Source organism: Xenopus laevis, chromosome 9_10L (assembly GCF_017654675.1).
Source record: "Xenopus laevis strain J_2021 chromosome 9_10L, Xenopus_laevis_v10.1, whole genome shotgun sequence".
Lineage (NCBI taxonomy): Eukaryota > Metazoa > Chordata > Amphibia > Anura > Pipidae > Xenopus > Xenopus laevis.
The window spans coordinates 110,411,978-110,556,156 of record NC_054387.1 but is presented as its reverse complement, the minus strand read 5'-3'; the positions used below and the strand labels follow the sequence as shown (position 1 = coordinate 110,556,156).

Sequence of the window (144,179 nt, the reverse complement as noted above, 5' to 3'; positions counted from 1 at the left end):
ACATGCCCAGAAGCTTAAATTCATTGTTAGAATGTATATTAATGAAATGTGAATTATATTAATTATCTTGGTTAAATGTAATCACCCCTGGCTGAAAAATGAATTTTGTTATGAAAAAATACATCTTTTTTTAATGCAATAAATAAAAAAATTCTGTTTAAAAAAATGATATTCGGCTTGGAAACTCAAATGATATTTCCAGCTTCTTTAGTAAAGATCCTTATTCCACATTCTATTTGCTTTTCAGCTTCCAATACACTTGTCCTGCTTTCTCCCTCTCTGTCCATGTTTGTTGTCAGTCTTACCTTGTGATGTACTTGCCTGGTCAGGAAGGTAATTGCAGGGCAGTGGTTTGCTTGCTGAGTGTCTCCCCAAGGGCTTGCCCCGTTTATATATAGTTTAAGATGTATACCATATACAGATTTTAGGTGCCAGCGTCACGAAGAGGGAATGGTGTCAAATGACCTTGCCTAACTAACCATCCAGCCCTATTTTTATCTTAAGAGAATACATATGATATTTGCAAATGAACCAAAATAAGAAGCCAGATATGTATACAGACTTGGAGAAATAGAGAAAATAAAATTCATATTTGTTGTTAAATTCAAAAGACTTGGAGAAATAGAGAAAATAGAATTTATATTTGTTGTTAAATTCAACTTAAATGTTGAGCCAGATATTTGTTTAAGATTCATTTAAGATGAATTTCACAACAAATATGAATTCTATTTTCTCTTTTTCTCCAAGTCTGCAGTGGATTTTATTTAGCATTGCAACTACAGGACCAACTGAATTTTTTTTACACATCTAAATACAACAAATACTTTTCATATATTAAACCTAAATAATATTTATTTTTTTTTGCCTAAAAAAAATCCTAATTGTTTTGGCAACAACTCATTCTACTTATGTATTTAAAGCAACAGAAACACAATACTTCTAGTATTAATATCTTTGACCTTTTGGTAGAAGTGTAAGACCCAAGACGTGTAAAATCATGAAAGGGTTAAGGTGCCTGGGGCAGTTTATTGCATAATAGACTAAGATAAGGATCAGATACTCTACACGGGAAATGCAGCATATCTTGCACTTATTCTAGGCAGTTAACCCAGAAATGTAGTTGCTAATTCAATCCGTTAAGGGCAACGTATTATCCCTGAAAAATTGTTAACGTCACTTATAATTACATTTTTTTAGGTCAGATACATGGGAATCTATTGGATCATGGAAAAATCCCTTTTCAAAGGTTGTCTGGAAGCTGTCAACCTATTATATTTATTGAGGACATTGTTTTCAAATACAATAGTGTTAGGGCTAGTTTATACTTGTTGTAGGTAACAGTGGTTCTTTGAACGTGTAAGGGGCACATTTACTATGGGTCGAATATCGAGGGTTAATTAACCCTCGATAATCGACCGTCAAAGTAAAATCCTTCGACTTCGAATATCGAGGTTGAAGGATTTACCACAATTCGTTAGATCGACCGATCGTAGGAAAAATTGTTCAATCGAACAATTAAATCCATCGAATCAAACTATTCGAAGGATTTTAATTCATCGATCGAACAATTTTCTTTCGATAAAAAAATAGAAAGCTTATGGGGACCTTCCCCATAGGCTAACATTGTAGGCTAACAGTAGGTTTTAGGTGGCGAAGTACTTTTTTTTTAAGAGACAGTACTTCGACTATCGAATGGTGGAATAGTCAAACGATTTTTAGATTCCAAGTCGAAGTCGTAGTCGAAGTAGCCAATTCGATGGTCGAAGTAGCCAAAAAAAAAACCCTTCATTTTTTTCCTTCTAATCCTTCACTTGAGCTAAGTAAATGTGCCCCAAAATGTATCCATGGTGCCTTTTATAGTAAATTATGTTTTATTATGCATTGTTTTCACTGGAGTGTTAATGTAAATCAGTTTGCCTTGGTTAATGGAATTTTAATATCTGCTTTGAAGGTGGGAATAGCTCTTGATGAAGGAGTTAACAAGTTCCCTTTGGTGAGAGAGTATGCAGCCAGCTAAATGTTCTGATCTTTAAACTCCACTTGCAAATCTTGTATTACATGTGCTCATTTGTTCCCTTTCACAAGTCATGGGTTATAGCCAGACTGATGCAGTACAGTTACTTCACCCTACGTATTCCTGCAAGGGCCTAAAATGAACTTAGTGTCAAATATCTTATATAGGTTGGTGCAACCCTTATTTCTAATCATATTGCACACTCAGGCCTGGATTTGTGGAAAGGCCACCTAGGCCCGGGCCTAGGGCGGCAGGATTTTAGGGGGGCGGCATGCTGCCCAACCACACCCACATTGGTTCAAAAACACTGGGGATGCGTTGGAGATACAATGATTTTTTAAATTTCCCCATTGATGATGAAAATTTGCACAAATAAAGGGGAGAGGACAGGGGCGACGAACGGCAGTGGGCCTAGGGGCGCTCTCTGTGTAAATTCGGCCCTGTGCACACTGAGAATTATGTTTCCCTTTAAAGGAATTACATACAGAAGATAATCAATAATATGACTGGTAATGGAGTTCAGTGAAGATGGTTTTTTGCAGAAATCAGTGGTCTAGAATAAGAGATGAGGTTATATTCTTAGTCTTAACATAACCTCCAGTGCAAAAGGTCAGTGGATCAGTAACTCAGAATTCTTGCCTTACACTAAGCAGTAAGCCTATCAGACAACGGAGCAGATCAGTTTGCATTACAGGGCAAGGGTTAGACTAGAGGCAGCCTAGGGCAGGTTATGACTAGGGAAGCATAACCTCTATAAATAACAAACATTACCCAGCGATTGCTGTTCAGCTCAGCAACTGTAATGCGGATTAACTACTAACAGTCTGCTTTTTTGCTGCCTCATTCCTTGATGCTCTTGCAAGTGCTCTTGAATTCCAGGAAGGCTATCAGATATATAAAAATTCTTCCCTTTTTCTCTGTAATAATAAAACAGTACCCTGTACTTGATCCCAACTGAGCTATAATTGATCCTTATTGGAGGCAAAACCAGCCTATTGAGTTTATTATATTATTAATATACCTTAAGTCTACTCATTTTTTAGTAGACTTAAGGTAGGAAAATCAAAATTACGTAAAGATCCATTATCTGGAAAACACCGGGTCCCAAGCATTCGTTCAAAGCAAATGTCCCAAAGCAAATGTCCCATACCTGTATAATAAGTTATTGTACTGTACATTCTCCTTATGTCTGTGCTTAATCTCCAGCCACTTTCAAGAACCCCCAAGCAAGTTAACTGGCCCATGATAAACCTGACCCTTGAGTGTATGAATGTGATAGGAAACTTAGACTGCAAGATCCCCTGGAGACTTTATAGGTGAACTAGTCCCCAATTTTGAGTGTTACCCACAATGGCACTCTTTAATAGATCTCTCTATCCCTGACTGCTTGAGGCCCTATGCTGATATATGACACTGTGGGGTACTAACTCCACAAACTATCCAAACTATGGATTTCGTATAATGACAGGCTGGTGCAGCGAGGACCACAAACTCTCCCCACTCCTATAGTGAATAGTGAATCTTTCCTGAGAGTAACTACTGCTACTGAAGACTAAAACCCTTGGCAGCATCTCCTGCTCGGCTTGTTTCTCTCTATCCATCTTCAAGTCCATCCTGAATCATGTTCATTGAAAAAGAACATTTAAAATAAATGACAATAACGATAAAAAGAACATGGTAATTTAAATGAAAAATAAAGACATTTATTGTGATAAAAAACAAAGAAAAAAACCTCTTTATGTACATTTCAGATTTTTTACTAAGAATTGGGAACATTAAAATAATCCTTCCTAAGGACAAAGCCTGGGCTCCATTCATGAAGTCAGTAACCTAAGTGGTACATAGTTTGTACATGTGACATCTAAGCTCAAAGATGATAATGTGGCAAAAAGAAGTAAAGCGATCCTCTATATATGTGATTATAACAGGACGACTTACTGTCTATGCCAAGATCCTTAAATATTCTTGACTGTCCACTAGTAAATACCCGGGTTTCAATCACTGAATTAAGAAAAAAGAGAAGAGAATATTCAGTAGTATGAGATAGGCCTTCTTTCCCTTGAGCAGATCTATGCATCTAGTTCCCCTTTCATATGCAGTCAACCCAACCCAGCCCATGATTAGAACTACATTGAATGACTATTATTTTTTCTGGGCATTTTAGACTGGTCTCCCTCAATTTCTGACCATTTCTAGATGTCAAGAACAATTTCAAATTTTTTTTGCATTTTCATTTTATCATTATGGGTTCAGATTTAGCAAAGGTCAATACGTTTTACCCACACCAGTATTTAACAGTTATTTCACGGGTTGACCTTTGATAAATTCATTAAAACCTTTCCTCACAGTCAGGAAAGAGTTCATCATTTGGAAAAATAAAGAATTGCCGGACATTTTTTAATACTGTATTCCAAAGTTCAGTAGTTGATAAACCTGCCCCTTTAGATGACACAGTGACGCCTGCGGGAAATATTTGAAATATCTGTCGCTTGAAGTTCTAAATGGGAACTGAGGGTTCAGAGCTGCTGGAATCTTGCCGCCTGCATCTTCAATTAGAGATCCCATTCTTCTAGTGATGTCAGGTTCTTTTGTGTGATCTAAGAAACCAAGTCCAACATTGAATATCTTAGAAGAGAGAGAGAGAGGTGCTATGGCAGAAACATATATTAAGAGAATTCATATTTCCAGAAGAGGAGCAAGACTACAACATACCTCCCAACATTTTGGAAGTAAAAAGAGGGACAAAAAAAATTTTTCCGCACGTAGCGCAGCAATTTTTTGACCACATCCCTTTCGGTGGCCACACCCCCTAATTACCATGTTCGTTTTACAAAATTTGGCAGGTTATGAAAGTTTGAAAATATTTCTCCTTATCTAAACTGTGTTTTTGTGTCTCAAAATTGTTACAAAGTATCTTATTTGCACCTGTTAGCTGTTCTGGGCTCTCTGCTAAAAGCCAATTAAGTGAGAAACTTTGTTTCTTTTTCTGGCTGTTAAGTGCAGAGAAAAGAGGGACTTTCCAGTACAAATGAGGGACTGCGGGTTGAGCTGTCAAAAGAGGGACTGTCCCTCCGAAAAAGGGACAGTTGGGAGGTATGCTACAACTTGGAGACACAATATGACGTTGAAGGAAGGAAAACTGAAAGATGGAGTTTCCCATTAAGGCAGAATATATAGATGATATTTACTAGAAACAGGCATACTTTTAGAAGCCTGTTTATTATGCTTTGCAAAAAGACAGTAATTGTATACTCCTCACATTGCAATCTCAGTTCTGGACATCGCTGCTTGAAAAAAACAAATATTGATATTTGTTAATATGAAGCAGTGATTTGATTTTAAGCCATTGAGTAAAATTCTTGTACAGGTGTGGGATCTGTTATCCAGAAACCAGTTATCAAGAATGCTCCGAATTACGGAAAGGCCGTCTCCCATAGACTCCATTTTATCCAAATAGTCCAAATTTATAAAAATTATTTTCTTTTTCTCTGTAATAATAAAACAGTAGCTTCTACTTGATCCAAACTAAGCTATAATTAATCCTTACTGTAAGCAAAACCAGCCTATTGGGTTTATTTAATGTTTAAATGGTTTTCTAGTAGAATTAAGGTATGAAGATCCAAATTACGGAACAAATGTTATCTGGAAAACCCCAGGTTTCGAGCTTTCTGGATAACAGGTCCCATACCTGTATAATTAGTAAAATACTGTGCAAAAACTGCGTCCATCCCCTTTTTTACATCTTTTTTTTAGCCTGGAATTTGCGCACCGTCTGCACTTTTCCCCACTGGCATAAAGTAAATGGCTTACGCAAGATATGAAATAATGGTGTCACATATGGTGACCGGGCAGCATTACAGGAAATACACAATTTTATAAATATGCTGTTAATATTGTACCACTTTTTACACTGTTTATCCATACGTGGTGCAAATTACAATACTTGGGTGTCAATGATCATCTTTTGACCATCGTACACAAACTAGCATCTATTCGGAGATGGATACCATTCCCACAGGCTTTGGTGTCACCACAGCTTCTTTGGAACACTTATAGACACAATTGTATGCTCCGTTTTAACAATTCTGTTTTGTGTGGCTACGTTTTGCATCCATTTGAACTTGCTTTGTAAATGAGGCTTCATGTTTTTTAATAGCAATTCAATAGAGTGATCTTAGTGAGTAATCTAATTCTGTTTGTGGTTTTAATAAAACTTCATTACATCGGTATTTCTTTAACAATATACTTGTCACTGTTCACCATAACTGGTCCCTGGAGGCTAACGTGAGTTGCTGCCATTGCCTCCTGATCTAAAACAGTAAACACTGGCAGAGATGAAAGTTCTGTAGTTGATTGCAGGTCAAAGTCTTTATTTTTAAATCCTCTTTGAAATGAAATTTGACACAGTTATCCATAACATGTCCTACTACGATATCACATAGCAGGGCTAATCACTCACAAACTCCATTTAGCAAGCAGTGATCCCTAACCTCTGCACATGTATGCACTAATACAATAATACCACTGTTATTTGTGTAGCATGTGCCCCATTGTCACCAAGGATAGCATTCAAGCGCCTCATAATAAAAAAAAAAAGTGGCTGACACAATCTAGCATTGCTCACATCTAGTATTACAATTATCTTCATTCTTAAGATATTTGTCAAGTTTAAGGGGCTCCTGGTGATATTTCCCTTCAACTCACTTGCCCTGTTTCCATAATAATATTGCGGGTTTTTTTTCTTTTTGCTGTCACTAACGTAACTAGAGCACCAGGGGTCCCCACCCCCCAAAATTTGGTGCCGGATTCTGTCTGCGGCCCAAAGGGGGTGCGGACCCTGGTGCAATCACACCCCTGCACCCCCCCCCAGTAGTTTTGCTACTGTTTGCTGTAATTGTAGCTACATGTGCATTGGACATGACTGAATATGGCATATACAAAACTAGGGATGCACTGAATCATCTATTTTGGATTCAGCCGAATTCTTCGCAAAAGATTCGGCCGAATCCTTCTGCCCTGCCGAACCGAATCTGAATCCTAATTTGCATATGCTAATTAGGGGTAGGAAGGGGAAAACATTTTTTACTTCCTTGTTTTGTGACAAAAAGTCAAGCGATTTCCCTCTCCGATCCTAATTTGCACATGCAAATTAGGATTTGGATTCAGTTTGTACAGGCAGATGGATTCGGCCAATTGTGTGGCTACGTTTTGCGTCCAATTGTAAATGAGGCTTCATGTTTTAAATAGCATTCCATGCATCCCTATACAAAACAGTTCAGTCGTGGGATTAACTACAGAGCAAGCAGACTCAACAGCTGCAGGGGAAGAGGAAGTATAGGGGCCCGATGAGGCAATCATTTGTATACAATTTAAAAAAATATTGGTAAAACAAGTCAACCTTTTGTCATTTTGGGGGCCTGAAAAATAATTTTCTGTAGGGCCCAGTAATATCTACTTACACCACTGAGCTCAGTATAGAGTCTTACTTATAGCAATATACAACACAACAACTAATTTGAACTAATTTAAAGGACTACCAGGTGTCATCTCAACTGTATATCTCTACCACGTTGAGGAAGCTACTGATGGAATCTGCACACCCCTCCCTGCATAAAGGTATGCCGTCTCTACTTCATCTATTGGTGGATAAAAGTGAACCTGGTCAGTTCTTTACAGCATGGCCACACACGTCAAGCCTTCAATATGTATATATGCACTTGATACCATACTTCCATGCTACAACCATTATCCATCTGATCTAGGCAAACCAAGCGAGGTGTAACAAAATGGGTGGTGGTACTACAATTTGAAGTCAATGACAGACAGGAGGAAGTCCAGGAGGAAGCCCTAAAAGTCCCCCACCAACCCCATAAATATTGACTGCTCATGGCATCCTACAGCAGCTCCTATCATGGCATTTGGCACAATCCACAGATTGCCAGTCTGGGCCAGATGCATGGTCTCTAAATGGTTAAAGGGATTCTGTCTTGGGAAAACACGTATTTTACAAAATGCATCAGTTACTAGTGCTCCTCCAGCAGAATCCTGCATTGAAATCAGTTTTTCAAAAGCACAATACACATTTTTTTATATTTAATTTCGAAATGCCCTACTTGGAGGTCAGCATGTTTGAGATTTGGGGTCTAGTCCTAAATTTTTCAAATGTATAACTTACTTACCGTATATACTCGTGTATAAGCCGAGGTTTTCAGCCTCCAAAATCTGCTGAAAAAGTGTACCTCGGCTTATACACGAGTCAATGTGCACAATCACCTGAAGCGCGCTCATGCAATGTCCTTCATGCGGCAGTGGCATACATCTTCCCATGCGCGCTCCTCCCATTGGCGTCTATACTACTCGCCTAGCTCATCGCAGGGCCTGCTGCCTGCTAAGCTGCACGGCGCCTGCCGAGGGGACCCGATCCGGTGCCACAGTGGGGCCCATCAGACAGGACCACACAGGGCAACTGCTCCCGCCCCTGCCCCCATCTCCCCGCCACCACTGGAACCCGCCAGGGAAACAACACAGACGACAGCAGCACGGAGAATGAGCAGCCGCATCGCAAAACACTGGTGAGACAGTGACTCATCCACGGCCCCAAACCCGGACCCACGACAGCCGCCAACACGCCGACAGAGAATGTGGATGCCCCCAGCAAGCGGCCAACCAAGCCACTGGAGCCCATGTGAGTAGCTGCTCACCAGGTTGAGTTCTGTTCCTGCAGATCGGTGGCATTCTGTACCGTAATTACGGTACCTTTATTTGTTGTTCTGCTTTTTATTAGCACTGTTGCCTGCATAAAGAGGCATTGTATAGGATCCAATCACAGGCAGGATCCAACCTGTAGCTCAGCATATTATCCCAAGTGGGGAAACCACTGCTCTAGGGATGAGAAGGTATAGAAACTATAAACTGCATTTCCGAGCAGCCTTTGCCAGTCTGAGTCACTAAAGGATTCTGGGAGTTGTAGTTGCAATAGCTGCTGAGTTTCAGGTTTACATTGTCCTCTTAGTGACTTATAACCCTGTCTGGTCATTGTTCAACAGCATACACTCCCAATAAGAGTATGGAATGTCAAGTGCTTTTGTCTCTCTCTCTCTCTCTCTCTCTCTCTCTCTCTCTCTCTCTCTCTCTCTCTCTCTCTCGCATTGCATCTCATGTGTGTATGTACAGATATCACAACACAGTGTGTACTGAAATGCACGCTAGGCTTATACTCGAGTCAATAAGGTTTCCCAGTTTTTGTAGGTAAAATTAGGTACCTCGGCTTATACTCGGGTCGGCTTATACACGAGTATATACGGTATATCTGTACTCATTTCATAAGGTCAGACCTTCAGTTGGGACCTGAGCTGAAAATATGCGACTGCTCTAGATGGGCACATTTCAAAATGCAAGTGCAACATGCAAAGTGCCAGTTAATTTGCCATTTTTGAATCCACAATGCAGCATTTCCCCCCACAATTCCAGGGTAATTGCAGTCACGAGGTGGTATTGCGTGTGATACAATTGCACAGTATTGTGCTGCAAATTCCATAGGCAGGATTGCATCAGGAGGAGCCAAATTTCCGCTTTAAATAATGGAGTGTCCCTGAGCCCCCAGAGGCTTTTCCTGTGTCAGTAGGTGCACTTGCACATAATTTGGTACAGGAGAAAGGATGGACAAAATGATGCCAAGCACAACTGCAGGGCTTTTCTGTATCACTGCTTTCTATATCTTGCAGATTCAGGATAGGAGGAAGCTAACGTCAAGCTCATCTATACAGTAGTGCAAGGAGCATCTTTGGACACAACAAATTGGGCAATGTGCAAAATGTCTACTACTTATTTTTGAGCAACTGCAGCTATGCTTTTTGTAAATTCTGCACCACTCCCAGAAATCTAAATACAGGTATTTCCATTTAGAAATTGTTTTGCTTCGTAGGGCTTTCTAACCCAAGTCAGGAATATGTACAATGTAATATGTTACCCTTCATAGAAAGCAAGGGACAGAAGGCCGAAATTGGAATTGGCAGCATTGTGTAATGAACAGAAATATCTGTCATGCCAATTCTCATGTAAGTAGTCCTTTAAGGCAGCAGTAATCTGTGCAGCACAACAAAGGAAGCTACAAATTTGCAAGAGCAGAAGAGTGGAAAGAAAAGTAATAATCGCTAGATGAATGCACAATAACTGACTCCCAGCTGTTGTTCTTTATTGCTATTATTACAGTCAGTGAATTTCTTCCCAGATCGTAACCCCTGTGACCTTCTGAATATTTTTTGAGTGGGTCTGTGAAGTAGAAAGTCCCATTAAACATGCCGTCTGATGTAAATGGTTATACACTTACACTGCAAAGGGAAAATAAAAAACAGAACTGGTTGCCAAGTATTACAGCTGCTGCTTTCTGCACATGGTATCATTGCTCTTTAGTCCGTCAACATTAGAGTGGACAAATGGTGTCGAAATCTTATACGATCAGTCTGTATTGTGCAGCACTGTGAATTTCCAAGCTTTTCAAAGGAAACCATATCTTGTTCTGAAGCAGGGTTAATTTTCATAAAATAGAGCCATTATCGTTGAACTGGGGATATGCAGAGGCCCACCAAATCCTCAGTATGAGATTTGGCTAAATAAACGTCTAAATCCAAATGTCAACTGGCATTTGCAAATCTGAATACAGGTATGGGATCTGTTATCCAGAAACCAGTTATCCAGAATGCTGGGAAGACCATCTCCCATAAACTCCATTTTATCCAAATAATCCCAATTTTAAAAAACTTTTTAATTTTTCTCTGTAATATTAAAACAGTACCTTGTACTTGATCCAAAGTAAGATACTGTACAATTAATCCTTATTGGAAGCAAAACCAGTGTATTTAGTTTATTTAATGTTTGAATGATTTTCTAGTAGCCTTAAGGTAAAAAGATCCAAATTATGGAAAGATCCATTATCCGGATAGCCACAGGTCCCAAGCATTCTGGATAACAGCTCCCATACCTGTGCAACTGAGATGCTTGGGTTATCCTCAGTTGTCCAGTGCTTTCACCTTAAAGGAACAGTTCAGTGTGAAAATAAAAACTGTGTAAATAGATAGGCTGTGCAAAATAAAAAATGTTTCTAATATAGTTAGTTAGCCAAAATTGTAATATATAAAGGCTGGAGTGAACAGATGTCTAATAAAACAGCCAGAATCCAACTTCCTGCTTTTCAGCTCTATAACTCTGAGTTAGTCAGCGACTTGAAGGGGGGCCACATGGTACATTTCTGTTCAGTGAGTTTGTAATTGATCCTCAGCATTCAGCTCAGATTCAAAAGCAACAGAAATGACCCATGTGCTCCCCCCCTCAAGTCTCTGATTGGTTACTGCCTGGTAACCAGGGTAACCAGTCAGCGGAAGACAAGAGAGCTGAAAAGCAGGAAGTAGTGTTCTGACTGACATGTTATACATCAAATCACTCCAGCCTTTATACATTACATTTTTGGCTAACTAACTATATTGGAAACTTTTTTTATTTTGCAAAGCCTATCTATTTACACAGTTTGTATTTTTACACTGAACAATTCCTTAAAGTGATATTATGGGTTGGGATTCAGTTTACCAGAAACAAAAGATTGCAAGAAGCTCAATGGTTTAATGGGACAATTTCCCTTAAACCCAAATCTGAGAAAGGCATGCACTCCAAAAGATGAACCTAGACCAGGTAAGTTTATCATTGATAATGTACAGAAACGCCGTTCCTTTAAGTAAGTTGCTTTACTTTTACTGATAGAGGCTCTCTCCTGGTCGTGGGGACCTAGTTTATGTACTTCTACACACGATTTTATGGCAATTATCTAATTTTAACTATTTGGGTAAGTGACACATTATGAATGCCCTGATAGGATTCAGTCTGCATAATAATTAAGAGGCCTTCTTAAAAACATCTTTCAACTCTTGTTGCATTTCATACATGACATAAGCAGATGGGAGAACCCCTTGTCACTGATTAAATTATATTCATTGGTGATGAAGTGTTCTTCATACGGCTACAACAAGCTGCTTGAAAAGCTACAGGTTTCTAGTGTGAAAGATTCTGTCTTGAAGACATAGACCATAGCTGTCAGCTAGTTTCTCAATGAAAATCATTATGTTTATTAAGTTAAGTTCTATGTCAGCACCCTGTTCTTGCCCTGCTAGTCTTGCCTGTGAAGTCTGAAATTCAGTAACATGCGTCATAAAATGACCTCAAGAATACTACAGAAGGGGGTTTGGCAAGCATCAGCCAGTAGGAGGAGAAAAGCATCAGCCAACAACCTGTCTCTCAATGTAGACAAAACAAAGGAGATGGTTGTTGACTTTAGGAAAACTAGGAGTGACCACCTGCCACTGTACATCGACGGCTCTTATGTGGAGATCGTCAAAAGCACCAAATTCCTTGGTTTCCACCTGGCGGAGAACCTCACCTGGTCCCACAACACCAGCTACTTAGCCAAGAAAGCCCAACAGCGCCTTTACTTCCTGCACAAGCTGAGGAAATCCCATCTCCCACCATCCATACTCAAAACCTTCTACAGAGGGACTATCTAGAGCAGGGGTCCCCAACCTTTTTAACCCGTGAGCCACATTCAAATGTAAAAAGAGTTGGGGAGCAACATAAGTATAAAAAGGCCCTTGGGGTGCCAAATTAAGGGCTATGATTGGCTATTTGGTAGCCCCTATGTGGACTGGCAGCCTACAAGAGGCTGTACTTAGGCACTATACTAAGTTTTATGCAATTAAAACTTGCTTTGAAGCTTGGATTTTAAAAACAAGCACCTGCTTTGAGGAACCTGAGAGCAACATCCAAGGGGTTGGAGAGCAACATGTTACTCACGAGCTACTGGTTGGGGATCACTGATCTAGAGCATCCTGAGCAGCTGTATCACTGTCTGGGCTGGGAACTGCACTGTCATGGAGCGCAAGACCCTACAGATGATAGTGAAGACAGCAGAGAAGATCATAGGTGTCTCTCTTCCTTCCATCACGGACATTTACACCACTCGCTGCAGCCGTAAAGCACCAGCGTTGTGGCTGATCCAACACACCCCTCACACTCACTGTTCACACTCCTGCCATCTGGAAAAAGGTACCGAAGCATTAGGGCCCTCACTACCAGACTGTGTAACAGTTTCTTCCCCCAAGCCATAAGGCTCCTGAATACTCGGGTACCGGACAGATCTCTCTCACACTCACACTCCATCTGACCTTATTGTATAAATAATTAGCCATTGGATACAATTGATCTCTATGAGCACATCTGCACTTTATCATGTTCTTTATCATGTTCTTACTACTATCATATCACAATGATACACCCATCATGTCTGACGTTTAGCATTATTTACTTAACATATTACATCTGCTGTGCACTGCCTTGTCCTGTTGAGTTGAATATTTTTGCACTTACACTTTTTGTCTGTTTTCAGGGGTAGCACCATGGTCCTAGAGGAACGTTGTTTTGTTTCACTGTGTACTGTACGAACGTGTATGGATGAAATGACTTGACCATTAGGAGAAGAAATTGACTTTTAGATAAGATTTCTGCAACCAGTGATGGAGTGACGGTCTTGTGAGCCTGGAGCTGAAGATTATAATAAGGAAATGTGGAAAACATTTACAGCCAACCATGTCATGTGGACCTCTAATATGAAGCACAAGCACTATAGGGAAAATGGAGCATAAGCATGGATGGGTCATGGAGCATGCTTAACTTCCAAACAGAGGCATCCAAACATGGAGCAGTGTGCTGATGTTACCCAAGGCTAAAGAAGAAAGAAGGTGTAAAGCAGGATTAATGCAGACTGAAACAAAACAGTAAGTTATTTTTATCATTTATATATAGAGCTTTTATACTGCACACTCTGTGATCGTTGTTTAAAACAGAATACGATTACTTTGGAGCTGAAAGGGAATTTATTATTATTTGTAAACTTTTGACACTGACCCCAGTAGATTGTGGACTTTCTCAAAGGGAGTTGCCATCAAGAAAGCAGAATGCACTCATATTTCGTATTCAACACATGCTACAGAAAACTTTGCCTACATAGACAGATTTCAAAATTCCGCAAAGGCAAGTTATTTACATAATAACACTTTCAGGACAATAGACCTAATATCTGACTGTTATTTTTACACAGAGTCTCTGGGGCAGATTTGCTAAAGGGCGAAGTGACTAACGCTGGCAAAAATTCGCCAGTGTGACGTCATTCAGGCACTTCACCAAGTTACTAACGGGCACAGGCATAACTTTGCTAGCAATGCTAGCAAAAGAGACAGATGCTAGCGATCATTCGCATTCTATCACCAGGCGAATTTTCGCTTTGGCAAATGGACTTAACTTAATATATGGATTTTACTGAACGTTACCTCTTCCGCCAGACTTGCCTTCGCCAGCTCAGACCAGGCAAGTCAGGGTTGGACTGGGGGGCCCGGGGCCCACCGGGACTGCAGTCCAGGGCCCCCCTACAGGTCCCCCGTCCCCCTACTGTGTGCTGTGTGCCACCCCCTTGGCACGCATGCACACACAGCGCACCCTCGGCACGCATGCGGATAATGCACCCCATAGGCGTGCATGCGCAGAAGGCGACCCATTGGTGCGCATGTGCACACTGCGCTGTGCATTGCGGAAGTCCTTTTTTAAAAAAAAGAGCATCAGGAGAGGGGGTCTGGCCCGGCCCATGAGGGTCGGGGCTCACCGGGTTTTTTCCCGGTGTCCCGCTGGGCCAGTCTGAAAATTCGCCAGCGTTCGCCGCCTGGGACGCAACTTCGCATTTTAGTGAATTAGCGTTGTCGTAGCGAATTTATGCCTGGCGAAGTGTTGCGATCTAAAAAAGTATATTTCTAAAATCCTTTTGACCAGATTTAATTCTGTGAGAAAAAAGTTTATCATGAGAAAAGTCATGGGCGAGATTCAGTTTGAGATGCAATTCAATTCAGAAATATGTATCTCTCTGTTTATCTGTGAAAACTCTATTGAAGTCTATGGGAAAACTGGAACTGAATTAGGTGAAAAGTTTTTCCTCCTTGACTTGAATCTCGTCCATGACTTCTCATGTGATAAACCATGAGATAACTTTTTCACGCTGAATTAAATCTCGCCCTTTATGTTAGAAGAGGGTAAATTCTTTATTCAATTACGGCTAAACAAAGTGTAGTGTATTGATCCAGCAACAAAACCTACTGAGATTTGGGGGAAGGGAATTTTTTGGCTGGTTGTGGCAAATTTGAGTCAACGTCAAAGTTTGTGTCTTGTCTGACTAGTAGTCACATAAGGATTATGTAACAGTATAGGCAAATTATATTATTGTTTCCCTTTGAACAAACTGGATTTAACTGTAGATGCTTTCAAATATAGATGTCATGTTCTTCCTATCAAGAAGCATTTATTTATTATAAATGTGATAATTGTTGATCACCGTAGTTACTAAGTTTCTAGTTGATTAAATGTCTTATTCTGCCATACTTTGCTCTTTCCTAGTGTAGGATACTGAATATGGACATTAGTTGAGCTTGGGTGTGACCACGACATGCCTTCTTCAAGGCACCGCATTCACAGAGCCATCACTCACTGTTCGCTGGTCGTTATGAGAGTAAACATAATCATCTCCCTTTAACCTCCAAAGGAAAAGAAGGTTCTAATGAAAGAACAGCTGCTCAGAGAGTTCGATTTTAAAGTTGTAAAATGCAACCTGATCTGGCGACTCCACCGCCATTTGTCTATAAATAACATAACAAGAATGTGTAGATACATTTACTCACAGCAGCCTTATCACAGCTCTATATGTTCGGTCACAGACTTGGGGTGACATTATAAGTATCAACCAATTGTCACATTCTTTCCTGCCCTCAAAAAGCCCTTACACATTTCACTTCTCCTCTTATTGTGGCTCTTAAATAATATACTTGCACATGATGATTAGTTGCCATCTCCCTGGAAATTTGATTCAGTCTCATGAAATAAATAAACAAAGCACCCATTTTTATATAGTATTTGAAAAAATAGCATCTGAATGGTTCTGCTTATGAAGAGCAGATGAAGGTCAAGAAGTCTATCTATATTGCCCAGATACTGTGTACGATTAATTTAGCAATAAACACTTTTATATCTAGATCTTCTCTCCCAGGGGACTTACTTGGGGTTATGTAATAACTTGGACTTTCCTGTTGTCTACTAATCTATAGTAACCGACCAAGAGGTAGCGTTTACCCATTTAATGCAATCAGATTAATGAAGGAAACTTCTTTAGGTTATTGAACTAAGGGACTTCTCTGCCAGTGCTTATGCCCAACCCTTACATAAAGGTTTCTTTCCAGCCATATATGTTAAATATCAAACACATTTCATGTAGTACAGGTATGGGATCTGTTATCTAGAATGCGTGGGACCTGGGGTTTTCTGGATTATGGATCTTTCCGTATTTTGGATCTTCATACCTTGGGGCAAATTTACTAAAGGGCGAAGTGGCTAACGGTGAAAATTCTCCAGCGTGATGTCATTTCATCACTTCGACGATTTACTAACAGCGTTGGCGTAGCAAAGGACTCTAGCGCAACTCTAGCGCAATTTCGCACTCTAACAACAGGCGTATTTTCACTCTGGCGAAAGAGCGTTACTACACAAATTCACTAAGTTTTCGTTTTTACTGAACTTTACCTATCACCAGACTTGCCTTTGCCAATCTATGCAATAGCATAGATAGGACTTGGTCCAAAAAAAGTTGAAAAAACACTGGCGTCTTTTCCTTTTTACAGGGTGATAGGCTGAAGAAGATCGTACATTTTTTTTGGGTACCCTCCTTCCCCCCTACATTTCCTTACATATGGCACATAAACTATACTGTGGGCTCATGTGTAGGGCAATATAACAACTCTATTTTTTATTAAGGTTCCCTGGGCTTGAGTAGTGTAATGTATTTGCTGCAACATATACGTCCATTGAAATTTAACTTCCTGACGAATGCAAATTATCTAACGCTAGCGCAACTTCGCTATGCCTGGCGTAGTAACGCTAGCGCAACCTCAACAGCGTTCAGTGCCGGCAATGAAACTTCGCAAATTAGTGAATTAGTGTTGTCTGTACAAAGTTGCGCCTGGCGAAATGTGGGGAAGGCGGCGAAGCCGTTGCTGACAAATTCTCGCCGCTAGTGAATTTCCCCCCCTTAAGTCTACTAGAAAATCATGTCAACATTAAATAAACTAGTAGACTGGTTGCCTCTTTGGATAACGAAAAGGCTTTTGATTCAGTCGAATGGGAATATCTATGGGCCACGTTGAACAGAGTAGGTATACCCCCATCGTACATTAACTGGATAAGAGCAATATATGAGCTACCAGTAGCGAAAATCCGTACAAACAACAAATTATCCGCCTCATTTCCGATCCTCAGAGGTACCAGGCAGGGCTGCCCCCTTTCTCCCTTTTTGTTTGCACTGGCCATGGAACCTATGGCCTGTCGCATCAGGGCCTCCCGGGACATTGAAGGACTTAGGATTGGGAACCTAACTGAAGTCATTTCAATGTATGCTGATGACACTCTATTATACCTGCCTAACGCCCAACTGGCACTGTCACAAGCTCTAACCATTATAAACGATCACACTAATTATTCTGGACTTAGGATAAACTGGTCCAAGTCGGTTCTCTTTCCTATAGATACTCTCCCGCCAGATAATCCTCAAAGGACTTTGGGACTCAATTGGGTGACCACCTTCAAATATTTGGGGATTTGGATTCACGCTGACCTAACCAAATATACAGATCTTAATATTCTGCCTCAAATACGATATATGGAACAGAAAAGAAATGCATGGGCTAATTTACCTTTATCTCTGATTGGTAGGATAAACCTTTTTAAAATGATGATTTTACCGAAATTAACTTATATCTTTAGGCAATCCCCGATAATGATCCCTCATATGATCTTCTCTAAACTCAAAAGCCTTACCCTTACGATGTACTGGAATAACGCCACTCCCAGACTAGCTCTCACCACCTTACAACTCCCGACCCAGCAGGGAGGTTTGGCGGCCCCTAATCTTTTCTTTTACTATTTGGCATCCCAGTTGTTAGTTGTGAGGAATTGGGCCCAATCTGATGACACCAATGCGTCTGTGATCCTTGAAGCTCAACTAGCAGGATCCTTTGAAGGCCTCAAAAATCTGCCTTATCGAGGTGCTACTTATAATGTTACGATCTCCCTTCTGATGAAAGAGACACTTAAGGCCTGGCGTTTGGTGTCTCAATATTACCCTAGGCTACAACCTCAATGCTCCAGCTTTGCCCCGCTGTGGTGTAACCCCTTTCTGAAGCAGTTTGAGTTGGTCCCTGACCCTCAGCTCTGGGCAAGATATAATGTAAAATATCTTTCAGATATTACAATGGAAGGTAACCTCATTGGTTTTCAGGCCCTAAAAGAGACTTATAATTTACCGAACTATATGTTTTTTAGATATCTGCAATTGAGACACGCGTTTGTGACTCAGTTTAAGGGTGACAAGGTGGACACCAAGTTGAATAGCTTACAGGTAGGGGTACATAAACAGGTGTTATGTAAGCCGCTCTCATATTTTTATACACAATTACGGACTGTTAAGGGGTCCCCTCTCAATAGGTTACAAACTAAGTGGCAACAGGACATCCCTGAGATCACGCAGGAGCATTGGGAAGAAACATTGAGTTCTGTCTTTGAAGGAGTAATCAGTAGTAAAGACAAAATGACACAAATTAACTACTTACATAGAGTTTACTTTACCCCACAAAGATTGCATAAAATGAATCCAGTCATTAGCTCACAGTGCCCCAGATGTCTACACTTCCCGGCGGACTTTTTTCATATGGTGTGGGATTGCCCTGTGATTAAATCATTTTGGAGGGCGGTGGTACAGATCATTGTAGCTAAAACTGGCCTTTTCGTACCGTTAGAGCCCAGAGTACTTTTACTAAGTCAGATGGACGAAGTGTCCCCGAGAAGGGCGCAACGTACCTTATTATCTGTACTTTGTATGTATGCTAAAAAATCGATTGCAATTAAATAGAAGTCTGGAGATGGCCCCAATGTGAAGGACTGGGAACAACTGGTGGAAAACTCCCTCCCATTGTACAAACTTACATACATGAAAAGGGGTTGTCCTGAGAAATTTAGTAAGATATGGGGTTTGTGGCTTGAGGAGGACCCTGACCTAGATCCTCCTTGACTCTCTGACTGATCACTCTGAGTTCGCACTATCCTTTCTCTGTACATATTACTCTAGTGGGGTGTGCGCGTGTAAAGGGATTATCTATTGGCTCATTACCGCTTTGTGGGATTTAACACTTACAGTTAATGGAGGAAGATACTGTGTGTGAAACAGGGGGGATGGGAATATACCATTGGCTTTACACTGTGTTAAACTGTGAACCTTTGGCAGCTCTGTGTGATGCTGTAGATACACTGTGGTTTACCAGATGTATCAGGATAGTACTGCACTGTGGTGCTTGTTATTCAATTTGACAAGGACAGCATAGTGAACATAATAATAGGGATGTAATGACAAGATGAAAACGTGACTATAAAGAACGACAAAGACACCATGTTTTTGTTATAGTTTAAGTTTTATTGTGAAAACTGAAATGCTTCACAGTACTGTATATTAACAGAAACAAACATTGTGTCTATTGCTGCTGTGATAACTGAATGTACCGTAAGTTTGTTTCAATAAAAGAATTGTTAAAAAAAAAAACATTAAATAAACTCAATAGGATTGTTTTGTTTCTAATAAGGATTAATTATATCTTAGATGAGATCAAGTACAAGCTGCTGTTTTATTATTATTACAGAGAAAAGGGAAATCATTTTTAAATGTGGATTATTTGGTTAAATTGGAGTCTATGGGAGACAGTCTTTCCTTAATTCTGAACTTTCTGGATAACAGGATAACAGGTTTGCAGATAACTGATCCTATACCTGTACTGACAGTATTACCATGCTTGACCAACTTTAGACAGAACCACAGTGTTAATCTGAACAAGCCCAAATAGAGAGAATGCTATTTCAGATATAAACCAACATATAGAGATGTCCCAGTCTTGGCTTAACTGTACCATGATTTCATAATAGTAGCAAAATCCTAATTGCCGGTGCTGTGAAATTGTGAAGTATGGAAATAGGAAGATATGATTGCAGAAAGTAGGGCATCATGGCTTGTAACAGATGTCAGCTGCAGAAAAGGAGCTTGAAATATTGAAATACTGCACTTTGTCAATATTTCCCGCAAGCTTAGTGGAGGTTGTACCAGTCCCCAGCTCCAGCTTTTATTTTGCTTTTACATATTAAACATAAACATATTAACCCCCCCACCTGTGCTTGTTATTAAGAGACGTGTAGTTAGACAAAACATCAGTTCTATGGTGTTCTACAGTTAATTCCTTATAAACCAAATATGTCAGAAGTGAAGACTAGAAGTGTCCATACATGGGCAGATTTAAGCTGTCTATTCAAGTCCTTCAGCAGCTTATCTGCTTATCTTATATGGGACCATCCGACGAGGCTAAATGTCCAATAACTGACCAATAATTGTCCAGATGTTGATCGGGCAGGTTTGATTTTCGGGTCGAAGACTGCAACAGCTTGTTCATGCCTGACAGCCCCTGTTCTGGTTGTTGTAATCCGATCATTTGGCCCTAACTTTAGAGAACTTTTGCAAAAAAAAGACTATAGATATAAAGAGACTAGAGAAATTAACCTTCTGAAGAGGATGTAGACAATAACTGCCATCGTTTGAGGCCTTCATTGGACCATCATTCTACACTGCTATTCTATGCATGCATATGAAACACTTCTTGGTCAGGAATGCTAGGAGGAATGCTTGTCTGTCATGCAAAGTCATAGCAGAAATAAGAGCTTGGGAACCAGTATCATCCAAGTCTTGCCTGTAAATATAACTGATGACAATAGGTCTCCCATGCACAGCCTCCATTAGTTATCTAGGTCCTTCAGCAGAAGAAGACTATAAACTGCCTTTGTCCTTATAAAGACCAGAAATGTGATGCCTTGTGCTTTGCTGCAAGGATGTGCAAACACTAGGGGCTACTATAGAGATACAAATGGTAATGCCTTTCTTTGACAAAAAATGTGGTTCCTTCCCCCATTTAAAATATTGGGAAGGATATATTTTAATTCTGTAGATGGATTTCAAAGCTAAGAAACATTATACAGGTAGGGAACATGATATCTACAGGTATGGGACATGATGGGACCTAGGGTATTCTGGATAACAGATCTTTCCATAATTTGGATCTTCATACCTTGAGTCAGAAATATAATTTATTTTATGTATGAGAACACAGCCAATTTGGAAAGTTCTATGTTTCCTGAATGCGCCAATACCCAATATATATAGTTTTATGGAGAGTGTTTGGGACCTGGGGTTTTCCGGATAATGGATCTTTCCATAATTTGGATCTTCATACTAGAAAATCATCTAAACATTAAATAAACCAATAGACTGGTTTTGCTTCCAATAAAGGTTAATGATATCTTAGTTTGGATCAAGTACAAGGTAATGTTTTATTATTACAGAGAAAAAGATCATTTTTAGAAATGTGGATTATTTGGATAAAAGGAGTCTATGGGAGCCAGCTTTTCCATCATTTGGAGCTTTCTAGATAATGGGTTTCTGGATAACAGATCCTATACTTGTACCTGTTTCAGCAAGGCTATTCCCAATAGAGGCAGTTTATGGATACTTTATGGGTTCTCTCTCCCATAATATCTTCCATATTATCACAATCCACTGTTTTTATACCTCGACACCATATTCTTCATATTAGGACACCTGCATTTTCATTAGCCATAGAGTTTTACTAAAAGCAAGTTGCTAAATCCAGTGTGGAAATATTATGAGGCTTGTGAAGGTGTAAAATTATTGAGCATGAAAGCAACAGAAAAAATGAGCTAGTTAAAGGAGAACTAAACCCCCCGCGATGTTAAGTCCCCACTGGTCCCCCCTCCTTGGCCCCACTCCCTGCCTCCCCCTCCTTGTTCTTTGTAAGGATGAGGCACTGTACTCTTATACTGTATGTGGGCAATCTTTAGCTCATTTAAAGGAGAACTAAACCCCCACAATGTTAAGTCCCGACTGGCCCCCTCCGTTGGCCCTCTCCCCCCTGCACAGTCTTACCCAAAACTTCAGGCCCCTCTAGAAATAGTGACCGCACATGCAGAGTGAGAGCAGTGGAGCTCACAGGCGCCATCTTCTTCTCTTCTCTTCTTCCTCCCCTTCTGCAATTTCCATCTCTTTCGGCACATGCAGTTGTCGCAAACTGGAAAATTGCTCCAACTCCGCATGTGCAATTATGCCGTTCACTTAGAGAAATTAAAGATTAGCGAAGAGAAGAAGATGGTGTCCGTGAGCTCCACTGCTCTTACTCTGCATGTGCGGTCACTATTTAAATTGTGATATTTCAACCTAGGAACAATTAATTCTCAAGATTGATACAAATAGGCACAGGTCTTGGTTTGGGTAAAGGTTTTTTGTTGCTAGTGTCTAACTGTGGGCAAATAAAATAAAAAACTCATAAAGCTGTCACCCTAGGAACTGGCCCATGGGTGCCTATACAGAGCATAACCCTTTTTATACAGAACAGAACCCTGTTTAAATGGGAATATACTTTTAATATTACCAAGCGTTAAAATGAGAATGACTTAATGTGGAGTAGAAAGTAGACTATTTTAAGGTGAGAAATATTTGGCAGAAAGTTATTGCCATATTTCATGCTATGCCTGCATTATAAAAAAAAACCCCTGAGATAGGATTAACCTTTTAAGACTGTCCCTTGTTATTTCTGCCCATGGTGCACTTTCTTCTGGAACACTGTGCATTCAGTGCCTCCTCCTGGCTTTCCCTGGAGCTAGGAAACTGCTGTCGCTTGCCTATCACCCGGGGAGCCTCTGGCTGCAGGTCAAGGTTTCTCTAGTGCACCCAAGCTTGGGAATATAGGGAAAAGAAACTGGTGGGAGCAAAAGGTATAGCACATTTTGCACTTAGAGGTGGGGTTAAATGTGTCTTTTAAAATGATATTATCAGGCAGACATGTCATTGGAGCACAAGAATAAATAGATAACAGAGCAGCGTGATCTGTCCACCCTTTTATTTTCAAGGGGTTGAACCCTTTTAGTAGAGTGGGTGGCCTTTCTTGCACAGTAGTGGTGGCTGTGCCACTGCTGTAGGTAAGTCTTAGAATTAGTATAATATAATCATATATCATTTCCCCATCTCCAAGTCCCATCTTCTTTGATGTGCAGTGGTCAGCCACCAACCTCCCAGAGTACCACAGTAGTACACATATTTAAAGGAAACATATAGCATAACTAAAAATATATGGTGCTGGTTTCATTCTGGGCTAACAGTTATCCTTAACTTTAAAAATGGCCCTATAGATTTGCTATGGTCCCTGTCACAGTTTCAAATGAGGGGTGGGCGTGATCATGCCAGAAACACAGTTGGAGGGGCAAAGCCAATCACAGCCCTGCAGGCACACAAGCAAATAAAGGCTTCCTCTCAAGTTAACCTAGCTGCTGATATTGGTTCCTATCCTACAGTGCTGTGTGCTGAGTGCTGCTGGCCTGGGAAAGGAGGCAGCAGGAAGTGGATCAGATGGTTGGGGCTAGTAGGGTTTTTGCAGAAATTTTCAATAAATTAACCCGAAAAACACTTAATTTGTGGTGAGGAGCAGCACATGAAAAACTGACAGAAGAGAGGGACAGAGCTAAGATTAAACATACAAGCAGGACTGAGCCAAGATCGAGGAGAAGGATAGAAAGCAGATGAACAGGTGAAAGAGAGGGAAAAGACGTATACATAATAATTAATAATGTCTCCACCCCCCACTAAATACATTAGGGGGGTTATTTACTAAACCTTACATTTTTCTCATCAAGCTTTTTTTGGCAAAAACACAAATTCTTTCATAAAAAAAACTGTTTTGAGATTTATTATACCCTGATGCTCCAAAAAAAGCACAAATCTGAAAATCCACCATCTCAGACCTGTCGAGGTCCTGTATACTGTAAGTCAATGGGAAAGGCACCTATACCAATTTGACGTTTTCATGGTCTGCACTGGGCTTAGCCAAAAATCTGACTTTTTTGGGGTTTTAGGTCAAAAACTGGAAAAAATTTAAAAGTTCGGTTAAAAATCATGGAAAATTTGATCGATTCAGGTTTTCACTCAATTTTATCAAGTTTTTCCGTGACCCAATGAAATCAAGCTTTTTTTTATTACTAAATAAGATAAAATCGACCTTGGGCATTTGGTTGTGGCTTTTTTTAATAAAATGTGAGATAAAGTCAGATTTTAGTAAATGACCCCTAGAAGTCAGCTACAGTTGCATGACCTCTAAAAAAGCTGCTCCAGTAGACTTAAAAATCTATTTTTCAAAAGAGCAAACAGATCTTTTAATATTTAAATTTGAAATCTGACATTAGGCTAGACATATTGCCAGTTTCCCAGCTGCCCCAAGTCATGTGACTTGTGCTCTGATAAATTTCATTGCTGTACTGGAAGTTAGAGTGATATCACCCCTCCCCCCAGCATCCTAACAACAGAACAATGGGAAGGTAAGCAGATAACAGCTCCCTGAGATAAGATAACAGCTCCCTGGTAGATCTAAGAACAGCACTCAATAGTAAAATCCAGGTCCCACTGTGACACATTCAGTTGCATTGAGTAGGAGAAACAACAGCCTGCCAAAAAGCAGTTCCATCCTAAAGTGCTGGCTCTTTCTGAAAGCACATGACCAGGCAAAATGTCCTGAGAAGGCGCCTACACACCAATATTACACTTAAATCAATACACTTGCTGGTTCAGGAATGACATTTTATATGGTAGAGTGAATTATTTGCAGTGTAAACAGTGTAATTTAGAAATAAAAACGGCATCATAAAAATCATGACAGAATCCCTTTAAGTTATCCCTCCTGTACCATAATTTATTGGGGGAGTTTGTGATGTAAAGAGCACTGCAATAAACACTGTATAGGAAATAGCCCAGTGAATGTGGTTACGTAAGTAACGTTATACAGCGCCCCGGAGCCAAAAAACACATAATCAGGGAATAATTTATATTTACATGCTGTTGAGATTGCCGCATAGGCTGTGGGCTGGCTAATGCCAACTCTGCGACCTGCAGAGACTGGTAACAAATTAGCTGTCAATGTGAAACATTTAGCTTAACTAGAGGACGGTGTTGAAGGCAGAGGTGTGTCTTGGCCAGTATCAATAGGGTGTCCCCATGAGGGTTTCCCCTGAACTAATTCTGGCCAGGGTCTTAAAGCTGCAATGCTGCTGATGAAGGTACTGAACATTGTGTGTAGATTAACAAGTCTAAACGTTATCAATAGAATTAACACAAAGGGAAGCTTAGCTTGGCTCCATTATGCATGACTACAACTACTATGAAAGCTTGAGATATACAGTTGCATATAACATAACTACTTTTATCCTGTCCCCTTTAATGTCTATGCATTGTTCAGAGCTCATTTAGCCATAGACAATACCCCCTTGCTTCCAGCCATATTGACCAGGTTTAGGTGGACAACAGAATATTTCTATAAGAGTGAAAGCCTTACTAATTACATTTACCCAGCTGTTTTTGGATGGTGCCATAGGACTAATTATGTTATTTTTGGTACAAGAATGTTAATTCCATGTTCGGTACTTCTTAATATACGTTCCTGTTACTTGGTGTTCCACAACTTCCAGAAGGTGTTGGCACTAATGGGGCATCCAGTCGGGTGGTAGAATGATTAACAATTAAGCTCTCGCATTTTTGAAAGTAGGGGTAGGCCCAGACAAGAATAGATTCTGTATCATCAGATTTGTGGAACTGGCATCTGCTTCTCTTCCCATTCACTTAAGGTTTATGGGCATGCATTTAATTGCCAGAGGAATTTGTATATTATTATACTGTCTCAGGTGGAGATCAGGGAACTATGGAGAATTTCTATCTCTTCTCAATGGTCCTACGTAAGCTTGGGTGGACACACCTTCCATTGGTGGTAGACATGATGTAAAGCGGAGGTTGAGGAAACTACAGACGGCATATAATACCCTTGGCTCAGATGGAAAACAGTCAAAAGCCCCCTATCTGCCTGTCATTGCAATACAAAGGGTGTGCACTGATATAAGGTCTATTTAAAATCCCTCACCGCCTAACAATACAGGTATGGGATCCATTATCCAGAAAGCTCAGAATTATGGAAAGGCTGTCTCCCATAGACCCCATTTTATTCAAATCATCCAAATTTTTACAAATGATTTACATTTTTCAGTAATAATAAAACAGTAGCTTGTACTTGATTCCAACTAAGATATAATTAATCCTTATTGGAAGCAAAACCAGCCTATTGGGTTTATTTCATGTTTACATCATTTTCTTGTGGACAAGGTATGAAGATCAAAATTATGGCAAGATCCGTTATCTGGAAAACCCCAGGTCCTGAGCATTCTGGATTGCAGGTAAATGACCTGAAATTAACCCATTGGAGCTTTAAACAAACATCAGTCAAAATGTTTTCTGCACTGAGAATATTTTAATTTTAGCACATACAGTATGTATGGATGATCACCTTCTGACCACACTGCTTGGTTTTTATTTACATTTCTTATTCCCTCACTAGCAACTAAAGTAGGATGGGAGTGGCATGACCAAGGGGCCCATTCATTAAGTTCGAGTGAAGGAATAGAAGAAAAAATTCTTCGAATTTGGAAGTGTTTTTTTGGCTACTTCGACCATCGAATGGGCTACTTCAACCTTCGACTTCGAATCGAACGATTCAAACTAAAAATTGTTCGACTATTCGACCATTTGATAGTCGAAGTACTGTCTCTTTAAGAAAAAACTTCGACCCCCTAGTTCGCCACCTAAAAGCTGCCGAGCTCAATTGAAGGTCCCCATAGGCTTGCCTAACTTTTTTTGGTCGAAGGATAATCCTTCGATCGTTGGATTAAAATCCTTAGAATCGAAGGATTTAATTGTTTTCGATCGAACGATTATTCCTTGGATCGTTCGATCAAAGTATTTGCACAAAATCCTTCGACTTCGATATTCGAAGTCAAAGGATTTTCATTCCCCAGTCGAATATCGAGGGTTAATTAACCCTCGATATTCGACCCTTGATGAATTTGCCCCTAAGTGTGTGTATAAAATATAATTTACTTCTATATATATGTTAGGAGCTCCAATATTGCTTGCTTCAACAGTTTTAGATCTCCATTTACAGGAGAGGCCATTGCAGTCTATGTAGCATGCTTCATCCATAAGAGTCAATATGAAACCATATAACATAACTATGAAGGCACCAAAGGGATGTTCTGAACACAGAATAAACTTAACCTTATCCTTTGCTAATGAAAGGAATTGTAGGGTAATGAATTAAAAGGCACAGAATTTGCACCAGGTCTGGTAACCCCTAGGAACATATCAGATGTCTACTTTCAAACAGGCAACCAATAATTACTATCTGTCTATTGGTTTCTATGGGTAACAGGAGCTGGTGCAACTGTTTTTATTGCATTGCTACAATGGAAAATGTTCATTATTTAAGGGCATATTTAGAAAATATTCAGTCTCTGTTAATCTGTAAAATCTCTCATCAGTTCGTAATAATAAGAAAAAAAGATTACTTGATTGCCGAAGCTTAGGCCTATGGGAGACTTTCAGTTTCAACATACTTTTATAAAATAAGCAATTTTCCTGAAGTTTTGGGAAGCCCTCAATCAATTTTGCTGCAAAGATGTTCTGAATCAGCTTTCCTGGTCTCTGTCGCGAAGGCTCAGATCATTGAAATGACATCAGCCCCAGGATCATTTCCCACCCACACCAGTCTGCAACCCCCCAACCTTTTGCTTCAGGTTACCGAGTCTATATCTATATCTCTGGATTGAGAATAAAGAGCCCTTTTGAGTCATGAAGTGTACATACACAGGGACAGATGATCTGATTTTGAGATCATATTGGCTCCTCTCCAAGTATACTGAGGTCAGCCTGCAGTTCCAACTATAAATAGGTTTGTAACCCCTTCAGTTCTGCAAAGTATCTAGAAGGTGTGTTTTGCCCCTTGAAAATTAAATGGAAAAGAGATTTCCTTTTACAGCAAGACTCTAATTGTAAAATCCTTTAGCGATGGAACCAGATCACACTCAATTTCAAGACCATTTTATATGTATTGAGTGATGAAGGAAAATCATTGGGGGTAATGTAATAAAAGGTGTTAAGTTTGCCCAGGTGCAGCAACCAATCAGCTGGTAGAATTTACTGGTCACCTGTTTAAAAGCAAACATCTTAGGGGCAAATTCACTAAGCGCCGAAGCGCCGAACACTAGCGTTAATTCGCTAGCGTTTGGCATTTTCGTTACTGCGCAAATTCACTAACGAACGCTGGCGTAGTTTCGCTAGTGTTACTTCACACCCTTACGCCAGGCGAATTTTCGCTAGCGACGTAACTACGCAAATTCACTAACTTGCGCAGTGTATTGAACGCTACCTTTTACGCTAGACTTCCTTCGCCACCTCAGACCTGGCGAAGCGCAATAGAGTAGATAGGGATTATTTAAAAAAAAAGTCAAAAGTCAAAAAGTCCCAAAAAACGCTGGCGTGTTTTCTACATTATGGGTGATAGGCTGAAAAAGATCGAAAAAATTTTTGGGGCTCCCCTCCTTCCCCCCTACATTTCCTGACTCATGGCAACTTACCTAGACAGTGGGCACATGTGTAGGGCAAAATAAAATTTTTATTTGATGATTTGAAGGTTTTCTTGGCATTTGTAGTGCTGATACGTATTCCTCCATTGAAATTTGAATTTGGCGCCGAATGCAAATTAGCCTTGGCTAGCGTAACTTCGCTTTACATAGCGAATCAACGCTAGCGCAACTTCGCAACCTTACGCTACCCCTGAGCGCAACTTCGGATTTTAGCGGAGCGCTGGCGAAACTACGCCTGGCGAAGTGCGGCGAAGCGTGGCGAAGTTGCGCCTGGCGCAACTTCGAATCTTAGTGAATATGCCCCTTAGTGTTTGCTATGGGTTACTGCTCCTGGGCAAAGTTAGTGCCTTTCTTGTCTTCTTAAAGAAGTCATAACACCAAAAATTTAAAATAAGGAATCCAAACGAACAGACCAGTCACGTCTGTCCTATAGATGTACAAATATCTTGTTTGAAGGAGTAGCCCTGGTTTGTATTACAATATGTTTGCAGCTTACAGCCATGTTATTATTGTAAAAGCCCTAAGTGATCCGTTGGGGCAGATTCACTAAGCTCGAGTGAAGGATTCGAATGAAAAATACTTTGAATTTCGAAGTATTTTTTTGGTACTTCGACCATCGAATTGGTTAAATTCGTTCGAATTCGAACGAAATCGAACGAATCGAACGAAAAATCGTTCGACTATTCGACCATTCGATAGTCGAAGTACTTGCCCTTTAAAAAAAACTTCGACCCCCTACTTCGGCAGGTAAAACCTACCGAAGTCAATGTTAGCCTATGGGGAAGGTCCCCATAGGTTTGCTAACCTTTTTTTGATCGAAGGATTTTCCTTCGATCGTTGGATTAAAATCCTTAGAATCGTTCGATTCGAAGGATTTAATCGATTTTACGAAGGTTTAGCGCTAAATCCTTCGACTTCGATATTCGAAGTCGAAGGATTTCAATTCGAGGGTCGAATTTCGAAGTATTTTTAACTTCGAAATTCGACCCTTAATGAATCTGCCCCGTTGTGTTCAGTGGAGGCCTGATCAATGCTCACTGGCATATCATTTTGGAAGGTTATAAAATCCCAATGAGATGAGGACTATATTGGGCTATAAATACAGCATACAGCGTGAATCAACTGCAAAGGTCTTTTTATGTGATCATTAGCTGAAGTGCAGAATGATCTGATCAGACTTATTTGACCCATAAGTTTGTCGTACTGTAGCCCACCGGGGTTGCCACCTCATGGATAGGGATGTAGCGAACTGCCGATTTGGTGTTCGCGAACGTTCGCGGACAGTTCGCGACCTTCGAACACCCGCTAAAATCGTTCGATTCGACCGATCGAAGGATTTTAATCATTCGATCGAAGGATTTTCATTTGAATCGAACGATCGAAGCCATTCGATCGAATGCTTTTCATTCGATCGAATGCTTTTCATTCGATCGAATGCTTACAATCGTTCGAACGAATGGAAATCGTTCGATTTTTAGCGGTCGAAGGAATTCGAATGGTCGAATGGTCGAACGACTTGTATTCAAATCGAACGCGAACTCAAAATGCGAACGTTCCCAAACGTTCGTGAACATTCGGCGGACGCGAACGGTCGAAGTTCGCGCGAACTAGTTCGCAGCAGAACAGTTCGCTACATCCCTACTCATGGAGCCCCCTGCCCCAGTCGCTGCCCACCCCACCACCATCATGCATCCCCTCCCGAGCCATGAGCACCTCCTCCACAACCCCACGCTTAACTTTTAATCTTTTGCAGAGAAACAAGGGGAGCACTCACAATTTCCAGTGGGGATCAAGCCTGGGTCGTAGGGCCCACAAAGGCCAGGCCAATCAAGTGGTTTCCGGTGTCTTACCCTGGTTTGTAAGACCAACTGCAGCTCATGGGCTGGATGCATGATATTTCCATTGCCCTCAGCCTGCCCAACTCTACCGCTTCATCATTTCACTGTAATCTTACAGTGACATATTGGATAATCATCCTACTGCATAGCTTCCACAAAAAGTAATGAAATAAAATGTAATTCTAAGCAACATTCCATTCCATTTAATTATTGTTGGTATAAATATAATTGTTATCGGAATCAGCATCTGTATGTCTCTCACTATTCTTTCCATTGCTTGCTTTGACCATACATACCCTTTAACTATTATATCAGTAGTCAACTCTGTACCAGCCAAGACTCCTATTCCCACAATGCCTTGCATGGTCTAGTTTAAAAGAGGGAAAAGGGGGAAATAGCAAGCATGCAAAGCACTGTGGGAACTGGAGCCCTGGCTTGAGGAGAACTAATTTCTGCTATACTGTTTCTTGCAGCCAAACAAACAATGATGCTAATAGCTTAAGTACAGACTGATATTGCTGTTATCTTTATAAAAACTGGAAAGTTGCTTACATTTTTAGTTTGTTTTATCATGCAGAAACTTGACATCCCTTTTAATATAAAAAAGATCATATTTTGCAAAAGAGTTGCACATGCATGCAAAGCTGCATTTAGTGCATTTCCATAGCCTGACTCTACTGGCCTTTGAAGTTAAATGAAACATTTCCTGGTAGAGATTAATGTGATATATTTTTATACTGAGTTACCCTTGGAACCTATCGGGTTTGTGCTGGGGAGAGGCTTTATGAGTGAGAGTGGCATCTTGCTGTAGATGTGATGCTTCCCTGCGCTTGAGATGGGCAGAGTCCCAAACTCCCTCCACAGACTCTGGAGTATGAAATCAAATGTTACGGTTCATGTAAAGGAGAATTTTGTATTCAGATATGAAGGTATAATGGAGGTGTTGTTTCTTGACACCGTGATCTGAGCTGGATAATCCGATAAAGTCTGGGTTTTCATCCTATAATCCGAAAAAGTCGAGTTTTCGCAACGTCAATCGTCAAATGTCGCAACAATTTTTTCTAGATTAGAAGTTAGATTAATTCGAGTTTTAGTAAATAACCCCTTTGGATTGCATTTTGTTTTTCATAATCTGCACCTTTCCAGAAACTTTATTATTTATGGCATACAGGTGTCTGAACAGACCTGACGGTAAGGGCTGTCTTATATCTAGATTTCCAATATACCGCTAGCTGCAGAGAGCTGTTGGAACTTACATGGAAGTGCTTTTAGAATGATCACTTACCTGTACCTTGAAGGAAATGTATCAAGCCTCTTCCTATATCAAGCCTATGACTTCTTGCTTTCTGAGCCTAGTTGCTCTATATTCCCACTGTAGCCAATGTTAGAAGAGAAAGAGGAACACACATATGCATACATACATATATAGCAAAATGCATACCTTGGAGCCCTCTACTGGCTAATAGAAAATGTCCTCAATGTCTGAAACCACATACAGTTAAATCCCTGATTTTACATTTTCCACGGGCCTGAAAAAAAGAAACGTAAATTCCAGGAAAGTGCCAAATGAGGTTATGTAAAAATGGGGGTTTTATGAAAAAACAGGGTAAATTACATTAAAAATGTGGAGAAAAGGCACATTCACAAAAAAAACAAACAAGGGTTTTTAAGTGAAATGGGACAAAATTATGACATAAAATGCTAGAAACGATCTTTGAAAATGTAACAGGTATATGTAAAATCAGGGTTTGACTGTACTGCCCGGAGGATTTTAGAGATCTTTTTCCTCCATTAGTAGCCATGGCTTGTGTTCATCTCCCAGGCATTGGAAGGATCCAATACACTGTGCTGCTCTACTGCCCCATAGAACTCCTGCAACAAGTATGGACTTCATGAGCCACAGGCATTAGGCAGTTCTGACAGTAAATAACATTATAAAACATTAGGGCATGTGTATGACCATTAAAGCAGTAAGCAAATTGCAATTTCCAGTGCAATCATTATGTTCTTTTCCCACAGTGCAGTATTTTTTTTCATGAAAATCCAGTCTTGCATCATTTGTTGTGTGCACTATTCCAGCGATATCTGTGTCCGATTCTTTAGGCACAAGTGCTTCATCTGTTGATGCTTAGTGCAAAGGCAACTCTGGAGCCACCACCTGGCCAGGAGACGGTGGTAGCTCTAGGTTTCTCCCTGCACCAATAGGCAGCTGGAAGGATTGAGCTGCACCAAGTTCAAATATATAGTAGTGCAAGGAGTGCATTTTGATGCAAATACCTTTATTAAAAGTGGTTTTGCCCGTGGGGAAACTGTGGGGGACCATAGCTGCACTTGCAGATGTAAATGAGCCTTATTATCAATGCAACTGCATTTTTAAAGTGGCCATATTTTCTTGCCTTTATAGGTTATAGAAAATCTATATGTACCTTTGGGACATTTCAGTTGATCATTGAACAGACAAAAGCGGCTTTTTCCTTTAAGGAATATTTTTAAGGTTAAGGGCATTTTAAATGTATGTTTCTATTCTATTATATTTAGATCATAGTGATTGGATTGGTAATAAATATCTTTGTTTATTTGTATGCTTCTTCTTTTTTTTAATCATCACCAGCATATTCATGCATGTGTGTTTCCTACTCTCCTTACAAGCGTTAAACGGGTAGTTCATCTGTAAACTAAATTTTAGTATGTATGTATAAAATGGCCAACGTTTCAATTTGTTTTTGTTTTTCATTCCTTATAGTTTTTTATCGCAACTTTTCAATTTGTCTTCCTTTTCTATTCCTTATAGTTTTTTAATGATTTGCCTTCTTCCACTGACTCTTTCCAGCTTTCAAAAGGGGATCACTGACCCCCCGCAGCTAAAAACAAATGCTCTGTAAGGCTACAATTTTATTGTTTTAGCTACCTTTTTATTACTTATATTTTTATTCAGCCCCCTCTCCTATTCATATTCCAGTCTCTTATTTATTTGCCTGGTTGCTAGTGTAATTTGGACCCTAGCAACCAGATACCTTCTGAAATTCTGAACTGGAGAGTTGCTGATGAAATAAATAATAAATAATAAAAAACACAGAAAATACAATTTTACATCATACTAAAACTTAATTTTAAAGTGAACAACACTTTTCACTCGACGATTTCTATGCATTTGTTTAGAAAACAGTCACTAAAGTTAGCAGTAACTAAGGAGCAAGCAAATGGAGGGCACGTCAAAGAAAGCCTGCACTCTGCCAGAGCAATGCCCATATTGATAAGGCACAGTTTGTGCATGAATTACAAAAGGGGTACACACTTTGCCTCTGCGTTGATGCACTGCTGTGGTCATCAAATATGGCGGTGGTCCCAAAGATGTCGTCATTCTGTGAATAAGCACTGAAATGTAGTGAACTGCACAGTTCTTTAAACATATCACTTGTCTCCTGTAATTAAATAAAATCAAGAATATTGAGTACATGCAGCAAACAATATATTTCGGCCAAGCCCATGGGGGGCCAAATTGGCCAAAGAACTACTTGTCTGGTAACCTCACCAAATTAGCAATCCTCACTGTGTATGGCTAGCTTTAGATACTGTGAATTTTTTGCCATGACATCATTAAACTGTAGTCAAACGTGTGAAGGGGCAGATGCAGTGGTCTTTATGTATTTGGAAATAGCAGACACAGGGACAATTGCATAAAGAAAGAACAGGGAGTTGGGTGTACTGAGAAGTAGAAGCCCTACCATGAAGTTCTAAACATTAAAGCGGTAACATAGTTTTAGTATGTTATAGAATGGTCAAGTCTAATAAACTTTTCAATTGGCCTCCATTGTTTATTTTTTATAGTATTTAAATTAGTTGCTGCCTTCTTTTGACTCTTCCCAACTTTCAAACGAGGTTCACTGACCCCATCTCTAAAAAAACAAATGCTCTGTAAAGCTACAATTGTATTATTAGCGCTACTTTTAATTACTCATCTTTCTATTCAGGCCCTCTCCTATTCGTATTCCAGTCTTTTATTCAAATCAATGCATGGCTGCTAGGGTCATTTGGACTGAAATTGCAAACTGAAGAGCCGCTGAATAAAAAGCTAAATAACTCAAAAACCACAAATAATAAAAAATGAAAACCAACTGCAAATTGTCTCAGAATATCACTCTTTACATCATATTAAAAGTTAACTCAAAGGTAAACAACCCCTTTAATATTATGCAGGAGAATTCTGTAAGTATTCAGGTATGCAGGTCAGAAGGCCATCAATAGCCTTTCCATTGGAAACGCTCTTGTTTATAGCTCTTATCTTAGCTTCTATCTGCTCTTTTTATTGCAGGGCACTGAGCCTATACAGTGTTTACTTAGAACCTACTCTTCCTGCTGATTTTTTTTAAGTAGGAAAAATGGGTATGGGTTCCCTTCCTTGTGTCATCTCATGCACAGGGCAGGAAAATCCAAAGAAGAAGAAGAAGAACTTAAAGGTGGGTGGCCATTCGCTGTGTTTAGGCTTTTGATTGGTTAGAGTGTTCAGTGCAGAAAAGGTGTGTTTATTCCCCAAGTAGTTAAAGCATGAAAAACAAATTCTTTCTCATTGGAGGTTCTTTTAGCATGAAGTGGGTCACAGGCTCTGGAGAGCTTGAGGACAGTGTTGCTGCCTATTATATTGCTGGTCTATAGCTCCCAGTAATCATTGAAAGATCTGCTTGTTTGAGGTGGCCGATATCGGGATGATCTGATTGGATCAAAATGACAGTAAATGCAGGCTGCTGGGGCAAGAACCGTTGTCCCAAAAGACTTTCTAAACCAGTTTAATCTATATCTGGTCCAAAATCAGCCAGGTATTGGTCAGACAGGCCTATCGGAGAGCCCCATACACTGACAGATAAGCTGCCAACTGAATCTGAAGGGGCTGAATCTGTCCATGTATGGCCACCTTTAGACTGCAGCAATTATATTATGGCTTGATTATGCTTTATTCGCCACCCACCTTACAGACTAAAGTCTGGGTTTGGGGCATGACTCAAGCTTTGAAATTATAATGCTGCAATACTGAGTGATGCATTTTAACAACTGAAACTTGGCCTTTAATTTCACTTTTGCATAAAGTTTTGGTCCAATTATCAAACACAACTCAGATATAAAATATTTATTGTACTTGATTCATGAAATAATATGAGTGCACAATATTAGATCTGTGAAAAAAGTTTTTTTTTATTATTGCTTACGTGTTTTTTTCAGATCTCATAAAGAAAAATTCCTTTCTACTGATTCATTTGGAACTATTTTAAGTCGGGCAATGAATCTGACAATTCAGCTTGTCCTCTACCGTTTCATCCACTAAGGAAATTCCAGTCTGGATTTGCTGGATCAGATATCCTACACCTCAGTTGACCGAAAACCCCTGTTCCTTTTGTAGGAAAGCCATATGAGATGGGATGACAACAGTCACACTAGCAACAGCCCCATATGTGTCTGAGAGGAGTGGGCTTTCCCTGTAGGGGGTGCTGTGCAATCTGGAAATAAGGCCTTAAAACAAGTGCAACTAAAATAAAAAAGCTAAGCATCACAAATGATAAAATACTTGATTGCAGAAACATCTGTGGAGTCTGGACTTCAACATTTGCCTTGCCTTCCCCTTTATAAGAAGGGTCCTTTGGGATGTGGGCCCTCTAATCCTATTGTACTCTGTAAACCCTTGTTTGTTATTCACGTTTTTTCCCTGTTTGTTATGACTAAGGTAAAGCTGATGGTGGCCCTGTCTATGATGAATCCAGAGCTGTGGAATCAGGGCCGGATTTGCCCTGAGGGCGACCAGAGGCCGGCGTCCTCCGTCAACCCCTCCCTCTCTCAAGATAACGCGCATGCGCATCCTCTTAGCTTGGTTTCGGAGCATTAGCCGCTCAGCGCTAGTGCTCCGACAAAAAACTGCTTGGGCAGCATGCCGCCCCTTAATTGATGCCGCCCTAGGCCCGGGCCTATGCTGCCTTGCCGCAAATCCGGGCCTGTGTGGAATATGTGATGATAATAATAATAATCCAAAAGGTGTAGTGTTTAGCAACAGCCTTTTTTACCAAATGGAAAATAGAAGCAATGTCCTACAATCATCCAAATGCTTACCAAAGACTTTTCTAGATAGAAGATGACTTGATTGTGTGTATTGGCAGGTATGGGGTTGGTGGCATGATCTCCCCATAATGTCCAGGTATGGAATTATCATTTGGTTTCACGAATTTATTCGCCAACAGTAAATTGCGGGGAATTTGCGCCTGGCGAATAAATTCGCCCATCACTACACAGCACAGCAGGCGATTTGTTCTTTTTAATAACTTCCTTTTTTCTCTGCAATAATATGTGTCTTTTACATCCCCACTGGTTTGTAATGTTCTCATGCTTTTCAGTAGCCTTAAGCCTGAAGGCAACGATGCCCATGAACAAATTGAAATGTTTAGGGCAAAACATTCATGTTGTTTGGGCACAAGAGAAAGAGGAAGAGATCCCTGGACATCTGTTTTGTGCCAGAGATCTGAAAAAACTTCAAATTGAAAGTCATTCTTAGTCAAACTTAGAAACAGATGATCACAGTGAAATTCAATAGATAATGGGAAGCAGCACACCCCAAAACCTCATAGTGTAAAGTTTGTTGCACAGGAAACACACAGCAATCTTATATTTAACCTAATACTTTTCAACAGGCTCCCTAACCAAGCAGCTAATGATAGACAACTTGATGGGGGCAGGTCATGGGGTCAGTTGCCAAGAGTTCCTTACAGGGAATTCTCTGTAGAAGAAGGTCAGCTTCATGCTGCTTCAGTTTGTCAAAGGTTGAGTGATAGAACATGATTTTTTTTTTCCTGGCTGCAAATCCAGAGGCTTCAATATAATGACCGGTATGGGAATAATACAAAGTGCAGTGATGACTGAAAGGTCTGTTATGCACAGCCACTGAAAACCCATGGAAGCCCATGCAAAGTCGGGTGCAGTACTACCCCTACAGTAGCCCTAATTTATACCAATCATGGGTAAACTTTACCCATGTGACAAATGTATATGTTAAATGAAAATGTAATATAAGCTTCCTCACACTGAAATAAGAAACTTTCTAAATACAAGTAATTAAATATTCTATGTTTCTGAAATAATCAAGTTTATATTCACTATCCCTCCCTCTGCATCTGTTTCTCTTCATTCTGTCTTTATTCAGGAGTTGGGTGTCAGATATTCATTGACAGTTAGATCCAATATATTTTATAGGGGGCTTCCTTTCCTAGCAGATGTATTAGAGATCACTCAAATAACTGATTCAGTACAAACAATATCTATCAAAATAACTGCCTTTTGCACAAATTCTGCATGTAGAGAGACATGATGTCTGGTGACTTTAATAGAGTGAGCTCTAATACATCTTCTAGGCAAAAGGAGCCTTCCATAAGATATATTGGATCTAACTGTCAATCATTATCTGACGCCCAACTGCTGCATGAAGAGAGAAACAGATGCTGAGAGAGGAATAGTGAAGATAAACTTGATTATTTCAGAAATGGTACAGAATTTTTATTGATTGTATTTAGAAAGTTTCTTATTTCGGTATGAGGAAGCTTATATATGCCTAATACCAGCGTTATCACAAAATGTCACACAAGTTACATATAATATGTGTGAGTGAATTTTTTATTTTCATGGATTAGCTTCTGTATATCTGCTGGATCTAGGGAGTAGAAGTCTCCACACTAGGGTTACCACCTTTTCTGGGAAAAAATACCGGCCTTCCTATATATTTATCTTTTTTCCCTATTAATTGCATTGGGATCAGCCATAATTTTTACCGGCCAGGCCGGTCAAATACCGGTCAGGCCTACTCCACACAGGCAGCGTAGGACTGGGCTGACAGGACACTGGGAAAGAACCTGGTGGGTCTGGTCCTTGTGACTCCAGGAACCCAGACCCGCTCCCCGTCTGAGACCCTTAGCGCTGCTCCCTGACCATTGTTCCTTCTAAGGTGTGCACACACAAATTTTAAGGCCAGCGCACACAACAATTTGTGGTGAAAACAAAAATCTGTTAATTAAAACGAAAAAGTTGTTACGAAACGCGTCAGGACTTGGTTTAAACACCCAGGTCATTGTGGATATAGGGTGAGCATTCTACACTATCCTGTAGAGGTTTTCGCTGCAAAAATATTTTTAAATAAATTTATGGTTAAGAAATATCATTCGGAAGGTGTTAATAGCAACGGATCAATGCCCAATAGAATCTGAACTGAACTGCACTAATTAATTTGTGGGTGAGCACAAATAATTCTGTGTGAAAACAAAAATGTTTGTATTAATTCTGACCTGAGCACACAGTTTTTAAAAACTGAGGACACAAGTTTAAAATTTGTGCACAAAAGATTTTTTTTGCAAAAAAAAAAAAACAAGAAGGAATTAGAGGGAACATTGTCCATGACCTCCGATTGATTGTGGCTGCAAGAATAAAAAAGAAGGTATGTGCAGGGGGTGGGCTGGCTTGGGGGTTGCAGCTGGGTTAGGGGCTGGGGGTCAGGGGGTGTCTAGCCCTGTGTTCAGCATCAGACTGGGGATCCAGGCCTACCATAGGGGGTTGTCATCTCAGGGGACCCCATAATCCCTGCCCCTTGACCCCCAGTCTGATGCTTCAGCCTGGGCCTGGCTGAATATACTTATTTCAAAAGCTTGTTATAGATACCCAGAGATGCTTTAAACCTGACCCTGTGCACCTACGTCCCAATCCTATTCTAGGCTGTCCCCTCGCTTGTGTTTGGAGATATACATAAAGGCTCCATCCAGTGAGGGTCGAAACATCGATTTGTTAAATAAAGTATTATCATTTTTTGCAAGACCCTGTTTTGTGCAACAGCTTTTTTTCAATAAATATATATATATACACACACACATACAGTATATATCCCGATATGGTGGTCACACATGAAACCTTGGAAATGAGGCCATTGGTGTCCCTTTACTGCTGTGCAAAATTTGTGCTGAAGACTGTGCTGCTTACAAACCAGCACTTCAGGCTTCCCAGTTTCAAAGGGGTTAATGGGTTTGAGAAAGCAACAGGGTGAAAAATAAGTCTTCACACCTATTGCACTTACTCAGCAGTCTCTCTGTACCACAGGGTTATTTATATCTGCTGCATCTGGGGAAAGCCTTATTAGATCTCCAAGCCTCCTGCACTTTTTTTCTCACCCCCCCCCTCCCTCAACACAAAGAAGGAAAACAGGGGATCATTTACTAAAGGGTCACACAGTGCTGGAGGGCAGATTTTGACCAAAACAACTATTTTTCTGCCATCTTTTATTCGCTTGGGTTTGGTTTGCAGCCACAACTTCTAAGCTATTTGCAGGATGCACTTCTACAACAGAACACAAGGCAGAGGTGCACAAGAGGGTGCCCCATGGACGAACAGACCTGTGTCTGAATATAAAGTCTGTTGATGTGCCGCATGGACTATAAGCAGGAAAATATAGAATAATATAAAGGGAAAAAAAATACCCAATTTATACAATTTTTTTTTAAAATTGTTTGCACAATCAAAGAGGTGATTCACCTTTGAGTTAACTTTTATGGGTATATTTATTATGCTGTGTAAAACGCAATTCGCCAAAAAAAAATAAAAAAAACGGTGTAAAAAGTTGTGTAAAATAAATGGTGAATTTATCAAGATGTGTGTAATTTTTCTCCCACATTTTACATTGCTTCTGGCAGAAGTCACTCTAAGAGAAAATGCATAAAAAGTTTACGCCGCTTTTTTACATTGGTGGCAATCTGTGCTGTATTATCCCGCTGTTTTTTACACAGCATAATAAATATGCCCCTTACTATGCGATAGAATGGTCAATTCTAAGCAACTTATCATTTGGTCTACATTATTTTATTTTTCTTACGTTTTAAATGATTTGTCTTCTTCTGACTCTTTTCAGCTTTTACTGACTCACTGACCCCATCTAAAAAAACAAATACTCTGTAATCCAACTTGTTACTGCTGCTTTTTATTAATCGTCTTTTTATTCAGGCCCTCTCCTATTCATATTTCAGTCTCTTATTCAAATCAATGAACAGTTGCTAGGATAAGTTAGACCCTAGCAACTGGACTGCTGAAACTGCAAACTGGGGAGCTGCTGAATAACTCAAAAACCACACATAATAAAAATTGAAAAACAATTGCAAATAGGCTCAGAATATCACTCTCTATGTGCTAGTAGCTGGTTCTATGGTTTTACCCAATCCAAAGCCGCCCTCACTCCACCCACGCCTGCCCGAGCCCGACTTCCAGGTTCCTTTTATAGACCCGCGCCGACCCCACCCGCCGATGACGTCACAAATTTTGCCCCATGGAGTCACAGGCTTTGACTGCAGCAACAATTGCTTGTACCTGGTGAGAATTGTTAGGCTGAAGGAGGATAATAATGTCCCCTATCTACCAAACAGATTCCACTGTAAGTTAGTGAAGTGGAATGGCAAATAGCCTGACTGAGATTGTGAGGCTCCTTTATTAATTCTGGGCAAGTGTTATAGAAATTGCACTTTCCATTTGCCATAGATCGTAAATTCTGCTGCTCCAGCTTTCAGGGACTTGGCTGCCAGTGCCAATGAATGCTGTGTTATAAAAGGCGTGCTGTTTATATCACAGTAAAGAAGGAATACTCTCTTCAAAAATCTAAGTAAAACGTGTTTTCCATGTTTATAGTTTTATACACATTGTCTTGCACAGTAGTATAGGTATAGGCTCCTTTATCCATAAACCTGTTATCCATAAAGCTCTGAATTACGGGAAGGCCATCTCCCGTAGTCTCCATTTTAATTAAATAATTCACATATTTAAAACTGATTTCCCTTTTCTCTGTAATAATAAAATAGTACCTTCTACTTGATCCCAATAAGAAATTGTTCATATTTATGGGAGGCAAAACAATCCTGTTGGGTTTATTAAATGTTTAAAAGATTTTTATTAGGCTAAGGTACGGAGATCCAAATTACAGAAAGACCCCTTATCTGGAAGCCTCCAGGTCCCGATCATTATAGATAACTAGTCCCATACCTGTAGTACATAAGGGTCTGGTCATAGGTATGAGTGATCTATTTTACAGCATGTTTGTTTGAATGGATTCCCATAGCAGTTATTTACATTTATTGCCATAGTGCTAATATATGCTAATATATGTGCTGCATTGCTGAGACCATGCCCAAATCCCAAAAATCTTTACTTTATCCATGAACAAGTGAGTTCTGCTGATACAATGTCCTGTTTTAGGGAATCCACACTTCGAACGGCAGCCTGGCTGAAACATAAGGAGCTAGCAGATACTTGCTGATACTAATAACGGTCATAGCACCTAGATATCCATGTAGTCCATATAATAAATGGGAATTATGCAACTGTAAATCATGTCCCTGAAGAATGTACAAGCAATGACACAAGAAGGCCCAGAGCAGTCTGTGCAAATATTACAAAAGTAATGCAATTTTATGGTGATTTGCACAGTGTTAAACAGAGAACATATCCTGTATGTGGATAAAACTTACATTTAACTCATGGCTATGTCATACCCCCAAGGGACATTAAAAAACTGATTCTAAAACTAACTGGGTCTGCAGGAATATTAGTACAGGTTGTGTCTCTATATAAAGGGGATTATTAGTATAAATTCCCTTGTGGGTCTGGAGAGGTTTCAGCATGACTCTGAACAATGGAGTTTCCCTAGATATCACTACAAACTCCAGAACAATTCTGCACAATGCGATCTCTCTAGGTGGCACTACAAACTCCAGATCAATTCTGCAAAATGTGGTTATTCTAGGTGTCACTTCATACTCCGGAACAATTCTGCACAATGTTGTTTCCATAGATATCCCTCCAAACTCTAGAACAATTCTACACAATATGCTTTCCCTATGTATCACTACAGACTCCAGAAAAAATCTTCCATAGGTATTACTACAAACTCTAGAACAATTCTGTACTATGTCCCTAGGTATTACTACAGACTCCAGAACAATTCTGTACAATGTGGTTCCCATAGATATTACTACAAACTCGTCCAGAACAATTATGCACAGTGTAGTTTCCCTAAATATCACCAAGAGTAAAGACTCCACAGCAACTCTGCACAATGTGGTTTCCCAAAATATCACTACAGACTCCACAACAACTCAATGCTCAATGCTGGATCCCTAGGTATCACTATAGACTCCAGAACATTCTGCACAATGTGGTTCCTCATGGCATTATTACAGAGTCCAGAATAATTCTGTACATTTCTGTGGGGTTTTCCTTAGTACTATTACAAATTCCTGAACAACTATGCATATCACCCATGGAATGAGTGATAAAATAGTTCTTGACAGCAAGATATTATATGGGACTGGTTTAGGTTCACCTATGCCCTTTCCAAGTTTAGTGAAAAAGCTAATTTATGCCCTGAGACATATTAAGCGGTATTTATCAGGTTACGTGAGACTGGTTATCTTTTAACAATAAGTGCGTTATTAAAATGTGTATGGGCCTACCAAAAACCTATATAATGTTTAAACTTCTTCAAAATGTAGAAATTGGAAAGTTTATCCCCCGTCCCTGTGCCAAAGTATGGTAAGAAATACTGATAAGCTGTAAATGTGTCCATTCAGTTCACTCAAAAAAACTCACGGTAATCATAATTAAATATAGCATTTAAGCATTTTTGTGGGGGAGTGATAATGATCTCTTTCAACTAAGTGACACGATAAAATGAGGCAAGTCATTGAGCCAAATGTCTGCATAGAGTCAGTTTGCAGCTCTGTGCTAAGGAAAGGTGCATGTTAGCTATTGGCATCCTGCAGGAGTGAAGCAAAGGGAATAATTCCACACAAAGGAGTGCTCTCATTCAAACAAAATTCAGTTCCCTGTTAGAAAATAGAGCATTCCTAGGGAGTTATAACTGCCAACAAACTGCCAGCATAATATTCATCTCTTTTGGAGAGTTTGGATGGGCAGTTTGGTCCTGACTACCTCCCCCCAACCCCAGGCCAGAGCATTTTTTACCTAAACAGAGCACTGGTGGTGAATAACATTTTGAAGTGAATAGGGGCATTATTGTCATTTACAAAAGGGTACCGGGGTGCATAAATGCTATAATAATATGGTATTGTTAGAAAGTACTAGTTTTCATGTATCCACCTCCAGTTTCCTATTCCCTGATTGATGTGCTGCTTACTGTGTTTAAACTCTACCCAATATTTGGGATGATTCTTCATGCAATACTATATTAGGAATAGGATCCATTATCCAGAAACCCATTATCCAGAAAGCTCAGAATCTCCCATAGACTCCATTTTAATCAAATAATTGAAAATTTTAAAACGTATTTCCTTTTAATAATAACAGTACCTTGTACCTGATACCAACGAAAATATAATTAATCCTCATTGGTAGGAAAACAATCCTACTGGGTTAATATAGTGCTTAAATGATTTTAATAGACTTAAAGTATGAAGTTCCAAATTACAGGGGGGAAAACCCCAGGTTGCAATCATTCTGGATAACAGGTCCCATACCTGTACTAAGGCAGCAACTCAAATGATAAAAACTGTTTTCCTTCCCCTTGCACATTCCCTCGTTAGCTCAATTAAATAAAAATAAAGTACATGTATAACTCCTAATGGTATATTTTTTGTGGGACATTCCCTAATCACAAACTGCAAAAGGGTGGGGTTTAATAGGGAATGTGAGGGTTTGGGGCAGATGATCGTGGGTGTTGGGCCAGGACTGGGTTTTGTTGGGCATAGGCTGGGTGCTATGTTAATTTGGGTGCTAATTAAGGTATTGCAGGTATTGAAGTATGTTTTTATAAAGCTAAAGGGAATTTACATTAATCTTGGAAGTAACAGTCTTTATACATAATGAAATTAGCCACTAAAACACCAAAGTTATTTTCAGTGCCAGGCACATAAAAAGTACTGTCACAAAGATGCAGTAGTCTGGACAACTTAGGTTTATGTCCCAGAAAATTCCTGAAAAGAAAATTATTCTGTTTTTCTGCATTGCCCTACCCTCAATTTGCAGGTATAACAAAGACGTTGGGTGCAAAAGCCACACAATAGGGCCTGTGCCTGGCCCTGGCCTTTATTTAACATTACAGCAAACCTTATAGCTCCAGCCTTGCAATGAATTTACTTCTTAAAGGGGTGGTTCACCTTTTAGTTAACTTTTAGTATGTTATAGAATGGTCACTTCTAATCAACTTTTCAGTTGGTCTTTTTTATAGTTTTTGAATTATTTGCCTTCCTCATCTGACTTTTTCCAGCTTTCAAAAGGGGGGTCACTGACCTCATCTTAAAAACGAATGCGCTGTAAGGCTACACATGTATTGTTATTGCTGCTTTTTATTACTCATCTTTCCATGCAATCCCTTCCCTGTTCATATTTGTGTCTCTAATTCAAATCAATGCATTGTTGCTAGGGTCATTTGGACCCTAGCATCCAGATTGCTGAAATTGCAAACTGTAGAGCTGCTGAATAAAAAGCTGAATAACTCAAAAACCACAAGTAATAAAAAATGCAAACTAATTGCGAATTATCTTAGAATATCACTCTCTACGTCATACTAAAAATGAATTTAAAGGTGAACAGCCCCTTTAAGTGCAAATTGTATAGGAATGACAAAGATCATACCTCCCAACATTTTGGAAGTAAAAAGAGGGACAAAAAATGTTTTTGCACGTAGCGCGGCAACCATTTTTTGACCACGCCCATTTTTGGCCACACCCCCTAATTACCATGTTCATTTTACAAAATTTGGCAGGTTATGAAAGATTGAAAATATTTCTCCTTCTCTAAACTGTTACAATTACTTATTTTCTTATCTCTAAATTGTTACAAAGTATCTTATTTGCACCTGTTAGCTGTTCTGGGCCCTCTGCCAAAAGCCAATTAAGTTAGAAATTTTGTTTCTTTTTCTGGCTGTTCAGTGCAGAGAAAATAGGGACTTTCCAGTACAAATGAGGGACTGCAGGTTGAGCTGTCAAAAAAGGGACTGTCCCTCCAAAAAAGGGACAGTTGGGAGGTATGCAAAGATGTAAGTAAGAAAATGTGCCAGTGCCTGTTCTAATGCATCTTGTAGTACTAACAATCTGCTAGAAGGAATAAAATGTTAGTGCTGAGTCTAAACTCAGGTGTGGGCTAATAGAGCCCTAAGACTAGGCGCTGGTGGGGGCACAGGGGCGATAAAAACCCCCAAAAAACTACTGTCTCCCCCAACCGGAGTGCAGACTCAATTAGACTATTGATTGGTCTAGTCCTAACAGTTGCCAGGTGCCCAGGGCTGGATTTCCTGCTCTGGGCGCCCCTAGGCCGCGCCGTCCTAGTGCCCCGGCCGGTTGGTCCTAGTGCCCACCTGCACCTGAGTGAAAAATAAATTAATATTTGGCCATCCGGGCCTTTGTGGCCTCGCCACAAATCCGGGCCTGCAGTTGCCCTTGTTTACTACACTGGTGCAAATCTGCGATTTTAATAGTATGTGAGCACAATTGCTCAGATATCTACATACTTTGTTTAAATGTAATTAATAACGTTTATGTATGTATATTTATTTCTTTTATAACATTTTACCTATGCACACTTTAGGATTGATATATGTTTTTGGTTACCTTAAAAGGGGCTTTATTTTTAGCCAGTGACCTTTAGACTAGAAGTACTGACATGAATATCTTTAAAGCATCTGACTTCAGGAAAAGCCATACACAACTTGTACTATTTCTAAACCCATAACTGTTAAGTATACTGATTCCATAGCTGAATCAAGTCCTCATCCAGACAATTATCAAGTAAGGGAGCCTGTTGTACTGAAACCACTTTAAGCAATATGGTGGATGTATTTTATTGTCATATCAGTATCTAAGCACCACCTTGTGGCTATTTTGCATAAAGCAGCAATTTCAAGTACAGAGGAAATATAATTGATTTACATTTGAATTTCACAGAGGTAAAAACCGTTATGTCTGCTTTCTTGATATTATGATGGGGTTGTTGGGTCATATAGATAATCATGTAAATGCACACACATTGTTGAAGTTTAGAAAATGGAGCAAAATTTGTTTCCTTTTCCATACAGCACTGCATACTACAGGGGCAGCACATGGGAGGGAGTCCCCAAGGCATTCCTCATGCCCCTATCATTGAGTGAAATGCAAAAGACAGGAGCAAAGGTCCATGAATTTTGCAGTCCTAAGTGATTTTCGAATCAACAGAAAAAACTGTTTTTACCAATTTACACTATGCCTGATCCACTTCTTCTGTCCCCTCAAGAAGCTGATGCAGTTGCAAATTTGTAGGAATTGTGGACAAAACAGGCTCAAAACCGCAGAAACTTTGCTGCAAGGTTTGTTCAACACAACATGTTTCGAGCAGTGTGGCTCTTTTTAAAGTGTTCAAAAGTGCACATCATACATAAGAATTTAAATACATCAAACTCCACCCACCTGCTGTGATAGGTTGATAAGTTAATTAAAACTAGGAAAATTAAAGGTCACTGCAATGGGGATTTTTTCGCCTGACCTTCATGTGTTTCAATATAACGTATAACACACAATAGTCCAAAGTGTCCATTATGGTGATCAGTCCATACATAATGTCCTGTAAACTCCAATAGGTACACTTCACCCCTTGTACTGCAATAAATGCCTACAAAGTAGAGTCCAACATTGCTTCAAATTTACACATTTCATTTAAACATACAACCTTTGTGTATTAATTGATTATGCACATAAGTGCATGAATGAATATTTACTTTACCTGCCTCAATAGCGATACTGCCCATTTTATCTTACCACTTTGTAGTGCTGAAACTGTATAATCTTGTTTCTAATTCTAATTTGTTACTATTGGCGCTTCCATTCCATTAATAACGTTTTTATCTGTCTATCTATCTATCTATCTAATTCCTGGTCTTTTTGTTGGGGGCGTCATGTCGCCAGCTGCCAACCACTAAACTGGGCTTGTGGAATTAAGCAATGTACTTAACATGTGGCAGTAATATAGTGTATAGCTGAAGGAATGCTAAGCTAGTTGAGGGCATGCATCTTCAAAGAAATGTGTTTTAAGAGAATGGCAGAGAGATTGGAAGAAATTTAAAGGAAAATGGAAGCTAGATGCAAAGAAGGGGTGCTAGTAAAAGTCTGATGTGTTTATGTAAAGAGATAATGAATGAGGAATTGAGGAATAGGTCATTAGAAGAGCATAACACTCAGTTTTGTGAGATAACTTCTGAGATATATGGTAGGGCCGAGCTATAAACTGCTTTGAAGATCAGGGTCAGTAGTATACTTTTTACCTGAAAGGTAGAGGAAGATATCGTAAAGACTGGCAGAGTGGTATGGTAGAGGAAGAGTGGTTGGGAAAGGTTTATTCAAGGCCACAAGCCCTCTCCAAAATACTTATCAAAATATAACACAAATCGCTTGGGACCAGTGGAAGAGAGAATATCGCTTTATGCAGATGATCTGCTTATCTATCTGGCAGATGCGGGTCCATCGTTAGCTACTTTAGCCTCCATCATAACAGAATTTGGGAGATTGTCAGGGCTGCGGGTCAATTGGGATAAATCTGCCCTACTACAAGTAGACCCAACCCCCCTTCCTGCCTTGCCACAGGAGATCCCAATAGTAGTGGTGAGGGAATTTACGTACCTCGGAATCAACATTAACCCAGAATTATCTACCTTTATACCTCGCAACCTGGACCCAGTTGTGTCCTCCCTCACTACTACTCTGTCTGTGTGGTCTAAGCTTCCATTGACACTTTGGGGAAGGATTAATATTTTTAAGATGGTATATCTGCCACGATTTTTGTACATATTTCACAACTCACCTACTCATATTCCGAAGAGTTTTTTTAAGACTGTCCATCAAATTGTGGTAAGGTTTATATGGGGAGGGAAAAAGCCCAGGTTGGCCTGGCGGAAACTTACCCCCGCCACGAAAGATGGGGGACTGGGCTTGCCAGACTTATACCTCTACTATCTAGCCAGTCAACTACACTATGTTAAATGGTGGTTTGAACCTGATCCCTATAACCCCAATACAACACTTCAGGCACTGGCTATGGGGTCATGGGAAGGACTCAGGCACCTTCCGTATAGAGCAATCGCAGATCATGACGGACTCCCAGCAGTCATAACAACCCCAAGGAAGGCCTGTAATTTGGCACTCAAGCTGTATCCAAGGAGTTCTCCCATTCTAACACCCAATGTTCCGTTGTGGGCTAACTCCCGTCTTCCCCATTTCCATATATTCCCCGATTTTCTTTACTGGTCACGAAAACGCATTAGGCGATTACAGGATGTGCTAGATGGTGCCAAGTTTGGCTCATATGAGTTCTTTAAAGGAAAACTTGCCCAATCTATCTCACTTTCGGTATTTCCAACTGCGGCAAGTATTTCTAGCACAATTTGGAGTATCTGAAATACAAACCTCACAACCACAATTTGAAACTGCGTTATGGTCTCCTACCATGACAAAACTTACATCCACCTTATATAAGACCTTGCTACAAACATGCCCCCCCCCGTTTAAAGCAGCATATCAAAAATGGCTAGCCGACATCCCAGACCTCGAAGACGAGGAGTGGGAGGAAGCAACAGATAAAGGTTATAGTTGCCTCTACTCTGTACGCGACAAATTGATTCAATTTAAATGGCTTCATCAGTTCTATATCACCCCTGTGCGGTTAAATGCCATGGGAAATAACCCAACTGCAAAATGTCATAGGTGCCGGGCTGAAGGGGCCACCTTTTTACACATCGCTTGGTCGTGTCCACCAGTCTCCATGTTTTGGACCGAAGTTATGGATATCTTAGCGGATAAATTAGATTTCCCTAGGCTGCTGACTCCACAGGTGTGCATATTAGGAGTCATAGATGACATCATATACGCTAATCATGCCAGAGTTAGATACCGTACACTGTTGTACTATGCTAAGAAAATAATTGCTATGGCATGGATGGGTCCTCAACCGCCCACGGTACAAAACTGGATAACGTTGGTGAATCAGAATCTGCCTCTCATTAAACTCACCTTACTAGCCAGAGGCTCACTGCAAAAATTTGAGAAAATATGGAGTCCATGGTGGGAAGCGGGACTTGGGGGTCAGGGCTCCCGCACATGAAAAGTAGCGTTTATTTCTACTGTAAAAGGCAGGAATCCTTAATTCCATCTAGTCACTGTGCAATATGTTGTTGATAGGAATCTTGGAGGCAACATTCACATCTCACTGTAAGGCTGTTTGAACTGTGTTTTAGTTCTTGAGTGTATCAATCACATTACTAAACGAATTGATGAGTACACGTTTTATTTCAAGCTCTGTAATGGTAACTCAACTGCATTTACGGCATATACTTTGTTTTATGTTTTATGTGTTATAAAACAATAAAATTTTACCTTTAAAAAAAAAAATATATAACACAAATGAAACCAAAGCTCTCCAAGCTCACTTTATAACTAGGAACACCAAGTGATGATGACCTCCCTTAGACCCTAGTTAAAGGCAGCAGGGAAGGCAAAATACATGTGGATTAACAGCTGAGGTTTTTAAATACCTTTGTAACAGGTATGGATGTTGAATGGGTTTCATTTTTAATTTGAGAAGGACTTTATTATAAAGCTGTTTATGTCTGTGTGACAGGTCCCCTTTAAATTTAAAGGAGAACTAAACTCCTAGTTAATCAGAAATCCCCATCCCCTTCCTGTCCATTGGCCCCCCTCACTGCTTTCTCCCTCCTTAGTATTTCAGTGGAAAAAGTGTCCCTGTCTCGTACCTTGGCATATTCATGCAGAGTAGCGCAGCAGAGCTTTCCGGCGCCATCTTCTGCATTTTCGGATACTCTTCTTTTCCTTCGGAAATCTTCTGAGCTTTCCGCGCATGCGCAGTAGGCAAGAATACCAGAATGGTCCCAACTGCTCGAGTATGTTATAGATTAACCTATTTTAATCAAACCCCTCGATTTCTAGCCTGCCATTAAAAAATAGTATCTGGTTGTTGGAGGTCATTGACCCAGCAACAGAACACCAATTGACTGTTAGGGTCCAATGATATTGTTATTTTATCTTTTATTGCTTTTAATTTATTGGGCCCTCTCCTGTTCATTTTTCATCCTGACTTCCAAAGTGTTCCCTGGTTTTTAATTTAACTTTTTGCTGAAGAGATTTGGCAAGTTACCCTTTGCTGATAACATGATCATCTTAACCTCCAACAAAAGTGGAAAGTGGAAAATACAATGCTGCAGTAAATTCTTGTTGTTGTTGCTGAGAGGTGAAATCATTAGGTCAACACTACAGGCAATGTTTCGGGACTTTACTTGCCCTTTCTCAAGCCTGCCTGGTGATACAAGGTACAAACTACGTATCCCCACCAGACTGGGAGAGTACCAAAACATGACAACAACCAACCACATACAAAACATTATACATAGTGCGAAGGAGTCCACAGATTCAAGTCCAGTCTCTCAGATTAGCTATACCAGAAAAAGTAGAGGTCTTTTTAATATACATATAATTCTTTCTAACTTTTAAAAATGTGAATATTATATGTAAATTATTTTAATGCATTTTAATTTCCTTGTTTTGCTAAGCTGGCCCTTTCAAGAGTTCTTAGAAAGAACTCCTACCAAATGAAATGCCGCAGATTCAGATCATCTCCTTTATTCTATAAGCCTGGTAAACTTTTGGCATCAGAATGGCAGCAGAATAGCCATTAAGAGCTGTACAAAATAAAATCTTGTCTGTCAAACCTACTATTAATAAATGTCAAAACTGGACCAGATACTGTTTCAAACAGGCAGAGGTAGAGCCTTGAGGGATAGAATTTCAGTCATAAGGAGCAGCAAGAAAGAAAGGTTTAAAATAGGAGAACTCAGTGGATGCTGGAAGTTTGAAAAGATGGTGGCTTTGACAGGAATGAAGGAGATAACAAGAACAAATCAGGACACATAGGAGAGAAAGGCATTGGAGTTTTGCAGAAAGTTAGACTTTGTTAATGGCATGCTCATTTCAGCCACCAACAAAAGTGAACATGTTCAGTACTGATGAGGAACATGATCAAAACTTGAGGACTGAGTATAAATTAAAAAATAAAGAATTAGACTCGAGTCAATATTTTCTCCATACATATTTATTAAAAAACAGAGGTAAGTTTCATTAATATATAAGATAACTATAGCAAAAGCGTTACAAATTAAATTGGCAGCAGGGGAATTCTCTGCCACCACAGCTGAATTTTCTGCCATCACAGCTTTTCTCTTTCTTTTACTCTGGCTGTACGCTGGCTGCTTGGAGAAAGATGTTTAACTGGACTAGATTTCATATTATCCTCTTTCGGAATCTCATGCCATTTAACAACAGATTCATGATGTTCTGAGCCATGCCCAGTGGGATGGTTTGTGCTAGGCCATCAGTGTACTTCACTCTGGTTTGGACATGACTGCTCTGTAGTCCATCTGCTGAAATAACCTGTCCTGTTTCCTAAAAAGTCTTTGCTTTTCTTTATGGTTTATTCCTACGCAAACATGGTCATATCCAGTAACTCCTTATGTGCCAGGTAAAAAAAAAGTTCTGCCAATTGAATTAATGAAGTTTTAGTCCTCCCCCTGCTCAAAATATATAAGTACCATAGCAAAAACATATTTATCTGCTACTTTTTTAAGCTTGAAGTTGTCCTCGTGAAGAACAGCAGTAATTGCACCCTGGGGATGGGGAATGCTCCAGTCTTCACCCACCCATTGACTTGAACTTCCTCATTGTTCTCCTGTTAAAGTGGTATATGTAGTTATGAAATGCAGGGTGTCTTTATTACATTCTTTTCTTTTTCCACCCCCTCCCAATGAACAGGTCCTCTTGTCTTACGTTCATTGCACTTTCTTTCAATGTTTAACTCACCTTATCAGTATCCTGGTTCCACAAATCCATTCAGGATGAAGGTTTTTTTTCATAAATGCTTCTTGTTCCTATTGATTTTTTCTAACTCTACATAGCTGTTCAAATGGAATATTGTAAATCCATTGTGGATGATGATTACTTCGTGCTAGATAATTGCATACATCTGTATTTATTAAGAATATCTTAAGTGAACCTGCAAATTTTGATGTATATTTAAAGGTCTAAAAAATACATGTATTAATTATTAATTATCTTTGTAGAAGTTAATGAAACTTTTAAATAACATTTAAATTCATGTTTTTATATAATTTATGGATACAGTGGAAGATCATTTTTCGTTCATTTCCAGATGGTTAGAATATCTTCTATGTATCTACACCATTGGAAGTCATCTACGCCTGCATTTAATTTGAGAATTATATGACACAACTCCCAGTAATCCATGAACAGGTTGGCATAGCTTGGTGCGAATCATGTTCCCATGGCAGTACCACACAGTTGCAAATAATAACTATCTTCAAACCAAAAATAGCTCCCTGACTAGGTCTTATCAATGTGCATAATAATGTTTTTTTATTTCTAATGACACTAAGAACATAATTGACTCTCTCTACCTGGATTCAAAAGATCACTGCCAAACACATTACATCCTTTTTTTGCTGTGAACTCCAAAACAGCACTATTTTCATTCTTCTAGAGTCTGATTAAAGTCTAAATTCTGAAAGCAAATATTGCTTAGCAAACCCAGACTGCATCTTGCATCTGTAAATAAGCTTAGGATACCTTTGGAAAACTAAAATGAGTCAAGGAATGTACAGTATATGTCCCAATAACTGTTTTATAGCCATATATGTACATGAGTATATACTGTCTTTTAATAAATCCTGTCAATTTCAGAGCTGGCCAAAGAGTTGTTGTACCTGAGGCAAGAGTGGAAACATGCTCCCCCCCTTACCTTACCTTACATCGCAGGTTACATAGCAACATTATCCTCCCCCCATAAAGAGTTAGTGGGAGACAAATACCACCTGACACAGAAAGGTTGAGGAGAAACAACTAACTTATCTGATGATGAGTCACTAAAAAAGTGTCAGGCTCTTTTGGAGATTCGATAGGAAGAGCAGTTAGAACTGCTGTTAGTGTACAGCTTGCTGAACTTGACCCGAAGGAATAGATGCAAGCCAAAAGCGTGGTCGGAGAACAGGCAGAGAGTCGGTAGGCGGGCAGAGGTAAACGTAGTCAGGGACAGGCAGAGGTCGGAGGCAGGCAGAAGATATTCGTAAACGGGAATCAGGCAATAGGTCAGTAGGCAGGCAGAAATACTCGTAGTCAGGAACAGGCCGAGGTCGATGGCAGGCAGAAGGTAATCGAAGTCCAGGTCAGGCCGAGGTCGGTAACAAGAAAGACAAATCCAAAGAATAATCTGAGAACACAGTAACAAGCACAAGCAAGGAAATCACCAAGCACTGTTTGCTCTTACTGACGTCTTTTTATAGGGACAAGTTTGGCGCCAAAAACGTAATGACGCAGCGTCAATGCGCCCGCGTCCACCGCGACGCGCACGCGTCCGAGTAAACGGACGCGCGCCCGCGTGACAGACGCCGGGAATCCTCAGGAACCTAAGCACCCCCGTGTCTGCGCCCCGGCTGCGGTTACAGGTACCTTACAAAAAGTGTGATAGAGATGTCAATTCCCACAGGTTTCCAGAGAGGTTACCCAATTTTGGAGGACCCTGCACTCCCGTCATGGATATTCTCCCAGTTTTTACTATTTCCCGTCTGAGTCCAATGTGCGCATGCACAGTGAGCAATTTATTACTTGAAAAAGACCGGTTTATGATGGGCACGCGCGAATTGGCATTTAGTGATGTCACAATAGGCTACGTATCCACTACAGTTAGGTCTACTTTTTCCAAAGATCTCCCAGCTTCCTCCTTCTCAAGGTTGACATCTTTGTTGGATTGTGTATAAATGTATATATTTATTTATAAACACAGTCAAGTCAGTTGATCTTAAAGTGGACCTGTCACCCAGACACAAAAAGCTGTATAATAAAAGTCCTTTTTAAATTAAATATGAAATCCAATATCATTTTTTTATTAAAGCATTCATAGCCTTAGGCATAGGCATAGAGGCGGGGCAGACAATTATTTTCACTTTCCATTCAGCACTTCCTAGATGTCACTGCTCTCCCCACATTCCCTTGTTCTCTTCACCATTTAATTGTGTAGCCAGGGCATGGGGATGGACATCAGGTCCCCCATTCTGTTGCACAAACAAGATTCTGAGATGATACAAGGCTTGTCTTAATAACAGTGTCCACAAAATGGCTCCTGCCTGCTTGCTGTAATTATGAATTCCCAGACTGAAGGAAACAAGATTCAAATAATTTACATAGTGTAATTAAAGTTCATTCTGCTTGACTAATGTGATAAAATAGGATTTTGAATATTTTTTTTGGGATGACAGGTCCCCTTTAACATTTATAAACGTTCCCTTATATGGCCGACCAATTCGTGATAGTGTTTCTAATGAAATTCATCATAAACTAATCATAAAACTCAGGGCTGCGACAATTTCTATATATCTTAGTGTCTGTGCAATAAAACTGACTCGTAAAGAGAGTGCGCCATTTTTATGATAGTATATAGCGTTAATAAAATACCAATATAAATATAAAAACATAATTAACCACTCTATAGATGGCTAAAAGGAATTTCAAACTTACTATTATAAATACCTGTGGCTCACTCCAGCCATACCGGATATACTTCCAGCCTCATTGATTAGCCCATGAATGCATGACTGAATAAATAACTACACCCTTCTAGTTCATAAATAAGTGAATCAATGAATAACTAATGGCTATTGGTATTTTATTAAAGCTATATATTCTCATAAAAAGGGAGCTCTCTCATTATGAGTCAATCTCTGGTGTTGTGTTGTGCAAATTGACTGCATTGGCCACCATGCATTGAGTGAACTCCATTGCTCTCTCTTTTCTTCTCAAAAATCTGAAAACGTTGTGTTAAAGTTGTCTTATTTTAACTATTATTATATAGAGTTTGTGTTGCCATGTTTTTCACACTTTGTACCCTACCCTACACTTGTTCATAAAATGAAGCACAAAGGCCTGCATGTTTCGGGCACTATATTCATAAGGAACAGGCTGGGCATAGCATGTACACCCTACCTCCTTTCAACTCCTACCTGACCCATAAATCATTTGGATACACAAGTTAGGGAGGCATTTACCACCTGCCCTATTACACGTCTTAGGTACAATTCTGCATTGCACCTGCATCACTATACCTTACAACTTGTGCTGGATTCCACGAAAGGTTCAAGGGACAGGCTGGACTGAAATCCCCTTCCACAAATGCTCTGCAACTAGGAACTAAGAGAAGTGGTTCATTTGTGAGAATAAGCTTTTAATTTATAAGATCAGATGACCCTGTTCTGACTATGCAAACCTGACACAATATTATTAAGCTGGGTTGCTTAAGGGCCTCCTTTCGACCTTTGCCCATTGGCCGGGATTAGTGGCACCCAAGACAAGACATAAATACTTGGTCAGGTGATCTGACAAGCCCCTCAACCCACTCCACATACCTCTCCTGCCACTATCTTGATCTTCTTTCCTCCTCCAATTGAATTGCATTCTGAACTCTCTGCATTAAAATCTGGTCATAGACAAGATATAAACTTACTCAACTTTTCGGACCATGTGTGGGATCAAATAATCGTCCCAAGAGTTTTCTTACCATAGTCGATCATTTAGTCGATAGGACAGGTTAGACCGGTTTTGTTAGGTAATTATAATATCTTGCAAAAAACAAAATCAGGATAGACTTACTGTTGGTTGAAAAAGGAGCCCAGATGATATAAAAAGTAGAAAATCTTTATTAGGACATACAGGGGCGGAACTACCGGGGGAGCAGGGGGTGCGAGCGGGCCAGGGCCCGCACCCCCTGCGCCAGGGCCCGCCGCCCTCTAGTTCCGTTTTTGAGGACATATTCAAACCTGACGTCTTTTGTGCCAAGAATGGGCACTTACTCATAATATCTTTGCATGCATTGCCTGACGATATCTATGATCACTGGGACGTAACTTTTGTACAATTGTTGTCTGTCAATTAATGGCCAGAACATCGTCTGATTTGATATTTTTCCGACTTTAATCCTACAATTTAAATCTGAATGGTTAGCTTTTAGATCGTGGCATTGAAACAAATGATCAATATCTGAATGTTCATTGTACAAGAATTAAAATCTGAACTTCTATGGCCAGTTTTAGGGTACAAACCATGGGTCAGGTTGCACAGTGCATACAAAAATTAGGTTTTGCAGCCATATTTTGCACTTTGCACCCTGCCCCACCAGTAGTAAATAAGTCCATTGCTTTTTTTCTAGGGAACAGCAAATGACACTTAAGCTGGCCATAGACGCAACGATCTGATCGTACGAATCGTGGACTCGTACGATTTTCAGACCGTGTGTGAAGAGTCCCGACATTTTTCATCCGGCGGAGATCGGTCGTTTGGTCGATCGGACAGGTTACAAGATTTCTGTCGGCTGCCGATAATATCTCTGCGTGTATTGACGAACGTACGATTTTCAGTGGGAGACTGTCACCAGCTTTGTCAGACATAACTATCGTACGTTTGCTGTCAGGGGCAGAACATTGGCTGATCTGTTCTTTTACTACTTTATTTGATCGGAATGGTAAGACTTTGATCTGAATGGTTAGTGGAGGGTCGGGAGATGGGAGAGTCCGATCGTACGTCTATGGCCAGCTTTAGGAAAACCTGCCTATGGTTTCCTACCTGTAGCGATATACTTTATTCCATCTGTCTGCAGCACAAGAGAAAACAGAAGGCTCTTATATTTCTAGTAGCCCTTGCCTAAAGAAGTAGGATACAAGTGATTTAAGACCTTCAGAGAGAGCAGCAATATGTATGTATGTATATTTTCATTTGTATAGCGCTCCTTGAGGGCAAAGCACTGTACAGCAAAACAATACATTACTAGTAACTAACAAGGGGTCACTGCAATAATAAGTAACAATAAATGCATTATTAGAAATACAATTCACATAAATATAAAATAAAATTATAATACAGATTAAGTGCACAGTGTCAAGGAGACAAAAAGGATGGAGGACCCTACCCTGTAGGGCTTACAGTCTAAATAGGAGGGTAACTTACAGACACAATTCGGATGTAAATTGGTCACATGTCCTTAATAACAGCAAGACAATTAGTATCTATGTCTCCTTAATTGGCTTATTTCATTCCTAGTCAAAGTCCAATATTTGCACCTGCTTTTGTGTGATAACCATTTGAATCCCCACTCCACTGAGCTGACGGCACACAAGCGCATGAATCAGCCGTACAAAAGAAGATCATTAAACACTTTGCATAATTGCAAAGCTATTGAAAAGCTGCACTCAGGGAAATGGAAATCCAGCTGAAATGTAATGGAGAACGTATTCTCGGCACTGGCAGCTAGGGAACAAGAAAACAGACTGCTTTTAAAGCACTTTTACCATGAACATATCTATGCAGGATAACAGGTTGGGGATAAAAAAAAATTACAATTTAACATGAAAATCATTTTTTATATTTGGTTGCCCCCTTGGAAGTTGTGAATGTTAGCCAGTATTCATATTTTTTATTTTTAAACATATAGCAAACCAGTTTGGCAAACAACTAGGTGTTTTTTAATGTCTGCAGCCCTATAAAAAGCTGGGTGTGTATAGGTGTCAAGGCAACGGCATGACTAAGCTGCATGGCCTGCTTTCAGAAACCTCCAATGCACGCTACAATAGGGAATACAGTATGAGAGCTACTGGTGTGGGTTTAGCAAGCCTTCACCCTGTGTTTGTATAGAACTTACACAGCAGGTATCCCAAAAGCCAATCAAATTCATGTTGCCATGGGTGGTAAAATATGTTGCACAGTCACAATGGCAGGGCAGAGGGGCATTTCCACACCATCAATCATTTTATGTGCAATAACTTTACTCCAGAAATCATTTGGAAAATTATACACAAATGTGTTTTTTTAAAGGAGAAGGAAAGGCTAAAATGAAGTAAGCTTTATCAGAAAGGTCTATCTAAATACAACAGTAAACCCTCAAAGTAGTCCTCTATCAAAAGAAACACAGCATTTCTTTCCTTCTATTGTGTATACATGGGCTTCTGTATCAGACTTTTTTCTTTCAGCTTATACCTCCAGGGCTAGGGCTTGAGCATCCTCAGTTTGCTCCCCTCCCTCTTCCCCTCTCTGCTGTAATCTGAGTTCAGAGCTATGAGCGAGCAGGGAGAGACTCAGGCAGGATGTGATGTCACACTAAGCTAATACGGCAGCTGCAGAGAGAACTTCTAGAGCTGTTTACTCAGGTATGGTAAAGCATTCTACAGAATAAATATAGTGTTCTCGCTTGCACTATTTTGGCTAATCTATTGGCAATAAACTGATTTGGTATCTTTCCTTCTCCTTTAAGAACAACTTGTTATGTAATACAGCCACTAATGTCTTTGGACAGGGGGTCTACCAATGTGGCCTTTGCCCCCGGCCTACCTGTGACTTAAAGCACTACTAACACCCTGAACAGTACATTTACAAAAAAAGTACTATCAAAGGATTATCATTATCCACCCAGCAGTGGTGCGACTATATGTGAAATAGACCCCATGAGTGCATGGGGTGGGGGACACTGTAAGGACAGGGGGAAAGATTAATCCTGGGTAATTCGGAAAGTTATGGAAAAAGTATACCATATTAATGAATAAAGTTATTTTTATTTCTATACACAGGTATAAAGAATCAAGAAACACCCAGGTTATCATTACTGGGAAAATGTCCCCATGGGCAGTAACAAATGACAATCAGTCAAATTGTTGCATTTGTTGTTCTACCTGCAGCTGGCTTTACAAAGCTAATCACTGATTGGTTGCTATGGGTAACTGCCCATGAGCAAATTTGCCCAGTGTTGATAAATTAGCCCCCTTTAGACATGACCGGGCTACCATAGTGTTTGTCCTTCCAGAGTTTAGGGCAATACAGGTCTGGGACCTGTTACCCAGCATGCTTAGGACTTGGGGACTATCTGTAATTTGGATCTCCATACATTTATTCTACTAAAAAACATAATTTAAACATTAATTAAACTTAATAGGATAGTGCTGTCTCCAATCAGTCAAGTACAGGAAACCCGTTATCCAGAAAGTTCTGAATAACGGAAGGGGCCATCTCCCATAGACTTCATTATAAAAAATGAATCCAAATTTTTAGAAATTATTTCCTTTATCTCTGTAATAATAAAACAGTACCTTGTACTTGTTCCCAACATATATAATTTGTCCTTATTGGGGGCAAAACCAGCCTATTGGGTTTATTTAATGTTACATTAATGTTTACATTATTTTCTAGTAGACTTTGGTAATCCAAATTATGGAAATATTATCTGAAAACCTCCAGGTCCCGAGCATTCTGGATAACAGGCCCCATACCTGTACAAGGTACTGTTTCATTATTTCGGGAAAAAAGGAAATCATTTAAAAAAGAATTAAATTATTTGATAAAAACAGAGTACATGGGAGATGATAATTTTGTAATTCAGAGCTTTCTGGATAATAGGATCCTGGACATCGGATCCCATACATGTACTGTGTGTTATTAAGAGCAGTCCTGGGCTTGGAGAATGTCCAGACATCCGTCATCAGAGGAAACCAATATGGCAGTTTACAGCCATAAGTTTAAATACAAACACATCCAGAAATAGATTATACCTGGGTGCTGTTCAGCAAGCTGCTAGCCTATACCCATTGCCTGTGATATATGACAACACAGATGGCCTTTGGGGGCAAGTGTGTGGACCTTTTTGGGTGACACCATGAAACAATTATAGGAGAACAAAACCTATAATCACTGGGGGAGCCAAGTTGTATAATTATCTACCATTTAAAAAAAAAAGATATGTGTATATGTTAAGCATTTTTTTCCTGTTTCCTGCTAGCAGTCCTCTTAAACCACTTTGATATTTTTATTTGTGACAATGGTCACATCTTCTGTGGTTTGCACACAAAACAAAGTGCTGATCTCTTACAGAACCAGAGCAATTCTATGTGTGCATAAGTGGGTAAAATACATGTGTTCTTTATCAGTAAATCCTTCACTAGGGATCGGCTCTGAGCGCAAGGGCTGCATTAAGCATTGACCTAATGTTTGGTGCAAATAGTTTTTTCTAATGGCAATAAAATTATTTTCTAGTGCCAAAGCTCCCTGATTGTGGGGCTGTTCCTTCTGGGATATCCTTGAGTAGTGGCAGATGACTCAGACCTAAGGGCAATGGGTGAGACATGTTGTCCAAGGTTAGATCTTCGCTACCATGGATGACAAATCTCCTGACAAAGACTTTCCATTGAATAACATTATGATTGCCGCAAGTAAAAGTTAGTGCTTGCGGTGATCTTAAATTGCGAGAGATTGCCTTCCTTCCTATTTTCCTGTGATTAATCCAGATTGCTAATGTACTATTTTTTACTGGGCGACAAATCTCCCCGTGTGCCACGGCCCTAATGATTGTTTCCTCCCCTAGATACATCTGAAAGCCCAGCTTTAAGGTCATTCAGAGTCAGAATAGGGGCAGACTCTTGTCCTATATAAGAAATGTGCTTGTATGGCTGACACCCTTATTGTTTTTTCATATACCTGCAACCTTGTTATAAGATAAGGATGGGCCCTGATCAAAGGTGTGACTGAAATCAGAAAAATCTCACAATCACTGATCTAAGGATACATCAAAAGGACTGTTGCCAATGGTGTGTCTTGAAAAAATGTATGGGGGATCTGGTGTGCACCCTCAGGCACCCATCCCTGACCACTTGCTGACAGCTGCCTACAACAAAGGAGCAAGTGTAAAGTGGAGAGAGGTAACTACCATACAGCAGACCCAAAGATCAGGGCCACCATGTCCCTTTTATTCTAATTATACTCATAATTACAGCCAGGACCTAGGGTTGCCACCTTTTCCGGAAAAAAATACTGCCCTTCCTATACCTGTATAGAGTTTAGTATCACAATAGCCTTTGATATTATGTCTGTCCAAAAAATCATCCAAGCCATTCTTATAGTCATTAACTGAATCAGCCATCACAACATCACCCGGCAGTGCATTCCACAACCTCACTGTCCTGACTGTGAAGAACCCCCTACGTTGCTTCAAATGAAAGTTCTTTTCTTCTAGTCTAAAGGGGTGGCCTCTGGTACGGTGATCCACTTTATGGGTAAAAAGGTCCCCTGCCATTTGTCTATAATGTCCTCTAATGTACTTGTAAAGTGTAATCATGTCCCCTCGCAAGCACCTTTTTTCCAGAGAAAACAACCCCAACCTTGACAGTCTACCCTCATAATTTAAGTTTTCCATCCCTCTAAAGTTGTGTGTAGTTCCCTTGGCATTTTAGTTCCACAAAGCAGAAGGGTCACTAGTTGGACTTCCCATTAGCTTCATGTGCTCAGTATCTTTGGACCAAAAACATACTCAATAATTGGAAACATATACAGTATAAGACAATCCAACGCCAAAGGAAACAGTCCTCGGAACCAAAGGGCAAAATCAATTTATCAAAAATTATCCTGTAACTCAATATTTCGTAGAAAAACAACAAAGCCTTAATTCAGAGTTACACATAAAAAATTCATATGTATAGACCCCACAGTAGGCGTATGCGTTTCACATCTACTGGTACTTAGACCACCATTCCATACCGGTAGGTACAAAAAGCATAAGGTGGGCCACTGTGAGGCTGTTTGTAAATATTTATAATATGTAACTCTCAGTATCGTTGGTACAGACTATTAATAGTTGCCACTTTGTGCAGCAAACCAATGGCATGTTTTTTTTTTTTTTAATATTGCCTAAAGGCCCCAGCCTAATATTTTATTTTAGCATCTCTGCCCTATACTAAAACCAGCCGTGGCTGCTAGAGAAATATATAAGGTTTCACTAGCAGTTAAATTAGGGTTGTCACCTTTGTCGGTGGCTAAACCCAAACAAAGGGGGCAGGGCAGAGAGCATTAGGGGTGGAGCAGTGATGTTTGGGTGGGCATGATGACATCAGAGATGATGTGGTGGAGTTATGATGCAGAGTCAGGGTTATTGCATCACTTATATGCAACTGGCTGGATTTCTGTTCAGTTTTCGCAAATGTGACTGAAAGTTTTGAATGGACAGCCCTTTGACAAACTGAGATGTCCAGTTGAAACCCACAATGCTGGAACCCCTACCTCTATCTATTCTGCGCCATGAGTAAGACCAATCAGATATGGGATCTGTTATACAGAAATCAGTTATCCAGAAAGCTCCGACATTTGCTTATTTCCGTTTCTGTTATAACAAGAAATGAACTGCACTTGATAGTAACTAAGCCATGTCAAGGTGAGTATGTTGGTATTTAATTGGTTTTCATATATTGGCCAGATTATTGTTTGGGTTTCACAAGGCTGAAAACAGAACAGAATGTTGAGACCCGAACAGGCCTTAGGAAAACCGAACTATTCGGGTCAAAACCGAAGTTAAATGCATAAATATTTTAAAATCCGCTTCACGTTTTTATTCTCCTTACACGGTGAGTGCGTGACACATTATTTATTTCACAGTAAAGTATTCTAATCCCAGGAAATAGACATTCATTTCCATATTGCGGAACCTTCCTCCTTGCAGTCGCACAAGGCAGGCTGGGATTTGTAGTACTAAAACGACCGAATCGCCGCACAGTTTGCTAGTCCCTCCCTAAGGAATCTGAATTGCCCTGCCAATGACATCATAGATCTCACCTTGACTCATCGGCCCCTCCCACTCACGCTTTTCGATCACCATTGGTCAGAAAAAAAAAAGAAACTATCTTCTATTTTCATTGGCTAATGTGCCTGCCAATCGGAAGCAGGGATTTGTTTCTATTTTCATTGGCTAATGTGCCTGCCAATCGGAAGCAGGGATTTGTGTTTTTTTTTCTTTTTTCGCCTCCTTATTCCTCCCGCCCTTAGCCTGTAAGATGTCATAGAATATGGCGGCGGCTGTGTGGTAAAGCTTCCTAGGAAACTGCGGCGGCGTCTGTGCGGCACAGGCCTGCGAGTTATGAGCTCTGCGGGGATTATGTCGACAGAAGAGCCCGGGAAAAGAAATCTGTGGGGGACGGTGGGTGACAGCGGCGGGTGGAAGTGAGAAGCTACGGACGGTGTGCGTATCCCAGACCCCCCCTCCCCTTTTACACTACTGCGTCCCCCTTGGCAGCCGGGGGAGGACCGGGTTACCGCCGCACTGCGCGACTCTGGACGTCTATTGAGCTGCCTCCAGCTGCAGGAACATGAAGGGGCTCACATTAACCCTTAAGGGCTTTGGACTTTTGCTCATCCTGACGCTGGGTCGGCTCCAAGCAGCTCCACTTCCTGAAACAGGTGCAGGTAACAGATATGATCTCCCCACCTTCCCTCTGGCAGCAGCTTCTCCATTCTCCTCATTGATAATCCTCAATACACCCCTTATTTACACTCCTCATAATAAATGCCTGGGGGTGCAGGGTCTTATTGTGTGTGGGGGAGGGGCAGAGACTGTTCCATTGGCCCCAGTATTAGAGGGTCCCTCAGCTGCACAGTCTCTAACTCTGGCTCTGTCTGCAGGGGAGACCCCCCCCCCCCAGATATTAGTACATTTACATAAGATTCCTAATGGATACTCTCAAACCTGTGAATAAATGGTTAGGCTACTAATAGCCATCAAGGGGTTTCACCTCATCGTTTAACTAGTTTTAGCTTTTTAGTTGCCTCTGTATATATTTATAGATTGAGGGGGTCTCGTATATCAGACCTGTCAGGGGTTTCCATTTAAAGCAGGGTCTCTTAACCCTTTCTGGGCTGAGACCTGGAAGTCTTGGGAGTCAGGCTTGAGTAGGATTACTTACACACGGAGCGTTGGCTGTCCCTGTCGGCCTAGAACCTTTCCTAATGCCACTGAGTGTAGAGTTCCCCCATGTGACGCAACAGGCAGGTCTTGGCTCCAAAAACATCAAGTGAGGTACAGCTATCATCACTCTGTGTGCGTTAGTTGGGGTGCTTTACATTGGTGGCACTTTACATTGGTGGCACTTTACAGGTAGTATTTTACCCTGCTAGTATTTACAGGTAGCGCTTTACCCGGGTAGTACTTTATATTGGTAGCATTTACGGGTAGTACTTACGGGTAATACTTTATATTGGTAGCATTTACGGGTAGTACTTTACCTTGGTTGTACTTTACCTTGGTTGTACTTTACCTTGGTTGTACTTTACCTTGGTTGTACTTTACCTTGGCAGTATTTACAGGTAGTATTTAACCTTGGCAGTATTTACAGGTAGTATTTTACATTGGTAGTATTTACAGGTAGTATTTACAGGTAGTATTTACAGGTAGTATTTTACATTGGTAGTAATTTACAGGTAGTATTTCACCTTGGTACTATAAGGGATGTTTACAACTGTACAGGGGGCTTCATGACCATCCTCCTGCTTCCCCTGGGACTTTATTTTGTTAGTTTTTCCCCCAGTCTGGTGCTTAATTTAAGGGGAAAAGAAGCATGGTCCCACTGCAGGAAAGTAGCCGTGCCATGCCTTACTTTCCTTCCTCAGGTGTTCCTAGTGCAGACTTGGACTCATGCAGCTGCGAGTCTTAAGTTTGTGAAGGAATGCTTTTGAAAGGTAAGTAAGAAGGAGCAACACTTGGCTATTTCCTTAAAGGAGCATTATCTTGATCCAGTGTAAAACATTATTGATTGAATTCAGTGAGAGGAGAGCAAGCCTATTGGCATCCTCAGCAAGGCCTTTGTTTTCCTTTGGCTGCTAATCTTCGCTGGAAAATGGAAACTGTTTTAAATGGATAACGCATTATGACCAGCCTCGACTCCCCCATAATTCACGTCTATAGCTTGAAACGCCTTTATTTAAGAATTAATGCCATAACATAGTTACCCTTTGTTCTCATTTGATTGGTCTCTAGCACTAACACAGTTCTAGATTTGCTTAAGAAAACTTTTTTTTATTTTTTTTTTAATGATTCCTATCTTTCTACTTAAATATATTAAGGGTGATGGCACATGGGGAGATTTACTTTCCATTGTACATGTATAGGATCAATTATCCAGAATGCTCAGGACCTGGGGTATTCCGGATAAGTGGTCTTTCTGTAACTTGGATCTCCGTACTAAATATCATTGAAGCATCAAATAAACCCGAAAGAATTGTTTTGCTACCAATATGGATTCATGCAGTTTAGGTTGGATTAAGGATAAGGTACTGCTACATTTTTATGTTGAAAAGTGACATCACTTTTAAAAATGACATGTATATGCTTAAATTGGAGTCCGGTTTCTTTCTGGATAACGGATTTCCGTATAACTGATCCTATACCTGTGTAACATTAAGATCATTGCAAGTAATGTCAAATTATTTGCGGAGATATGATATAGTTGCGGGGAAATGTAAATGGAGGAAATGTCCTGCAATTAAGCCGGATTGCCACAAATAATTGGTTTTACTTGCGGCAATCGTAATGTTAACTATAGAAAGTCTTTTTTTTTTGGGAAATTTAAAATCCGTGATTAAATCTACACTGAAACGGGCAACAAATCCCCCTCTTCCCATGTTCCATGGGTTCTTCAGTCTACAGAGTAAATGAAAATATGCAGTTCTGATTCCATTCTGATTGAGGGCATAGCCATGTCTTGTAAGATTGTCGTTTGCGAGTCCCATTGAAGGGGTTGTTCACCTTCCAAACACTTGTTTTCAGATTGTTCACCAGAAATAGACTTTTTTTTTCAATTATTTTCCATTTTTTACCTTTTTTCTAAAATTTAATTTTAAAGTGTCCTGTCTTCGGTGTTTGAGTCTGGCAGCTCAGTAATTCAGGTGCAGATTCTGCAATGTTACAATTTGCAACATTTAGTTAATACATTTCTCAGCAGCATTTCTGGAGTATTAGCAACTTTTGTATCAATTCTAATAGCTGTTTTTAATGAAACTTATGGATTCTGCTCAGCAGGGACAAAGATAAGAAATGTATCAACTAAATGTTTCAATTTAGAACCATTTAGAACAGGGGTCCCCAACCGCTGAACTAGGCCGCTGAGCCTAGGGGACAATTAACGAATTGGGAAACCAACTGAACTGAAAAAAAGTGTTGGAAAGTGAACAGCCCCTTTAACCAATGTAAAAATCTGCCCTTGTTTGGTTTTTTTTTCTGGGGGTCCATAAGGATAATATCACACCTGACAGTTTTCCTGCTGGACCAACCGTCTATGCTGCCTGTCACACTTCTAATAATAATAGGGTCCTTTTACCTCTTATCTGTTATATATTGTATGTATTCATGTTCATTAAATGCACACATTTGTCATACTGCACTGTGGCATATGTTGGAGCATTTTGACTAATTGGTGGTAATAATCTAATTACTGAAATCAGTCCCCGCTGATACAGACCAGAGTGGTTGTCATGAGTTTAGTCTTATATCAAGCAAACCACGTCATCCTGAACCTCTATGAACCATGTTTTTTCTAAATAAACTTATTGCTTGCATAATATTCACTATGGAAATAATAGACAATTAAGTCACCGTGCCTTTTTTTTTTTTTTTTAATTGCCTTAATTCAGGGTGCGGCTTGTTTAAATATGCAACTTCCCAGTCAAAATCTATAATAATGCTTGCTTAACCTGTCATGAGCAGTATTAATTATAACATGCTAGTACTATTTCTAGGGTACCTGTTATCCAGAATGTTTGGGACCTGGGAGTTTCCGGATAACGGTTCTTTCCGTAATTTGGATCTTCCCACCTTAAGTCTACTAGATAACCATGTGTACACATTAAATAAACCCAATAGGCTATTACAGAGAAAAAGGAAATCAAGATCAAAAGGAAATAGATTATTTGGATAAAATGGAGTCTATCGTAGACGGCCTTTCCATAATTTGCTTTCTGGATAACGGCTTTCCTGATAACTGATCCCATGCCTGTACTGTATTGAGCCTTACATATTTTACAATTACCATCCATTTAGACCATACTTTTACCTGTAAGCGAGACAGTGGCATTTGTGTATTGTCGGCAGGGATGTTCACACAAATTATTCCTGCTGCGAGTCCAGTCAAGTTGTACCATGCTGCAGTTTTTTTGTAAATAAAAATCTGTTGGTTAACCACATTAGAGTTTGTAGTGCTTATTTAATATTAATAGCACCTGGATAAATATCTGTCTGTGATTCATTTTTAATTATAGTACAGGTATAGGAGCTGTTCTCTGGAAAGCTGTTATTCAGAAAAGCTCTGGATTACTGCAACGATATATATCCCATAGACTCCTTTTAATCAAATAATCTCCTTTTTCTTTCTAATAAACAGGGCCTTCTACCTGATCTCAACTAAGATATAATTAATCCTTATTGTAGGTAAAAAAAATATCCTATTGAGTTTAAGTTTTTTTTAGTACACTTAAAACTAGTGATTTTTTACTTCCTTGTTTTGTGACAAAAATCACGCAATTTTCCTCCCCTAATTTGCATATGCAAATTAGGATTCAGTTCGGCTGGGCAGAAGCACCTGGCCGAATCCGAATCCTGCTGAAAAAGGCAGAATCCCGAACTGTATCTTTGATTTGGTGCATCCCTACTTAAAGGTCCCATACCTGTACAGTATGGGACCTATTATCCAGAATGCATGGGTCCTGGGTTTTCCGCATGAGGGATCATTATGTAATTTGGATCTCTGTTCCATATGTCTACAGAAGATTGCCTTTCTGTAATTCTGTGCTTTCCTGGCAACCATGCATTGATATGAACGAGAGACTGGAATATAAAAAGGAAAGGGTCTGAATAGGAAAAATGAGAAATAAAAAGTAGTCATTACTATAAATTTGCTGTATTTAGGTTGGGTCATTTGAAAGCTGGGAAGCGTTTGAAGAAGGCAAATAATTTAAAAAAAAAAAAAAAAAATAATGAGGACCAATTCTATAACATACTAAAAGTTAACTTAATGGTGAACTACCCCTTTAAGATCAATACACACAAGGAAACAAGCCTACTTATGGATTTTTTTTTTTTTAAAGAATGTTGCTCTGTTTTGATAAGTGAGGTGAACGTAAACTGATCCCGCCCACCACCCAACAGTTTACCTGCTAGTAAATATGGTCATCACTATAAATAGAGGTGGTATAAATAAGGAAAGCTGGTGATTAGATTGGCATTGCGGCTTTGAAACTGAAAAGTGGAATGCTGGCTATATTTTTGTTTTAACTAAAAATGTTTTCATTTGAAAAATGTTTTCTCTATTGCTTTTAAAGTTGTTTTTCTTATTATTCTTTCTCATTCCATGCTATGGCTGCACCAAGCCTCGAAATTCTTCCCATTCCACTGTGTCATTGTTTAGCGGAGGAGCGGCGGGTTCTAGCTGTGTTTAAAGTTCGACAGAAGAAATTCAATTGTTTCATATTGTTTTGATTTTATATAGACTTGTCACATGATTGCAGTCTCTCTCACATTCACAACAATCCGTTTCACATGGAAAAGTGGATTTTACAGGGGAAAGTATGAATAGACACCAGTGTTCTTTATATTTGCATCTATAATTACTGCCCAGATACTGAACAGAGGAAGTGACACTTGATTTGCTTGATATCTGAAACATGTGTTTGCCTTGTTGTGAACGAATTGCATCTTTTGGCACCTACATATGTGTCTTTCTTTCAGGCAAAGTAAAAGCTATAAATATATATGTATTGTGTGTGTGTGTGTGCTTATGTACATGGGCATGCATCCCATGGTCACATGACGGGGTTACACCTCTGTGCTGCCCACATATGCTGTTGTGATCTCCCCCTTGTGGCTCATTCCTCCGCCCTCGGTCCTCAGCCCTCCCGCCTCGGTCCTCAGCCCTCCCGCCTCGGTCCTCAGTCCTCCCGCCTCGGTCCTCAGCCCTCCCGCCTCGGTCCTCAGCCCTCCCGCCTCGGTCCTCAGCCCTCCCGCCTCGGTCCTCAGCCCTCCCGCCTCGGTCCTCAGCCCTCCCGCCTCGGTCCTCAGCCCTCCCGCCTCGGTCCTCAGCCCTCCCGCCTCGGTCCTCAGCCCTCCCGCCCGGTCCTCAGCCCTCCCGCCTCGGTCCTCAGCCCTCCCGCCTCGGTCCTCAGCCCTCCCGCCTCGGTCCTCAGCCCTCCCGCCTCGGTCCTCAGCCCTCCCGCCTCGGTCCTCCGCCCCTAAGCCAGGCTGATGGCTGAGGAGGGAGCGTTTGTACTGAGGGCTGAGGAGGGAGGGCTTAGGACGGTGAGCGTTTGTACTGAGTACCGAGGAGGGTGGGATGACGGCTGATGCCTGAGAGGGGGAGCTGAGGAGGAAGAGAATTTTATAACATAGAACTGGGGTGACACTGTATATGGCTATCCAAAGCTGATGGCCAAATAACATTGATATGTTTGTTTTTGCACCAGCCAATCGTATTTTCAGTATTTTTGCATAGAGAGGTGTAACTATTGATCCCCCGGCCCTGTGCAACTTCCACCAATGCACTAGCAATATAGATCCCTGCATGCCACCCACACCAAGAGACCCTGTACGTTTACCCCCCACCTCCAGATCAGCAGGGGGATGAGGGATAACAAATCTGCATCCATACTGATTTACAGGTTCCTATTTCTTTAAAGGAGACACATTGTGTAAAAAAAAACAAGAATGCGCTTTAAAAAGTTTTCTGGTTACTTTATTGTAAATTTCTGCTAAAAACCCTACTAGTCCCGCCCCTCTGTTCCACTTTCTGCTGCCTCCTTTCCCAGGCTATGCAGTGGAGCCGGCTGTACTGTAGGATCCAATCAGCAGCTAGGCTGACCTTCTAGGGAACTGAAGCCTGTCTTTGCTTGTGTCACTGCAGGGGCTGTGATTGGCTATTCCCCTCTTACTGTGCTTCTTTCAGGGACTGTTACTACATGCCCACCCCTCATTTGAAACTGGGACCAGTGAACAACTAAAGATAGCTCAAATAAAGGGGCTATTTTAAAAGATACTAATAATTTTTAGCACAATACGAAACCAACACCATATAGTATGCATAATTGCCTACAAAATTAGAATTTTTTAATTTATTCTATAGGTCTCCTTTAAAGTTGCTGAATGTCCTATTCATTGGTTGGGCTTCCGTTGTTATTTATTAATTATTTGCTTGCTGCTTTCTTGCTTTCGTATGGCGGTTCCTGATACCAGCAACAAACATGTATTCTTTCTGTTCAGGCATACTCTGCCTTCCCGCCTCTCATGCAAACCACTACCTGGTTACTAACAACCAAATAACTTCTAGGCTTCCGCCACCTCCTTTGCAATAGGTCATTTTATTTTTGTTGTGTTTTTTTTTTAATTTGTTTTTAATCTGTTTAGCCACTAATTGATTGGATTTTGATGTGGGCTCTCATGCTAGAGCAGGGATCCCCAACCTTTTGAACCCGTGAGCAACATTCAGAAGAAAAAGGAGTTGGAGAGCAACACAAGCATGAAAAATGTTCTTGGGGTGCGAAATACGTGCTGTGATTGGCTATTTGGTAGCCTCTATGTGGATTGTCAACCTACATTGAGGCTCTGTTTGGTAGTGCACCTGTTTTTATGCAACCAAAACTTGCCTCCAAGCCATAAATTAAAAAATAAGCACCTGCTTAGAGGCCACTGAGAGCAACATCCAAGGGGTTGGAGAGCAACATGTTGCTCACGAGCTACTGGTTGGGGATCACTGTGCTAGAGGCACTAGTTCAGTTCCCTGGCGCAGCACCTTTTGGACAAGTAACTAAATCTTTTGGCGTCACAGTATACTTAGTGCACCAATAATCGGTCTATATCACACTAAAAGTTAATTTAAAGGTGAACTACCCCTTCAAAGTGCAAGCTGGTTTGTGTGTATTGTGCATTTCACAACTATGTTAGTAACATAGTAAATCAGATTGAAGAAACGTCCTTCAAGTTCAACCTTTTTAAGTCTTTATATAACCTGCCTAACTGCTAGTTGATCCATAACCCTGTATTCCTTCACTTGCTAAAAAGCCATCCGACCAATGTATCAGCCTGTACAACTGATTCAGGGAAAGAATTCCACATCTTCACAGCTCTCACTGTAAAAAAACCCTTCCGAATATTTAATCGGAACCTACTTTCTTGTAATCAGAATGGGTGACTTTGTCAGCTGGAAAGACCTACTGGTAAATTAAGTATTAGAGAGATTATTCTATGATCCCCTTATATATTTATTAGGGATGCACCGAATCCACTTTTTTGGATTCGGCAGAACCCCCGAATCCTTTGTAAAAGATTCGACAGAATACCGAACTGAATCCAAACCCTAATTTGCATGTGCAAATTAGGGGCGGGAAGGAGAAAACCTTTTTACTTCCTTGTTTTCTGACAAAAAGTCACGCAATTTCCCTCCCCTAATTTGCATATGCAAATTCGGATTCGGTCGGCTGAATCCTGCTGAAAAAGGCCGAATCCCGAACCGAATCCTGGATTCGGTGCATCCCTAATATTTATACATAGTTATAATTTCACCCCTTAAGCGCCTCTTCTCCAGCGTGAACATCCCCAATTTGGTCATCCCCAGTCTTTTCTCATAGCAGAGATTTTTCCTTTTTTTTTTTTTAACCAGCTTAGTTGCCCTTCTCTGGACCCTCTCTAATTCAGTAATGTCCTATTTGAGCACTGGAGGCCAAAACGGTACGGCTTATTCTAGATGGGCCTTACCAGTGCTCTGTACAGTGGAAGAATAACTCCCTCTGACTTTCCCACACATTAATTCATAGAGGATAGTTTCATATTTCTGGCACATTCTGTCTGCTTACCCGCTGTGAAGATGCTGCATCATTGGACTTTGTACTTTACACCGTAAAATATTTTTTTCCCCCTAAGATCATTTGATTTTTCACGTGCCCAGATAGTGATTTGGTCATAGGGCAGTGGAACACTCTTAATAAACCTTAAAGGGCAACTAAAGTCTAAAATAGAATAATGTTAGAAATGCTGTATTATGTATACTAAATATAAACATGAACTTACTGCACCAGCAGCCTAATAAGACAAATGATTTATGCTTTCAAAGTTGGCGCAGGGGGCTGTCATCTTGTAACTTTGTTAGACATTTCTGCAATATCAAGACTCGCACATGCTCAGTGTGGTATGGGCTTCAGTTGGGAGGTTAAGCTTAGGGATCATCATAAATTATCAAAACAGCACAAGTCAAATAATATCTGCCATAGAAGCCAATACAGCAAGACTGATTAATAATCATAATATAGAGACTGCACTGCGTCTCTGGATACAAATCTCTACAGGGAATCCAACAATGCTGCTCGAGTTCTGGGAAGGGGCTCCCCCTGCCATTTGAAAGTATGATCGTTTACCTGCACAGCAGTTGGGGACCATCTGACAATTCCTATCCAGAGCAGTAAAAGAAGGGGGAATTGCACTGCATACAGTCAGGTTTATGATAAAAACTGTAGACATCTTTTAATTAAAGTATATTGGAGATAGATTTCTTTTTCATTAAAGAAAGTAAAAATGGGATTTTATATTTTTGCCTTTACATGCCCTTTAATGAGCCATGTTTTGTATTTGCATATCACCTGCTTACCTGCACAGCTTAAACTTCATTAACAAATAAGGCTTATTGCACAGCCGCAGTTACCTATCTGTATTTAAAATGTCTGTGTGCAGTGAGACTAGAAGCATTGCCAAGCTGAATAGGCCCTGCAACTGCCATTTCTTTGAACTGTAAATGAGGAAAAAAATGGCTGTTAATTCGCTTTGTAGTCCCTCTTATTTACCTTGATTGATTTGGGAGGTGACTGGGTTTTCTGAGGGTGTAGGTCATTCTGCACAATAGATTTTATCTGTATAATTGCATTTGTTCTAGTGAAAGTGGCTATAATAGCTGCTATGCTAATATGAAATGCCTAAACTTTACTGAGTGAGTGTCTGAGACCTGACACCACAGTTTATTGCATAGCGTCGTTGAGCAAACATGGAAATACCCAATGCCCTACTCACTTCCAAAAATCAATTTTCTTTATACCCTTTCCCATCCCTTTTTAAGGAAATATTTGGTTGCTGCTTTCATGATTATGCTGTTTTAGCACTCTTGGCTTATAGCCTATAAATGTTTTTATCATACAATAGTCCAGTAGCTTTTTTGGCTCAAGTCCCCTTTTGAGTGCAGAAATTTGAGGGTCTCCTCTTAGATCTTCACAAGATTAGAGAAAATATGACAATTGTTGCATTAAAGGGATTCTGTCATGAGAAAACATTTGTTTTTTTTTCCCCCAAAAACACATCAGTTAATAGTGATGCAGACTCCTGCACCTAAATCCATTTTTCAAAATAACAAACTGATTTTTGTTATATTTTGAAATCTGACATAGGGCTAGACACGTTGGCAGTATCCCAAGTGTCCTCCGTTATGTGACTGGTGCTCTCATAAACTGCTCTGATAAACTTCAGACTCTGTTTACTGCTGCTCTGCTCTCCCCTTCCCCTAGCAGCCTATCAATAGAACAATGAGAAGGTAACAAGATAATGGCTCCCTGACACAAGATAACTGATCCCTGGTAGATATGAGAATAGCACTCCATAGTAAAAATCCAAGTCCCACTGTGACTCCTTCAGCTACATTGAGTAGGAGCCTGTCTGAAATTAGTTATATAATGAAGTTCTGGCTCTGTCTTAAAGCATAGTACCAAAAAAAATATACACTTCAGGAATAAAATTTTATAGGGTAGAGTGAATTATTTGAAGAGTAGTAAAAACTACACCATAAAAATCATGACATAATCCCTTTAACCATTCCAAGAATATCCTTACTAGTGGGCCAGACTCTAATTTGGCAACAGTAGTGCTATATTTTTAGGCATTATTCCTTTTCTTCAGTATATTTGAAAAAATCACTGCGTATTGATGTTTTTTTTTTTTCATCCATTCGCTAAGTCTTTTTCAGTTTAACCAACTGCTTGCTTCAACATCAAAGTGTATAATATAGCTGCGGACCAGATGTGCTCCTCCACCGATATGGGATGCTTTACCTGGACACCTGTTTTCCAGAAGGTTCCAAATTACAGAAAGACCATCTCCCTCATACTTGATATATTTTTTTTTTTTTTTTTTTTGAATCTGCCTTAAAATATTTGCTCAATATAAATGCATATGCATCATTTTCATTTCCTGGTGCGAAGGGGGTGTACATTTACCCAGATTGACCATTGCATTTTATGCAATTTGTTTTTTTTTTTATCTCAAGGCATCTTTAAATGAATTGTATATCATGCTTAGGTGTGTGATGGGATGTTTGAGGAGCTGGTCTTGATGTTTGAAACTATCCTTTAATATGAATTTACAAAGATAATCTCTTTATGTAGAGTCGAACAACTCTGAGCAAGGCTCTGGGTGAATTTGTGATGGCCGTTTCTATTAAAGGTGTTGTTCACCTTTACGTTAACTTTTAATATGATATAGAGTGATATTCTGAGACAATTTGCCATTGGTTTTCATTTTTTATTATTTGTGGTTTTTGATTTTTTTTTATTCAGCAGCTTTTCAGTTTATTACAGCAGTCTGGTTGCTAGGGTCCTAATTACCATAGCAACCATGAATTGATTTGAATATGAATAGGAGAGGCCTGAATATGAAGAAGAGTAATCAAAAGTTGCAAAAACAATACATTTGAAGCCTTAGAGTATTTGTTTTATAGGTGGGGTCAGTGACCCCCATTTGAAACCTTGAAAGAGTCAAAAGACGGTGGCAAATAAATCATACACTATAAGACCGAAAAGGCCAATTGAAAAGTTGCTTAGGATTGGCCATTCTATAACCTAATACAAGTTAACTTAAAGGTGAACCACCCCTTTAATGGCTTTAAGAGGGTCTTGGATGATTTATTGGACAAGCATAATATCCTAAGCTATTGTTAATAATTAGTATTGATATTGGTATATAGATGTCCATCGCTGGGCCCTCCTGCATTTAAAGTAAATCTGCTAGTATCCCTAAGCAGACCTCGATTGATTGATCGATTGGGGTGCTGATCCAGACTTCCCTGGAATTTGCATGGAATCATCAGATGAGCATACATTTAACTCAATTATTGACAGCCCACCCAAATGCAGTCATCTGAGCAACAGCCAAACAGATGGATCAGGGTATGAATTGGGCAACATGGTTACTATTGTGTGTAACTAAATTTGCCTCTTGTCATCAGATTTGTACTTAAAGGAACAGTAACACCAAACAATGTAAGTGTTTTAAAGTAATGAAAATATCATGTACTGTTGCCCTGCACTGGTAAAACTGGTGTGTTTGCTTCAGAAACACTACTATAGTTCATATAAACAAGCTGCTGTGGAGCAATGGCGGGAATTGAAAAACGGCTATATGGCACAGGTTAACTAATGGATAACAGATAACACCATTAGACAGACAGAGCTTATTTGCTTTCTGCTGTGTAACTTGAGCTTTTTCTCCTTTGAATGGCTGCCCCCGTTGCTACACAGCAGCTTATTTATATAAACAATAAGTGTTTCTTAAGCAAACACAGCAGTTTTACCAGTGCAGGGTAACACTGCATTATATTTTCATTACTTTAATACACTTTTTTATTTTTTGACGTTAATGTTCCTTTAACAGTAGTTCAACTACAGCTGAAGGTGATTCAATGTTATTTACTGTAGGTAGAACTGTGTGTGTGGGAGGATTTGAAGAATTCTGCTAGACCTTTGGACTGTAAGAAGTCTTGTGACATGTCCGTTTATGCAATTCCCCTTTGATCATAGTAGGCTTGCTAGCATTTCTGGAATTTTTAAAGGATCAATAATACTTGCAGCCATGTAGCTCTCTAGTTAATCTTGCTTTGAGCATAGTCCAGCAATATTTTCTTTCCTTCGTGGCCTTCAAGATGTTATATTACAAATCACCAACAACGTACCTAAATGGCTGACATGCTGGCAAGTCTATATTCCATAAACCATTTTCAACAACACACAAAACTACAGGTATGGGATTGGTTATCCGGAAAACCTGTAATCCAGAAAGCTATGAATTACGGGAAGGCCGTCTCCCATAGACTCCATTTTATCCAAATTATCCACGTTTTCAAAAATGATTTCCCTTTTCTCTGTACAGGTATGGGATTCGCTATCCGGAAACCCTATTTTATCCAAATTTTTTAAAAAATGATTTCCCTTTTCTCTGTAATAATAAAACAGTAGCTTGTACTTGATCCCAACTAAGATATAATTAATCCTTATTGGAAGCAAAAGTAGCCTATTGGGTTTATTTAATGTTTAAAGGATTTTCTAGTAGAACTAAGATATGAAGATCCTAATTAAAGAAAGATCAATTATTTGGAATACTTAAAGTCCTGAGCATTCTGGATAAATGGTCGCGTACCTGAAATAAAAAAAAAAAAGTACTTTGTACTTGATCTAAACTAAAATAAAATGAATCCTTAATGGAAGCAAAACGAGCCTATTGGGTTTATTTAATGTTTACATGATTTTCTAGTAGACTTAAGGTATGAAGATCCAAATTATGGAAAGATCTGCTTTCCAGAAAACACCAGGTCCCAAGCATTCTGGATAACTGGTCCCGTGCCTGTATTTGATTTTTAGTTCTCAGGTGAATCCATTTCATTTAATGATTAAATAGCGAGGATATATGGAAAGCCAGATTGTATCCAAGCTACTGTATTATTCTGTGGTATGAGCTGAGGACTCCCCTGGGAAAATATATATATATATATATATATATATATATATATATATATATATATATATATATATATATATATATATATATATATATATATATATATATATAATACACAAAAGCCATGAATATCCTGTAAATTATATCCTTATAAACGGTGAGTTCTGATGTCATCAGTTATAAACGGTGAGTTCTGATGTCATTTCTGTCACATGACTCACTTAAATTTGTGTATTATAATAAATAAAGTACCCCCAGTTGCAAAATATGAGGATATTAGAAGTTTTTTATATGGTCACGAAACACCACTGGAGCAATTGACCCAGGTGCTACCAATTGCAGCTGCATACAAAATCCAAAAAGGTAAGGTGCACACTGGGATCCTTTGTAGCTTTTTTTAAAGATAAATTTTATTCAATACATGTTAAAAGGAGGTCTACGTTTCGGTCTGTTCCTAAGACCTTTATCAAGACCAATTGGTTTTGATAAAGGTCTTAGGAAAAAAGGATCCCAGTGTGCACCTTACATATATATATATATATATATATATATATATATATATATATATATATATATATATATATATATATATATATATATATATATATATATATATATATATATATATATATATATATATATATATATATATATATATATATATATATATATATATATATATATATATATATTTAGACATGGTGCACACGGACAAACATAAAACAATGCCTGTGTGCTGGTTAAAGACAACAATAGTAATAATCAAAAAGAAAACCGCACCAAACAGGTCTTTATATGAAAAAAACAAAAGGTTTTATTTAATCAACGTTTCGGCTCAACAGCTGGAGCCGTCTTCAGGAACTAAAAGAAGTTCCTGAAGACGGCTCCAGCTGTTGAGCCGAAACGTTGATTAAATAAAACCTTTTGTTTTTTTCATATAAAGACCTGTTTGGTGCGGTTTTCTTTTTGATTATTACTATTGTTGTCTTTTCTTTTTGATTATATATATATATATATATCTAAGTTCTCTTAGATCTATCCTCGTGTTCCTAGAAATGTTTCGAAATGCCTGCAGCATATTCTAAATGTATACGAGCACAAATGATGCGCTGTAATGTAAAATATGTGTCTTTCTTTTTCCACTTGACCTGCTTGATATGTTTTAGATGCAGTATTTAACAGTCTTTCTGTATTTATAGGAGACGTTCCCACTGATGGAGTTCCGTTGTTTTCTGTGCTTCTGTCTGTGTGCAGTTTCATTGTGTTGGTTCTTCTCCTGATCGGCTGTATATCCTGCTGCAAAGAGACAGAAATAGACTTCAAGGTAGGAGCTTTTTCCAGATTAACTTGTCATTTTAGGCGACACCTGTCCTGATGGTGCAAAGGCATGGAGGAAGAAATAAACATCACATACTACTAAGCTACTTTGTGATTCACGCATGTTAGGGTTCATCAGGCCTAAAATATTGGCTTGTCAGAAGTAGTCTTTGTAGCTAAACAGCCCTGTTAGCTGATGGTCATACACTCATAGTTTGTAAACCTGTAACCACTGCTTCCTCTGTGCATTAAAGGTTAAAAATCTCTGGAAATAATTTAATGCTATCGTGGTATGCTCCCATTGCCCTGACATCCTACTGTCCTTATTTTAAATGAAATATAGAAATTGCCCCTCTAAGTTAGACGTAGGGATGCACCGAATACAGGATTCGTCCTTTTTCAGCAGGATTCAGCCTTATCCAAGTGCCTGGCCAAACCAAATCTGAATCCAAAAAATCACGTGACTTTTCGTCGCACAAACAAGGAAATCAAACATTTTTAAATCCTTTTTTTTTACTCTTTTCCCCCTAGTTTCCCTAATTTACATACGCAAATTAGGTTTCAGTTTGGTATTCATCTGAATCTTTCATAAAGGATTCTGGATTTTGCCAAATCCTACAATAGTGGATTCAGTGCATCCCTAGTTAGAAGGCAATAGGGGCATTGAGGAGCTTGTGCTTATGGTTTCCTGGTATTTGCTCAGCCATGACACCATTTAAATAGACACCTGTATAACAAGTCACTGCTATCAGGTTTCTATTTACTAATATTAATCACCCGTGGTAACTCAAGGTAGGAAGTCTTCTCATGCCAACAAAAGCAGGCACGCCCCTTCCCTGTGTCCTTTTTATATTTATGTACATTTATCACGTGCAATAGATGTAAGTTACGTATTCAATCATCAAGCTGGTTTATAAACTGATGAGGGTCTATTTCCATCTATTACACACTGAAACCATTTAGGTGTTATCTCAGGAAATGGACTTGGGTTGTGTTCTCTAATATGCAGCTAAGCTCCTAAAGATGGTCAAATAGGCCTTCTGGATGTAAGCTAATATTCATGAATTAATGTATTTTTCTTCCAAATTACGCTCATCAATCTATACATTTTTAAGAAAACAACATTTTTTTGTTGCACACTGACACATTACAGGTATCTGTATACCCACATCAAATTATGATTGTATGAGTGAATGAAGCAATCGTGCTGTTGGGGATCTTATTACGTTAGAATTGCTTGTAAAATAGCATTGCACCATAATGGATAAATGCAATAACCATTGAGAGCATGACTAGATAAAGATGTCACAAGAAAATATGCGGTCATATTGCACCTGACAAAAGTGCCATTTCCCCTTGTCTAATTCATAGACTTCGGAATCCAACCCTTGCTTTGCTGGTTAAGCAAGACTTTCTGGCATTACCTGTAGCAAGCAACACTTTCACTAAGTAAATTGCTCAAGTGTCTTGGAAGGAAGAGTATTTACATGTATATTTTAATGTGATGCTAAATATAGTTAGATGAAAACCTTTGTGTTTACAGTCACATGATCAACTTGCTAAAGACATATAGCATAAGGAATATCTCTCCAATCTTGTTGGCAGCAATGAATAAATATATTATTAGCCTAGCACCATATATCTTAAAAGGACATGTAAAGGCCATGCAGAACTCAAGCAGCTTTGTTTGTTTCCCTGTAGAGCAGTCGGCGGCTGTGTATAGATTTGTATTGGATTTTATTTTTGCTTTTACATCCCCTTTACTGTTTCCAACTCTAGCTGCAGGGACAAAAATCATGGGGCCAGATTTAAACTGATAAACTGGGATTCTATTTGGAGGATTATTTTGCTGCAGCCACTGGTTCTGCAGAGAAACACAATAGGAGGTGAATAGCCAATCACAGTCCTGCAGTCACACAAGCAAGGGCAGGCTTCAGCCCAACTTCCGATGGGTTCTTATCCTAAAGTTCAGTGTGCTGAGTGCCGCTGGCTCCCCTTCATGACCCGGGAAAGGAGGCAGCAGGAAGTGGAGCAAATGGGTGGGGACTAGTAGATTTTTTTTTTTGATTTTTAGACAATTCTCAATAAATCAGCCCAAAGCAACTTTCTATACTCTTTACTTTTACTGAGTCTTTGGCACCACCAGCTTTTGCTGTATGTTCTTTGGTACAGCTCTTTAAAAGATTTTGTGCCAATTTTACCCCCCAGCAGCCAATTGGATATTTGCTTTCATCTAAACCGAAAACATGCTGATTGGTTGCTGTTCGTAACTGTCTAGATCCTGTTTCAACATAAGTCGGCCCCTGTGTTTCTTGCAGTAGGTTATGTTACTTGAAGGAAAACATGCCTAATGCTGACTGCTCTGAGGGGTAAAGTCAGAAATATATCCACTAGATTCAAAGTGTTAACACAGAGAATTATTATTTAAGTGAGAGACTGATTCCTGGGCTTATTTTTTTCAGCACTTGAAAATACATTTTCTTTATTCTTCTCTCTTCTTTCCGGTTTTCACTTAAAAATGGGGGTTCTGCTGTACCTGAATTTTATTTATTTTTTGTTATAGGAATTTGAGGATCATTTTGACGAGGAACTTGATTTTACACCTCCCGCAGAAGATACACCTTCAAACCAGTCTCCAGCTGATGTTTTTACTTTAACCGTCCCAACCGTGTCTCTCTCTGTTCCTTCACAGCTGCAGACTGCTCAAGGTTAGTTTTGGGCTTGCTGATATCCGAATGATCAAACTGTTAATAGATAAGCTTTTTTTTTTTTTTGTCTGTGTGTGTGTTTCTCATGTAACCTTGCAGAGTATGTCTGTAGGGTGCAGTCAATTGAGAGTGTTAAGCTAGGCATACACTGTATACAACCTCATGTCGAAAAATCTTCATGACTTTTATGCCCATGTTGACATCTGGTGCCTTTTCCTAGCATTCATCACCTGTTAGTTTCCCTGTAAACACTGAGGGGCAGATTCACTAAAGGGGCGAAGTGACTAACGTCAATTCACCGATTTACTAGCGGTCGCTGGTGTAATTTTGCTAGCGAAGGCGATAGACTCTAGCTGTAATTTGCTCCCTTACGCCTGACGAAGTTGCGCTCTGGCGAAGGGACATAACTATGCAAATTCACTAAGATGTGGATTTTACTGAACGTTACCTCTTGCGCCAGACTTGTCTTCACCACCTCAGACCAGGCGAAGTGCAATTGAGTAGATAGGACCTATCCTGGCAAAGTGTTGCGATGTTAGCGAATCGGACGCTAGTGCAGATTCGATGCTTGGTGAATCTGCCCCTGAGGGTATGGTGAACTGAGAGCAATGCAAGCATCCACTTTTAGACAGGTGAATAAACAATTATGGTGGATCTGTGCAAATATGAGCATAACGGCAGGCACATATATTATAATATATTTTACACAAAAGCCATGAATATCCTGTAAATTATATCCATGACTAGTGATGTCATCCGTTATAAACGGTGAGTAGTGATATCATTTTTGTCACATCACTCACTTGTTGGCCTTGACCTTTTTATATGGTCATGGAACTCACACTTATATTCTGCTTAAAGGGGAAGGAAACCTAGTCGGCGCAAACCCCCCACCCCCCCTCCCGTTTGTTGCCCTCCCTCCTGGCCTACCCGTCCCGCTGGGCAAATGCCCCTAACTTGTTACTTACCCTTCTGCGCAGGTCCAGTCCAGGGAGTTCACCGACGACATCTTCTTCCACGCGATCTTCTTCCTGTTTTGAACGGCGCATGCGCAGTAGGATCATTTCGCCGGTACGATCTACTGCGCATGCACGTGACTTTTGGCGCATGCGCAGTAGATCCGTACCGGCGAAACGATCCTTCTGCGCATGCGCCAAAACGCCGTTCACAGCAGGAAGAAGATCACGTGGAAGCAGATGTCGTCGGTGAACTCCCTGGACTGGACCTGCGCAGAAGGGTAAGTAACAAGTTAGGTGCATTTGCCCAGCGGGACGGGTAGGCCAGGGGGGAGGAGGGAGGGTGGGCAACAAACGGGTGGGGGGGTTTGCGCCGACTAGGTTTCCTTCCCCTTTAAACTTGGCCTCTGGCTAACGTATAACACAACATCTGTATAGACTCTGCATTGATGTGAGCAGTACTAGCCATACCTTAGCTGGCCATCATCTCATGTACACAATCTCAATAATGAACCTTTTAAAAGTTTACACTTGATGTACATTTTTTTTTTTTTTTTAATTCTGACCTTTTAATAATGCTAAGAGCTTATGTGGATCTTATGCTCTCGCAATATTGAGAGCTTGTTGGTTAACTGCAGCTCTGTCTCTTGTTAAAAGGCATTATAACTCTTATGAATAAAGCCCGTTGTTCTTTGTTAAATACTGGAGATTTTTCTCATTCCATTGTTGTACCACCCCCTTCGTGCATTACAGTGCAAATCTGTTTTAATAAATTGTTTTTTGTTTTTTGTTTTTTCTTTCCTCCCCTAACACTTAAGACTTAACAAAGTACCAAATACCTCGTCACAGTCTGAGCTACATCCAGGAGATTGGAAATGGCTGGTTTGGGAAGGTAAGTGCATTACTTTGGACTTGGCATACTAAATATTTTCACACAGTCCTTAGCAGAATTTTGTGTGATATAGAACTGTAGGCACTGCCCTGAGGTTAAGCCATTCATTGCTGAGCAAAAATAGTTGCTGAGGTATAAATAGATTTTATAAGGTTGTTAATAAAATGAATGTCAATTTTAAAGGGGCGATACTCCTATATTTATAATCCTGAAAAATCTCTGAAATGCACTTCCTACCCTGGCCAAGCAAAAGAGCTACAGTTGAATTCCTACTTACATAGATGGCATATGAGTTAAAGAGTCTAATGTAGTGTGATTGATTTTGCAGCAGTCTATTGCTGTGGCCTTAGCATAAACTTTTATTTTAATGGAAACAAAAAATCGCAGATGAAACCTCTTTTAGTATGAGTTCTTCCTAAAATTGATGCGTTTTCCCCTATTACTGGCAATAATAGTGCAAGTAGTACCTGTAATTCCACTCTGTGTGTCAGGGTTAATTCTAGTGCCATAGGTACAAAAACGGTTACTTTCAGTATTGCTTTTATTACTAAAACACACACTGGTGTATTTATAAATCTAATACTTACATTGTTGTATTTATGCTCCACCCCCCCCCCCCCCCCATGGCCATAATTGTATTAACGGGACAAACACATACTGTATGAAGATCTTTTTTTTAATAAAATTGTACAGCAAAAAGAGTTTGAGATTTTGAAGTTGTAGCTAGTTATTTGATGAATCCCAATGCAGACAAACCGTGAGAGTATCTCTGCTTGTTCTGTATGCTTCCATGTCACTATGTAATACACTCCAAAATTCTATCTCAGGTGCTGCTTGGTGAAATCTATAGAGAAAACAGTGTCACAAGAGTTATTGTGAAGGAACTAAAGGCAAGCGCTAACTCCAAAGAGCAAGAACACTTTATAAACCATGGAGAGCCATACAGGTACGTTTACTGCTGGGGAAAATATGAATTTTGTTTCAAGGTGTAAACATTTGAAAGGGCTCATAGGTCAAAACACCTGAAATCAATGGTCATTATTTCCCATAGCAAAGTATGGGAAACGAACAATAGCTGTCTGTAGCTATCTGCATCTGAATCCAGCAGCTTCACTACGCTACTCGCTCTTCCCCCTGTGTTTAGGCACACTGGCCATACTACACTGTGTGGCGTTTGCAACGAATAGTCGGACCCGGGGGCTCAGTACTTTCCGACCACCTGCTGCAGCCTCGTAGGGTCATAGAAAACAGAGGTGCCTAGAGGTTGCCGCCACCGTCCCCTCTCCTTTCCTTAGCAGCCCACGTGACCCATGCAGCTTGACTGACTGCAAACCCGGAGCTCTGGAATCGGCATCTCTCGCTCCTGCTCTCTGCTAAGGATACTTCGGCTCCCCCTCTCCTTTATTCCCCCAAAGGGGGGGGACCAAGACGTCTATAGGCACAACTGCCACCTTCCTTGGGCTTTAGCTGTCAGTGCCAATGCGACTCTTGTAGCTCAGTGTGAGTGCCCAGCTGGGAGCGCTTCTTCACTTATCCGCTTTTAATAGCCAAAGTTTATATGTGCGACTCCAACTCCCTGTGGGATGACAGCAGCAAGGTCTTCATGTGATAGTTATTTAGCAGCTGCCCAGGCAGCTCTAGGTGTCGGTCCCGCAGGGGTTTGAGAACAGACAAGCACTTGCCCTGGCATCCCCCCAGCAGCTAGCAGGCGTCGCTCTGCTTTTCGGTCAGAGAGTAACACTCCTTGGATAGTAGGTTGAAGCTGTCCGTCTTCACTTCTGCCAGTGTAGTGGGCCCTGGATATGGGGTAGGGGCCACTGCGCCGAGAGGCCAGATTCCAGTTGCCTTTTCTGAAGAGGCGAGGAAGCTGAGTTTCGGTAAGTTATTTCTTAATAAAGGCTTTGTGATTTTGAAGTTTAATTTGTCTTGGTGGTTTTTTGTTTTTTTTTTCTGATGTATACAAACAAATTTTTTAAACAAATTTTTTTTGATGTTACTGGTCCCTTAAGGGGCAGTACACCCCCCTTGTTCAACATCATTGAATAGGGCTTGTGCTGACTTATATTTTAACTAGACAGGGCAAAGTTAAGAAATGAAGCTACTATGTTTCTAACTTCCTGCTCCTGCAAGATAAGTTAACAGTGTGCAAATATACCCCCTGTATCAGTCTTATCTGTAAGTCACAACATTGAGGTGAAGCGAAGGACTTTTGTTTTACAGATCTCATTGCGTTATAAACTAATTCAGTTAATTACAGGGAAGTTGGTAAGCATCCGCAATACTATGTTACTGTTTTGTAATAAGTGTTTTCTTTCCCAAAAATGTATTTTTAAACATGTTTAAGGCTATGGGCACACAGGCTGCATATTTTTGCTGGCTGAGCGAAGCAGAACGGCTCGGTGCCCCTGCTCCATTGATTTGAATCCGATCAGCCTGTGTGCAGTCACACACAGGCTGAAGAAAACCCAAATACTGACCTCCGCTTCAGCTCCACTGTGTGTGAGAGCACACAGGCTGACTAGATTCAAATCAATGGAGCAGGGGTACTGAGCAGATTTACTTCTCTCAGCCTGCAACAATACAGAGCCTAACAGCCTGTGTGCCCATAGCCTAAGCAGAAAGTATTTTCAGCAAAATTTCTATTTCTTCCTAGTGTTGAATGAAAAATAAAAGGCTTGTTTATTGCTCCTTAAATAAAAAGCTAGTGTATGTGATGCAGAGCAGCACAACCTTTTAAGCTATATAAATCATACCTCCCAACTGTCCCGTTTTTAGAGGGACAGTCCCTCTTTTGACAGCTCAACCTGCTGTCCCTCATTTGTACTGGAAAGTCCTGTTTTTTTCTGCACTGAAAAGCCAGAAAAAGAAACAAAGTTTCTAACTTAATTAGCTTTTGACAGAGAGCCCAGAACAGCCACAACAGAAGATAAGATACATTTGTAACAATTTAAATGTATCTAGATAAGCAAATAAGTAATTGTAACAATATAAGATAACAGGTCCCTTGGGAAAAGTTAGACTCACAGCTTAAAGGGAAATTCACCTTCATTAGCAAAACTAATTACAAAAAAAAAAATACAGAAAAATGTTCAAACTTTTAAAACCTGCGAAATTTTGTAAAATGAACATGTCAATGCCAGTTCCCATTTTGGGCGACTTTTAGGTGGTTAGCCCTTTAACTAAACATATCCAAAATCATTTTAGCCTTTTATAAAGTTTTACTTATCTTTTATTCCATTGTCCACTGTTTTTCAGTTTTCTTCATCATCCTAATATTGTGCAGTGTGTTGGGCAATGCATTGAAACCATGCCCTATCTCTTGGTGTTCGAGTTGTGCGACCTGGTGAGTAAATTTAAATGACAATAAAGTACTAAAGAGCATGGGTTACCAAATGACCGGATCTTGTGTTCTATAAGTTTTGCTTAAAGGGATACTGTCATGGGAAAACATGTTTTTTCAAAATGCATAAGTTAATAGTGCTGCTCCAGCAGAATTCTTCACTGAATCCGTTTTTCAAAAGAGCAAACAGATTTTTTTTTTATATTTAATTTTGAAATCTGAATTGGTGCTGGACATGTTGCTTTCCCATGTGCCCCCAGTCATGTGACTTGACTCTGATAAACTTCAGTCACTCTTTACTGCTGCACTGCAAGTTGAAGTGATATCACCCCCCCCCACCAGCAGCAGCAGAACAATGAGGAGGTAACCAGATAACAGCTCCCTGGTAGATAAAAGAACAGCACTCAATAGTAAAAATCCAAGTGCCACTGCAACTCCTTTAGTTACATTGAGTTGGAGAAAAAACAGCCTGCCAGAAAGCAGTTCCATCCTGATGTGCTGGCTCTTTCTGAAAGCACAATGACTAGGCAATTGTTTGAAATTGAAAAAAAATGCACTTGTTGGGTTAGGAATTACATTTTACACGGTTGAGTGAATTATTTGCATTGTAAATAATGTAATTTAAAAATAAAAACTACACCATAAAAATCACAACAGAATTCCTTTAATAAGCTAACATGTTATACACTAGTGTCACGCAATAATATAATCATTGCCTCAGTGTCTGCCTGTGTGGGGGGTAATAAATAGACTAGCACAACTCCATGTCTGTCTGTTTGCTTTCCAATTCTAAGCTCTCTGGCAGTGATCACCCACCAGGAGAATGCACAACTGAAGTTGGGAGCAGATCAGCTTCATCTGCATGTTCCTGATCAGTCATCCATGTCACAGAGCCAGGGACAAGGAGTGGTAGTCATTTTTTTTTTTTTTTTTCCTTTTTAAACGGTAAAATGTTTAATATGTTGAATATATTTTGTGTATTGTTTGGTAAATCTAAATTTGCTAAATATGTTTGGTTAACTGATGGAGGAATTCAGAAAGTTGCCATCCTTAATCTACTGTATATAATTCCCTGCACATTAGTTACCTGGGAGATTATCAGTGTGACATACTGAATCCAATAGGTTATATTTAGCATCAAGCATCATATGACATCTGCATACATTGATTAATGAAGGTGTTACAGTAAACATTACCGTAGTGGTAAGAAGACCTTTCATTTTGCTATCAGAGTTATAGGATCTGTTATCTGGAAGCCAGATATCCAGAAAGCTCAGAATTACTGGAGGCTGTCTCCAGTAGACTTCATTGTAATTAAATAATCCAAGTTTTTAAAAATGATTTCCTTTTTCTCTGTAATAATAAAACAGTACATTGTACTTGATCCCGATATAGTTAATCCTTATTGGTAGGAAAACAATCCTATCGGGTTCATTTAATGTTTAAAAATTATTTTTAGCAACCTTAAAGGGGATGTTCACCTTTAAGTTAACTTTTAGTATCTTCTAGAAAGACCAAGTCTAAGCAACTTTTCAGTTGGCCTTCATCTGCATTATACTTAAAGTTTATTTAAATGTGACCAACCCCTTTAAGGTATGGAGATCCAAATTACAGAAAGACCCTTTATCTGGAAAACCTCAGGTCCTGACCGTTCTGGTTAACAGGTCCCTTACCTGTACTACCGTTTACTCCAACAGTGATGTCTGTTATTTCAGTTCCAACAATAAAACCTATATAAAAAAAGAAAGAAAAGAGAAAGTGAGGAAAATACATTGATAATAGATGGGGCGAAATAGTATGAGTGGTCCTTTTTATAAAGATCGGTTGATGACCTGTAAATATTCCATGTATGAAAATGTGATGGCTTGGCTAACAAGTTTTATTGTTTGTAGTAAGGTGTCGGTCTCTTGCACCTAAACCTGAATAACTGGAGTCTGGAGGTATTTATGGAAGATCTCTAGATCGAATAATGTGTAGAATTTAAGGTATTTATGACATCCCTTCTGAAGTGTAGTTCATGGCAGCATAATAGTAATCTTGAAAGTTATTCACTTGCAACTCTTATACTTGGGTCAGATGTTGATAATGATATCTGCCTGTGTGTGTAGACTGTATATATAGAGATAGATAGATAGATAGATGATGGAGGTATGGATGGATGGATGGATAGACTAGTTCAGATAGACAGAATAGTTCAGAAGACCCACACTCCTTATACTGTGAATACAATTTATTTTATTCAAACATGTGTATCCAACGTTTAGGGCCCATGCTTATCCTTGAAGGCCATAATGTGGGCCGAAACATTTTTTCTTTTTAATGGCAAGATCGTTGTGGCAAATTGTATTGTTTTCCAAGTAACGGATCTCTCTGCAATTTGGATCTTCATACCTTGTCTACTAGAAAATCATGTAAACATTCAATAAACCCAATAGGCTGGTTTTGCTTCCAATAAGGATTAATTATATCTTCGTGTGGATTAAGGTACTGATTTAGTATTACAGAGAAAATGGAAGTCATTTTTAAAAAATCTGGATAAAGTGGAATCTGAGAGACGGCGTTCCTGTAATTAGGAGCTTTCTGGATAACTGGTCTTTTGAAAAACTGATCCCATATCTGTATAGATTCCATTTTGTCTCCTGCCCAATGTGTAAATAGGCCTGCAGTCAATGTTCTATAGCTTTCAGGCACTTTATAAACCTAAAGCAATTATTCATTTAGCGCGGGACTGTGCTGTCTGCACTTCAGTGGGCCATCTGCTAAAGCCAGCTGCTTGGGACAAAGCCATTTCCGTAACATCAGCACATCTGTTTACTGTAGTTGCGTTAAAGGAAAAATAACACCAAAAAATTCAAGTATTTTAAAGGGATACTGTCATGGGAAAAAAAATTTTTTTCAAAATGCATCAGTTAATAGTGCTACTCCAGCAGAATTCTGCACTGAAATCCATTTCTCAAAAGAGCAAACAGATTTTTTTATATTCAATTTTGAAATCTGACATGGGGCTAGACATTTTGTCAATTTCCCAGCTGCCCCATGTCATGTGACTTGTGCCTGCACTTCAGGAGAGAAATGCTTTCTGGCAGGCTGCTGTTTTTCCTTCTCAATGTAACTGAATGTGTCCCAGTGGGACATGGGTTTTTACTATTGAGTGTTGTTCTTAGATCTACCAGGCAGCTGTTATCTTGTGTTAGGGAGCTGTTATCTGGTTACCTTCCCATTGTTCTTTTGTTTGGCTGCTGGGGGGGAAAGGGAGGGGGTGATATCACTCCAACTTGCAGTACAGCAGTAAAGAGTGATTGAAGTTTATCAGAGCACAAGTCACATGACATGGGGCAGCTGGGAAATTGACAAAATGTCTAGCCCCATGTCAGATTTCAAAATTGAATATAAAAAAATCTGTTTGCTCTTTTGAGAAATGGATTTCAGTGCAGAATTCTGCTGGAGTAGCACTATTAACTGATGCATTTTGAAAAAATTTTTTTTCCCATGACAGTATCCCTTTAAAGTAATGAAAATATAATGTATTGTTGCCCTGCACTGGTAAAACTGATCTGTTTTCTTCAGAAACACTACTATAGTTCATATAAACAAGCTGCTGTGGAGCAATGGCGGAAATTGAAAAACGGCTATATGGCACAGGTTAACTAATGGATAACAGATAACACCATTAGACAGACAGAGATTATTTGCTATCTGCTGTGTAACCTGAGCCTTTTCTCCTTTGAATGGCTGCCCCCTTTGCTACACAGCAGCTTATTTATATAAACAATAGTAGTGTTTCTTAAGCAAACAAAACAGTTTTACCAGTGCAGGGCAACACTGCATTATATTTTCATTACTTTAAAACACTTTTATTTTTTGACGTTACTGTTCCTTTAAGGCTAGCTGCAATGGTTTCCATAATACAGTTACTAGCAATATAAAGGAAAATATAAATCCTTTCACATTTCCTCAGCCGTGGTCCATGGGACACATTTACTTAAGTGTGAATTTTCTCTTCCCCAAACTCCACCAAAGTTTGCCTGACTTTGCCAGGTGTATTTTCACAATACATCTCCACATTTATTAAAAATCGTAAGGTTACTTTTTCTAGAGAATTGTGGTGAAGATTTGCCATTATATTTCCCCCTAGTAGTAGGGGAAAATTCTTTAGAGAATTTTCTCTGACCAATTTTTCACTTGAGAATTTTCACCATGGAGAAAAGTAGCATGGAAAGGACAATGTGGATTGCGATTTTAGAGTGGCTCTATCTTTATAATGGGAGCTCTCCAGCCTGAACCTAGTGAAATACACTTTAGTGAAAAGGGCACAGTTCGCACATTGATAAAAAGCCAAATAACAAACCACAAATAATAAAAAAAATAAAAACTAATTGCACTCTCTATATAAGGGGTCCTCAAACTTTTTAAACGGGAGCTAGTTCACGATCCCTCAGATTATTGGCAGGCCGGACTATAGTTTGAAAACTATGGGTTGCAGAGTAGTGCCCTGCTCTGGGCCTGGCTACTACCTGTCTACCTCACCACTCGTCAGGTCCTCTGCCCAATGTGTCTATACCCGGGAATACACATACACAAATATCAAATATGGCGACAGCCACCGGTAGATTTCTGTTAGGTCGGGAGGCATACCACTGAGGGAGAAAGGGGTAGATGGCCACAGGTCATTGGTATGAATTTCTGCAAGGAGGGACAAAAGGGCACAGCGAGCTGTAGCATCTCTCAACCCAGTTTTTAATACTCACTACCCTTATAGGGGGTAGAATGAGAAGGCATCTTATGCCTTTTTAAACGCACGGATATTTGTATGATTCACTATTGGGCACTTTCCCACATTTAGATTTCACTATATGCACTTAAATATGCTTACGGTTTATCTATGAAGAAATGTGCTGTCAAATATGTTACACATGATGGGTACATTTTGACTGTGGCACATACTGATGCCTCATGGTTTGGCGCCATCTTTTTCACTTTAAAAGGAGTAGTATTGTGTGTTATGGCTCGCATTCTGATGACGGCCCAAGTAAAGGAGCCGAAACTTTGAAATAAATCACTTTATTTTTTTCACGTGCAAAGTCCTTGAAGTGCGGTTCTTTGATGTTTGTAAGTAAACTGGTGTTTGACCAGCACCCAGGCAGATGATGTGAAAGCATTGTAAGTGCACCAGGTTGGAATAAGTGTATATGTGTGTGTGTGTGTGTGTATGTATGTATGTATGTGTGTATGTGTGTATGTGTGTATATATGTGTGTATATATGTGTGTATATATGTGTATATATATATATGTGTATATATGTGTATATATATATGTATATATGTATATATGTATATATATATGTATATATGTATATATGTATATGTATATATATATATATATATATATATATATATATAGACAAATACAAGATTCCTCTGCACTCAACCCATTATCAATATATTTAAGACAGACATTCTGTGCATACTGCTACTGAAAAATGCCTTACCCTTTAAACAAAACAGGGATTGTTTGTCCATATATTGCAGTATATTTAAGCTGGCCAACTACGTCAAAGTCATCCCATATCTGGCCAGTCCTATGCTCAATTTTCATTTGATTCATTAAGAATTCTATGGTTTAAATATACATTTTATAAAAGGGATGAATACGTTTTACCTGCAACTTACTAGCTGCTTTCAAAGTAAAACTCCCAAACTTGGCTGCCCTTTTATTAGACACCAGTGGGATCACCTGACTATATATGTGTATATATGTATATATGTATATATGTATATATGTATATATGTATATATGTATATATGTATATATATATATATCTCCCTATCTATCTATCTTGATAAAGGTCTTAGGAGAAGACCGAAACGTTGACCAGCTTTTAAACATGTAATAAATAAAATTAAGATTTTTTATCTTTACAAAGGTTCCCGGTGTGCACCTTATTTTTTGGATTTATGTATGCAGCATTTTGATGGTAGCACCTGGGTCAGGAGTTTGACTATTCATGCAGTGGTGTGCTGAACATACTGGACTATTATATATATATATATATATATATATATATATATATATATATATATATATATATATATATATATATATTATTGATGAGTCTGCAAAATTCCCATATAGACACATATTGCCTGTGCGCACCAGCAGCCCCCATTGTATGTAACAGGCGCAGCCCTGGTGTTATTCAAGGCACAGAAGGTACTGGTGCATAGAAACAGTAGCAGTATGTAGCACAGCTGTGCATCTATAGTAAATTACACCGTAGCAACCAGATGCTTATTTGATCTTGTAAAATGTAATTTAAATGCAAACTAATTTTAAAAGAAGTCTAAATCTGTGTCCTAAGATTCTAATACTGCAGTGCTTGACTGCTTAGAAGTAGTTTTGCTGTGGTTTAAGTATCATTGATATACTAGCAAATGAGCCCTCTTTTAACCCCCCTTTTTTTCTTTTGCAGGGTGACCTGAAAACGTATCTAAACAATCAGAGAGAGAAACTGAAGGGGGATACAGAAATTGTGCTGCTTCAGCGTATGGCTTGTCAGATAGCAGCGGGTCTTGCCATAATGCACAAACACAATTTCGTGCATAGGTATGTGTTGTTAGCAGCCATGACATGCAGATGCTGCTGATTTTATTGCATTATTTTTTCTTTGATGGGAACAGCTTTCTAGAGCAGCTTGAGGCTATGTATCTAAATCTGCATGCAGTTGGAACACTCAATGCCAAGTTACACACTCTGTGGAAGCAACATCAGCACAATAGATATTCATCAATGTTCTTTGATATCCTATATAATCTATAACCTATAGACTTTTTTGTTTTCTTGTTAAAATGCTGAATATCTGAAAACCTCATTTAGCACATGAAACATAAAATGGCATGCCTAGCACTTTAAACTGAAAAAAAATTCAATTAATAAACCTATACAGCTCCATAAATGTGCACATTCCAAAGCAAGCCTTCCACTGGAGCACCTCCATGCTTTATAGTTACGTATAAACAGAGGCAGATACAGATAAGGGTGATGTATACCTGATTTAGAACCGTTTCTTTTGGCAGAAATGTTTTTATTCAGGAACTCTGAATTAAGGTTGTGTATTGCACAAAACTGCATTAACGTCTCCATGCCACTGAGAGGCAGTGTGTTTGCTTCCGGCAACAATATCCTGATGCCGTCTGAGTGTGCGGGATAGCTCCAGCATCAGTGATTTTGTTGGTGGTGGTAAATAAAAGCATCTTGCACTCTGCTTTGGACTTTATTATTTTTTTATTTTTGCTATTTCCTTGCACACCAACTGAACTGAATCTTAAGATTGAAACATTTGAGTTTGTGACTCTTTTTCTGATTAGGTGAAAGTACCATTATGGTTGCATTTTAATCTTTTTGCGTATTCTACAGTGATCTTGCACTCAGGAATTGCTTTCTTACATCGGATTTAACCGTAAAGATAGGAGACTACGGCATAGGATTCACTAGGTACAAGGTACGTTGTTTGTTTTCATTAATTTGTTTTTTTTATTTTTCTCTTATGTAAAATCCGTGACAAAATTCTGAATAAAGCAAGATTACTCCCATGTTGGACAGCTGTATTGTTCTCAAGTAGTTTATTCCCTCGAGGGCAATGTCCCTAACTCTTTAAATGAATATGACCTGGGTGAATAATCGTGACTGCTGCCACTATGTTTGAAAACAAGCATACTGTAAAAGCTAGATTTATTATCTAGCTGGTGTGGCCTCATTAAAGGGCTGGTTCACCTTTAGGTTAACTTTAAGAGGCCCATTAATCAAAGGTCGAAATTCGAATTCATGTTAATTTTTTGAACTCTAACATACTCACAATTCGACTATTCGGTTATTTAAGAAAAAAATCAAATTTCTAATATTCAATCGAAAAGTTCCTACCCAAAAATTTGAATCATATTGTATTTGTAGGAATCTAGTTTTTTTTTTTTTAAAGGTGAAAAACTCTATTCCTACTAATCCGATACAATTAAAATTTTCTGGTTGTAATTATTCAATTGAATATTAGACAATTGAACATCTCCAAATGGCTCAACGGACCTTTGCCATTGACTTGTACATGAAATCGGCAGGTTTGAGGTGGCGAATATTCGAATTAGGACTGTCGAGATATGATAAATCTCACATTCAAATTTACATTTGAATAGGGGGGTTAAAATTCAAATGTGTGAATTTTGACACTCAAATTCATTTTTACAATTCGACCCTAGATAAATCTGCCCCTTTGTATGTTATAGAATGGCCAATTCTAAGCAACTTTTCAATTTATCTTCATTTTATTTTCTATAGTTTAATTATTTTTCTTTCTGGCTTTCAAATGGGGATCACTGACCCCATCTAAAAAACAAATGCTCTGTAAGGCTACAAATTTGTTATTGCTACTTTTTATTACTCCTCTTTCTATTCCGGCCCTCCTCTATTCATATTCCAGATTGCTGAAATCGCAAACTAGAGAGCTGCTGTACAAAATGCTAAAATACTGTAGGTTGGATTTTGTTCTGGTTCCTGATAAAAAAAAAAAAAAAAAATGAATTTCCCTTTTGTTGTTTGTACTCTTGACATTTTAGGAGGACTACATGGAGATCACTGAAGAAAACTTTGTTCCCATTAGATGGACTGCTCCAGAGTTACTGACCAGCTATCCGGATCAATTACTAGTGGCCGATCAGACAAAGCCCAGTAATATTTGGTAGGTTTCCACATGTTTTTATTGCTTTGTCTGACTAATCATATGGTTGTGTTTCACATTAAAGCTTATACATGTGGCAGAATGATCCATCTTATCTCATCTTTCAAAAAAACAAATATATGTGAGACTGAAAAGCAGAATACAGTGATTGTGGTTGTTTATTAAAATGGCTTGTACAATGTTATGTCCACTGTAGAGTGCAATTATTCAGGCCCCTAAGGTTCAATAATAAGGGCCACATCTCAGTACTACAATACTTATGGAAATAATGCATCCCCTTTAATTACCTGGTATGATGATCTATATTTGCATGAGTTAAATAACTTTATTGGACAAATTCCCTTAGGTGCCTTTGGTACATTATCATAAAAAAAAAGCAAAAAACAAATATGTATTGTCTATGACATGATATTGTGGTTCAGGTATGGGATTCGTTATCCAGAAAGATCCGAATTACGGAAATGCCGTCTCCCATAGACTCCATTTTATCCATATAATCCAAATTTTGAAAAAATGATTTCCTTTGTCTTTATAATAATAAAACAATACATTGTACTTGATCTAAACTAAGATATAATTAATCTTTATTGCAAGCAAAACCAGCCTATTGAGTTCATTTATTGTTTTCATGATTTTCTAGTAGATTTAAGTTATGAGGATCCAAATTACGGAAGGATCCCTTATCTGGAAAACCTCAGGTCCCCTAGTATGCTTGATAACCGGTCCTATACCTGTATAAACATTGCATGCATACGTAAGAGTCCTTCAGGAAGCCCCCAACTGAGCTGGTCATTCAGAAAATTATAGTAGTGGTCTGCAATTGTTACTGTGATCTATTGCAACGATCAGGCTTTTAGCATGTAGTTGCACTTATAAAACCACATTTTTTTCTCTCCTTTTGTTTTATCACCAGGTCACTAGGGGTAACTCTTTGGGAACTCTTTGAAAATGCTGCCACTCCCTACGGAGATCTATCAGACAGTGAAGTACTGGTTCAAGTCATAAAACAGAGAGAAGTTAAACTTCCTAATCCACAACTAGAACAACCATATGCAGACAGATGGTAATTTTTTTCAATTGCAAATGACTTGTCTACTAAGGCTACGACCATACGGGGCTGAAATCAGCTAGCTCCGTGTTGAATCAGCTCCTGTGCAAACAAAATGCAGAGTTTTGCTGTTCTTCGCTGAAATCCGCTGAGTCTGTTCATGCAGGAATCAATACAACACTTTGGAATAAATAAAGAGAGGAGTCTGCTGCCCATTGTAGGGGCTGAAATGAGGCAGCGTAATTGTTAACTGACTTCTGCCCCGTGTGGCCCTAGCCGTAAACCTTTCTTTCATTGGTCTCAATTGTAATAATATACTAATAAAATTGCTTGCTGTTATTCACTGCAGGAGTTGACTGATATAGTCATCTACTGAATGGACATTACATACATCCCTTTCTTACTAGTACACTACAGTGGCAGCTGACCTATTTGTGGTTTGCTCTACCGAGCCATTTTTGTCACAGTTATCACTTGAAAATGCACCTTTTCGAGTAGTAAGCGCCTGCTGCTGGGCATCGCCTTGTGCTTGTAGTGGATTCCCTTTTTTACTGTTAATGGTTTGAGTGTTTTGTTTGAATTACAGAGACCTTGTGTACCATTACCTTTCAAACCATCACTTTGATCATGTTTTAAATTTAAGTATGTTTTATCCAAGGAAGCTTGTTTTAAAGTTTATGTATGTGACATAATGTGTAGACGGGAGATCAGATTTATAAATGTGGTCAAAAACCAGCGGAGACAAAAGCGGTTTTCCTTTTTTTTTTATCCTTCATAAAGGGTTCCTTTTTACAGGGCAACTCGTATGCTAAGTTTTTTTCCTTATATAGCATAGTTTAGATCCAGTTTTGTAGACAGTACTGTTTGGGCCTAGATGGGACCATGCCTTGTAGTGCTGCAGAATATATTTAATGCCCAAGAAAAGATAAGGGGCATCATTCTGGACAAAATTTCCATGTTTGACAGCTGTCATAAAAATATTTTCAAGCAAAATCATCCTTTATTGATTAGACCTGGTTTCATATTCCCCTAAGTAACAGGATTGTCTAGGAAGTTGTTGCTGGGGTTTGAACAAAGTATGTCTCTTATAAGATTAGGGAAGACCTATATCATGTCTAAATGTTCCAAATGATTTTATTTTCTAGAATTGGTTTTCTTGTTTTTAATAAACTGCTCAACCAGTTCATATTCTTTTTGTTGAAGGTATGAAGTTTTGCAGTTCTGTTGGCTACCTCCCTTCAAAAGACCTACTGCTGAAGAAGTCCATAGACTACTTACATACCTCCGCATGCAGAGCCAAAAGGAGACTGAAGATGACTTTGAACAACGTTGGAATTCCCTTAAACCAAACACTAGTAATCGGCAACCATCTACGAATAACCTGTCTTTTCCGATCTTGGAACATTTCAGCGCAGATGAACTATGCCAGGAATTGGATGAAGTTCTTACTGTTACTGAAACTAGCCAAGGGCTTAGCTTTGAGTATGTATGGGAGGCTGCCAAAGAAGACCACTTTGAAGAGCATGGTCACTCTGATTCTGATGCCACGGTCAACTACAATAGTTTATTTTTCCCTGTGCCTGTAGATGTTTTACAAAAGCCAGGGGTTGATGCAGAACAAGATAAGTCAGAACACAGTGGCCGTGACAACACCCTTGGTGCTTCAGAAGTTGTCCCAGTATTTGATTCACACAATGTTTCAGTTGCTAACGAATATTATATTCAACTGGAGGAGCAAGGAGAAAGCAGATTGGACTTTGACAATAAGAACCATGAGTCCGAAAGTGCAGCTTTGCAGTTTATTGCACTTCAGGATCTGAAATCATCTGGAACAAACAAATCTGATTTTCTTCCATTTGAAGCTGAACATGACCCTTTACCAGATTATTTGCATGTTGCAAGTGACCATTTTCCATTCGATAACTCAATCGAGAATGTCGATTGGTCTGTTAAAATGCCTGACTGTGATACTGTCAGTGACCTTCCACTACAAAATGGTCTTCACACTGAAGTTAATCCCTCCCACACAAATTTGCATCCATTTCCCGAAAGCTTTAAATATTCTGAAAATGAGGCCGCTGTTTGGGGAAATATACTAGAGACTGACCCAGTTGTTCTAAATGTGGAGGAACTGTCTGAAAACTTTCTGTTTCTGAGAGAAAATAATTTATTGTCGGACTCTCCGTTTAAGAGAAACAAAACATATGAGCCTCAAGCAGAGTTTTCAAATAAAATCAATTCACAAAAGCTCTTTGAAATCTCCCACCGAAATAGCTTGGATGTGGAACTCCAGCTTTCAGAGTTAAATTCATCTGTGCACCCGGCAAATACAACTAGTTTTGATAACTCTTTGCAATCTGGGCAAGAAAGCCATCTCAAAACAGCAGAGTTGATCTTGCCTTTGCCTAAAATAGATGATCTGAAAAATGATGTAACGTCGGTGAAACCTGGGCTCACAGATAACATATTTACAGCTAAGAACATGGAAGGTTATAACGTAAACAATGCTGCTGTAGAAGATGATAGTATTGATCTTTACCGATCAAGCAGCAATAAAAACATATTTGTGCTGCCCAGTTCAAAAGTGGTTAATGATGATGCACCTATAGGGCAAGCATCTCTCGGCTCTATAAAAACGTCTTCACCTCCGCATAACACAGACCTTGTCGGTGTGAATGATGATGACCTAAATCCATTTGTTGAAATGTCTGCTGTTCCATCAGATTCAACAAGTCAAGATAGCCTGTTAGATGATAGCTTATCAAATTTCACGCAGTCTTTGTTGCCATCTATAGGAACACCTGATTCTTTAGACTCTTTAGATGTTCAGAATGTTCTAGAGCCGTTGGAACCTGAAGAGAATCAGAAATTCGGGCATTCAGATAAACCTGCTGATAGCGGCTATGAAACGGAGAACTTGGAGTCTCCAGAGTGGACATCTCATGCTAGCGGGCAGTTAGGCCACGATGAGAATGAGCGGAATAGTGTGTCTGCTCTCGCTGCTCCTGTTATAATCATATCGGAGGCTGACCATACTTTGAATGAGGACAATCCTAGAACCCAAGTGTCCACAGACACAAGTCCCAGTTCTTATAGAGACTCTGCATATTTTTCAGACAATGATTCTGAGCCTGAAAAGAGACCAGAAATCAATTCAGATTTGCCAGTATTACTCACATTTTCAATGACAGGATCATTTTCGCAATCCACCGATAAAGTAATTAACCCTGAATTAGCTGCCAAAAGTGAAACAAAGATAGAAAATGTGTCTCAGAAAGATGAGAACTTTCCACTGCAGTCCATAGCACAGATTGAAACCGAAATTAATAAACATGAAGATTCAGAGGAAAATGACCATTATGAAGAATGGAATGATTTTTCTCCCAGTTCAGAAGATGATGTAAACCATTCTTCAGCTGAACCTTCACGTCTAGAAAATGATGAGGATTTTCTTAACCCCTTTGGAGCATCAGAGGTCTTTACTTCAGTGAATAAATTGAAAGAGATGCCAATTGTAAACCTCCCCGATGCTCAGAAATTGAAAGAGCCTGATATGGAAGGGAAATATCTTGGGAAACTTGATGCATCTGGCTTGCTAGATTTGTCATCGGAGGACGGCATGGACGCCGATGAAGAAGACGAAAATAGTGACGATTCGGATGATGATATAAGGGCCTTTGATCTTAACAGCTTTAGCTCTGATAGTGATGATGACACCGTTCATCCTGTTCCTATTGTTCATGTGGAAAATGATGGAAGGCATCTTAAAAGCCTAATAAAACCAAGAAAACCTACAGACCTGTTCTCTGGACTTGAGAAAAGGAGCAGTAAAGCCGTCCACTTCTTTGATGATGTCACTGTCTATTTATTTGATCAGGTGAGCTTCTGCTAGCCAGCAGGTGAAAACAACTGTTCTGGCCCTTCATATAACCTGGATATTCCAGATGTATTCTGGCACCATTGTTACAACCAAATGTTACCTTAACGTATATTTCTTAGCAGCTTCAAAGTTTAAAAAAAAATATATATATTTAGATCTCTCGCAAGGGTTTATAGCATTCTCCATACTTGGAATATACTGGTCATTGGACCATTTCCAGAGATTAATTTTTGGAGTGAACATATCATCCTTATCAGGCTGTGTCAGGTTCATCTGTTAAATAGCATTGATCCATCAAACCTATAACATACATGCAATGCAGTGCTCATAAGATATCTTACCAACGTGTTGCACTAAACCTCTTGCACTCTAAGGCATGTATCTGATACAACTGCAAGTCCGGTATGTACCAAGTATCTAGTTCTACAGATAGCCCAACATCACACATGGAATAAACTAAGTGCATTACCTTTTAATGTATATACAGTTCTTGTGCTATTGTCTTCTGCTGCCCCGGGGGCAATAAACATGAACTTACTACACCAGAAGCCCAATTAAACAAATGATTTATGTTTTCAAAATTGGCCGCAGGGGGCTGTAATCTTCTAAATTTGTTAAACATCTTTGCAAGACCAAGACTACGCACATGCTCAGTGTGGTCTGGGCTTCAGTTGGGAGGTTAAAATTAGGGATTATCATAAATTATCAAAGCAGCACAAGTCAAATATTATCTGCCATAGAAGCCTATACAGCAAGACTCATGAATATCAGAATATGGAGACTGCACTGGGTCTGCGGATACAAATCTTTACAAAGTAGCCAAATGCTCTACAGGGAAACAAACAGCTGCTTGAGATCTGGATAGTAAGTTGTAGGAGGGGCTCCCCTCTGTCATTTGAAAGTATAATCCGTTTCCTTGCAGAGCAGTTAGGGAGCATCTAAAGTTTCCTATCTGCAGCAGTTAGTAAAACGAAGGGGGAATTTCACTGCGTACAGTCAGGTTTATTAAAAAAACAATACACATTTTTTAATTTAATTATATTGGAGATAGATTTATTTTTCATTAAAGAAAGTAAAAATGGGATTTTTTTGCCTTTACATCCCCTTTAAAGGGGTAGTTTATCTCTAAATTAACTTAGATGGTTTCGATAGACCTTATGAAACCATTTGCAATTGGGCTTCATTTTTTATTTTTGCAGCCTTTTGAAATATTTAGCTTTTTGTTCGGCATCTCCCCAGTTTTGAATTTTAGCAGCTATTTGGTTCCTAGGCTCGTAACCAGTAAATTGAATGAGAGAAAATGGTTATAAGACCCTCTTGAAAGCTGCCTTTTTTCTTTTTTAAAAGATATGTTAAGCACTTTTTTGGGGTGGGGGGGGGATTGCATTTTATTTATTGAATTCATCCAATACATTTTTATTTTTATTTTTTTTTTGGAATTTAAGGAAACTCCAACCAAAGAACTTGGTTCTCAGGTGGTGGATACAAACAGCCAAATCTTCAGTAGCTGTCCGACTACTCCTCCTCCACCTCCTCCAAGTTACCTAAACAGGTTTACAAACTCTGAAAGTTCTACTGATGATGAAGGTAAGAAGATGTGCATCGTGTGTCTCAATTGAAATATGTAAAGGCTATCCCACTATGCCATTTTTTCATTGCCTCTGTGTCAGACTGCATATACAGAATTATAATATATTTTTGCAGTGTCTGCCCAGATTCATACTCAAACCTGCAGCTGTCTTTTCTTCAGCTCTTTTCCAACTAGCTTTTGTCCAAAGTTTCCTGTGTGTAATATAATTATATAGTGAATAAAGTACCCCCTCTTGTAAAATATAAGGATATTATAAGTTACAGAGGAGTTTCATGACCATATAAAAACACGAGGCCGAAGGCCGAGTGTTTTTATACAGGTCATGAAACTCCGAGGTATCTTCTTATATCCTCATATTTTACAACTGGGGGTACTTTATTTATTATAATACACACATTTCAGCAAATCAGACAGAAAATGACATCAGAACTCACCGTTTATAACTGATGACATCAGAACTCACCGTTTATAAGGATATAATTTACAGGATATCCATGGCTTTTGTGTATTATATTGTATATACTTATGCTGTTTTTCAACTTTACAGGGGGCGGCTTTGAATGGGACGATGACTTCTCTAATCCAGAGCCTTCGTTTTTATCTAAACCAGCAGCAGGCTTTAGTGGGCAAAAACTTACCATTAATCCCTCTAAGTACTTCTCACCTCCGCCTCCCACGCGGAGTCCCGATCAGAACTGGACGCACTCTTCATCTTACTCACGTTTCTCTATTTCACCAGCAAATATTGCCAGTTTCTCAATTACGCATGTAACAGACTCTGATATAGAACAAGGAGGTGAGGAGGTCAAAAACAAGCAAGTGCTAATTTAAGATCGGTTCCTCTTGTCCCTCTGTGTTTTGGTATCCTGGGCTTAGTGGACAAATAAGCATCATAATTCAGTGGCTGTAACTGCTGATCAATATCAGGCAGTAGGGATCCGAGTACCTTTCATAACATTTGTTACTAACAATGTAACGTGGATACAATTTTTATGTGCTCTTGAGGGATGCAGCGCTAATAACAGACACCAGAGGCACTGGTGCACCAACATTTCTGTCTGTGCCCCTTTTATAAATGAGCCTATGACAATTTAGAGTTGGTGCATTATGATCATATAAAAAATATTTTAATGCCTCTGTTCCTTTAATTTGGCTTGTAATAGAACCCCTGCAAGCTCCTCAGCAAAGTAAGGGCTTGATATGAACATAACGAGGAAAAAAAATCCATACTAGAAATGTTTATTTGCACTTGCATTGTGCGCTTGACAAGCGATAAGATAAATGTCCCTGTTAAAGTTTTCCTGCAGGAAAACTCTCTCCAGATTAGCAGTAAAGTGACATTGAACTAATGTGTGATTCAAACAGATGTGTGGGGCTATGAGAGGAGAACAGCTGTTCCTGGTCTTTGCAGTTAATATTTAATATGTGCAGCTCTGAATGAAGGGAAAATATGACTGGGTAGTGTTTTTCAATACCTGTATTTAGAAAGAATTGTTTGAGACCACGTCCAAATATTCACTTGGAGCTGCCTTTACCCACATAGTCCAGATTCTACAGAGAGCCTATAAAACAAATTGCTACAGTTAGAAACACAATAACATTTCAACATGCAATTCAACATGAGTCAAATAAAGAACAATATACACATACGTCTTTAAGGGAACGCATTCCCTCAATTGCAATAAATGCTAAGTTGTTCAGAGCACTCTCACAATTTCATTATTCAGTTTTTACACCGATATTATGAATGTTTAACATGATTATCCTCTAGTGTTCTATACAGGTGCATGCTTGAGAGTACGACAGAAGCTTTAGATACTGAAACTGGAAGCACCTATCGGGCTATATAGTATGTGCTCCCGTTAAAGGAGAACGAACACTTACCTAAAGCAGTAGGCAGAAAAAGTTAAATTTGTACATTATGTTTTGGGCTACTGTACCAGCCCAGAGCAACCATAGCTCTTTAGCAGTGAAGATCTGTGTCTCCAAAGATGCCCCAGTAGCTCCCCATCTTTTCTGCTGATTCAATGCTCATGCTCTGTACTGCTGTCATTACTGAGCTTAGGGACCCACTCACAATATACTGAATATATATAATATAATGCGCATGTGCCTGTCGCAGACTCTCCTAACAAAATTAAAGATGGGAAACTGCTTTGAAGGTCTGGATCATTACTACTATAGAGATGCTGAACCTTAAGGTTGCTTCATTCTATAAAATATGACCATAATATATATGGTCCTATTAATTTTTAGGGTTTAGTTCTCCTTTAAGAATATGTGCTTTTTAAATGCTACTGGAAACATGTTATGGGAAGCTTGAGAATATGGAGAAATGATTGATAGTGCTGATATCATAATAGCCAAAGGGCCAACATATTAGTCCATTCATTTGCCCATTTTATTAAAAAAAAAAAATCTACTTTTGTTTGTTTTATACAGGCAGCAGTGAGGATGGCGAGAGAGACTGACTGAACTGGCGTGATAAGGATGAAGTCAGATTTGTTTGCCCTCCCAAAAGTGAAAGTGTCTTCAATCTGAAGTAACTTATAAAGCATGAATACTGCAAAAGAAATGAGACCTTTGCACACTCTTTATGTTCCTCCGTGCAATCCGCTTCCTTATCGACAAATCCCTGTTGCTACTGCCGTGCTCTTAATCACTTGAAGCACTGTTTGCTGTAAATAATCCCAGAACTGTAGAATTGGTCAGACATGTAGGGTTTTTTCATCATTTTTTTTCCCCTCAAACTCGGCTGTAATGATTCTTTTGTATATATCCTCAATCATGTATGTGCTACTGTAATGATATTTGGGAATGTGTATTCAGTGATGTATCGACACAAAACCCTATGTATTGCTCCTTATTGCACTGTGTAATGTTTCCTGCCTAATGATGTGTACAGAGTTTTTAGCCATCAAGGGAGTAACAATGCTCGCCTTGAATTTTCCTCTTTTATGATCTTGTTGAAATATTATACCCCTTGTATTGTATCCTGCGTAATAAGCTGTTCTTGGGAATCTGGATCTCTGCTTTCAATATGCTGTTCCAATTCTTGAAGCTTTCTTACTTTGACAGCAGCAATGTGATGGTATGTAGACTCTCTTTTTCACCTCATATTGCTGATTGTCCACTCCTGCAGAATTTTTTTTTACTGTGAACTGGATTTTGTTACTGGAAGTGCTGGCCCCTCCTGTACAAAACGTTGGACTCTTCATTAGAAGCACTAGACTGGAGCAAGGCAACCTTCTCTTAGTGCCCTCCATCAGCTCATCCAGGTGGATAGTACGGCATGCTCATCCAGGTGGATAGGATGCCAAGCTCATCCAGGTCTAGGTGGATAGGATGCCAAGTTCACCCAGGTCTAGGTGGATAGGATGCCAAACTCATCCAGGTCTAGGTGGATAGGATGCCAAGCTCTTCCAGGTGGATAGGATGCCAAGCTCATCCAGGTCCAGGTGGATAGGATGCCAAGCTCGTTCAGGTGAATAGGATGGCATGGTCCAGTTGGATAGGATGGCAAGCTCATCCTGATCAAGGTGGATAGGATACCAAGCTCATCCAAGTACAAGTGGATAGGATTCCAACTCGTCCAGGTGGATAGGGTTCCAACTCATCCAGGTCCAGGTGGATAGGATTCCAACTCATCCAGTTTCAGGTGGATAGGGTTCCAAGCTCGTCCAGGTCAAGGTGGAAAGGATTCCAAGCTCATCCTGGTGGATAGGATTCCAAGCTCAGTCATCCCTTATTTTTCCTCCTTATGCTTAAACTTGAGACTTGAATGAGACCTACTCCATCCATTGGAGTTGTCTGCTTTCTGCTGCTATAGATTTGTTTGTATACAGGACTGTACAGTCACATTTTTAAAGGGTGTTGTGCTTGTCTTCAATGTTTCAGCCCACCGTGGGTGCAATCTCTGCCACTGGCCTCAAGATCAATGTTGTTTTTTTTTTTCCTGCATTTGTTCTGATTAGGTAAATACTGGCACAAATCTGTTTTTCATTTCATTGAGTGTTCTTCCATCTTTGTGCAAAGAGACTCAAGTGACATTTCGTGATATGAATCATGATCTATTGAGAGGCTGGAGAATTTTGTCCAGATTTTTGGTCATTATAAAGTGCTGCCACATTATTTTTTTTATTTTTTTTTTTTAAAAAAAAAAGGCCAGTTAATTTGCAAAGATTTCTTCCTGTTTTTGAATCCATACTGAAACTGTAGTGTTAATTCATTCGATTTGCCTTTTTCATTGGTGTTTCGTATCAAATACGGAGAAAAAAAATGTAAGGCATCTGGTGTGATCTCTACATTTGTTTAATTTTCTTATTTAACTTTTTATAGTTCTTAATATATCTAATTGAAAAGAATAGATATAAAAAAAAAATCCTATTCTGAACCCAAGATTTTGGACTTTGTGTTCTCAAAAGTTCCTTAGTGTCTGGCAGCCAGATCAGAATAATTAAATTGTGAAGACTTCATGAATTACACTGGTTTTTAAGGACTACTTTCCCTTTAGTCCTGTCTATAGTCAGGCAGTAAATTATCGAAGGGTCATGTCACGTGTCTCTTTGATTACTGCCACGAGTAGCAGCCATTCTAATGCTAAAGGGGAAGGCGCTTGGTTAATTTTTTCATTAAACTCGCTCCCCATGTGATATTTCAGGCGGTTTCCTATATTTCGAGCACACTGCATATTGAAAGAGAAACCAGTGCGACTGGAAAAGGAAATGTTTACCCAATATCTGTGGCAGAAGAGCAGCCAATAGACTTTAGTGTTGTTCAATATAGACAAAGGGGCCCTTTCTTAGGTTAGAAGTTTGAGGTCAGAGGTTGCTGTTTAATACGGCAAATGCGAGTGAATCCAGTATCCGGTTGCTTTATGAATGACTAGTTGACGATGTGCAATACGAGTTTTCTCCAAATGGATTTTTTGATATCGATGATATAACAAACTTGAATCGTTTGGAAGTTTCATCACCTCCGCTGAGATACCAAGATGCCATTGAAAGAAATGGAATTTGAAAATTTAATATATATTTATTTCTTTTTGAGTTTCATTTTATTTTTTCCCCAAAATTTCACATGACTACTTAAATAGCTGGACACTGTATAGAATCGAGAAATGAGAACATTCAATCATTTTTTTTTTTTTTAGTCAAATCCCGAACGAGATGTCATTCTTGAGTGATGACGGTGGATATTGTTCAGGATAACGCGAGTGTGTGATTACCGATAAATATGCCCCTATGTTTAGATTATTTTTCTTTCTAGCCACACTGATTATTGTAGGACATGATCTCAAATGTCTGAGGCAATATAACCAGCTGCACTGACAAGCCTGTCTTCTTCTTTCATAGAACTAATGGCCACTAATGTGCAATCCGTCAGTATTTTACAAAATACTCCAGTAGGTGTAAATTGTTTTTGCTATGCGTTTATAAGCGTAATGGAAATAATACGAAATGAGGCCTCTAGGTTTTAAATACTGCCCTGTACTGAATATTCAGTATGTGTAAGTGTGGTATATATTTAAAATAGATATATATTGTGAGGAGGGCTGTATAAGGCGTGAAGGTTTTATAGCCTTATTATATTTGCCTTAAATCTAAAATGTATAAAAATGACATTCCCCCTCCCTCCCAAAAAATGGTTTTACCTCTAGATTTAGGGTGTGTTGTCAGAGCCTTCAATAATGTAACTTCCTGGAGAAGAGAAACCGTTGCAGTACAGTGTGTGTGTATTTGAATAAGGTTTCCCTTATTGTAAAATATAAGGATATTATAAGTTACCGAGGAGTTACATGACCATATACAGGTCATGGAACTCCGAGGTGACTTCTAATATCCTCATTTCCAACACTGGGTACTTTATTTATTATAATACACAAGTTTTAGTGAGTCGTGCGACAGAAATGACATTACTAAGCTCCGTTTATAACTGATGACATCACTAAGAGCCATTTATAAGGATATAATTTACAAGGTATTCATGGCTTTTGTCTATCGCACACACACACTTCTTAAATCCTTTCTATGGGACACTTGTAGTCTTGAGGTTGTTTTTTTTTTTTTTTCTTATTAATTTAAAGCTCGTAAATGAGGTGTATGGCAATATTCTAAAGAATGAATTTACAGGTTCTTCAATCTTTCAATGGTGTACATTTTGTTTCTTTATTTTTAATTTGTAAAAATTTTTACTGTAAACTTGATTCTCATGCCTAGTGTGATTCAAACTGCTTGTAATTTAAAAACACTATTTAATATTCAAAATAAAGTTATATATTTATAAACGGTGTTTGATGGAGGCCCTTGATTTTCTGTCCATACATAAAATGTCGGGTTAGAAATATGTTGTTTGCTAAGCAGAACTGCTGGTAACATTGCAGTCTAGTGGTTGCAATAAAAGCATGTTCTGATCTAAATCAACTTCATGGTACATGTCTTTTAATAACTTTGCAATGTCTTCTAAAGAATTTAAGACCCCAATACACTCCTAGCTGCTTGGCAGCCCAACAGGTCCAATATGATGTCATCAGTAACTAATTAGGAGTTTCATCAGATGTTGCATGGGAGCCATGTGATCCTTGGCCAAGGCGTCTGAACAGGTCCAATGTGCTGAGATTATTAGACCAGAAGTTGAAAAATCAGTTTGGCTTTGCAATTTCAAGCTCAAAGTAAATGAAAATCTCCTGTACGAACGGCCAGCTTTCTTCTAGATAAAGTAAGCTTCTTTATCATGTTCATTTATCTTGAATACGAATTGAAGTTGTAGTTTGACTGTATTCTATCCCATTAAGAGGTCTTTTCTTTGTCTACAGCTTGCTTGGAAATGCTTCATATGTAGTTAACCGGACGTTTCCTGCACCCTCTCAAACCCAAGACTGGAAGTTGATGTTCAGCAATACTTTGAAACTTGTCCAGAGTTTTAATAATGTTCCAGTTGTGTTCACAGCTTCCTCAAATATAGACTTCAACAAATCCACCAAGTGACTAATACTCGAAGACCATGATCCCCAACCAGTGCCTCATGAGCAACATTTTGCTCACCAACCCCTTGGATGTTGCTCCCAATGGCCTCAAAGGAGGTGCTTATTTTTGAATTTCTGGTTTGGAGGCAAGTTTTGGTTGCATAAAAAACAGGTGTACTGCTCTTGTTGGCTGCCAGTCCACATAGGGGCTACCAAATAGCCAATTACAGCTAGGGTTGCCACCTGGCCGGTGTTTTACCAGCCTGGCCTGTAAAAATGATGGCTGATCCCAATGTTAATAGGGAAAAAAGATAAATATATAGGAAGGCCAGTATTTTTTTTCCAGAAAAGATGGCAACCCTAATCACAGCCCTTATTTGGCATCCCCAGGATCTTTTTTCATGCTTGTGTTGCTCCCCAACTTTATATTTGAATGTGGCTCATGAGTTAAAAAAGGTGAGTGACCCCCGCCATAGGAAGAACAGGCAAAGTGGTGAAAAAACACCCTTTCATTGAGTAGTAACTGCGATAAGTATTACAAATATTGTAAAAATGGAAGTGGATATTGAAAGCACCTGTTGGAATATCTTGAAGACTAGACAATGCGGTTTGCTATTGCACAACCCTTCATATAGAGATGTCTGGTGCGCTAAGGTAGAGGCTCGGCCACCTCAACTCCAATATCCGGCAAAGAAATCCAGAGGCCCACATTAAACGTGCAAGGTGTTCCTTGCTTGCAGCTGTCTGTGCCTCTGGATTTCTTTTCCCAATATCTTGAAGACTGCCAGTTGTCTCTTATTGTGTTCTTTCCGAGGCAAGCTGATGAAAGTAGTTGAGCCCCACCACATGTTACGAGAGATTGTCACATATAATAGAGCTGTCCACTTGGTAACGGATTATTGAAATATATTGTTAGTTTACATATAAATCTTCTTTTTGTGTGAAATGCTATACGACTTTATATTTCAGTGGATCTTTATCGCTGCCCCTAAAAGTTAATGAAAATGTTCATTCTCAAACAGTAGAAGTGAAATCTTTGGCAGTGAACTGCATTCCTTCCAGCGTTTAGCTAACAAATGTTGGACAACCAAGAAAGCAAGATCTGATAATGGGTATATTGCCCTTGGTTTTTTGTTTTTTAATGTAGGTCAAGGTTTGTTAGATATTGTAAACTCTCTTGACACCCACCTCAAACCTCAGCAAATAGATTGGACCTGGGAGGGGGCACCTTTCCTAATGAAGGTGGGTTTTCAGTCTCATGAAAGATGAAGTGGTGGCAACACCAGGAAAGCCTTGTGCTGATAAGCAAACACTGCTCTTTGTAACTGTGTTGGGAGTTAGGGCACCACAAGGGGGCAGCAGATGTAGACTGCCAACTAAAATATCTCTGAATGTAAGGGAACCAATGTTTGTCTTGTCATGCTTGGTGCCATAGTTAGCAATGCTCATTTATTCTGAAGCTAACTATAATTATATCTTTGTTTTATCAAAAAGAAAATCCATGGTGCTATGGACATTCCCCCAAATGTAATAAAATGCATAGGGACATTCCCTCAAATGTAAAAAGTTTGCCCAGGAGCAGTAACCCATTGCAACCAATAAGATGGTTGCTTTTAAACAGGTGACCAGTAAATGCTACCTGCTGATTGGTTGCTATGGGTTACTGCCCATGGGCAAACTTAGTGCCTTTTATTACATAACCCCCATTGTCTTTCCATCTGCTAGGTCTACCTGTGCCGCAGTTATTTTATGAAAACTCTATACACACAAATGATTATTTCTACCTGAGGGTGAAGACCAGGGTTGCATACCCTACCATAAAACTAGGGATGCACCAAATCCAGGATTCAGTTCAGGATTCAGCCGAACTGAATCCTAATTTACATATGCAAATTAGACACCGTTAAAGGAAATCACATGACTTTTTGTCACAAAACAAGGAAGTAAAAAAAAAAAAAAATTCCACTTTTTCCTTTCCTGACCCTAATTTGCAAATGCATTTGCAAATTAGGAGTTGGTTTGGTATTTGGCCCAATCTTTAATGAAGGATTCAGGGATTTGTCTGAATCACAAATACTGGATTCAGTGCATCCTGTCTAGGTTCTGTATGAGCTAGAAATTTTGTTAGTATCTTATTAGCATCCACCACTTTTATCATGGGTGCAGAGAAGAATTATATCCAAAAAAACCATTAAAGAAACCATCACCCCTAGGGCATGAATTGTGGCATAAGAGCTTCAACCAGAGACACCACAACCTGTAACTGAGCTAATGGGACTGGGTTACCCTTCCTTCCATGCACCAAGTTTAGAAATATTTTGATTGTAGTGCATGTGGTTTGGAGTCCTCTGCGGAGTGTTTACCAACATTGGACAGCAAAGAGGAGGCATCTCCTGATGTTTCTCAAAGTTCTGTTGCGCCTAAGCAGTATTTTTGGTCATGTTCTGTAGAGTGATATGAAAAAGGTTCAAATACAATCACGATATAGGAGACTTAGCTTACAGCCCTGCATTCTTCTGATCACGTGACCCAGCGTGATGTGACAATAGTAGCGACGAAGAAATTGAAGAAGCGATGCTGTTACAATCGGTGTACTTTTTTTCCAAACTTTTTAATGTGCGGAATAAAGCCAAACGTTTCAGGAGCCCCACGCTCCCTTCCTCAGTGGTATAGCGATTAATCACCTCTTCTTCGGACGACTAATCTCCCCAAACTGCCTTCCTGCCGAATAGAATGTAATTTGCCAGCAGGATGGCTCTGAGTGCTTTGTTTTCCGAAGTCACTGGGCGACAAATCTCCACGAATCTGAGCGTGTCTTTCTGCCCTTAGGGGGCACAGCGGGAGGGATTCAATTGATGCTTCTCTGCTCTTATATCCCACATTGAGGCAGAAGTTTATAGAGAAGTATCATTAGATGCCTCCTGCCACTGAACTTCCAGAATGCATTGCTCTGGCTATTGTTGAATTGTAACTTCCTCCGATATCCTGTTTTGGATTTCCTTTTGCTTGCATTGGTATAAATCCTATTTGACAGCTAAGCAGAGTCGTACAAGAAAATGGCCTTTTACTTAACGCTGTCATTTGCTTAAGCAGTTTATTAGCACTTTGGTTTTGTGCAAGATAAGGTCATCACAACAGATATGCGTGATTAAATTTCACGCTCAAATCGCAGGACATAATGCTGGTTTTTATTCCGGTGTACTGGGTTATCAACACCAATTACATATGACACTGCTAATACTGGCAAAGCAATAAAGGAACGAGTGTTCTTCTTAACCAACCCCCACTTACAAAGACTTGTGTGTGTGTGTGTGCAGAGGTTTTAAATACAGAGATCTTCTGGCTTTTAGAAAGCTCCAATCTATGATCAGTACTGAGCCCACATCCTGCAGCGGGGTTGAAAGCACTCATCTGCACTATATTAAACCCAAACTGATATACGCTAAGGCTTCAAGGTCCCTACATTAGTATGCTGTAAGCATGAATTATACCACTGAAATATCGGAACATAAATTTAGCATTAAAAGAACTAAATCCTTAAAAAAAACTAGAATAATCCAGGTTGTATATAAGCAGCTCCCCATCTTTGATCTTGTTTGGTCATCTAGTGTCTGTGACTCTGCACATGCTCAGTGTGCTTTGGGCTGCTGTTGAGAAGCTAATCCTGAGGGGTCACTGGAAATTAGTTATGTTAGCAGAAAAGAAGGGGTTGCTACTGTGGGTAGATTTAGAGATGCTGATCTTCTCTGCAAAAGGGCTGTGGGGGCTTCGAGCTGGTACAGAACCCCAAACAAAAGAAGGGTCGTTTATAAACCCAGAGGCAAGTGCATAGCATTGCCCCTTTTTCACCCAGGGATGTACTCATTTTTTATCTTTATCACACTTGCCCAGCTTACTTTGAAGTTGTAGTTGGTGGTAGGTACAGATGGTTCCTAGGGGAGCAGTAGTACTCTTATAGTACTCGTCAATCAGCGTGTGAAATAGTAGCACACTCCATTTCAATCAATTCCTAGCACAACCTTTATAAAGTGGTGGCGGGGTAAGTAGCCACAAAGGTTAATAAGGGATTTCGATTTTAAGGGGGAGGGGAGCTTTTTAAGTAAATTGCACTTTCAAATTACAATAAGGGACATTTCAGTTTCTTGATTACTCCTGGCTGAATTCTCCTAGCTGCTTTCATTGACCCTGCACCCCCAGAACTAACTGAACATGCTGAACGAAAGAGTGAAATTGAATCTCAGAGCCAGTTGACACCCCTACCTGAATAAACCCTGCGTCATGCAAATGCTTTTCATTTCAGGTTTAATGGAGAAGGAAACCCCCTCGGCGCAAAACCCCTCCCCCGTGTTGCCCCCCCTCCCTCCTCCCCCTGGCCTACCTGTCCCCCTGGGCAAATGCCCCTAACTTGTTACTCACCCCTCTGCGCAGGTCCTGTCCACGGAGTTCACAGTCTCCATCTTCTCCCACGTGCGTCGTCTTCCTGCTTTGACCGGCGTTTACTGGCACATGCGCAGTAGGAACAGTTACCGGTATGGATCTACTGCGCGTGCGCCGAATGTCACGAAGTTTTCCGATTTCACTTCGTGACATTCGGGGACAGGTAGGCCACGAGGGAGGGGGGAGGGGTTTTGCGCCGAGGGGGTTTCCTTCTCCTTTAAAGGAACAGGAACACCAACAACTCAAAGTAATTACAATATAATGTACTGTTGCCCTGCACTGGAAAACTATTGTGTTTGCTTCAGAAAGACTACTATAATTTATATAAACCAGCTGCTGTGTAGCCATGGGGGCATGCAATTGAGTTTTGGAAAACACCAATTTTCACGCAGGTGGGCAATTTACAATATTGGACTTGTAGCCATGGGGGCAGCCATTCAAGCTGGAGAAAGGCACAGATTACATAGCACATAACAGATAGGCCCTGTCCAATACAATGGTGTTTTATCTGCTATCTGTTATGTGCTATGTAACCTGTACCTTTTCTCCAGTTTGAATGGCTGCCCCCATGGCTACACAGCAGCTTATTTATATAAACTATAGTAGTCTGGAGCAAACACATCAGTTTTACCAGTGTATGCTGACAGTATATTGTATATTAAATACTTGAGAACGCTTTCATTCTTTGGTGTTATTGTTCCTTCATTGAGCAGCCCGGAGGGACACCAGGTTTCTTATGCCCCATCACAGCCACCAGTTCCTTCCCACTCAGATCTCTAGGGAACTGTACAGCATCAAACCTGTATTTCATTTGTCTTTAATTGTGTTTGGTTGGCATTTGGCAGGCCAGTATTGCCCGGCGTGAGAAAGTAACTGTTCAGCCAGAGGGCAGATGTAATATTCTACTGACTTTGCAGCTTTGGAGGACCCTCACTTGGCTGTATGGAGCAGTAAATGTGCAGGTAAGAGCACAACATGTTGCTTTTCCCAGTGCAAAAAAAGGGACTGGCAGCTACTTTGTTCTGTGCCGAGAGTTCTAGGTGCTTGTTTGATTTTGCATGTGGGATGCTGCCAGACCCCTCCTCCTCCTCCTTTTGAACTATGCAGTTAAGCTACGTGTACTATCAAAAGGCTCTCAGCAGCCTGCAGTCTCCCTGCACCTGTAGCATTCTCTCCACCCAACCCAAGCAAGATCCTTCATCTTTACCACTCCATCCACTGGACCCAAGGAAGATCCCCCACCTGAATCATTCTATCCACTGGACCCAGACAAGATCCTTCATCTGTAGCATTCCATCTAGTGTAGCCAAGCAAGATCCTGCCACATTCCATCCAGTGGAGCCAAGCAAGATCCTTCATCTGTAGCATTACATCCAGTGGAGCCAAGCAAGATCCTGCAGGTACAGTTCTACCACAAATTCAATTCTAACCAATCACAGCAACTACACATCAGATACCAACCATGCAACGTTCAGGTGTGACCTCTCTATGATATCCATTGTAACAGTTAAAGAGTAAGGATTATATTAGTTTCCCTTTTGTATTTAGTAGAGGGCAGGCACAAACTGGACTTCACTCCAACAGTTAAAAAGTATTTTTTTTAACAAAAATAAATCTGAAAAAAGTAGCCTAACGCATTTCGTGCCTTGTGGGCTTAGACCCCATAGGCATAGACTATTTCTGGTAAGTTAACCTTGTTATCTACTGCAGTCAACACTGGATGTCTTTTTGAAGATTGTTTATGTTGGTTTCCTCCAAGTCTTGTGAATAAGCACACAATTTGTGACCGCAGAGTACCCAATTATTGGTCGCTCAATACAAAATAATTTTAGTGTGTGAAATGCAGAATTCAGTACTTTCACAGACCGGCCCGTTGTGTTCTGCACTTTCTTCCAAGCTGTATAAAACTCTGGTGGCATCATGGTCAGCTTGGTAATTGGTGGAGCTGTGCAAACTTTATTTTTGAGTATTCTGTTGCTTTTACTGCCCAATTTGGGAAGTGTAATTAAAGGAAAGTCTCTGTTAATGTAAATGTACATATACATATTCATTAGTCTTCCTGCAATGGAATAATCAGATCTGATGTGTAACTATATTTTACACTTTGTGAATCCCCCCCCCCCTAATCATTATTTTGGGTAACATTAGTCATTCACTTATTTATTTGTCTTCTTTTTCATAAACAAGATCATGATCCAGTCCAGGTGACTTACACATCAATCTGCCATGATTTTGGAAGGATCAGTTGGAATCAGATTCTCAATATACCAATATATAGTTAGGCTTTATATGGATTTCTATATATATAGCGTGGGTTATTATAATTATTAAAATGTATTTATATAGTGCCAACATATTGCGTAGCACTGTAGAGTAAAAGTGATTATACAACTAAATCACATGAATTATATACATAGAACATATGGAGTAACAAACATCACAATCAATACAGGTACAAAAAGGTGAAGAAGGCCCCATGCATAGGCATACAGTCTAAAGGGAAGGGACTAATACACAAGGTGTGGAGTGGGCAAGATCAAATTAAGTGGGTGAGAAATGTGGTATTGTATGTGTTGTTGCGTTTGGTAGTTAAGCAGAGTTAGGGTAGGCTTCTTGAAAAAAGTGCGTTTTCAGAGATTTCTTGAAAGCAGAAAGGCTGGGAGAAAGTCGGACAGACCGTGGGAGAGCGTTCCAGAGGAGGGGTGCAGCCCTTGCAAAGTCTTGAATGCGAGCATTTGAGGAGGTAATGAGAGAAGAGTTGAGTACCAGGTCAGTAGAGGAGTGTAGTAAGCGGTTGGGTGAGTATATAGAGATGAGTTCAGAGATGTAGGGTGCGGCAGAGTTATGAAGTGCTTTGAATACCAGGGTCAATAATTTGAATTTGATTCTGAAAGGTAACGGAAGCCAGTGCAGGGATTGACAGAATGGTGAGGCAGAGGAGCGGTTGCTGAGGTGTATGAGCCTCACAGCAGTGTTCATTATGGACTGGAGAGGTGACACTCTCTGGAGGGGAAAGCCAATTAAAAGAGAGTTACAGTAGTCTAGACGTGATATGATGAGAGAGTGAATAAGGATTTTGGCAGCATCTTGGTGATAAATGATCGTATTTTGGATATGTTCCTTAGGTGGAAGTGACATGATTTAATAAGTGACTGGATATGAGGAGTGAATGACAGGGCAGGATCTAGGATGGGTTATATTCTGCCTGGAAAAATCCTTATCTCTCTGGTTTTATATGACTGGGAGCAATGATGATGGCAACTGTTCCTAAAAACAAAAATACTTATGGTGGGATACTTGCCACTCTTGAAGCGTGATCTAGCGTCTCAGACTTTGGGGTGCCATAGTTTTACTCTTCAAAAATAGCCTTCATACCATATTAAGACCAGGGGAAGAAGTGCATTAGTGCACCCTTTATTGCTCATTCGGACAGAACATTCCCCCTGGTCTTCTGAACTCTGCATCTCCTTCTGGATAAAAAGATTAGGGGCAGACCTCATCGCCAGAAGGTTTAGGTCAACCCTTTTGCAGACTGTGACCTACACTCTGCCACTTCCTAACTTGTGCTTCTGAATGACTAGTATGATGGGTATGGAGGAAATGATGGAGATGGGCTGTATTCAAGAGGAGCAGGAGTGGGTGGCTAATAGGCAATTACTGTCCTGCCCCTAAGGAAAAGAGTGCTTCTGTGCTCTGAAACAGAGGGCAGAGACCTACAACAATTTGGGACTAGAGGAAAACACCATGAAAAGGGTAATTGTGCCTTTTTTTTTTTTTTTTGCACTTCCAATAAGTAAATAAGCCCTATTGTGTTCTTGTAATGCGTTATAATTGAAGGGTACAATGTCACTTTAAAGCAACGTTGTATTATAGAGGAATAATCTTGTAAGGGATCATTGTACAGTGCATAATGGAAGGGCTAAACGGGCTCCATTCTATATGAACCCTGTAAAGGAGAAACCTGTTCCTTCTATCATTTTAGTGCCTTAGTCATATCATAGGGCTGATACCTGGGATCGGTTGAGATACCTAAAAGGGTAGAGTAAAGGGAAACTATCAGTGAACACATATAGTCCAGCCTCTAGATACTTGTGTTGTTTTTTTTAAATTCTCTCATTATCAATCACACGTGTCAGTCTCACCTGTGCTGTGCAGTATTCCCAGAGCAGGGTTCTCAATGGGGGCTGGGTCAGAAGCTGCTCACAATTTTCACACATATATTTCTATCCATTAACATGCAGGTTCTCAAGACTTACGCAGTGGCCCACTAACATTGCATGTAGCACCCAGCAGCACAACTGCCAGTTCTGACAGATTCACCCGGATGAGCTGATAGAAAACATGGTTGCTTCCCTGCAATATATTCTAAATGTTACGTTAATAAGTGTATTGTATAGTGGGAATATCTCCCCACTGGGCAGTTCTTCTGTTTTCTATAGCCATTTGCTTAGGGCTAGGCACCTATAGTCCCATGCCTAATCTGGTACGGAACACCAGGCCCACACTCCCAACTACTTTTCTACTTGACTTTACTCCTTTATCCATCTAAAGCCTCATTTCTGAATGAGGCACATGGTGCAAAGAGCAGTATTTTAGAGTAGATCTCCATCTGTTGTAAACCCAAACTAAGCAACTTTATTTTTTCAGAATTTCAGTATAAAAGTGGCCCTATGCTGAGCTCCATCCACCACAACCAGGGCCAATACACCAACACACTTTCTGATTAACACTTTCTGATTAAAACATTTTCAGAATGGTGATAGAATCACTTCTGGCACGCCAATTTGCAGATACGGTTAATAATATAATGAAAACTGGATTTACTTGACAAAAGTCACTAATGCTTATTGGCACATACCTCTAGTAGAACCCTAGAACAATCCTAAAATGTGGCTTCTAGACTCTTCTCTTTACATACTAGTATGTATCCTTTCTTCCATCTCTCCTCTTTGTTAGCATACAGAAATCGAGAATGACCATGGTATAGGCATCCAAATATTTAGGTGAGAGGCAGGGCTCATCAACAGTCAGGCCCAGTGGAGACCATGGTTAATTGCCACTGCCAAAAGAGTGGTAGGACAATCCTAGTGCTCTTGCATCTTCCAGATTGGGTTTCAGCTGCATGCTAAAGCCTGACATTTGCTACAGCTATAAGGCGATGAGTTTGACATCATCGATTCATTATTTCTATTGAACTAATAGAATAATGGGTTACTCTTTTCCAGTCTCTTCCCTGGGAAGCAATACCACCAGATAGGCAGGGGTTCATTAAATGTGGGAGAATCTACCTTAATATCTCTTCCTCTTACCTTTGAGTAGAAAGCCAAGCTACCAGTTTCCAACATTTCCCATAAACCTTTTCTTATTTTCACAATAGGCCTTTATATGAAATCTGTTACACTTTCTACATCTAATTGTTGGTGGACCCTCAATTTCAGGTTTTCTGTTGGGTAGAAGGCACAGTCGGACACTGCTGGATTTGATAGGCTGTCTGCAAACTGGTGGTTCAATTTGTCACTCATTAATGCAGTCCAAAATTGGCCTGAGGCCTACTTCAAGTAAGGGATTTTCACCACTGAGGTGATTTTGGGGGAATGTTGTATTTTCCCTGCCTTGATTATCAAATGAATTGGAAATACTCTGCTTGTGGTGGGCAGTGAAGCTGCTAGGGAAGGAGTGCTTGAAAGTATTCTTTTTATGCTGTGGCTCTAACAATTTACAGTTACTTTCTTCTAGGGATAAAAAAAACATGATGTAGCGATTCTCTCAACCTCAACCCTAAAGTTTTATGTGCTGTCTTTACCATAAAAAATCAGCAGGGTTAGACACAAGGTAGACATCAAGTTTGTCCCTTTGCTGTAGAAAGACCTATTTTACTTCTAATTGATCCAATGCACTTTCTTTAAAAAAAAATGGCCAGGATTAATAATGTGCTCAGAGTATTTATACCTGCTTGCATCAAACCTACTTCAGCTTTTTGAAACTATCTCATTTATCCACTAGCACAACCACTTCAGGGAGATAATACCCCAACCAGAAAAAAACCTTTATGTACCTTTATTCTAACCTCAAGGATGCCTTCATGTACACTGCAAAAATCTACAGGTGAATAAAGAATCAGTGTTTGGGTGGATCACTTTATGTTTATAAAATGCACAAAAGCCATGAATATCTTGTAAATTATATCCTTGTAAACGGTGACTAGTGATGCGATCAGTTATAAACGGTGAGTAGTGATGTCATTTGTCTCACATGACTCACTAAAACTTGTGTATTATAATAAATAAAGTACCCCCTTGGGGGTAGAAGTTACCTCGGGGTTCCATGACCTCGGTGACTTATAATATCCTTATATTTTACAATAGGGGTACTTTATTCACTATATTATACATAAGCCCTGACTATCCTGTAAATTATATCCTTATAAGCGGCTCTTAGTGATGTAATTTTGTCACATGACTCATTTAAAGTTGTTTATTATAACAAATAAAGTACACCCAGCTCCCCCGTTGTAAAATATGATATTAGAAGACACCTCAGAGTTCCATGACCTTTAAAAAAGCACTTGGCCTTTGGCCTCATGTTTTCATATGGTCATGGAACTCCTCAGTGCCTTATAATATGCTTATATTTTACATTATATTATTATGTATGCTATATCTTCATAACTAAGTTCTTCCACAACCAGTAACCCTACTCTGAACTCCCTCTATTATAATAATATCCATTCTGCATTCTGGAGATTAACACTGCATATCCTAAAACAGGATTTTACTAGTGCTTAGTATTAGTGATGTGCAGATCAGGAAAAACTCAACCTACACCCAACCCTAACCCTCAAAACCTTAACCGCACTCTAACCTGCAAAATGCCATTGGCATTATAGGACCCATGCCCAACCCATACCCACATCTTTCTGCTTCACATGCTACTGCATGCCCTTTTGGCTCCAAGACAAGGAATCTTAAAAAAAGCACACTATAAAAAAACTTTTTTTTTTTTTAAATTAAAAAAAGGCACACTGAAAAAAAAACATATATATTTTTTTAAAAAGCACACTATAATTAATGCACAATCTCATGAACCCAGATGACTGTTTACATTTGTCTCTTAATTTTAGTCTTTTTATTTTTATTGAAAACAGCTTCCAGACCCGAAATATCAACTTATTTCTTGTGAAAACCCCAAGATTAAAATAGTCAGTTCAGGTTTGACACTATGCAAATCTCATGTGTCTGCACTAAACTCTTGGTTCACCTTTCAGCTTCGAAATGGAAATGAACCTAGACAGCTGCACCAGGGGTCAAAAAGTAAGCCTCATGTCTGTACTGCTTTGGGCATGTTTCTCAATCATGAGTTACCCGAATGTTACAGCAAGATATTATAAAGGACCATCAAAATTAGCAACAAATTTCAAAAGCAACAACCCAATTCTGGATCATCCAATCAGAATCCTGCTTGCTCTCTAGTCATTGTCCATGCACTCCAGACTGTATCAGGTTCTTATTGGAGCTTTATCTGATACTTAATTTTCAGCGCGCAAGTCTTAGGTTTAGTAGAAAAAATTCTTCTGTGTTTTACAGATGAAAGTATAAAGTTTATAATTGTTAGGCTTTCCTCAATCTCTCTTCTGTGAAAGCTCTTAGACATAAGTTTAAATTTGGACAGCATTTAAGCTCCCAATTATTGGTGACAACACAATCCTTTTGGGCTTAATTAATGTTTAAATGAGTCTAAAAAGGGGCAAGAATAACCTGCAGTCATATTTTATTTCTTCTATGTGCCCTGCTGCCTGGCATCATGTGCTTATTGCATGCCACTGTAAGAAATACATTCTTTCCCCTCCCTTCTGATTTAAATATATGGATAATATGGTTTCTGATGTGGGCTCCATGTTCTTACAACACACAACACTGAATAAATATGAAAGATAATGGGAAAATTGATATATTTTCTTTTTTCCCCCCCACACCGTTGGCTGTTCTCTCCATTATGTACACTATTATTATTTTTGACATTTGTATATAATAAACCAGAGGTGTGTTCACAGTAGACTGCAGGCTGCTTCAGCAGATCTTTTAATACGAGAAGGCTGTTTCCTAGCTATGCCAAGTAGGTAGGTGGAGAACAGGATTAGATTTACCGCAGACATCCCTTGGCTCCGTTACAGAGTTACTGGAGGGCTGTCGTTTGCTTGCACTTTGCAACAAACAGAGAAAATATGTTGGTTAACTGCTGAGGAGCCAGGTCTTTTTGGATAAGGCTGAGTGCTCTCAGAAGAGCGTAAATGAAACTGGAAGCAAAACCTAAATATGTTTTAGGGGTTTGACCTTCCCATAACTGCATGTTGCAGCTGTTTCATGTACATTCACACTGGGAACTGATCTGAACGAAAATAGAGACCATGACAAGCTGCCTTTGGGTTGCAACAGATGATCTGCAAATGCCTCACAGGGGAAACGACCAGTCCTATAAATAATCTGTTTTCGGCAAAAGATTCTTTCTGTTGCCTTATTGTTTTTGCATTGTGGGACAGTACTAATCCACACAACCAAAAATAGGTGCTATTATGTTTTATATTCACCTCCACCCCAGCCAGATGAGCTTCATGAAGTGTGCTTCACCTAATTTCTATTGAGGTATCTCTTTCTTTCCCAACTTGGCTGAGGCTCCAGAACCCCAGATCCTATGCCAGTGGGGACAAGCTGGATCTTTGTTATAAGGTTCTTATTTATGCATTTCTGTCAGGACCTTGAAGGAGCTGGAACAGGGATCCCCAATCTTTGAACCTATGAGCAACATTTAGAAGTAAAAGGACTTGGGGAGCAACACTAGCATAAAAAATGTTCCTGGGGTGCCAAATAAGTGCTGTGATTGGCCCTTTAGTAGACCCTATGTGGATTGTCAACCTACATTGGGCTCTCTTTGCAGTGCACCTGGTTTTTCTACAACCAAAACTTGCCTCCAAGCCTGGAATTCAAAAATAAGCACCTGCTTTGAGGCCATTGAGAGCAACATCCAAGAGGTTGGAGAGCAACATGTTACTCACAAACTACTGGTTGGGGATCACTGAGCTAGAAAGTCAAGAGACTGCTCATCACAACACATTCTAGAAAAGCTGCCTGCCAGTTTGTCACAAATGATAAAAAAATACTTGATATTGAAAGCTGCTTATACAAGATACAATACAAGCAAAAAGAGGAAAAATAACCCTGTGCAGAATGCTAAAAATCTGATTCAGAGCTAGTGCAAGGCTATAAGAACTTGAAAATGCGGCTAAGGCAAGTTCTGTTCAGTACCTAGTTACAGGTCAGTTTCACTCTACTTTACAAGGTTTCCATGGAAACTGGGAAGCGAAATGTGACATTTTCCCCAGACGCATATATAAATAGACATGAGCTTTGGGCAGGTTTATCTTTTCCTAATTATTTTGTGCAAGAACAAGACAGCTGCCTTCAGATTCGATTAATTTGATGGCCACACCATACTAGTGAGCTTGACGAAAAGCCAAACTGCTTTGTGCTTTAAATGGGATGTAAACCTCTAGTCACCCCAAACTCTCTGAAGTAGGCTCCCCAAATATAACTGGGTTAAATAATCTGTTTGCTAGGTAGACTTTCCTTTCGGTCCAAGGCACACCACAGTATTCAAGAATGAATTCTTCTAGTTATGGTGAAACTGTAATAATTAATAAAGGAGAACACAAACCATTGAAGCAGTACCCCAGGTAACAATATATAACTTTTATTATCCCGCTGTATTACCCTATAAGGGAATAATAAACTTGCCATGCATCTGTCCAAGAAGAAGGATAAATAAGAGCAACATCTAGGTTGAATCTGTGCGTTGTTACACTTTCATTCCTGCAGCATTACATTGGATTTTGTGTTTGCACTTACTTTCCCTCAGTCCTGCAAAACCTGTTCCATTACCTCAGTAGATGTTCTGCCAAGAAAATGCAGAGGTTTACCTTGTGTCTTGCCTATGCTTTCTACAATGGCAAGCAGTGTCTCCTATACAGGTTTGCTGTTTCTAATGCTGCAGGGGTGGGTGGTCTTGCATGCAATACTGCTTCCCCAGGAACATTAAAATCTAGTATCAAACATGGGTAAGTACCTCAGATGGACACATTATCCCTTGATGGGCCAAGCTGCACCAGAGCTAGCTTAGTTGCATGTGTAGTTGAGAACTGTTTCTAACTACATTGTAGGATTTAGGTCACCAAAGGTATCCAGACACTTGCCTGTCTCATTCTGTAACCAGGGTTATTAATAGGAAGTTGGCCCTAGCTTTGCTACTGTAACAGCCTCTACTCTTCTGGGAAGACTTTGTACTAGATCAGTACTGACCAACTTCTCTGGTACCGAGGGCCAAAATTTTTCTGGTCTACGTGGTGGAGGGCTGATAATGGAGGTGTTGACCACTCCCTATTTTAAACCACACCCACTTTAAACCACACTTATGTTACCACAATAACTTTTAAGTCCATATTCATGGTGGTAGCACACCAGAAAACAAATGGTTGGTGCTTACTTCAGAGATATCACTCATCATCACTCATGTGAAAAAATTAAGTCATATTAAAACATGCCCTTAAATCTATATGCTGCCTCCTCCTCCCCTGTGCCCCCAGCACGTGATTAAACACTATAGGGGCCCCTAAAAACAATTTCCAAATGCTAAGAAACCCCCAGAACAAACCCTAGCAGTCTCACGTCCCACAGGGAATGTAGGGCAGGCCGTGTATGGCGCACTCACAGGGAGCATAGGGCAGGCAGAGTATGGCACACACAGGAGACAGGAAAACCTATCAGGACCACAAAGTTCATACTGTGCTACATATAGTGACACAATGCTGATGCCCCTCCAGCAGTTTGTATGAGGTGTGAACAATATGGGCAGTTTCAGTCTGGGTATGAGGTGTGAACAGTACAGGACTTTATTGATGTGAATAATAGAGGTGTTACAGGTGTGAACAATGCAGGGGAGATTGCAGGTGTGAACAATGCAGGAGATTGCTGTCTGAATTTGAGGTACAAACAATGCAGGGGCCAGTCAATCTCAGTACTGATATCTTTTAAATCTTACACAAGGCAAGCAGTCACATCAGGCAGACTTTAATGAGGGGGGGGGCATACAAGGGGCGGACCGCCAGTTGGACAGCACTGCACTAGAGATTGGAATATTGGTGGTGGAATTAGCTTCTATTCAGCCAGAAGAGCATTCGTAAGGGTGGGCACTGATGTTGAGTCCTAGCTTGCACTTTGTTCTGCACCTTTAATTGTACAGTTACAGCTTTCTGGGAAGTGATATAAATTAAACATGTTCTTGGTTCTCTTTCCTGTTTCATACTTGGCTGCGTTTCCCCGGCATAATGGGTACACTAAGGACTTGCTGCAAAACAATGATCTCTACTTGGCTCTACTACAACAGGATAATATGAGACACATATTCCCTCTACTACTTGCTGCTTTAAGCAAATACATTGATTTATTCATCTGACATGGGAAACTTCATTATCTATACTATACTCTCTTTATCCTTTCCTACAACAATAACACACACATTTATGAACTTTATAGAAAAATAACTTTTCCCTGCTTTAATAGAGGGCGAGAGTAGAGAATATGTTAACCATTTTGCCATGTTAATGCAACAAATACAATTACTAATAATAGCAAAAAAAAGTATAAACATCTTCATAATCATTAGGGCTTCCTAAATGAATCGCCCATCCTGATTGGAATCAACTTTGACAAAAAATTGCTTTCCTGTATACTCCTGGAATCCCAGCTTGAAGGTCAATTTTGATGAACAAATATTTGCTGTCCTAGATATTCTTGGTTCTCTTGCTGCATGGCTGATCCCCCCCTTTTTTTCAGATGTTTGTAACATTGTTGTAAGCTAGGGGGTGTCCTGGCCTAATGTGGGACCTCCAAGGCCTTTAACCAAGAGAGTCTAAAAACCACATAAAATGAAGGCCAGTTTATGATCTCTTACCCTCCAGGGCTTAGATAGGACTCCTGATGGCTGCCACCAGGCTGTGTTAAAAACCTTCTTGTCTTGGCTTTGGTATACACAAGCTGACCACAAAATTGGCTACTGGGCCTACAGGGTATTTTTCCTGGCCCCATGCTTTAAAGCTTTGAGGGCTCTCATTTGAGAAACCTTTTAGGCCTTGGTCAGTTGGAAGAACCTGGGTCTGACAAATCATACCTCGGCTGAGGGAGGACGTCTAAAGGTATCTCTGTAATTTAGTAAGCATTTAGGAAGTCCATAATAATATTGTTCGTACATTACCCAAGCATTTCTGTAGCCATTGATTCTATGTGAACACTGTGTGGTGACACCTTCAAACTTTAGAACAATTCCCAGGTATTATTGGTGTGCCCTGAGGGGCCTTATTCTTCCTATTACCTAATTAAAAGTTCAGAGGAACCTCTAGTCAGTCACCAATGGAGTGGCCCTGTAAATTGCATAGTCTAGCACAAAATACAGAAGGAACTCTAAGGAAAACTAACGTGTTTCCATTTATTCATCCACTCAAATAAATATGCAATATTTACTTTTGATCCTACCCTCTCAGTGATAAAGAGCATGCTCAGATCAGCTGCCCATGTTCCTTTTGAAGATGAAAGTGATAGGGACTTTAGATTTTAAGTTCCATTGGAGCAGGGACTGATGCCATAGTAACATGTTATACTAGAAAATTGTAAAATTACTTTTTATTGCTTTTTACCCCCTTGAATATGTTCTTCTGTTATACTCCATCTAATCATTGTATTGCAGTATGAAACCTTGACAGGGCAGTTTATGTAGCATTAACATCATAGCCTAATTCCTTGTAGCTGATTTTACTTTGTGGTCGGCTTTGAAACTGATATTAATATCACAAGCAGGTGCTCAAGTTTCACTCGCCGGTTTCTAATACATTGCTTTTTTTTGTTTTCACAGAATTTTCATGCATAAAACCAGAAAAAAAAGATCTTGTTAATCAAACCAGTTGGGTTTCTCCAGTCTTTAGAAGAAATATGAAGGCAAAGGCTAAAGCAGCGAGAAGAAGGAGGCCGGTCAACCTAGAAGACATTCATGAACAGAGAGCCTCAAGTGAGGAGCACTTAGTCAAGTGTCCAAGTTACAAGGACAAGAGGAAAGGAGAGGATGAAGAGCTGGTCAAAATCTCGAGCAAAAAGAGAAGAGAGACAGCGAACAGGGAAGAACATAGCACCCGGAGGCTGGAGAGCAATGAGCGGGAGCGGCAGAGGATGCACAAATTAAATAATGCATTCCAGGCTCTAAGAGAAGTCATCCCTCATGTCCGAGCTGAGAAGAAGCTGTCCAAAATCGAGACACTCACACTGGCCAAAAATTATATAAATACTTTAACTGCGACTATTCTAAACATGTCTAGCGGCTGTGCCACCCCGGGTCAGGAGGGCAGCCCTGCCAATGGCGGAAAGCTTTTTCAGCACTATCAGCAACAACATAGCGACGAGGACAATGACGGACATTTAAAGAAGTACTCAACACAAATTCACAGCTTCCGGAAAGGCAGCTGATCTAAATCAAAGAAAGGAACTATTTTTTATTGGGTTTCAAGCTCAATGTTAATATATACATGTAAATGCTCTGAATAGGAAGTGTTAGGGAAGCACAACAGCTGCACTGGTGAAGGACTGCTGAGAATTGTAGCCCTTAAACTGCTGCCGTGCCAAAGGTTGCCAGTCATGCCTTCATACAGGAAACATATAGGTCAGCCCGCTGATTAGGGTGTATGATGATTGGCTGGATATCAGCATAATTTAGTGATGCAGGTCGATGACCAAACTGCAGTGATTCAACAGGGCAGATTATAAACAATTAAACGCAGGGTAGTGTTGTTCCCAGCCAACCCCAATGAGTTTGCTTTGGAAATTTATCAAATTATATGGAACATATGTGGCTAATATGAGTCCATCAAAATGGACCAGTTGGTTCATCTAGTCTGCCCACTAATGTCTGTACTCTTTGAGCAAATGTAAATATATACAGTATATATATATGAGCTAGTTTGTCATCAAAGTGCCACATGACATCAGGGCAGATACCCCTAGCAACGAATCAGGGCTTTGTATTTCTATTCGGACTGAATTCTTGGATTGGTTGCTCGTAGTTAGTTAGTGGTGCAGCTTTCTTAGTAATTAAGCAAACTTTTGTATTATTAGGCAGGATAGGTTTCTTTCTTTAGATTCTTGGAATCAAATGTACACGGGTGATCTGGCCTGTGAAGGAGTAAACAGAAAATTGTGATTTATTGAAATTAAATTTGAAATGAGGTCAGTGGGGGATTTAATCTGCATTTGATTCATTTGCATATTTTCAGTTTGTGGATCACATGCTGGGTTTACAGTACGTAAGTCTAATATGGTAAATATTAATCAGGGGCTGAGCTAACATTATGAATTAAAAGAGAAAGATACTGCCAATTCATGAAACCAAGGGCCCTATGCCCACTGGTTACCAATCTCATCTTTCCAATTGGTCTGTTCCCACAAGAACTTAATTCCTGCACAATAATGTTCAGTGCTGCCATATATACTGTTGCCATGGACAACAGCCAAACTGGGTAGAAGCAGCATAGAACCACACTTGACAGTGGCCACTGTATGCACTTAACCTAATGCTTTCAATCACAATGCTTCACCCTACTAGGGTTGCCTTTTGGAGCACTCCGGGGGGGGGGATATGATGTCACAGGACGGGACTGCTGATGTTGGGGGCATGGCTGGTAATGTCAGAGGTGGGACTAGTGATGTTAGGGTGGGTCTTTGATGTGGTGATCAACAGTTGGCTGATTTTCTTATTTGGAAAACTGGGCAGGCAGTTTTGACCCGGAAAGCCCCTCAGTAAACTGGGTTGTCCAGGTTAAAACTAGATAGGTGGCAACTCAACACCCACTCAACTGCTTAACAATACAGCTCAAGAGTCTTGCTCTTTAAAGGAGAATTAATTCTCCCCCTCCCCTGTGTTGCCCCGCCTCCCTCCTCCCCCCTCCCCCCCAACCTTCCTCCCCCAGGCAAGGACCCCCAGGAGGGGTCAGTAACAAGTTAGGGGCATTTGCCTGGGGGGAAGTAGGTTGGGGGGCAACACAGGGAAGGGGGGAGGGATTTTCGCGCCGAAGGGGTTGAATTCTCCTTTGGCACCTGTCGGACAGCAATGAAGTCTCATCTCGCTAGACTGTACACTAATATGAATGGAGTGGTGTGGCAGGTAACACCAATTTGACTGCAGCTCATACTTCCATACTTTTGCCAGAGAACAGTGAAAGAAAAAGACTGATTTTTTTTTTATGGTATTTGCCAGAACTGTCCTTTGCCGCCCACAAGGGCTTCATCTTCCAACATGTATTATCATTATTAATAACATACTTTTAGAGCGCCAACATATTGCGCAGCGCTGACCACAACTAAGTTGTTTATAGTTTTCTCTGCTGTCCAGAGACAGTTTATGTGCAAACTAGGGCCGGGTGACATTCCTTTTTAAAACTCAGGGGGTCCCGAAATGTGTAAATAAGGGGCAGATTTTTTACAAAATAGGGGCAGAAAAAGGGTAAATTTATGATTTATTTAAGAGTAATCAATGACCCTACATTTACAGGTTCCCTGTCGGGTCTGCAGCAGAAAGTTTTGGGACTGGCAGGGGTTTCCCTTGTTTCATAGAGGGGATTGACCATGCTGGCTATCACCCACAGTTACACATACTCAGACTTTCAGTTATTTTAAGTTCCTGTTAGTGTTGTATGTGAAGACTAGGCCCATATGTCACACAATATGATCTATTTTAGTAGAATATACCTGTAATAGGTAAAATATACCAACAGTAATCATTAGTTTTTAGGCTTTTATGGTTGTTTGTGTCATTTAGGGGTCCCAATTTTTTTTTGTGCAAACAAGGGTCAAATTTTTCTCAATTTAGGGTTACAACTGTGTATAGTTTTGGAGAAGACAGTGGGTGAAAATTTTCCTCTATTGGACCGTGGGATTTTCTATTTCAATTTTTCTATTACATTAAAAGGGGTGGTTCACCTTTAACTTTTAGCATGATGTAGAAAGTGATATAATGAGACCATTTCAAATTGTTTTATTTGTGGTTTTTGAGTTATTTAGAATTTTTTTCAGCAGCTCTCCAGTTTGCAATTTCAGCAGTCTGATTTGGACCCTTGCAACCATACAATGAATAGGAATAGGAGAGAGTCTGAATAGAAAGAGGAGTAATAAAAAGTAGCAATACCAATAAATGTGTAGCCTTACAGAGCATTTGATTTAAATGGGGTCGGTGACCCTCATATGAAAGCTGGAAACAAAATTATAAAAAAAGAACTAAAACATTTATTTGGTCAGGGAAACATAGTAGGCTGTTCTATCCAGTAATGCAGTTCCCTAGATTGCAAGGGGGAATAGCCCTCCCTGACTGGAGATCCTAATATTTGGCTTCACAGTTGCGACACTTTTCACAAAGGATTAGGGGTGACAAAACAGACGCCTCCTAAAACATCCTTACTACCTGCCGGGCAGAGAGGCACAGAGAAGCTGTACTTCCGCTGGTAGTTCTAGGTACTTTCTATTTCACATGTCTGCCTCCTATTATTGGAACCATTTTTAAGATGCGGAATGCAGCACTAGCACTTATCCAGTACCAGGTGTCTCCCCTAGTGATGGGTGAATTTATCGAGTTTCGATTTGCCAAAAAAGTCGTGAAACTCACAATTTGACGCCCACGTCGATTCTGACACGCGTTAAATTCAATGGGCGCTCGAATAATGTTGCAATTTGCGACGGTTTGACGTGAATTTCGTCCCGGAATTTTGCGTCAGTTTCACAAATTTATTCGCCGCTGGGAAATGTGGAAATTCACTGCGAATTAGCGCCTGGCAAATTTATTCATCCATCACTAGTCTCCCCTAATACCACTATGCGGGGAAGTTATAGGCTTATATATAATAGTGTGGTTTGTGCCAATGCCAAAAATATATATATGTACAGTATATAAATAGGTACTAGTCCAAAATAATTGATAATTCAAAAACAAATATTGAAGTTAATCGTGGAGGATATACTCACAATTCACCCCAGTCCTAGGGTATAAGTCCAAGACAACATTTTAAAAGAAAGGTTTAAGTACCTCGAACAATAATGAATCAATCAGTTAAAAAATTGAAAAATTAATTAGGACATAAGAGCAAGACCTAACACGTTTCGTGCCTGCTGGGGTACTTACTCATAGGTTCACTTCTTTTGAAGTTATAGGCTTCCCCACTTTAAGAACCCAGACTTACAGGACTACTGGCACCCACAGGGGATACAAATAGTTGATGATTTATATTTAAGTCCTTTGATCAAGTAAAGGCCGTCTTTGACATAACAGCAAGTGCATGGCTGAGTCAGTACCAACACAAACTTGCATCTAAGGCTCAATGCCCAAAGTTTCTTGTCTTAGTTACTAAGTCGCCAGTGGAAAATATACTGGACTATCAGTTAAATATATGTAGAACCCACCTGCTTGCATGGATTTGCTCTATTTTGCTTAAAAATAGAAATAAATCTGTTGGTAACTTTAGAGGTAAATGGGAGCTCTGCATCCCTGATTTGGAGGATGAGGAGTGGGAGGAAACCCTGGAAGCCCTTAGTCTAGTGTCTTTTAATTTCAGGAGTAGATTCTCAAAGACGCTTATTTTACACCAAGCATCACCCCCTACTCGTATAGAAGGCTAGAATACAGAATAATGACTGTTGCCCTTAATACAAAATGCCCAGAACATATTTTTCCACCTAATGTGGATTTGCCCTACAATTGCAACATTTTGAACAGCTGTAGAATTACTACTTTGCAGGTCATTGTTTCTAGCATGTAAATGTATTGCTCTGAAATGGCTTTCGGGGGGAACCCCCACTACTGGCATGTGGAAAACTATATTGCGAGAAGACCTCATGGTTGTCCGTTTGGTGAACATTCAAAGGGGAAAACCGGACATATTTGACTTGGTGTGGCAACCTTGGCTGGACTCACCGGCTCTTGAGGATAGTTCCTCCTAACACTACCATTTTATGACATGTGTTTAATGATGTACCTTGTTGCTGGAACCTTGTGATGGACCACATATGTACAAAGGCTGTAATCAACAGACAGAGGCACTGTATTATGAGTACCCACCTACTTTTCTTCTATGTTATGTTTTTTTCTTTTGTTGAAAGCAATAAAAAGATTATGAAAATTATAAAAAAAGAAAAACGGAATAGAATTATTCTGCAACATACTAAAAGTTAAATTAAAGGTGAACCACCCCTTTAAAGTTTTCACTTGTGTCTGGGAACCAAAAGAGACATTTTTTTCCTGGTTGCCAAGAATTTAAATCCCATTAATGGTATGGTGATCCAATTTAGGAAAATATCCCTTATCCAAAATTCCCCAGGTCCAAAGCTTTATGAATAATGGTTCCAGTACCTGTTCCACAAAAATCTTGTAGTCGACTAGACTTTTTGAATTGAGGACATCTGTGTCGGGCACCATTTAGTCAGACTTGAGCGCAGAACACTTATACAGTTATATTATACCTTCTGTGTTATTCCACTGCACTCTCCCAATAGCTAAGAAGAAATCAAAGTGTCACTGTATTTATTTATTACGTAACAAACAGGGGAAAGTTGTGCTCACCACTATTTTTTAAAAACATTAGTGGAATGAGGGTGTGACCACAAAAAACATATAGACAAATACAAGATTCCTCTGCACTCAACCCATTATCAATATATTTAAGACAGCGACATTTTGTGCATACTGCTACTGAAAAATGCCTTACCCTTTAAACAAAACAGGGATTGTTTGTCCATATATTGCAATATATTTAAGCTGGCCAACTACGTCAAAGTCATCCCATATCTGGCCAGTCCTATGCTCAATTTTCATCTGATTCATTAAGAATTCTATGGTTTAAATATACATTTTATAAAAGGGACGAATACGTTTTACCTGCAACTTACTAGCTGCTTTCAAAGTAAAACTCCCAAACTTGGCTGCCCTTTTATTAGACACCAGTGGGATCACCTGACTATAGTTGGAGGGGGTGGGAGCTACAACATGGAGCTGGTCACTGCTCCTGTATAACTATAACAAACAGGGGAAAGTTGTGCTCACCACTATTTTTTAAAAACATTAGGCGGGGGTGCAATGAGGGTGTGACCACAAAATACATATAGACAAATACAAGATTCCTCTGCACTCAACCCATTATCAATATATTTAAGACAGCGACATTTTGTGCATACTGCTACTGAAAAATGCCTTACCCTTTAAACAAAACAGGGATTGTTTGTCCATATTGTTTGTTATAGTTATACAGGAGCAGTGACCAGCTCCATGTTGTAGCTCCCACCCCCTCTAACTATAGTCAGGTGATCCCACTGGTGTCTAATAAAAGGGCAGCCAAGTTTGGGAGTTTTACTTTGAAAGCAGCTAGTAAGTTGCAGGTAAAACGTATTCGTCCCTTTTATAAAATGTATAATGAAACTATAGAATTCTTAATGAATCAGATGAAAATTAAGCGTAGGACTGGCCAGATATGGGATGACTTTGACGTAGTTGGCCAGCTTAAATATATTGCAATATATGGACAAACAATCCCTGTTTTGTTTAAAGGGTAAGGCATTTTCCAGTAGCAGTATGCACAAAATGTCTCTGTCTTAAATATATTGATAATGGGTTGAGTGCAGAGGAATCTTGTATTTGTCTTTATTTATTACGTACCTGTAATTCATTTGTAGCATGTATTTATATAGCTCCAACATATTTCGCAGCACTGCAAAGTAAATGTGTTTATACAACTAAGTCACATGAATTACATACAAAGAACATATGGAGTAACATACATCACAATCAATACAAAAGGTAACGAAGGCCCTGTGCAAAAAGAGCTTACAATCTAAAGGGAAGGGAATAAGACACACGATGTGGGAGTGGGCGAGATCAAATTAAGTGGGTGAGAAATGTGGTACTGTATGTGGTATTGCATTTGGTAGTTAAGCAGAGCGAGGGTAGGCTTCTCTAAATAAGTGCATTTTAAAAGATCTTTTGGAGGCAGAAAGGTTGGGAGAAAGTTGAACAGACCATGGGAGAGATTTCCAGAGGAGGGTGCAGCCCTTGCAATGTCTTGAATGTGAGCATGTGAGGAGGTAATGAGAGAAGAGTTTAATAGCAGGTCAGTAGAGGAGCGTAGTAAGCGGTTGGGTGAGCATATAGAGATGAGTTCAGAGATGTAGGGTGGGGCAGAGTTATGAAATGCTTTGAATGTCAGGGTCATTAATCTGACTTTTATTCTGAAAGGTAACGGAAGCCAGTGCAGGGATTGACAGAATGGCGAGGCAGAGGAGGAGCGGTTGCTGAGGTGTATGAGCCTCGCAGCAGTGTTTATTATGGACTGGAGAGGTGACAGTCTCTGGAGGGGAAGGCCAATTATAAGAGAGTTACAGTAGTCTAGACGTGATATGACAAGAGAGTCAGCGCCGATTCTGGGGCTGCTGCCGCCTGAGGCAGCTGCCCAGATGCCGCCCCCCCTCCTCTCCCGCTCTGCACTTAGCGTCAGAGCGGGTCTAAGGGGATGCAGTAAGCGCAATGGTGCTCTCTGCACTAGCGGAGCCGAATTTCCGGGTTAAAACCCAGAAGTTCGGCTCTTAAAGTTACAAGAGGCAGCTTTTTGCCGCCCCTTGTAACTGGCAGCTCGCTGCCGCCTGAGGCAAGGGTCTCACCTTGCCTCATGGCAGAAGCGGCCCTGGAGAGAGTGAATAAGAATAAAAAAGGTTACCTTCGTGTTGGTTCTATGTATCATGTATGTTGGACTTGACCCCTAGTCTTGGTGCACAATGTGATTGTTTCTCTATTTCACATTCATATCAAGCATGATCCACTGCATGGTCAATGTTGATTTACAAAACCTCAGCAGAAATTCCTTTCTTTTTAGCTAAAAGCTTGGAAGTCCATTTCATTCCAAGCATTTAAGCAACAAAGGTAGACTGAATCATGCTAAATCTACAAAACACTTATGGTTCATTTTTAAAAATTTAGCAGCCATAGATCCAATGTTGGGTTCACTTCCCTCTCTATAAATCACGCTTCTTTGATATCTGGAGTTGGCCATCAACTACCCGCTTTATTGATCAGAGTTGTTTTTAAGTTCTAACCAGGGGGTTTATATATTGAAATGTGTAATATGGAACATCTCGGTGACAGAATTTGACAACTTGATCATGCTGATATTTATTCTCTTTCTTTACCTTCTGTTTGTTTTGATTTCACCTTTCTGTTAATAACCATATGGCCCTTTAGGCCTTATATACTTGATGTACCTCAAAATCTTTAATAAAAAATGATTATTATAAAAGATATCAGGATTTTTTTTGGTGCATTATTTGTGGTCCCATCAGTTTATATTCCTTTAATGAGATGAGGGTGGAGTTCGAGCAGACTGAGGGCATAGTTGGTGGTGGGCAGGGACAGATACCCTGGGCCTATATTATAAGATAAGCTTGTTCAGCAGTATTACCAATTGAACACATCTTTACCTGATATGGTTGTTGGGTCAAAGTAGAGTGGTTGAATTAGAGCAGTGATCCCCAACCAGTAGCTCGTGAGCAAAATGTTGCTCTCCAACCCCTTGGATGTTGCTCCCTGTGGGTTCAAAGCAGGTGCTTATTTTTGAATTCCAGGCTGGGAGACAAATAAAAACAAGATGTACTGCCAAACAGAGCCTCAATGAAGGTTGACAATCCACATAGGGTTACTAAATAGCCAATCACAGCCTTTATTTGGCACCCAAGGAACATTTTTCATGCTTGTGTTGCTCTCCAATTCCTTTTACTTCTGAATGATGCTCACGGGTTCTAAAGGTTGGGGATCCCTGAATTAGAGAATGTAATTAATATGAATGCATCACTTTACACATTACACAATAATTAGTGCTAGAATTGGAGAAGAGAAGCTCCATCCATTTGCCTTGTTTATCATGGTGAGGGCAGGTTAAATTACCGTTTCAGGCCATAAAACGTATGAAAGGAAAGATTCACAAGTTTATCCTTGCAGGTTGCACTATTTCTCACATAATAATCATTTAGGGATGCAAATAAAACATAAAATGAAGAGGATTAAACCAAAGTATGATGCAATGTTAGAATAAACTTGGACCAGTCACTCTATAGCAGTGGTCCCCAACCAGTAGCTCGTGAGAAAAATGTTGCTCTCCAACCCCTTGGATGTTGCTCTCAGAGTCCTCAAAGCAGGGGCTTATTTTTAAATTTCAGGCTTGGAGGCAAGTTTTGGTTGCATAAAAATCAGGTGCACTGCCAAACAGAGTCTCAATGGAGGTTCACAATCCAGATAGGGGCTACCAAATGGCCAATCACAGCCCTTATTTGGCACCCTAAGAACATGTTTCATGCTAGTGTGGCTCTCCAACTCCTTTTACTTCTGAATGTTGCTCACGGCTTCAAAAGGTTGGGGATCCCTGCTCTATGCATGCTTTTTGGCATATTATGCACTACAACAGTATTATGAAATTTTACATTACTAACTGGTAAAGGTGTGCTGGAGAAAGAGGAGTTAGAGCAGTGTTGGACTGGCCCACCTGAATACTGGGAAAACTCCCGGTGGGCCCAGTGAGCTTCTTACTTCTAACCATTTGGCCTATTTCATGGTCATTTCCTATTATTTTATGGGAACAAATAGGTTTAATAATGGAAGATTAGAGTATAGTATGTAGAGAAAAAAGACTAGGAGAATAAAGAGGTTGAGTGAGGAGAAGAAGTATAATAGTTTGGAAAGTGGGCCCTCAGCCTAAGGTTTTCTGGTGGGCCCCTGGCATCCCAGTCCGACACTGAGTTACATGATAGAGCTTCATTTTTTTCCTTGAGAAGTCATTTGCATGCAAAAAATAATGAGCCAGAAGATGAAGATTACTAACAAAGTTAGAAGAACTTGGCATCTATGGTTTCAGTTGTCAAGAAGACAAATTCCAGCTCTTCACAAACATTAAAAAAACAAATTATTCTGTTGACAGTAAAACAGCTAAAACTCAAAAGCAGCTAAACTTTTGGCATACCTCCCAATTTTTGGAAATAAAAAAAAGGACAAAAAAGTTGGCACTTGTGGTGCAGCAATTTTTTTGACCACACCCATTTTTGTGGCCACACCCCCTAATTACCATGTTCATTTTACAAAATTTGGCAGGTTATTCATTTCTGTGTTTTTTTTCCAGTTATTACAGTTTTGCTAATGAAGGTGAATTGCCCTTTAAGCTGTGAGTCTAACATTTCCCAAGGGACCTGTTATCTTATATTGTTACAATTACGTATTTGCTTATCTTGAAATTCTTACAAAAGTATCTTATCTGCAGCTGTGGCTGTTCTGGGCTCTCTGCCAAAAGCCAATTATGTTAGAAACATTGTTTCTTTTTCTGGCTGTTCAGTGCAGAGAAAAACGGGATTTTTCAGTACAAATGAGGGACAGTGGGTTGAGCTATCAAAAGAGGGACTGTCCCTCTAAAAAAAAGGGACAATTGGGAGGTATGCTTTGGTTCCCCCTTGAAAGGAAAAACTATGCCTCATTAGATGAGAATTCCCTAGGTTAGTTTCTGCTGAGTTGCTCACCAGCCCTTGGGCATTAAACAGGGAACCCTTTACGAGGGGCAAAAGTAGTAAAGATGTTAGATTTAGCTTTGTGGATAGCAGGTTTTGAAACACCCACTTTATATGGACTTTTCTATCTATACAGGGTCTTGCTCATACAAGAAAGGGCCTTCCTCAAACTCCTAATGAGGCAAAACAGAAAGCATTGAATAGTCAAGAAAATCGTTGTATGATAAAGTGGCACCTGTGTTGGTATTGATGGTAATAGCCAACTGCAAGAAATAGAATTGGCGTGCAGATACTTTGGGGCAAATTCACTAAGATTCGTAGTTGCGCCAGGCGTAATTTCGCCGCACTTCGCCACACTTCGCCAGGCGTAGTTTTGCCAGTGCGCCGCAAATTCACTAAAATCCGAAGTTGCGCACAGGGGTAGCGTAAGGTTGCGAAGTTGCGCTAGCGTTGATTCGCTAAGCGAAGCGAAGTTATGCTAGCGATGGTTAATTTGCATACGGCGCCAAATTCAAATTTCAATGGAGGAATAGAGTAGAATCACTACAAATGCCTGGGAAACCTTCAAAACATCAAATAAAATGTTTATTTTGCCCTACACATGTGCCCACTGTCTAGGTAAGTTGCCATGAGTCAGGAAATGTAGGGGGGAAGGAGGGGAGCCCCAAAAATTTTTTCGATCTTTTTCAGCCTATCACCCATGATATAGAAAAAAACGCCAGCGTTTTTTGGGACTTAGAAAAAATTTGAACTTTTTTTGAAGCAATCCCTATCTACTCTATTGCGCTTCGCCTGGTCTGAGGTGGCGAAGGAAGTCTAGCGTAAAAGGTAGCGTTCAGTACACTGCGCGAGTTAGTGAATTTGCGTAGTTACGTCCGTAGCGAAAATTCGCCAGGCGTAAGGGTGCGAGGTAACAGTATCGAATTTACGCCAGCGTTCGTTAGTGAATTTGCGAAGTAACGAAAATGCCCAACGCTAGCGAATTGACGCTAGTGTTAGGCGCTTCGGCGCTTAGTGAATTTGCCCCTTTGAGCCATATAGTGCATTTGAGAAAATACATTTTGCCAGTTATTTAGGTTGTGACCTTTGCAAATACTGTTTATTTTGTTGGAGACAGTAAATATCATGCTAATTGTCAAGATATCTCATCCTCTGGAACATCTCATTTTCCTTATTGCCACGGGGCTTATAACGGATTGTGAGTTCTGCCAAATGGCATTTTATAAGAAGGATCCACAGCATATGGGCATCTGGTTTGTGTGCTGTTAAATAAATCACTGTTTATCCTCGGGCTTACTGAGTTGGAAAGTAGTGTTTGATCAATCTGGATTTCCTCATCGAGGAACACATTCTTGGCTAATCTGTGCTTGGTGGCATCTCTCAAAAGACAATCAGTACCAGCAGCAGAAACAGGATTTGGCCAGCACAAAGAGGAGACTTCTAGGTACTTGTTGACCATTTAAAGATACATTTCTTGCTGGTTAAGAATTGAAATTAGAGAGTGGAATCAAGTGGTGGCACAGTCATCTTAAATTAAAGTTCTCTAGGGTCCAAGCACAGGTCAGATATGTTCTTGCAGGTCTTATTTCTCACTGTTACCTTTGCTCTATGTTTGAGTTTGCTACACATACTAAGGGGCCTATTTACGAACTTTTATTTTGTTTTCCACAAATCTCTAAAAATTGGTGTTTTTTCTATATTTCTGTAAAGCGCTAAAAATTTGAGATTTATTAAGTATAAAAACCACAAAAAATTCTAATACAAAAAGTTGTCGAGGTCCTATAGAGTTCAATGGGAGTTGCACTGATCTTACTGGACCATTTTTAATCAATTCAGGATTTTAGAAGCCGTCTCTTTTTTTTTAGTAGGTATTGTCCAAAAAAACTCAAATCTGTTGAGGTTTTAGAGGTATTTGTATTTTTTTTGGATCATTAAGCCCTTTTTTCATTCGTGCTTTTAAAATCCAGATCTTTTAATAAATTTCATGACATTTGTGGTTTAAGAGAAAGGGGTTTTAGTCATGGTTTCAAAAACCAAAAAATGCGTAGTTGAAATCTTTGCATCAAGCTACTTTTACAAAAATGTTCTTATTATATATCTGTTCTAAGAGTTTAGCATTTCAGGGTTGTGCTGCTTCTATCATGAGGCAAGTTGGGAAGCTGACCCTGGTCATTTGAAGGCCACATTTCAGTTGTTTATTTTGTATGAAATCCAGCTTTTTTTATAGAGTGTAGGAGACGTACACATAGGTGGTGATGGGGGTGAGCAGCATTGGGTTTGCTTCTCCCAGGCAGCGGGGCTAGGTGTGCCCAATTTTGGGTGAACAGACATAGTGATATAAGCAGACCATAATATATTCCTAATCGACCTGTATATAGGATCCATACAGGACATTCATGTTGGCAGCTCTTTGTGCTTCTCCTTAATCTTTGTATCTTCTTTAATCCCACTAATAATTCTTATATTTTGTTTATATTATCTTAAAGGGGTTGCTAATCTTTGGGTTGACTTTTAGTATGATGTAGAGAGTGATATCCTGAGACAATTTGCAATTGTTTTTCATTTTTTATTCCTGGTTTTTGAGTTATTCAGCAGCTCTCCAGTTTGCAATTTCAGCAATCTAGTTGCTAGGGTTCAAATGATCCTAGCAACCATGCACTGCTTTGAATAAGAGACTGGAATATGAATAGGAGAGGGCCTGAATAGAAAGATGAGTAATAAAAAGTAGCAATAACAATACATTTGTAGCCTTACAGAGCATTTGTTTTTAGATGGGGTCAGCGACCCCCATTTGAAAGCTGTAAAGAGTTAGAAGAAGGGAAGTAATTAAAAAAACTACATAAAAAAATAATGACCAACAGAAAAGTTGCTTTGAATTGGCCATTCTATAACACACTAAACATTTAGATCGTTATGTGTGTTATGTAAAGTAATGTCTTCTATAAATACATTAATAATGTATCACAACGCACAACTTGCACAGAAAAGGTTGAGATATGGAAAATTATCTTGGCCTCTAATGCTGGTAGCTAGGGTTCATCTTAGATTGGGATCCACTGTACCATCACCATGTTGCACACTTGTTTTTAAATCTTAAACATAATAGCCCTATTTAACCCAACTGTATGTCACAGTCAGAAACCACTGGGTTCAAAGCTCTCTCCTGGCTCACATGGCCTGTGTATACTGCCGGGAGCTGTTCTTTTTATCATATACAAGTCCATATTTAAGGTTGGAGGGACACCTTTATACCCCCAGTTGCCTTTCCATTCCTTTAATGTGATATCATGATATTCTTAGTCTGAAGATCGTTTTCCTGTCTTTATAAATCATGGATTTAAAAGCTTCTTCACTGAATGGAGATCCTCAAGAACCCAACTACCTGCTGGGTCATAGGCTGCGGATCACCCATTTGTTTATCTACCCTACCCCAGGCTTGTGGATGGATTATGCAAAATTTGATAGGATACTGTAAAGCTGGCCATATATGTAAAGGTTTGTCAAATTTGGCCACCCATGTGTGGGCTGATTGGGCTTCTGTCCAATGGGAGCCAACGATAGAACCATACTGCAGGCTTATGGGGACCCATTGGGCAAGAACCTACAATCCTTACCCAATGTGGATAATCAAACCGGTTGCATAGATATCTGGGAAATTTCTGTCCAGATTTTGATTGGGTATGCAGTCCCGAGTGGGCCAATAAGCTGCTAGCTCAATCTGCAGTGTCCAAGTTGGCATCTTTTATCGACCTGAGTATGGCCAACTAAAAGGGGTTGTTCACCGTCCAACACTTTTTTCAGTTCAGTTGGTTTCAGATAGTTCACCAAAAATAAAGACTTTTTCCAATTACTTTAAATTTTCTATGTGTAACTGTTTTTCTAATATTGAAGTGTAAGTCATTTTTCACCTTCTAAAACTGCTCTGGGAAGGTGGGTCGCCGACCCTCTAAATAGTTCTAAATGGATACATTTAGTTGATACATTTGTTATCTTTGTCCCTGCTGAGCAGAATCTCTGGGTTTCATTACAGGCATCTGTTAGAATTGATACAATAGTTGTTAATACTCCAGAGATGCTGCTAAGAAATGTATTAACTAAATGTTGCAAAATTGTAACCGTTTCGAATCTGCACCTGAATTACTGAGCTGCCAGACTTATACACCAGAGACACGAACATTAGACGTTAAATTTAGATTTTGGAAAAACGGTAAAAAATAAAAAATGGAAAGTAATTGGAAAAAGTCTATTTCTGGAGAACAATCTGAAAACAACTCAACTGAAAAAGTTTTTGGACAATCCCTTCAACAAACCCATAAGTCCCTTATTTCAGTGTCAATTCCTTTTTTCAGGTATTTTTAAATCGATTTATAAAGTTGGGGCCAGACCCCAGTTTAAATACAGATGTCCCCATTATCACATACAGTTCCTTATTACTTTTAACTGGTTTATTAGTCTTTTTAACTGGTTTATTTTCCAAATATGAAAACAAGTAATAATGTTGTGTTACTTTGTGTATTTTACACTAAATTGTAATTATAAAAAAAAACAAACTCTGATTTCAAAAGAAAAGACAACTCCCCCATTTAGCGTCTCCTTGTTTTATTTCTGCAATATCACAATTGCTTTTAATGACATTGCACTGTGCAAACAATGACATTGCCTTTTGTAAACACACAATGTTAAACCACTGCCTTTCATAGCACGCTGTTCACATCAAGACGGGGATGAAATTCAGCAAGGAGCCAAAATGCAAATAACCTTATCCTTAAAATATCCCACAATTCGCAAACAAATCATTTCAATGTAAAATATATTCTATAATCTTCATTAAAATAATACGGTTAAAAGACTTTTTTTTTTTTTAATAAACTCTTGAGGGCAGATGTATGAAAATGTGAGTTTAGAGCTCAATAAATAAAAACTCACCCATGTTCTATTTGTTCCTATGGGATTTATAGAACCGTAATGATAAATGGTGGGTTCTAACTTTCGCCCATTGATAAATACAATTCTAAAAATCCCAAGGAATGTGAATAGAATGAGGGCGAGTTTTAATTTATGAAGCTCTAAACTCACATTTGATAAATCTGCCCCTTGATGTAAACAATGTTATTGGTTGCTTTCACATTCATTTGGAAAATCAGTGTTTGGGGAAAAACTGTAAAAACAAGATAGCAGCTGCCCAAAATTAGTGTATTGGTTAGTCTAGCAGAAGTGCATAACTAGAAGTATATTTAAATCGTATTCAATTCTATGTAATAATAAATGCATATAAAAATTCACTTTTTATCTCCCCCTAAACATGTATGTTGTAGAACACTTTGAAGTCATTGTATGATGTAGAAAGTAATATTCTGAGACAATTTGCAATTGGTTTTCCTTTTTTTTTTTAATCATTTAGCTTTTTATTCAGCAGCTCTCCAGTTTGCAGTTTCAGCAATCTGGTTGCTAGGGTCCAAATTACCCTAGCAACTATGCATGATTTGAATGAGAAACTGGAATATGAATAGGAGAGGGCCTGAATACAAAGACGAGTAATAAAAAGGAGCAATGGCAATACATTTGAAGCCTTACAGAGCATATGCTTTTTATATGGGGTCAGTGACCCCCATTTGAAAGCTGGAAAGAGTCAGAAGAAAAAGGCAAATAATTCAAAAACTTTAAAAAAAATAATAAATTATGAAGACCAATCCAAAAAGTATACTTTGGTTCAATATCATTCTCATTCTGTGATTGATTTTTGAGATGGGAGAATTAGCAAATAAAACAAAGAAAAAGCAGCCCATTCGTTTTAATGAGCTGGAAGAGCTCTACAAACATAAATTCAACCAACCCTTTCACATTTTCAGTTTCCTTAATAATATACAATATCTTTAATATCTTAAAACTTTGGTAAATTAACGGTGTCATTTGGTTTCTCCCTTGGAAAAAAAAGGAAAACCAGTATTTAAAAGTGTTCAGCTGGCAGGGTTAAGCTTTGATGGCATGAATGGCCAAACCCTATAAATAAAAATATCACGAAAAGTCAAAGGAGAAGGAATGATAAAAGCATAGGGGGAGGGGGTTAGGGGTGATTCTAGTCAATTGCCTCCTACCCCAGGAATACAATCCCATCACGCCTGTATCTTTTTGCAGACGTCCTCTGTTGGGACAGTACAGGTATGGGATCCGTTATCCAGAAATTCATTATCTACAAATTACTGGATGGCAGTCTCCCATAGACTCCATTTTATCCAAATGTTTAAAACGTATTTCCCTTTTCTCTGTATTAATAAAACAGTAGATTGTACTTGATCCCAACTAAGATATAATTAATCCTTATTGGAAGCAAAACCAACCTATTGGGTTTATAATTAAATTATTTTTTTTAGTAGACTTAAGGTACGAGGATTCAAATGACAGAAAGATCTGTTATCCAGAAAACCCCAGATCCCAAGGATTTTGGTTTACAGATCACATACCTGCACAATTTTTCCCAACATTTGTGTATTGTGTTTATGCCTATAAGAATAAGTGCAGGGGCCGGATTTAAAAAGATGGAGCCGCAATTCTCAGCAGGGAGCTGGTTTTTTGAAGAAGAAGTTTAGTGCCACAATAAAGTAGTAGGTAAGGGACTAGTATCACCGAGGGAGGCTACCTAACATCTTGGTATATTTATCTTTCCTTCTCTTTTAAATCAAAAGGTGTGACTGATTTTTTTTTCGGCCACGGGAAACACCCAACCTCATGCTCTTACAATAATCATCTTCAAGAACTATTTTCAGCCAAAACTAAGAATATTTGAACAAAACTATCAACCTAAACAAAACCCTCTATAATAACATGTCTAAACACTGGTACGAATAAACTTCTGGCTACAAGCGAAGCTTTATATAAACCAATATATCCTAAACATGGAATAGATCAGTAATACATCTACATCACTAGTGACAACTGGTACTGAAAGAGTAAAGAGAAATTCCAAGTTTACATTTGAAACAATAATAAATAATCCTATGTTTATAAAAATGACACACAGGGGTAAAATTTGCCCATGGGCAGTTACCCATGAGAACCAATCAACCTGCAGCATTCATTGTTCTACTTGCAGCTGGATTTAAAAAACTAATCACTGATTGGTTGCTATAGGTAACTGCCCATGGGCAAATTTGCCCAGTGTTGATAAATGAGCCCCACAGTCTTCAGTGTTTATACACCAGAGTTAGTGGAATCGTAGAGTTTGCACCTGAATGTGTGTCCCCCTATGACAAAAAGTTAAACAAAGGTTGATAGTGATGGGCAAATTTGTCGGAAAAGTGGCTTGCGTCAAATCCGTCACGTTATTCGGACCCCCATTGACTTTAACGCTGGTGTCAAAATTGATGCAGGCGTCCAAATTCA

The 144,179-nt window shown here is 39.6% G+C and overlaps 3 protein-coding genes across 5 annotated transcripts in view; 2 read left to right on the top strand and 1 right to left on the bottom strand.

Moving 5' to 3' along the window:
* ocm3.L (oncomodulin 3 L homeolog) overlaps nucleotides 1-410 on the bottom strand; it is a 3,967-nt gene extending 3,557 nt beyond the window's left edge. Inside the window, exon 1 of one of the 2 annotated variants that reach the window (XM_018237060.2) lies at nucleotides 306-410. The gene's annotated coding sequence lies outside the window, so the exon portion shown is untranslated. The remainder of the gene's footprint in view (nucleotides 1-305) is intronic. The other variant, XM_041577001.1, reaches the window with a different exon arrangement.
* A 63,112-nt stretch (nucleotides 411-63,522) lies between these two features.
* Nucleotides 63,523-108,027, top strand: lmtk2.L (lemur tyrosine kinase 2 L homeolog). 2 transcript variants are annotated; one of them, XM_018236416.2, is made up of 14 exons: nucleotides 63,523-63,947; nucleotides 78,483-78,607; nucleotides 81,164-81,308; nucleotides 83,083-83,156; nucleotides 83,984-84,102; nucleotides 86,412-86,499; nucleotides 92,967-93,100; nucleotides 93,911-93,995; nucleotides 95,101-95,222; nucleotides 96,136-96,285; nucleotides 97,474-100,147; nucleotides 101,596-101,737; nucleotides 102,289-102,537; nucleotides 104,184-108,027. In XM_018236416.2, exons 1-14 carry the CDS (start codon nucleotides 63,857-63,859, stop codon nucleotides 104,210-104,212), a joined length of 4,227 nt encoding a protein of 1,408 aa, XP_018091905.1. In that variant the 5' UTR covers nucleotides 63,523-63,856; the 3' UTR covers nucleotides 104,213-108,027. The 2 variants fall into 2 exon arrangements, with proteins under 2 accessions (XP_018091905.1, XP_018091904.1); XM_018236415.2 differs by having other exon boundaries at nucleotides 63,523-63,953.
* A 6,407-nt stretch (nucleotides 108,028-114,434) lies between these two features.
* bhlha15.L (basic helix-loop-helix family member a15 L homeolog) lies at nucleotides 114,435-128,186 on the top strand. Its single transcript, XM_041577034.1, has 2 exons — nucleotides 114,435-114,542; nucleotides 126,097-128,186. The coding sequence occupies exon 2, from the start codon at nucleotides 126,174-126,176 to the stop codon at nucleotides 126,699-126,701; it is 528 nt and encodes a 175-aa protein (XP_041432968.1). The 5' UTR covers nucleotides 114,435-114,542; nucleotides 126,097-126,173; the 3' UTR covers nucleotides 126,702-128,186.
* The last annotated feature ends 15,993 nt before the right edge of the window (nucleotides 128,187-144,179 follow it).

Bases quoted from the DNA above. Each gene is read 5' to 3' on its own strand.
- bhlha15.L (XM_041577034.1), top strand. From the start codon at position 126,174: ATGAAGGCAAAGGCTAAAGCAGCGAGAAGAAGGAGGCCGGTCAACCTA.
- lmtk2.L (XM_018236415.2), top strand. From the start codon at position 63,857: ATGAAGGGGCTCACATTAACCCTTAAGGGCTTTGGACTTTTGCTCATC. The intron at 93,101-93,910 runs GTATGTGTTGTT...CGTATTCTACAG, and splicing joins AAACACAATTTCGTGCATAG to TGATCTTGCACTCAGGAATT. The intron at 93,996-95,100 runs GTACGTTGTTTG...TTGACATTTTAG, and splicing joins TAGGATTCACTAGGTACAAG to GAGGACTACATGGAGATCAC.